The following is a 141,428-nucleotide window of genomic DNA, read 5'->3' as shown; positions in this document are numbered from 1 at the left end:
TATCTAAATGTCCAGATTCTCGGGGCGCCTGGGTGGCTCTGTTGGTTAAGCACTGGACTCTTGGTTTCGGCTCAGGTCATGGTCTTGGGGGCGTGAGATCGAGTCCAGGCATTGCATGGGGCTCCACACTCAGGGGAGTCCCCTGCTTGGGATTCTTTGCCCCTCTCTCCCTCCCCCTCAGCTCTTCCTTGCTCCTCTGCTCTTTTCCCCTCTCCAAAATAAATACAATCTTTTTTAAAAAATGTCCAGACTGCATGTTAACAGGGTTGTCATACTGTCAGATGCCAAGGCAGCAACCCAAGTAGTTGTTTTCTCCTCAGACTGCCCAGGGGTCTGCTCTATGACTCACTGAGCCTCAGCAGGAGGGAGTGCAGCTCTTTGGGTCTCTCCTGTCCCCTTCGGCTCTGCCTTCAGCCTAATCCAGCGTCTGGCATAGAGCTCAGTCCAGAGTTTGCTTGTTGAGTGAATGAATGAGACATATTTCTACAGCCTCAAAATGATGATCAAGTTACTTGAACACAGGAGAGCCCCCCCCACCCCCCCATCCTCTCTGGGCTTCAGCATCCTCATCTCTAAAACAAGATGCTCTGCAAGCTCCCTTCCACCTCACATAAGCTTGGATTCCATGAAGTTGTGCAAAATAAAAATCAATTTCTACTAAAACCAAATGCAGTTGCTCGATACTTTAAATGCATATCCAGAGAGATCTACAGACCAGCATGAAGAGTTTCAAATGTGTCTAAACATGAGCTGTGGAGCATTCTGTTTAACCGTTAAACATAGGTTTGATTTTGTTTCGAATCCAGCAAAAGGTGAGTGGGCCCCCCACCCCTGGGAGTGAACAGGCTGCCTGGAGCCAGGACAGGAGTCAAGGCCAGTGAAGGTGCGGGTGTGGGAAGCCAGCTACCTCCTCCAAGGCATTTCTGAGAAGAGGGAGCAGGCAGCAGAGGAGGGTGGAACAAAGAGAAAATGAACAAGAGGAAAAACACAAGTGGAGAAGGAGCAGAACGAAAACAAACGTGAAGGGCAGGGAGGTTTCCAGGGCCCAAGAATTTGCGAGATTTCACGGCCGAGGTCACTTCCATCGCTCAGCTGTCCCCCGAGCCCGTCTCTGGCTCGGCCCCAGAGACAGGGCATCTTGGTGGCCCTGAGCTAGCCCACTGAGCAGGAAAATCCCAGGCCACAGGAAAAAGTGAAGAGCGCTATGATTTAGCCCAGAGGTGTGACAAAACGGTGTCACATGGTGGGAAACCATGCAGCCCTTAAAAAGGAGGCCTCTCCAGGTCATGCAACCTGCACAAAAGCTGTCCCCGACCGTGAAGTTCCAGGAAGATGAGGACCGTACAGGCAGTAGGCTTTCACCTGGGTAATCAAACGAGAGTGGAGCTATTCGAGAGAGCCACACACTTAGTTGCAGACAAATATAACTATGCCTGGACGCGCCAGAGGAAACGTCTGGAAAGACACAAGGGCATTCCTAAGGAGGCTGCCCTCGGGGAAGGAAGCAAGGAGACAGCAGGGCGGAGGGGCTTAGCTTTTCATTGCATGCATGTCCTTTTATAAGTTTGAATCTTTTAATGTGTGGATGTCTTACTTCACTATTAATTACTAGCTAATTGCTACTAAGACCAGCATTTTTAGGCTCTTCTTCGGTCACTCTGGGTTTTCCCTGCGTCTGTCTCCTGGAGTCTCAGTCATCTCCTGACAGAACCGAGATGGAGGACTCATGTCCGTGCCAGGGTAAACTGGTTAGGCTGGCTCTGTTTCTTTCTCTTTCCAGATTTAAGCTCCCCAGCTCTTCTCCCACAGTCGTTTAGCGCCGCTCTGCCAGGTGGCAGCCTTCAGGGCCCTGCCACAGCCCCAACTGGCAACGAGGACACTCCCTCAGAAGACCCAGATTTGTCCCCAGCTCTCCTTTGTTGGGTCTTTCCTTTCTCTCTCTCTTTTTAAGATTGTAATAACGTACATAACAGAACTTTACCTGTTAAGCATTTTAAGTGTGCCGTGGCATCCAGCGCACTCACGCTGTCGTGAGGCCATCCCCACCATCCGTCTGCAGTCTGCAGAGTGTTTTCATCTTACGGTGAAGCACTAACTCCCCACTCCTCCCAGCCCCTGCTAGTCTCCATCTACTCTGTCTCTATGAATCTAAGCTCCTCTTATGACTGGAATCATACCATATTTGTTCTTTTGTGTCGGGCTGATTTCACCTTGCATAATGTCCTCAAGTTTTATCTTTATTGTACCATTTTCTTCCTTTTTAAGGCTGAACAAATCATGTTGTTTGTACATAACACCTTATTTATCCATTCACCCATTCGTGGACACTTGGGCTGCTTCTGCCTTTTGGCTATTGTGAACAATGCTGCTATAAACATAGCTGTATAGATATCTCTTGTTTTGTTTTTAAATCAGGTTTAATCAGATATAATCTGCATACCACAAAATTTACCCATTTTACATATGCAGTTTGGTCAGTATTGTATAGATATGAAACAAACCATCACCGGAAGAAGTCCCTTGTGACTCTGGACAGTCACTTCCTCCCCACACTCTGCGCCAGGTAATCACTGATCTGCTTTTCACTGGGGCTTAGATTTTTACTTTTTTTTTAAGTATCTATTTACTCATGAGAGACACAGAGAGGCAGAGACACAGGCAGAGGGAGAAGAAGGGTCCCTGCAGGAGCCCAATGTGGGACTCAATCTGAGGACCCCAGGATCACGACCTGAGCCAAAGGCTGACACTCAACCACTGAGCTACCCAGGTGCCACTAGTTTTTTACTTTTATGTGTACATAAAATAATATAAAAAGTACTCTTTTGGATCTGGCTTCTTTTGCTCGGCATCATGTTCTTGAAGTTCATCTATGTTGTCAATAACACGTCTGAGATTTTCTCTTTATTGTAGAATACGTATCCCATTGTGTGGCTATATGACGTTTGTTCCTCCGTTCAACAGTTGATGAACACTGGGTTCCAGTGTGGGCATTTGTGATCCAAGCTTCTAGGAATACTTGTATACAAATCTTTGGGTGGACAGATGCTTCCATTTCTCTTGGGTAAATACTTCCGAGTGGGCTTGTGGGGAAGTACATGGTAAGCTTGTGTTTGACTTTATAAGAAATTGTCAAACTGTTTTCTAAAGTGGCTGTATCATTTTCCATTCCCACTAGTAGTGTAGGAGAGTTCAGATTGCTCCACACCCTGAGCAACATGTACTAGGTCAGTCTCTTCCATTTTAGTTGTGTGAGGTGGTATCTCAGTGTGGTTTCAGTTTACACTTCCTCGGTGACTAATAATGTTGAATGTCTATTCACACATTATTGGTCATTTGTATATCTTCTTTGTTGAGGTATCTGCTCAAGGTTCTTGCCTAGTTTTTAAAAATTGGGCTGTTTACCTTATTATGTTGTAGACATTATTTATATATTCTAAGTACAAGTCCTTTGTCAGATTATGTATTGCAAATAGGTTTACCTCCTGGCCTGTGGCAAACTTCTCATGTTTTAATGGTGAAGAGAAGATTTTTATTTTGATAAAACCCAATTTATCAATTATTTTATTTTATGGTTCATATCTTTGGTGTCCTATGTATTTTTTTGTTTACCTTCTTTCACTCATCATTAGTCCTAAAATTCATTCATTGCATGTAATGAATTTTCACTAGCATATAGAATTCCTTTGTATGTATATACAACAAATTATTTGTCCATTTTATTGTTAAGGAAATGTGGACCGTTTTTGGCTATTACATATTTTACAGCTGTGAATATTCTGATACATGTATTATCCCAGGGCATATGTGCATGTACTTCTCTAGGTTTACAATTTCAGTGGAATTGCTGGGTGATAGGATATATATATATATATATATATATATATATATATTCATTCAACTGTACTAGGAAATACTGAGATGTTTCCAAAGTAGTTGAACTAATTTATACTCTCATCAGTAGTTTATAGATCCCAGATACTTCACATTCTTTTTTTTTTAAATTAATTTTTATTGGTGTTCAATTTACCAACATACAGAAAAACACCCAGTGCTCATCCCGTCAAGTGTCCGCCTCAGTGCCCGTCACCCATTCCCCTCCAACACCTGCCCTCCTCCCCTTCCACCACCCCTAGTTTGTTTCCCAGAGTTAGGAGTCTTTATGTTCTGTCTCCCTTCCTGATATTTCCCACACATTTCTTTTCCCTTCCTTTATATTCCCTTTCACTATTATTTATATTCTCCAAATGAATGAGAACATACACTGTTTGTCCTTCTCTGATTGACTTATTTCACTCAGCATAATACCCTCCAGTTCCATCCATGTTGAAGCAAATGGTGGGTATTTGTCGTTTCTAATTGCTGAGTAATATTCCATTGTATACATAAACCACATCTTCTTTATCCATTCATCTTTCGATGGACACCGAGGCTCCTTCCACAGTTTGGTTATTGTGGCCATAGCTGCTAGAAACATCGGGGTGCAGGTGTCCCGACGTTTCATTGCATCTGAATCTTTGGGGTAAATCCCCAACAGTGCAATTGCTGGGTCGTAGGGCAGGTCTATTTTTTACTCTTTGAGGAACCTCCACACAGTTTTCCAGAGTGCCTGCACCAGTTCACATTCCCACCAACAGTGTAAGAGGGTTCCCTTTTCTCCGCATCCTCTCCAACATTTGTTGTTTCCTGCCTTGTTAATTTTCCCCATTCTCACTGGTGTGAGGTGGTATCTCATTGTGGTTTTGATTTGTATTTCCCTGATGGCAAGTGATGCAGAGCATTTTCTCATGTGCTTGTTGGCCATGTCCATGTCTTCCTCTGTGAGATTTCTCTTCATGTCTTTTGCCCATTTCATGATTGGATTGTTTGTTTCTTTGGTGTTGAGTTTAATAAGTTCTTTATAGATTTTGGAAACTAGCCCTTTATCTGATATGTCATTTGCAAATATCTTCTCCCATTCTGTAGGTTGTCTTTTAGTTTTGTTGACTGTATCCTTTGCTGTGCAAAAGCTTCTTATCTTGATGAAGTCCCAATAGTTCATTTTTGCTTTTGTTTCTTTTGCCTTTGTGGATGTATCTTGCAAGAAGTTACTGTGGCCGAGCTCAAAAAGGGTGTTGCCTGTGTTCTATTCTATGATTTTGATGGACTCTTGTCTCACATTTAGATCTCTCATCCATTTTGAGTTTATCTTTGTGTATGGTGAAAGAGAGTGGTCCAGTTTCATTCTTCTGCATGTGGATGTCCAATTTTCCCAGCACCATTTATTGAAGAGACTGTCTTTCTTCCAGTGGATAGTCTTTCCTCCTTTATCGAATATTAGATGACCATACATTTCAGGGTCCACTTCTGGGTTCTCTATTCTGTTCCATTGATCTATGTGTCTGTTTTTGTGCCAGTACCACACTGTCTTGATGACCACAGCTTTGTAGTACAACCTGAAATCTGGCATTGTGATGCCCCCAGCTATGGCTTTCTTTTTTAAAATTCCCCTGGCTATTCGGGGTCTTTTCTGATTCCACACAAATCTTAAAATAATTTGTTCTAACTCTCTGAAGAAAGTCCATGGTATTTTGATAGGGATTGCATTAAATGTGTAAATTGCCCTGGGTAACATTGACATTTTCACAATATTAATTCTGCCAATCCATGAGCATGGAATATTTTTCCATCTCTTTGTGTCTTCCTCAATTTCTTTCAGAAGTGTTCTATAGTTTTTAGGGTATAGATCTTTTACCTCTTTGGTTAGGTTTATTCCTAGGTATCTTATGCTTTTGGGTGCAATTGTAAATGGGATTGACTCCTTAATTTCTCTTTCTTCAGTCTCATTGTTAGTGTATAGAAATGCCATTGATTTCTGGGCATTGATTTTGTATCCTGCCACGCTACCAAATTGCTGTATGAGTTCTAGCAATCTTGGGGTGGAGGCTTTTGGGTTTTCTATGTAGAGTATCAGGTCATCGGCGAAGAGGGAGAGTTTGACTTCTTCTTTGCCAATTTGAATGCTTTTAATGTCTTTTTGTTGTCTGATTGCTGAGGCGAGGACTTCCAGTACTATGTTGAACAGCAGTGGTGAGAGTGGACATCCCTGTCTCGTTCCTGATCTTAGGGGAAAGGCTCCCAGTGCTTCCCCATTGAGAATGATATTTGCTGTGGGCTTTTCGTAAATGGCTTTTAAGATGTCAAGGAAATTTCCCTCTATCCCAACACTCTGAAGGGTTTTGATCAGGAATGGATGCTGTATTTTGTCAAATGCTTTCTCTGCATCTAATGAGAGTATCATATGGTTCTTGGTTTTTCTCTTGCTGATATGATGAATCACATTGATGGTTACGAGTGTTGAACCAGCCTTGTGTCCCGGGGATAAATCCTACTTGGTCATGGTGAATAATTTTCTTAATGTGTTGTTGGATCCTGGTACTTCACATTCTTACCAAACTTTTTAAAATCTTTTTCATGTTTATTAATCTGGTGGGGGCATAGTGGTCATTCATTTCTCAGTCCTTCTTTTCAAATATATGTATTTTATTTAACTTTTTAAAAAGATTTATTTATTTGAGAGAGAGAGAGAGAGCCTGAGAGGGAGGAGGGGTAGTGGAGAGGGAGTGACAGAGAGAATCTCAAGCGGACTCCCTATCAAGTGCAGAGCTCAGTCCCACAACCCTGAGATCATGACCTGAGCCAAAATCAAGTGTCAGATGCCCAACCAACTGAGCCACTCAGGTGCCCCAAAATATATGTATTTTAATTAAGGTCACAAATTTTTTGTAAAATACTTCTTCGCATGTAGTGATTTTTAAAAATACTTTTAGCATGAAAAAAATTAAATGTATTCAAATGTGTAGAGAATAGTATTCTGAACTCCCATGTACTCATTAGCCAGCTTCAACAATTGTTAGCTCATTGCTAATATTATTTTATTTACACTGGTGCCGGATTATTTTGAAACAAATCCTAGACAGCATATCCTTTCATCTATACATATTTGAGCATTTAACTCTAGAAGAAAATGAACTCTAAAGGAAGCACTATATATTATATCATAAAGTATCATAAAGTATAACACATGATGTCCTGGATGTCTCTCTTTTTGTGAAGCTAGCAGCATTTGATGATCTTTTTCTTTTAATCAATTTATTTATTTGAGAAAGCACACACACATGGGTGGAGGGGGTAGAAGGAGAGCCAAAGGAAGAAAAGTAGACTCCCTGCTGAGCTCAGAGCCTGACATGTGGCTCAATCCCATGACTCTGAGATCATGAACTGGGTCTCAGTCAAGAGTCAGACACAACTGACTGAGCCATCCATGTGCCTTGATCTTTGTTTAGATCCACTATTTCATATGGATTGCAAATAGTTCAGCTCAAAATACTTTCCAATTTTTATTTTTCCCTGGCCCATGAATTATATAAAAGCATATTTCTTAACTTCTAGACATCTGGGGGTTTTCTAGTTTTACAGATTTCTAGAATAATCACATAGTAGCCAGAAGGCTCACTTGGTGTGATTTCAATCCATTGGTATTTGTTGAAGTATGCTTTATTTCCAAGCATGTGCCATTTTTAAAGATAATGTATATTCTATTTTTGCATGCTACATTTTATATGTGTTCGTTATGAGAATTTTGTTAATCTTGTTCAATTATTTTATATCATGACTGATAGATCTGTCTTTATTCTATGACTGGTAGAAATGCCTACTAGTTCTGTCATTTGCTTAAAAAAATCTTTTAAAATCTCCCACTCTGAGCTTTCCTATACACCAGCAATGAACAAGTAGAATTTTTTAAAAAGATTAATTAATTAATTAATTAATTTATTTATTTATTTATTTATGATAGACATAGAGAGAGAAGCAGAGACACAGGAGGAGGGAGAAACAGGCTCCATGCCAGAAGCCCAATGCGGGACTCGATCCCAGGACTCCAGGATCACACCCTGGGCCAAAGGCAGGCGCCAAACCGCTGAGCCACCCAGGGATCCCCGAACAAGTAGAATTTAACATTAAAAACACAGTACCATTAGCAGCCCTCAAAATTAAATACTTAGGTATAAATCCAACAAAATATGTACAAGATCTGTATGAGGAAAACTATAAAACTCTGAGGAGAGGTATGAAAGAACTAAATAAATGAAGAGATATTCCATGTTCATAGATAGGAAGTCTCAGTATACTCAACATGTCTATTCTTCCCAAATTGATCTATAGAGTCAGTACAATCAAAATCAAAATCTCAGCAAGCTATTTTGTGAATATCCACAAAATGATTCTAAAGTTTATATGGAGAGGCAAAAAACAAAAACAAAACAAACCCAGAGAAACCAACTTAATATTGAAGAACAACTCAGAGGACAGACACTACCTAGTTTCTTTTTCTTTCTTCTTCTTCTTTTTTTTTTTTTTTTTTACTACCTAGTTTCAAGACTTACTATAAAACTACAAAGTAATCAACACAGTGTGCTATTGGCAAAAACAAAACCCAAAACAAACAAGCAAAAGAAATAGATTAATGGAATGGAAATAGTACCACATAACTATAAATAATTGATCTTTGACAAAGAAGCAAAGGCAATATAATAAAGAAAATATCATCTTTTCAACAAATGATGTTGGAACAATTGGAGATTCACATTCCAAAAAGATGAATCAGGGCACAGATCTTATACCTTTCCCAAAAATTAACTCTAAATGGATCATCAACCTAAATGTAAGATGCAAAACTTAAAGACTCCCAGAAGATAACAGAAAGAAAGCCAAGATGACCTTGAGTATGGCTATGAGTTTTTAGATACAAAATAAAAGGTACAATCTGTGAAAAAAATAATTGATAAGCTGGGCATTGTTAAAAATTAAAAATTCTGCTCTGTGAAAGATAATGTTAAAAGAATAAGAAAACAAGCCAGACTGGGAGATAATATTTGCAAAAGATGTATCTGAGAAAGGACTATTATCCAAAATATATAAAGAACTCTTAAAACTCAACAATAAGAAAATGAACAATAATTAAGAAACAAGCAAAAGACTTGAACAGACATCTCACCAAAGGAAACATATAGATGGCAAATTAGCATATGAAAAGATGTTCAACATGTCATTAGGGAATTGCAAATTGATACAAGACACTATTGAAATATCCAGAATTCAAAATACTGATCACAATAAATGCTGGCGAGGATGTGGAGCAACAGGAACTCTCATTCATTGCTGGTGGCAAGGCAAAATGGTACATTCTTACAGTTTGGCAATTTCTTATAAAACTAAACATTCTCTTAATGCAATTGCTATCAAAATAGCACCCATGTTTTTCACAGATATAGGAAAATTTGTGTGGAACCACAAAAGATCCTGAATATCCAAAACAACCTGAAAAAAGAAAACCAAACCTGGAGGCATCACGATTTCAGACTTCAAGCTTTATTACAAAGCTGTGATCATCAAGACAGTATGGTCCTGGCACAAAAACCGGCACATAGATCCATGGAACAGAAGAGAAAACCCAGAAATGGGCCTTCAACTCTATGGTCAGCTCATCTTTGACAAAGCAGGAAAGAATATCCACTGGAAAAAGGACAGTCTTGTCAACAACTGGCTTTTGGAAAACAGGACAGCCACATGCCAAAGAATGAAATTGGACCACTTTCTTACAGCACACACAAAAAAATTCAAAATGGATGAATGAGCTAAATGTCAGACAGGAAATCATCAAAATCCCAGAAGGGAACACAGGCAGTAACCTCTTTGACCTTAGCTGCAGCAACTTCTTGCTAGACATGTCTTCAAAGGCAAAGGAAACAAAAGCGAAAATGGACTATTGGGACTTTATCAAGATTAAAAGCTTCTGCACCGCAAAGGAAACAATAAAACTGAAAGGTAGCCAACAGAATGGGGGAAAATATTTGCAAATGATAGATCATATTAAGGGTTAGTATCCAAATCTATAAAGAACTTCTCAAACTCAACATCCAAAAAACAAATAATCCAGTTAAGAAATGGGCAGAACACATGAACAGACATTTCCCAAAGAAGACATCCAGGTGGCCAACAGACACATGAAAAGGTGTTTAGCATCCCTCATCTTCAGGGCAATACAAATCAAAACTACAATGAGATACCACCTCAGACCTGACAGACCAAAATTAACAAGACAGGAAGCAGATGCTGGCAAGGAGAAAGGGGAACCCTCTTACACTGTTGGTGGGAATGCAAACTGGTGAAGCCACTATGGAAAACAGTGTGGACGTTCCTCAAAAAGTTAAATATAGAACTACCCTTCAATCCAGCAATTGCACTACTAGGTATTTACTCAAAGGATATAAAAATATAGATTGGTAGAGACACCTGCACCCCAATGTTCATAGCACCAATGTCCACAATAGCCAAACTGTGGGAAGAGCCCAGATGTCCTTCAACAGATGAATGGATAAAGAGGTGGTGTATATATGGTGTATATATACAATGGAATATTACTCAGCCATCAAAAATGAAATCTTGACATTTGCAGTAAAGTAGATGGAGCTAGACAGTATGATCCTAAGCAAAATAATTCAGTCAGACACAAATACCATATGATCTCACTCGTATGTGGAATTTAGGAAACAAAACAAATGAACATATGATATGGGGAAAAGTGGGGGGAAGAGAGAGGGAAACAAACCATAAGAGACTCTTAATGATAGCAAACAAACTGAGGGCTGATGGAGAAAGTGGTGGAGCATGAGCTGGATGGATGATGGGGATTAAGGAGGGCACTTGTGATGAGTACTGGGTGTTATATGTAAGTGATGAATCACTAAATTCTACTCCTAAAACTAGTATTACACTGCATGTTAACTAACTAGAATTTAAATAAAAATTCAGGGGAAAAACACTAAACTAAATTAAACATTCTCTTTTTATATGAGCCAGCAGTCACACTACCTAGATTTACCCAAACAAATTAAAAACTTATGTCAAATCACTGTACTGTACACCATATACTAATTTTACACCATATGTTAGCTAACACAAATTTAAATAAAAATTCAAAAAAAAACATCCCAACTTATGTTGACACAAAAACCTATACATGGATGTTTACAATAGCTTTATTCATAGTTGCCAAAACTTGAAAGGAACAGAGATGTCCTTCAGTAGGTGAATGGTTAAACTGTGGTACATCCAGACAATGGGATATTATTCAATGTTCATATGAATTTTTTCAAGCCATGGAAAGACATTGAGGAAACTTAAATCTTTATTACTAAGTGAAAATACCCCCTGTGAAATGGCTGCAAATTGTATGATCCTAACTATATGACATTCTGGAAAAGGCAAAACTATGAAGACAGTAAAAACATCAGGGGTTGAAACAGGTTAGGGAAGAGAGAAAATGAACAGGACAACACAGGATTTTTAGGACAGTGAGACTATTATGTATAGTATGACAAAGGTGGAACATGTCAAAACCCATAGAAAGTGTAACACCAAGAGTGAACCCTAACATGAACTAGGAACTGTGGGTGATTTTGATGTGTCAGCATAGGTGCATCAGTTGTAAAAACTACCACTGTGGTAGAGGATGTCCATTGTGGAGAAGATGTGCACATATGGGGATGGCTTGTATAGGAGCTTTCTGTATGTTTTGCTCAATTTTACTGTGAACCTAAAATGGCTCTAATAAATAAAGTTGATTAAATTTTTAAATGTGCCAGTGTGACCATAGATTTTTAAAATTTCTTATTATACTTCTGACCCTTTTGCTTAAATATTTTGGAATTGTTAATAAGTATATGAATTTAGAAATTTTATATCTTGCTGGTCAGTTAAAACGTTGCTATTAAGTAGCCCTCTTTATCTTACTTAATCCTTCTTCTTTAAGTTCTATGTTGCCTCGTATTAATATAGTTATAGTAGCTTTATTTCGGTTTGTAATTTCCTGACATGCCTTTTTCTGTTGTTTTTTTTTTAATTATTTAACGATTTTTGATATTCTTAAGTTTTTTCTGTTTCACTTACAAGCAGCATATGATGAAATTTTTAGATTCTTTTTTCCTAACAATCTTCGTCTTCCTAATGGAATGTTTAGTCCATTTAGAAATCACTTAATTGTGGACACATTTGGGATTTAAGTCTATTTATTGTGAGTTTTCTACTTAATCTACCTGTCATATTTTTCCCTCCCCTTTGTTCCCTTCTTGGGGATTTATTATTATATTTTATCATCTCATTTTCCCCACATACTATTTTGGAAGTTATACACTCTGTTTCTATTGCTTTTGTGATTCCCCTGGAAATTAAAATATGCATCCTAAATTTATCAATAGCTAATATTAGGACAATGTAAGGACATTAAAACACTTTAACTCACTTTATCCTCTTTTAACTCATCTGAAATTGCCGTCTTATATTTTAAATATATACATATACATGTGTATAATTCTTTAGATTTACCCATATATTTCCCCAAATATTGGTTTAACACTAGAAAAGCAATCAACATTTGGCCACATTGACAGATTATAGGAGAAAAAAATCATAAGAATTCTCAATAGTTGCAGAAAAAGCATTTGATAAAATTCAGCACCCACTCATGATAAAACTATTTTTAAAACTAGGGATTAAGTGAATCTTCTTTTGTCTTTTAAGAGTATGCCCGCTTTTACCACTTCTTTTCAACATTGTGCTGAAGGTTCAACCTAGCGATGAAAAAGGGGGGAAAGTATAAAAATTGGGAAAGAAAACTCACATTTTTTTAAAGATGATGTGACAATATAGATAAATAAACCAAAGAATCCATCAAAATCCTAGAGGAGAACACTGGCAACACCCTTTTCGAACTTGGCCACAAGCTAAAAATGTATCTTGGCAAGATATATCTATGAAGGCAAGGAAAACAACCAAAAATGAACTATTGGGACTCAATCAGGATAAAAAGCTTCTGCAGAGCAAAGCAAACAGTCAACAAAACTAAAAGACAACCTACAGAATGGGAGAAGATATTTGCAAATGACATATCAGATAAAGGACTAGTATCCAAGATCTATAAAGAACTTATCAAACTCAACACCTAAAAAAAAAAAAAAATCCAGTCATGAAATGGGCAGAAGACATGAACAGACATTTCTCCAAAGAAGACCTACACATGGCCAACAAGCACAGAGAAAATGCTCCTCATCACTTGCCATCAGGGAAATACAAATCAAAACCACAATGAGATACCACCTCACACCAGTGAGAATAGGGAAAATTAACAAGACAGGAAACAACAAATGTTGGAGAGGATGTGGAGAAGGGCTAACCCTCTTGCACTGTTGGTGGGAATGTGAACTGGTACAGCCACTCTGGAAAACTGTGTGGAGGTTCCTCAAAGAGTTAAAACTAGAGCTACCCTATGACCCATTAATTGCACTACTGGGTATTTACTCCAAAGATACAGATGCAGTGAAAAGCTGGGACACCTGCACCCCAATGTTTATAGCAGCAATGGCCACAATAGCCAAACTGTGGAAGGAGCCTCGGTGTCCATTGAAAGATGATGGATAAAGAAGATGTGGTCTATGTATACAATGGAGTATTACTCAACCATCAGAAAGAATACCCACCGTTTGCTTCGACATGGATGGGACTGGAGAGTATTATGCTGAGTGAAGTAAGTCAATCGGAGAAGGACAATCATCATATGGTTTCACTCATACAGGGAATATAAGAAATAGTGAAAGGGATTATAAGTGAAAGGAGGGGAACTGAGGGGGAAAAATTAGAGAAGGAGACAAACCATGAGAGACTCCTAAATCTGGGAAACAAAGGTTTGCAGAAGGGGAGGTGGGCGAGGGATTGGGGTAATTGGGTGACGGGCACTGAGGGGAGTACTTGATGGGATGAGCACTGAGTGATATACTGTATTTTGGCAAATTGAATTTAAATTAAAAAATGTAAAACAAACAAAGGGAGAGAGAGAGGGAGAAGCAGACTCCCCGCTGAACAGACAACCCAATGCAGAGCTTGATCCCAGAAAAATAAACAAACAAACAAACAAACAAACCATCTGTAGGTAAATTATTATTATTATTGAGTTAATAAGGTTATAGGATACAAGGTCAAAATACAAAAGTCACTGATATTCCTGTACACCAAAAATAAACAGAAAGTAAATGTTTTAAAAGTTAATGTTTTTAGGTCCACCAGCGTGGCTCAATTGATCATCCAGCTCTTGGTTTCAGCTCAAGTCATGATCTCATGAGTTGTGGGACTGAGCTCTGAATGGGACTCCACACTCAATGGGGAATCTGCTTGAAGATCCTCTTCCTCTGCCTCTCCCCCCGCTCTCTCTCTCTCTTCTCTCTCTAAAATGAATAGAACCTCTGTGCAGAAATCAATAAAAAAATGTTGATAGAAATTAAAGTACTCTTATACAAAATCAAGTTCAATGAATGGGACTATCAATACTGTTATCGATTTTTGCCAAATTGATTTTGAGGATCAATGCAATCACAATAAAATGTCAATAGAATCTTTTTAGGAATCTAGTAGGCTAATTCTAAAAATAGAGGGTTAACCACTCCTGAAGAAGAAAAGTAATTTAGGAGGACTTGCTTCATTTAATAGCAAGACTTCTCATAAAGCTACAGTAATTAATACAGGGTTGATATCCAGACTGATGCATAAATAGTCCAGGATAGATATACAGACCTAGTCTAAAAATACATCCATGCATCTAGACAAATGATGTAGAGAAGTGGTGGAGGGATAAATAGTGTTGAAATTGTGTATTTATGTGGGAAGAAAATGAAACTGTTCCCCTAACTCATGCTATAAATGAACATCATTCCAGATACATTAAAGAATTAACCGTGTAAGAAAAACAATGAAGCTGTTAGAAATTACTCTACAGAGAATACTATCATAATCTCAGGGTAGGAAAAGACTTCTTAATCCAGGCAGAAATAGCACTACCCATTAAGAAAAATATTATTGAACTAAATCACATTAAGAACTCTGTTCATCAAAAGGCACCATTAAGAAAGGGAAAGGGCAAGTTACAGAATGAGAGAAGATATGTGTACTGCATGTAACGGACAGAAGTCACATCCAAAATGCATAACGTACTCCCCAAAGTCAGCAAGAAAAAGAGAACTCAGCAGTAATACAGGGAAATGGCTTGAACAGACATTTCACAAAAGCAGACTTTCAAAGATCCAATAAACACATGAAAAGGTGTTTCATGAGAGACATAATTAATAATTCAGTAAAATGCAAAATATAACCACAAAGAGATTCCACTACACATTCACTGGATTGACAAAGACTAAAATAATTGAAAATATCAAATACTGAAGAGAATGTGTGTAACAGGAGCTCTCATAGAGCTGCTGATGGGAGGAAAAGAATTATGTGGTTATCTTGAGAACTCTCAGGCAGTATCTAGTACAACTGAAGTTACATCCTATCATCTAGCAGGTCCCCTCCCAGGACAGTACTAAGACAATGTCTGCAAATGTGTACAGGAGACTGACACAGGATTAAATATGGCCATATTGTCATGATAACCCCAACTAGAAATACCTCAATCTATGTCAACTTTAGAAGGTATTAATACATTTTGTACAGCCCCATGATAGAATATTGAATATTGCACAGCCACGAAGAGGAAGGAATCATAGTGACATGCAACATCAGAAACAAATTTGTTGAGGCAAACCAGATGCAAAATTCAAATTACATTTTTTTAAAGATTTAGTACATGTATTTTTTCGGTTTGTAAAATTGTCAAATATTTTTAGACCATCTGAACTTCTAGAAAATTATTCCGTTTGTGTTACAGGCTTTTTTAAAATGCATGATCCAATTTTATTCCTAAAATAGATTTTTAAATTTCAGGAGATAGCTATGAGGTCTGAATTAAAATTTTAGATACTGTAAACTGAAGAGTGAAAATGCATTCTTTTAAAACATTTTATTATTGAAATATAGTTTGATATACAATGTTATATTAGTTTCAAGAATACCACATAGTGATTGGGCAATTCTGTAACTTACACAGTGCTTACCATGGTAAGTGTAGTCACCATCTGTCACCATATGAACAACATTATTACAATATTATTGACTATATTCCCTATGTTGTCATGATCCCATTTCTATAAAGTTCAAAACCAGGCAAAATGAAACTATGGTGTTTAAGAATGCATACCTGGGGCACCTGGGTGGCTCAGTGGTTCAGCATCTGCCTTTGGCTCAGGTTGTGATCCCAAGGTCCTGGGATCGAGTCCCATGTCAGGCTCCCTGCAGGGAGCCTGCTTCTCCTTCTGCCTGTATCTCTGCCTCTCTCTGTGTCTCTCATGAATAAGTAAATAAAATCTTTAAAAAAAAAATAATGCATACCTAAGTAGTAAAATATTTTTTTAAAATTAAGGAAGTACCTATCACGTAAGTCTGGTGATTATCTTTGGTCAGAAAAGAGGATTGCAATGATTTCTGGGCTGCTGTACTATTTATTGAACTGATGTAGTTGTACAGAGATATTCACTTTAAACAGATGCATGAAGCTGTACATGTCTTATGGACTTTTATGTATATATTCTATTTTCATAATATAACAGACATAAAAAGATGCTGAGAACCAAGTCACTCTTCTTCTCTGGACATATTCACATTTTGGGGGGCTGTCTGGAATGGCAGAGGAGGCAGCCTGGGGAGGAGCCCGCTGAAGACCACGTTGCTGCACCAAGGAGGATGGATCAGATTGATGAAGGCCATCCCATAGCCTAGGAGCCCTAACTAATAAGCAACTCAACAAAGATAAGTTATATACAGTGGCTGGTTTGGGTCTGTTTTGCTTTGTTTTCCTTTGTAATTTTTAGTAGAATTACTTCCTTAGCTCTGTAAAGTTGTTCTTGCAATATTCCGTGTTATTCAGTTCTCACATTTACAACTTTCAATCAAGAGTCCTTTGGGCCTGTCAAGTTAGGAATCCTAGTCAATTTTAGTTACTTCCTGTAAATAGGAGCTAGACAAACTTTTTAAAAACGGTGTAATTATTCAATTTTACAAGTGGTCCTTGTGCTTAGTAAAACTTCCATATCTGCCTCCTACTTAATGTTTTCATTTTCTGTTAAACTATGATCAGATTCAATCATTTTGACATAATTGACTACAGCTGCTTTTATTTTTAAAAACTAAGGCAATCAACTTTATTAAAAGTAATACATTTAAAAAAAGTAATACATCAATTAAACAATTAGAGAAATGCCTAGGTGGCTCAGTGGTTGAGCGTCTGCCTTTGGCTCAGGTTGTGTTCCAGGGTCCTGGGATCGAGTCCTGCATCAGGCTCTCTGCATGGAGCCTGCTTCTCCCTCTGCTTGTGTCTCTGCCTCTCTGTGTCTCTCATGAATAAATAAAATCTTAAAGAAAAAAAATTAGAACTTGTACATGGGGCAGGGCCCTAGACCTAGCAAATAAGTGTTATGTATATTTTTCTTTAAACTTAGGATCCAATTAGAAAGGTTTTATATGAAGTTTCCAAAAATAGAAGATTCTGGGGCTCAAAAAGGTCTCTAAGGCCAACTTAAATAACTTGAGAAGTGATATGAATGGCTTGTGTCCCCCAACATTAACCAGATGTCAGTGTTTCAATGTATACTCACAGAAACACCAGCGAGCTGTCCCAGTGCGCAATTCTGTGCATTAAGTACTGGCAACCAGCTGACGCCAGTTCATCCACTTGTCTTTGTTTGCTCATGTTTGTACATGTATAAACCCAAAAATGGTTGTTTAAAAATAAACATGTCATCTCATAGAATGTTTAAATTTTTTTTGAATGTTGCTTAAATGTGGCTTTCAGAGATGTCTGTGTAGTAGAGTTAAATGCTAGAACATTTTTTTCTTGATGACAAGAATATATTATCTCACACTTGAAGTTTATTCACAGAAATCGCTGGAAAACAATTCACGGAGGCTCTCTCTGCTCAGTGTTTTAAAAGATCTCAAAAACCAAAGCCCATCATACCCCAGGGTTTTCCTGATTTTAGGCAGAAATTACACCTGCCGCCTTTTTGTAATAGGCCTTATGTAATAGGCATAGCAATATTTAGGCGCCTCATTAATATAGCAAGGAATTTCATCAAACCTGATTTATAGCTGTCACTTTGGAAAAGCCATGGGTTTGTGCTGCATTAGGTCACAAATCCATCCTGCCCCTTAACAGAAATTTATTAACAAATAAGTTTTGTTGTGGGGCTTGTCAGCTTTTAGTTGGATGACCATGCTCAAGAATTCCAGACATTTGCCAACATAAGAAATGTTACTGTATGTGGTCTTCTGAGTTAATTGAAAGAAATGTGTCACTTCAATTTTTAGTTTTCTTGAAAGTCACATCAAGAAAATGCAGTTTGCGTCCCCACCACCTGTCATTATCTTGCTTCTTCCTCTCTTCTGCCAGGTTTTTTTTCCACTATGCCTTTCCATTTTCATCACCGTTGAGCTGTATCTTGCACATTAAGGAAAGCCAGGAGGAAGAACTAAAGCCACGATACACTGCCCCAGCCCTAACATGGAGAACCCTGAAGACCCAGAGCGGTCTACCTGGCAGACTCCAGCGTTCAAGGAACACACACCGTTGTCACCATGCTACAGAGGACACGGGGCACCACCTGAGGTTCTCAGAGAGGCAAGATGCTCAAGAGGTTTAAGATGTCCTGGCACCCTAGCTACTGAGTGCAGGGCAATAGATCCTAGCACTGGTAGGCCAAGGCTGTCAGCAACATACATGCAGTGTGTGTATTATCATTTTCCTCCCACCATCTACCTTCTGATAGAGTGAAAAGGCCAGAAGGTGGAAAGTAAAGAAACTGAGATCATTCATGAGTTGGGCTATACATGGAATTATCCAATTTGATTTTTTCAATTTCGATTTTGAAGATTTTAAATGTAATTTAAATATAGTGTGGGGGGAATGCCTGGGTGGCTCAGCAGTTGAGTATCTGCCTTCAGCCCAGGGCGTAATCCTGGGGTCCCAGGATCAAGTCCCATATCGGGCTCCCTGCATGGAGCCTGCTTCTCCCTCTGCCTATGTCTCTGCCTCTCTCGCTGTCTCTCATGAATGAACGAACGAATGAATGAATGAAGTGGGGGTGTTAACACTTTAAAAAGTCTACAATACATTCTTTGGGTCACATTTCCTTTGTAGCAAAATCAGAACTGCATTATGTTGAATTCACTTAACAGTAGCAAAGACAGGAAGCTTGTTTTGCAGACAGTCCACCAATGATTGCATGGTACAAGTAAGTCTTGGGTCCAAATCATGGTTACTTCAGCAAGCAAACACAAGGGAAACAGGTAATTTCTTTTCTGGAGATGACCTGACTCTAGGGCCTAAACCTTGAATGGTGTGAGACGGAGAACAAATGCCTGGCTATGGGTACCTCGCAGACACTTCGTGAACTCCTCAGAAGAGTGGCAGCTAAAACTTGTACCTGGCTCACTGCCCCACTCCCAGCTGTCAGTCTCTCAAAGCTAAATCTAATTTTCTAGAGCCTGCCTCATATTCCAAAATTCTAAATGAAGAGAGGCAAGTACAACAACTCGGAAAAGATCAAGAGATCATTAATATTCAAGACCTTGATTTCTGGCAAATCTTCCTCTGTGATGTGATCAGGTAAGCTGAGATGAGAAAACCTTGTTCCAATTCTAGGAGCCACTTATTACTGTATTTCTGCTCTTTGGTTGACTGAATTACAGTCCCTTTAAGTTTTCAAATGGATTTCTCTCAAAAATCCAAAGTGAGATTATGGTACTATTTTCACTGGAAAAGGAAACACGATCTATATATTGTCAGCATTTAAATATATATATGAGCAAAGACTGGCATTTCAAAGTAAAGACCATGAACTTATACTCGGTGTATAAAGGGGAATGTGAAAAAGGCTAATATTTTTAAGTCTCTATTATGTAGAAAAAGAACTGGAGAGTTTGAAATATTTGGGAGAAAAATTGCACATGCAAGACAGACATCCAAAATGGCTCAACATAATTTATTTTTTTTATGTTAAAATGTACAGAGTTCTTTTGAAAGTACTTGCTAGAAAGGGGAAAAAAAAGTGATATTACATACAAGGAGAGGAAGGGAGACCGACTGGCCCAGGAGCGCATGACATGGAGAAATACAAAGGCATCTAGGCACCCCTTCCCCGTAGCTTACAAGTCACCATGAACAAAGTACAAAGAGGTTACAAAACAGGAAAAGCAAATATAAACAGACAGGAATAGACTTAGCTTCATTTGTACATGCGGCTTTTAGAGGCATCTGGAGCTCTATTCACACACTCTAGAGATCTCTTTAAAGAGAATTTTTATCTTTCTTAAAATAGTTTTTAATATTCTACAACAAAGATAAAAAATTTTAAAGATGGAATGAAATGAAAAAGCTCTTATTTTTAAAAGGCATCAAAGTCACTAACAGTGAGTTTTTAAATTTCTTTTTTAGAAGATTACCCAAGTTATCTTGCTAAAAATACATTTTTTTTAAACAGAAGTGAAAAAATGACAGGTACCAATATTACTGTGTTGGATAATTTCTTTTATAATATAGAAAAGAACATTTTCTCTACAATAGTTCTACAGTCACAAAAAGGCTTGTGGAAAAGGGAGCTGCCCGATTGAATTTTTTTTTTTTAAAGAAACAAATGAAACCAAACACAACCGCAAACCAACTGAAACTGAATTCACCGCCCTCCTTTCAACAGCTTCTCCTTCTGCCTTGACCCACCCTCCTCCCAACATACCTCCCTCCCGGCCCACCCCGACCCCACCCCAACCAGGAAGCAATGACAGAGCTGAAGATGTAGGGAGAGGGCAGCACAGTGCACTTTCTACATAGGATGACTGGGAACTGGAAGAGTATATACAGAGAAACTGGGTCCTACACAGCCTTGCACATGCTCAGAATCGATAGTGGGAAGATGTGGAATTCTGCCTTTTTCTACCTAACACGTTTATAATTGAGAAAGTCAATTAAAGTGTATAAAAAAAAAACAACAAACCTGTGCATCTGAAAAAATTTAATGCCTAATTAGTACTTCAAAAATTTATCTATATAAAATGTACAAATAAAGGAGAGAATTTAATGCTTACAGGTATTTCTTTAAGCAGTACTTCCCCCTTTTGGATATTTGACTGCACATACCAAGTGGTATAATAGTTTCCATCTTCTAATGATGGAACATATATATAGATAATATATATATATATATATATATATTTTTTTTTTACCTATCCCTGGAGCAAGTAATAGGAAGAGAATGGGCGAACTGGCTGCACGAGAGAAAAGATAATGGGAGTTGGAAGCAACATAGGAACCTGCTAAAACCCTGCTGTCCAGATTTGCCCTACTATGCTGGTGGTTGGTTTATCCCTCTTCTCTTTTAACCACTCACAGGAGAGGGGCTGGTGCACTCTGATTCACAGGGAATGAACTCAGGATCTCAAGACAAATGAAAACTAGAGGTATGTATCATTTAAGTAGCTATAAAACTCACACCATGATCTCCCTTCTGTCATCTCTTCCGACATAAACAGTGTCAAATGTTTGTCAGGTATTTTTCAAATCACTGAAATGTACAGTCATCCATCAACACTTTAAGTAAGAGGCTAATCACTGGGGACTGCTGTTTGGGTTTAGTCAGAGTCGAAGGCTCAAGAATCAAGACCCTTAGCATCTCAAAGTACATACTTAAAAACAAGAGGCTGTATGGAATATGTGTTATGGCTGATTCACCAGGTGGTAAAAAACAAGAGGTATATTTCCTCTTTTTGATTGTTAATTGACCATCTTTATTCCTCCAAGGCGGGATTAGGATTGCAAACAGCTTTCCTCTGAGATTCTGCTGTTAACTGAGACTTACAGTATTTTTGTGTCTCTGAGTGCTGAGTGGGAATAGTAAAACAAAAACAAAATAAAAACAGATAAAAATTATATTACACTTGACTTAAGAAAAACAAACATTTCAATGTAGTCCAACTATAAAGAAACATTCTTGGGGAAAAGTTTCAAGAGGTGTGTGTGTGTGGTGTGTATGTGTGTATGCTTGTGCGTGTGTGTGTGTATGTGTGTGGGGGGAGTGGAGGGGATTTTAAAAGGAGAAGCATTTTCCTGCCTCGCTTTATTAATAATAATAATAATAATAATATTAACAATAATAATAAGTTTAAGGAGCTTGGGTTGTTCTCCATGTCCCCATCCGAGTCTCCCGTAAGTGCCTCCTGCTGGAATGAAGTAGGAAATGAAAGGTTGGGTCTGGAGGAAAGGGTCTGGTTAACCCCCGAGATGTATATATAACATTTAAAAATGACAACATTGGGAGCTGCAAACAGTGAGGGGAAACACACATTTTAAAATAAAATAAAGATAATTCGCTTTTACACAAATTCTGTCCATGTGGTATGTAAAGAAAGTAAGGCTCTTTTTAATTATGAAAAGATTTTTGTGCATGTTTCCCCTATCCCCAAATCCATTTTTAGATGAGTTCTATTGTAAAATGTTCAAGATTGTGAAGAAAACCAAAACCCAGAACAAAATGAACCCAAAAAAAGAGAAGACCAGGTTTTCTAAAAAATAAAATAAACCAAAGAAAAATTCCTCTAAATCTACAGCAATATTTTAACTGGAAAAAGGTCCATTTTTCTCTGGTTTGTCAGTATAAAAGGTTCCTTTATTTATATATATTTAAGTTTTTAGTTGCAAGTTCATCTTGCTCATCTTCTCATGTAAGGTCCATTGAGTGACTGCTTGGGCACGCCAGCAGCATTCATGTAGCTGTGATGGGAGGGGCCAGTGTACATCATGTTTCCATGAGGGTTTGGCTGCATAGGCTGCTGGGTATAGGCCTGGCTCCCCATCATCCCCATCTGCATCTGCATAGGATACTGTGCTGTCTGGTTCATGTAGGCAGGGTTACTATGGTAACTGCTGTTCATCATGGGCTGTGTCATCCGATAGCTGTTCATGGCATTCAAGGTGTTCATATTCATGGAATTGACATTATAAGCGGGGGTCGGCATCAAATTAACCCCCATGTTCATGCCACGCTGAACAGCCAACGCACGAGGGCCGGCCTGCATGGCAACCGCTGGTGGGCTGCGGCCATACAGCTGCTGCTGATGAGCAGCTGCAGAGGGCAGTGGCGCGGATTTGGAGCGGATGGAAATGTGCCCTTTGACTGGCATCTGCCCTTGCAACCTCTGGGTGTGAGGAATGCCAATGTTGGTGGCAGACATGTTGCACTGTAGCAGAGGTGACGTGAGGTTCATGGTGGTAGATGCCAAGTTTGGGGGCGGTGTCATGGTGGCTTGTGCTTGAGGGGTTCCAGCTAATGGATGAGATGGAGCTAGCTGAGCCAGTCCTGTATTAGACAAAGAAACACTGGTTGCATAGGAAGTCACAGCAGGAGAATGGCTATAAGGCATGGCATGAGGGTCCATAATGGTGTTTGTCAGCTGCTGCAACTTGGCTAAACTGAAGGTGGCTGATGGTTGAGAGTAGCTGCCAGCACCAAAGTCCCCTGGAATCCTCTCATAAATACTTATGTTCCCAGTGCTTCCCGATTCAGGGATCTCCATGATCATGGGCGCTGGAGTGAAACTGTTGTTCATACTGCACTGCGACAGCGGGGGCTGCTGCTGTGGCGGGGGCGGAGGCTGTGGCTGCTGGGGCTGGGGCTGTGGTGGTGGTGGGGCGGGCGGCGGTGGCTGCTGCGGCTGCTGGGGGGGTGGAGGCTGTGGTGCTGGTTGCGGCGGTGGCGCCGGTGGGGGCGGCTGCTGCTGCTGCTGCTGTTGCTGTTGTTGCTGCTGCTGTTGCTGCTGCTGCTGCTGTGGGGGTGGGGGCGGCTGCTGCTGCTGGTTACTGGGGGGCCTCTCCACCACACAGCTCTGAGGTGACTTGATGTTGCAGTTGGCTGCCGCAGGCTGGACGCTGTTCTGCTGCATCATGCTGCAGCTGTTGCCCATGTTTGCCATTTGCTGAGTGACGACACAACTGTTCTGGGTGAGGCTGCTGGAGGACGACAAGCCACCGTAGGAGCAGCTGCTCTGCGAAGAGTTATTCCCACAGATGCTGCCACCCATTGTAGAATCGTAACTGCTGGGGTTCTCGTAGTTTTCTGTGGTGCTCTCGATGCTGCCCAGGTCACTGAACCCACTGTCCACCACCTGCTGAGAGTGGTCTGATACGGAAGGCACATCCATCATGGGGCTGGTCTCCATGTTCTGCATAGAGGGTGCGGACAGGGATCCTTGCTCCGGGCTGATCTGGGTGTAACCACTTTCGAGGGCAGGCACGTTGGGACTACTGACTGAACGGACCGACTGGCTGGGATGAGACTGAACGGAAGATATGGGACTATTATGTTCCGAAGCATGGCAGTCTTCAACCATTGACATCTGAGGGTCTTCATCAGCCTGGGTATAACTCTGCAGGGTCTGACATGCTGCCAGAGTTTCTTCACAGTCCTGGTAGGCTCCCTCGTGCTCGTTACTTTCTTCTTGAGTCAAAGACTGCACTGCTTGCACGGTTTCTAGATCCAGTTCACTGTGAGGAATCTCTTCTTCCTCTTTCAGCTCAATTAATTCTTCCTTAGAGTTTGAGTCTTCTTCATGATCATCCTCAGACCCTGGCATATGCTCTGATACCATGGATGTTTCATGGGAAGTCTGTTCCTCTTCAGAATCTGGTTCTGTTTCATCTTTATCCTTTATATTCTCCCTACTGCTCTGAATATTAGTATCTAAAAAAGACTCCTGACTACCGGGCTCCTCCTTGACGTCTTCTCTAATGGGTTGCTCCTCTAGCTCTTTTTTCTTGGTAGGTTCCAGATGACCATCATCTTCATCATCTGCATCATGGTCCTCATTCTGGTTTGTCTCGATAGCCACTTCATCCTCTTCCTCTTGCTCCTGTTCTTCCAGTTCTTGTTGCTCCTCCTCTGATTGCCTCTGCTCCTCTGAGACACGGGGCTTCTCTTCTTCCTCTTCTATCTCAGGCTGTTTTGTTTCTGTCTCAGGACTGTTGCTATCCACTGGAGAAGCTGCTCTAACTTCACTGCTGGTTGTATCTTCTTCTTCTCCCTCTTCAACCTCTTCTGCTTCTGCGTGCATCTCCTCTTCTTCCTTCCCTTCTTCAGTTAAAGGCAAGTCTTCTTTTGGTTCCACAGTTTCTTCATTCTCTTGAAGTTTGGGTTTACGTCCTTGTTTAGGAATGGGGACTATGGGCTCAACAATGCATTCTTGAGTAGAAATGGGTATGATTTCCCGATTCAACTTAAATCCTGGTTTGCGACCAGGTCTTTTCTTCCAGTGGATAGGTTTGCGGCTTTTGCCTTTGGGCCACCCCTTTTTCTTTTTCATAGGCGTGGATGTATCTGGCTCAAGTTGAGAATCTTTCACATCACATTTTCTCAAGAGAGATACTGGCTTTAGGATAGGAGTGTCTATACAGGAGGGATAAAAAAAGAAACATCACATTAAAAAAAAATTACAAGATTTTGTGTTTGTACTAGTGCCTTTTTCTGAGATCATACATGCAACGGAAATGGTTTTACTAATCATCACAAACTCCTGATTACCTTCACTTTCAAGTTAAGAATTGAAAGGACAAACCTAATCAATGAGCTCTTCTAAAGTCACACAGTGACCTGGCTGAACAATGAGAGAATCCCAGTCAACGCTCTGCTGCCACCCACTAGTTAAAAATCAGGTTTATCATCACCAATCGCACGGCTTTAAGAAGTTAGTCTGTATGTCAGTTTTCTCCTCTAGCAAATGGAGATAAGCTGTGTAAAGATGCAAATGCTCGGCAGTTATTACAACTACTTCAGACAAGCAGTATTTACTGTGTAAGTAAAAAATCAGCTCGTTTCTTTTTTTTTCCTCTCTCCTGTTTGCAATTTATATCATCTCTCTGGTTTTCTTGGTTTCCATACAATCATTACTTCTGGAGTTAATTACCCCAGGCCATGACTAAGCAATCCTACATGAAAAACTGCTCAATGTTGTGTTTGTACAGGAATAGCCACAAGGCATTTAGTCCTAGACAAATACTGATCTAAAGAAAAAGTGAAAGCACCAATGACAATGATTTATTAGAAATAAATTTGATATTAGCATTATTTTCTCTCCATTACTTTTTTCTATTTTTAAAGATTGTAGTAAATTGTGCATAGCAGAAAATGTACCCTTCTAACCACATTTAGGTGTCCAGTACAATGCGGCATTAAGTATATTCACATTTCCCATTAATTTTTAAAGGAAAGAACCCAAGGCAAGAATAGGATTTCTAAGAGGGAGCTAAAAAGGCACAGTTAGCAATAATAACTTGAAAATTAAGAAAGGAAATGGCCGCATCAGAGAATATTTGTCCAAGTCAACAAGAACTTAAACAGGGGATATTATTTTAGTCTACAATGATCCAAGAGAGAATTTTACTGAAAAGCCAAATTTATACAATAAGTCTTTAGTTTCCTAGTTATAAAACTCAAAGTGTAACACAATAAAACTGTGGAAAATCATTTACAATAAAGCAAAGCACTCATCTTACCACTATATTAAAAGTACTTCTTATATAAAAATATGAGTGGGGAAAACACAAGTTTCTACTAGATATGAAATTGAGCAAATTTATTTTTTAAAAGAAGGATAAAAAGCTCAATTAGTTAATAAATAAAAGCTATATCTCCATCACAAATGGCCAAATAGATTCTTCCAAATTCACCTGCCAAAGCAAAAATGCTCAGTTTGACAGCCCCTGCCCCACTCCACCCATTAAGGCAAACTCTGCTTATGCAGGCAGCATGATGCACTGGTAGAAACCTTAGGGTAGGATGTAAATGACTAGCCTGTGACCCCACACATACACAAGCCCCAATTTATTGCTAAATGACAAGACTATTTTAAAAGTAAATCACTGGATTTTTTGCTATGCCATGAAATTTAACCTACCCTGAGGCATTTTTATTAGAAACTTACTACTCGCAGAGAAAGGCACATTAGAGATATGATTCAGAAGGATTCCTGAACAGATGTGAAGCAAGTCCAATTTACACAAATCTGATCTTAAGAACCATCATCTTAGTATGTATCCATTTATAGCAATATTTACTAAGTACCTATTTTAAGCACTCAGCATACAAGAATTAGCAAAATAGGTAATTCCACAGAGTTTACTTTCTAATAAAGGGTTATTACTTCAATGTCTTCCTGATGCAAAGTTCAATCCACCCATTAACTAAAGATCCACATAATGGCTAAGAAAGGATTAGACAAAAAAGAACAACTTCCTAACAGCAAGATATTCTCTACAGAGGCAAAAATAGGTCCTATATGGAAGGGGAAACTAGAAAAAAAAAACTTTTTTTTAAAAAAGATAGAGGGCTCAATGAGAAAAGGGGTGAGTATACTTCACACAAATTTTGAGAGGTTACCAAGTCGACCGCCCTTCATTTGGGACATGTGTCGTTTTTTCAGCCTTTTGCTGGAAGGGTTTGGAGCTATCACTTACAGCCTGTTTCTTCAAAAACAATAAAACTTCCATAAGCAACAGTTCTGTAAAACATACCATCGGCATCATCTGACTCTTCATCATCATCTTCATCTTTAGATTTCCTCTTAGTAGAGGATCGACACCTGAGCACATCCTGTGAGGACAAACGATGGAAGTACCCTCTAGAGAAGAGTTCATTTTCATCCTCTTCCTCTTCTTCTTCATCAATCTCAAATGTGGGTTCTAATCTTGGCATCGGCCTCTCGGAGTCAGAGTCTTCAAAAGGCTCATCTAACACCTCTGTAGTCTCTGAAATAGTTTCTGTGACCACACTGCTATTGTGGTGTTTGCGTTTTCGGACCCTCCTTCTTCGGTGAAGAATTGGTTTCTATTTAAAAGAGGAAGAAAGTATTTTATTTACAGTAACGAATACTATAATTTCTATTAATAACATAATTTATAGTTTTTGAATCTAACAGAATTAGCACATATAAAATGGTTTGCCAAGAGAGATTTTAAGTATTATTTCAAAATACTATGGTAAGATACTATACATAAAGTCATCACAGAAAGATGTTGGATAATTGAATACAACTTTGCAAAAGTCATGCCCAAAGAGCAGATACTATAATTCCATTAACAGTTCAGTTAAATTTAACACCCTAGGAAAATGCCTATTTCAATCCTGAAATGACACAGAAGCTGATCCTTTAACTTCTCTTTACTTCAAGAGAGAAAAATAAGTTCATTTCATAGCTCTAAACAGAACCATCAGCAAAGCTGTATGATACTTTCATGAGCTATGAACCACCCTTAAGGAGTCATAGTAGAATGTAAAAATATGGAGCCGATACATATTTCTTGATGCTAGTGAAGCATTTCAAAAGTAATAAATCTGTTACTGGAATTTGGCACATTAGGCACAATCTTGTACTAGGGTTGATTGAATACCTTAAACCCTACAATAGATACAACAAAATGATAAAGATGATGCACCAGAGATGATCTAAGCTAATCCCCTCAATCTATAGAGGCGAGAAAGGCTACAGGGCTTGCTAAAGGTCACGTATCCAGTCAGTATAGAAATGGCTGGAAAACATAGTCTCTGATTCCCAGTCAAGAGAATTTCTTTAAGAACTTCTAGTATTTTGTACATGATCTCACTGCCTGTTATATAATATTCTGTTGGTTACATAGAGAAATAGCATAACTTTATCTTATAAATAAGCAATATAAGCCTGGAATGGCAAAGTTATAGTCCTTATGATCACGTAATGAATGGCAGAGTTAGCCAGTGTTCAGTTTTTCTCTAAATTTAAATTTCTACTCCTTTTACTTGACAATACAGCTTTCAAATTAGGTTAATCATGTCTGTTTCTGCTCTTTGGAAAACTGCTGACTCTAGGATCGGAACATGAAATATACAAGATGAACCGAGAATACTCTATAGTACTAGAAAGTAAGGAAATGCTCAAAACAAAGCAAAAAAACCTCACAATGATGAGGGTATATATTAAGTTAAAGGGATACTTTTAGTTTTAAAACTAAACTTAAAGACTCCTCACGGCCAAAGCTAGAACAATTTGAGCAACACATTAAATCAAGTTGGTACTGCTGGGTTATGACTCAAAGTATCAAGTAATATCTGAGTCCACGCTGGTATAAATAAATGCTTGAAGAAACAAACAGATGGGTGGGAATGAATAAATAACGAAGCAGAATTCCAAAAATTTAACACAGATATTCTGCTCCTAAGGAATAGAGTGTAACTCTCCACATATCTGAAGTGTGGGCTGTTGTCAGTGACTACCTTCCAAAGAGTACAGTATGGGAAAGGGGGAAAAATGGAGTGGAGAAACCTGATAAACACAACCTCAAAACTGGGGATCGAGGCTGACATCAATAGTGAAAAGTCATAATGGCAGTAATACTCTGTGTTTGGTGTATAGGTGTGTGTATACATACATATAAAACAAGATACCCTTTATATGATGTGACAAAATGACACTTTACCTCTGTGGTCTTCTTCCCAAAAACATATTACCCCATTCTACTATCATGAGGAGCATTCTAAAAAACCTAGCCAGAACTCATGAAACTGTCAAGGTAGTCAAAAACAAGGAGTCTGAAAAAATGTCCTGACCAAGAGGAACCAAAGAGGCATGGCTACTAAGTGTAGTGTGGTGTGCTGGATGCGGTCCTGGAACAGAAAAAGGACATAAGGGAAAACTGAGGAGATCCAAATAAAGTATGGACTTTAGTTAATAAAACACTGGTTCACTATTTGTGACAAATGTGCTGTACCAACATAAGAATAGGGGAAACCGGGTGTAAGGAATTTAGAACTCTCTGTACTTCCTTTGCAATAATTGCATACATCTAAAAGTGTTCTAAAATTAAAAACTTATTTTTTTTATATAAAGTCCTACTTGTTTTTTCCATAAGGTTCTGCTAAGGAAAGGAACAATTTCACTGCTTTGGATGAAAGCTGGCACCCCACTACTATAGGGTGGCTCCACCCAGGGGGCTGAGCTCAGTCTGGCTGGCTTGCGGCAATGCTTTCAACTCACTCCACAGCCTGCAATGGTTCTGGTATACAATTTACCAAAACTCATTATCATCATCACAACGTATTTATAAACTGGCTATTGTTCCAACTTTGCAAGATGATGAAATAAAGTTGAGAAAATATTTTTAAAACCAGGTTAAGTCAAACCACTGGAAGAAAAAAGGGAGAGATGGAGATGGAAGATGAGAACACAGGGGGAAAAGTCCCATCCAAGATGAATGGCATCATTCTGAGCACCCCAACGTAGGGTACCACTGCTCATCCAGCTGTCAAATACTTTCCTCCTTTTCTAACATAAACATTTCTAATCTCTGCATACTTTAAAATATTTTTTAAATCTCTGAAATTCATGATTACAACATCAAAACACCAAGCTGAAAAAGTCTGTCAGATCTTCAATAAGCTTATGATGTCTGTGTTCATTTTCGTGAACCACAGAAGCCATCTCCACATTTCACAGGTTCACTGGGAAGATCATAAGCTACAGTATATTGAGGCATAAAGTCTAAAAAAAAAACCACTAACAGTTTCTATATTTACTTTTTTGGAATCCAAGGATAGACAGATGTATACAATAAGGTGCAACTGGGGAAAGAACAGACGAGTAAAAAACAAACAAACAAAGAAAATTGCCTTACTTTTCTCTTCAATGTGGGCTTTGTCAGAATGGGTGGGGAGCTGGACCGAGGGCTTTCCGGCTCCTCCTCCTCCTCCTCACTACTCTCACTGAAGCCTCTGAGGAGAGCCCTGTCACCATCACTATAGCGGCGGGGCAACCTATCGTTGCCTTCAGGTAACCTACACTTCAGTGCCTCGGGGCTCTTCTTGAGCTGTCCTCGCCAGAGCTCAACCCCCTCACTCAGTCTTCTTTTGGGAATGTCTGGCTTCCCATCCTGGCTCGACTGCTCCTGAGAGGCTGCCAACTGCTCCTCACTTTCAGTATATTGTTCTTGGGAGGTTTCGGATTTTTCCTCACATTCTCCATATTGTTCCTGAGGAGTTGATGTCTCTTCCAAGAGCAGTTTAGATTCTTTATCACTAAAACGTTCCTGGGTTTTTCTGTTCTTCCTCCCCCAGCGGCCTCTCCGGGATGGCTGATTATTTGCAGGAAGACTATCACGGGGAAGGACTTGTTTGTTCAGACGGGTTGAACTGGCTGGTGCTGTAACTTCTGGTTTCTTTTCACTTTCTACTGAAGAATAAGAATCTTGCTCTTTGTTTTCTCGAGATGCAGACTTTCCCACCTGATTTTAGAAAATAAAACCATGCTGGTTAATTTTTCAGTCTTATTTGGTTATACCTCCTACTTGACCTCTTAAAAACAGAGATAAGAAAACGGAGCTTTAAAAAATAAAAGTATTATTTAATAGCTATCATGAATATTTCTCAGGTTTAGGCACTGCTTTAAATAATTTTTAAGATTCATTCAATCCTTACAACCACTGTATGAAGTGTTATTATTATACCCTCATTTTACAAACAAGGTACCTGAGGCACAAAAAATACAAGTAACTTGCCCTACGGTATGCAACAGCAAATATGGAAGCTGGGATATAAACCCAGGCAGTCTGACCCAAGAGCTAGTGCTCTTAGCCACTATACAATCCCACCTTCAATAAACAAAGTGAATAGCACTGTTCTTATAAATATTAAATGATAAAAATTCACCAAATTTCTCAGCAATAAAGTTTATAAACAGAGAGGAGATGGGCTCTGGGGCATGGATATGAGAAAGAGGGTGTTTGAAAAAAATGAAAGAAAATGTAATTATTTTTATTTATTTTTATTCTAAATATTTAATTTCATTTTGAAAATTAAATTACATTAAACGGGTGTGAAACTGTTACGTTTTTCAAAGGAGGACATAGATTTTTAAAGGATGAAAGCACAACTTAAAAAAAAGAACAGAGAAAGGTATGCATCATGTGAAGAAAAATACTGAAAACTATACAATGTTAACATTCCCTCATTAACCCTTTAATGGCTAAAGACATTTGGGTAACCACTGAATTATTTAATGCTCTACTAGAAAACATACACATGTTCACATTATTTCCTTAAATTTATTTTAAGGAAAGGGGATCTTTGTTTCATTTTTTAACAATGGTCAGAATTAAACTCAGATTCCTCAATTACTACTACACGGCTTAAAATTTAGCCATTTATCAGCACTCTGGTAAGAAATTCTTAGTTCTAAGTAACACATTATAACAAATTTGAAGGTCTCCTAATGATCCACGGCTTAAAAATACACAAATAAGTAAACAAAACCCAGTCTTTCTGAAATCTCCATCACTGAAATCAACTATGAAATTCTAATGTGAATTGACTGTATTGGTTTAAGATATTGTAACATGTTTCACAAATACTCATGAACAAGTCAAAAATAGAGCCTTCCGTCATCAAAAATAGAGACTACTCATGCCCTTACACTTGTCTCTAATTCTCTTTCCTGGCACTGCGGCTCTTCGTTTTCTCCTTCCTCAGCCTCCTCCTCTTCCTCCTCCGAGACAACAGAATTGGAGACAATGACAGGAGTCCAGCGCAAGCATTCTGGATCTACATCCACAGGTCGCAAATTCAGCTGAAGCTTTGCCATGTGATCCTGGATAAGTTTTTCCCGGCGAATTATCACAAATCTGGAACCAAAGCAAAGTTTACAGCAATCAATGGTGTGTGTACAAGGAGTGCCTGACAATGAATATGGAGCTATAACCCCCACAGAACCCTGGAGATGATGACAAATGCTTCAAAAATGGCCTGCTTGGGAGGATAAAATATAGAAATATGTCACTATACGAGATAGCTAAGAAATACAGAATTGGACAGATACTTCACAGTCAACAAGAGCAATGGATGAAGTCATTTGAACCATTCACTGTCTCACACTTCTCATCTCTGGAATTTCTGCTACTCTCCCGTACTCTATCTCTATTGTCCAACTTTCTAGTCCAATGCCTCCTTCCTTTCTCTGTGATCTTTTCCCAAACTCTCTAGATAAGGGGGAATTAAACTTCCCCTGTCCTATATTTTATTTTGTATCACTTACATGGAAAAAAATCATGGGTATATTCTATTAGACGTTATTTCTAGAGTTTTTATTTACTTCCTGTATTGTGAAGCAGCTCCCAACATTAGAAAATAAAAGATTCAATAGCATAGGTCCAAAAGTTAGAAGGAAGACTAGAAAAAAACAGTTAAAAAGAAAATATGGTCAATGGTATCAAATATCACAGAAATAAAAATGGTCTCTCAGGATCACTAAATGTACCACTTATATTAGTTTATGCCTTTTTATTGATAATATGGCTGCCTGATCCAAACACTTCCACATAATTATCTTTTGAGAGTGTGCCAAGGGGTATGATACTCACTGGTCACTACGGAAGTCCAGCATTCTTAGGTGGTGGAGTGTGGAAGTAATGTCTTGAGGGCAGATTCCAGTCAACTTGCTTAACTTCTTAATGCTGATTTGCTTGTCATTTTGGTGATAAAGGCACTCCAATATTACACTTTTCCAATAAGCCATGTAGGAAAGACGACCTAGATCGGATAATGGTTTCTCTGGAGACCCTGCTTGGCCTTCACGCTTTGATAACAAATAACCTAAAGAAACCCCCGAATCACAAATATGTCAGAGAGCCTAAAATAGGCTAATTCACCAAAATAGCAATCCCCTCTTCACAACCAATCTAAGCAAAATAGGCAATAATAATGTCAAAGATATATTCCTTCAAGAAAAAGAACAAAGTTGAAAAATTACTCCAACACATATTTCCACAAGATTACATAATTTGTACATACTGAACATTAGGTTATTATTACTCTATCTATACTTACTATAAATCATGTTAAAACATTCAAATTGTTAAAAAATCATAGGACTTCATATTAACAGGCTGCATTAACAAGATTAAGGCAATAATCCTTTTTATTTTATGGGGGGAACCTCCCTTGCGTGTTTTATTTGGACCACCAGATGGCAACAGCTATACCTGAATTGTTGAACAATACAAAAGAATGCCTTCATTTTTATGTAATCCTATCTGTTAAGATTGTGGTTCTTCTGCGAGTGAATCAGATGACAATTTCTCACTTCAGCCAAAGCTCTCCTAACAATTACCTCACCTTAATTCTTAGTAAGCAAGGATGTCAGCGTGAGGATGTCCCCGTGAGTGTGTGGTGGGATTTGTCCTCCTGTTTAGAGCAGGACTCTCAAGAACAGGAAGAGAAAGGCATAAATACTAAGAGAGAGCACTGACAATGGAGATGGCAGAAGAAATGCAGCTTTTTGTTATCAAAGGACGCTTTACTAAAAGCAGTCTGTAAATAGTGTAACATGGGAAAATAGATTACGTTACGAAAAGCAAATAAAAAAAAAACTGTAATCATAGACTGTTGTTTGTGTATCTCAAAAGTATAACTAATTAGTATAATAAAATATTTTCCCTTAACTTTCCTATTTAATGGCATAACATCCAAACATGAGTCCTATTTCAGAACAATATATTGATATTAAAGGAAATAATCTGAGTTGCACTCTCTAATACCAATCTAAAAAGGCCAAGAAAATGTACAAAATCATCATCAATGGCACATATTTCCAATAAAATATTCAGGAGTATAGTCTAAGGCCAACTAGAATAAACTGCACTGGTCCATCTGAGAATTAACTCCTTAACACTGGTGATATAATCATCTGATATTTAGAACTGCCTATATAAAAATATTCCTCAAAACTTACTATTCTATAATCAATATAAAATTTATTGTAAACATATATTTACTTTCTAAGCAAGACTATCAACATGTAAAACAAGATTCAAAATCTACATTGACTTTTTTAGAGCTGTTAGCTTTTAATTTTTAAGTCAGATTGAATTATTTCCTACACCATTTACTTTTAGGGTTTTTTTAAAGGTGCACTGCATATTTTAACCACTAGGTAGAGCCCGTAACTAAAAAACGATGTACGCATTTTCTCAGATAATTGGGTAACAAAAAATAAGGCGAGGGCTGTATTTCTCTACTGTACTAACTTTAGTTGTTATATAATGCATTGAGTATTACTGTCAGAATTATCATAAAACTAAGTTCCACTGTAAATTCAGAGTTGAAAATTAAAAGTATTTGCAATAGGTCACACAAAAGTGAGTATTCAGTATAAGCTATTTTTAAATATTTTAAAATATTCCATGTCCAATCAAAAGAAAAAAAAATTCATGACTTTAGGTTTTAAAGTCCCACACTGCAGTATGACAAAAGATACTAGCAACCAATAAATCATCTGTAAATCTCTAAAAAAACAGATATCACAGAAGGTCCACAAGAAGAGATAATGAAAAACTGTATTATATAATCCTTACTGAAATCGATGAGAAACCTGCCATAGCCCTTACGCTGGTATTGGGGAAGAATCATTATACAGGAAACGTTGTACTTCTGTTGGCAGTGCTTTTCCTGGTAAAGAAAATTGTAAGACAACATGTGGGTAAGACTGAATAGTAATGCTAATTATCAAGAAACAAAGACTAACAGTCAAAACCACAGCCCTGGTCCTTTGAGAATAGCAAGCTCATCAAGAAAAAAATACCCCACTGGGAGGAGCTAGGACAATGTTAAGTCATTGCCATTACCCACAAAGCAACCATCCCAGGAGAATAAAAATATAAAATAAAATTATGCCATCTAACACCATCTGCAACTCCAAAACAGTATGTCATTGCCTAAGATGAACAGAGGAATCTGAGTCCCAATCAATCTGCAAAGCTACAAATGATGAGTCAGTGTGGTACTCCAGAAATGGGAAAATTCATCAACCATTTCAAAGATTCTCTTATTTCCTGCTCTGGTGATACACAGGGCAGTCCCATCTCTCCACTGGTTGTACCTAACTTCACAAAAAATAATCTGAAAATGTTGGGTACAGATCCTTTAAAAATCAGGCAGTATCTATAAAATTACATTTAACTTCTGAAATAGTCAACTAACAGAAAGCTGGTACTTTCCACTTACCTGTTTCATACACTTAGATTTTATCACAGGCTAACTTAAGTATAAGTACATCTTTTATGTGGTTTGACTACAAAAAAAACACCTTTTGTTCTCCCCAAGAGAATGGAAGATTATTAGGAGAGAAAAATATCCTTGAATTAAAATGGCTTCTTATTCTTATTTAAATTCTTCAAATTTAAACTAGGAAGAGAAGATTTAAACTGAGAAAGAGCTCACAGAGGTAATGACTGTGTTTATTTCACAAGTTCTGTCTATTATTACCATGGGAATAGAAGTGATTTAAAAACTTTTCCTCTAGAGTATAAATGGCAGCTCATGTTCCTAGGAGAGTAGAGTCTGTTGAATGTTATTAGGCACCTTCTAGCACTTGATATGATTCTGAATGTTCCTTCTATTTTCCTTTCCAAAAAGCTAGATAGTACTTAGAAGGTGCTGATAGTGTAGTTTCTCCTCAGGGGAAGTGACAAAGATTGTTTTAGATTTCCATGTGAATTCAAACAAATTTTAAGCTGAATATACTTACTTTAGAAAAGTAGCCAACAAGGTGGCAGCCCTTGACATCATTCTGTGTTAGTACATAAAAAAGAAATGGCTCCACGTCATAATAGAGCGTTTTGTGGTCAAGAAACAACTTTGCCAAGAGACACAGGTTCTGACAATAAATGGTACTGACATTCCCATCAACCTAGAGGAAAATAATAGAACAAAATGGTCAGGAAAAGTGGCTCTTTAGTTCAAGAGTACACATCACTTACAAATACCTATGAGTATACACTGTCCAGCCTCAGAGAAGCTGTCAGTAATCAGAACCTGGAAGCTATCCTTTCAACAGTAGAATTAGAACACCTGCTGTTTTAAGACGACTAAACATATAAAATACTGTACTTCAACAAAGTATGAATAGCTAGACAAAGAAATGATGACTCTTTTAAAAACAGCACTTTTTGCTTTTGAACAGGACTGGTGCAAATCGAACTCCAATAAAAAAATACACCAAAAGAAAAAAGATAAAATTAACGAGACTGGCTGTAGTAATCCCTTAGATGGCAAGCTGATGTGATTCATATTTTAAAGTAATCCAACAAAAGATCTAAAAGCAACCTCTTCTAAAATACATATGTTAAGTAAAACAAGATATAACTACAGTCTGGTCTCTGCCAGCAGCTAGAAGCAACACAGTCTGACCACCACGATTAGATTTACCCCCAAATAAAGCTATTTTCAGGAGCATTAACTATTGCCAGAGGCACCAAGCAGGTTTCCTAGGTTGGAACTCAGCAAATGCAATATTCCCAGACACAAAGTCATATCATCATGACAAAGTGAAAAAAAATTTTTTTATATCTTTACAAAATAAGGTTTACTACAGCTATTAAATATACCTCTACAAAATATTCCTTTAAGTAAAGCAAGATAAATTTTTTCATTTAAATACCATTTCATACAATTTTATCACATCTAAACATAACCAATTAACCAATCAGTTGGCATTTTTATAATCAAATGGAATCCTAAAACACAGAATAATTTATTTTGAGATCAAGCTTGTGTGATCTTGGTACCATTTGGATTGGCCTAATTCTGCTTCTCATATAGCTGAATTACTGGGACTCAATAGTGAGTACAACAGTAAAATAACATTTCAAAAAAAACTCCAAGTACAATTAGATGCAGTTCAGATGGCACTACATTTGAAATGATAGGAAGATAACTATAAAACATCTACTTTACCTCAAAGACAGAAATATTATTTTTTCTGTAAATCTCATTGGCAGGAGGATGGAACCAACCACATTTCTTCATGTGCTGCTGGAGAATAGTTCTACTTTTCATATATTTTAGACAGAATTCACAAAGATACAATTTAGGGAGCCTGTAAATAATTAAAAAAAGACAGGGCTTTTTATAAGACTGCAAACTTTCACAACTATCGTTTTTTGAATCTCACTACTCGAGTAAAAAGGTAGAGAATGTATTGTTATCCCCATTAATGAAAGAGAAAACAAACTAAAGATAAAACTAATTTGGTTAGCAGTATCTAACTAGTTAACAAGGAGGGCAAGAGTGAAAAGAAAAGATACTCAATTCAGTGCTCTTCCTATTAGACTAAATGCTTCCCAGACTTTTTAAAAAGTTACCCACTTGGCAGACAATGCAAATCGCATATTTTCCCCTCCTTGATAATCTCTAATAAAGTAGAAAATAAAGCCTACCTTCAGAACACACCAATAAGTGAAGAAGATTTTCTCAGCTATATATTCTTTCTTCCTTTATTTGATCATTCATCCATTTTTTTTTGAACAACATGGCTTTGGACAGCATGGGTCCGCTTATATGTGGATTTTTCTTGGTAAATACAGTAATGTAAATATATTTTCTCTTCTTTAAGATTTTGTTAATAATATTTTCTTCTCTCTAGCTTACTTTATTCTAAGAATATAATATATAGTACATGTAACAAAAAGTATGTGTCACTTGACTGTTTATGCTATTGGTAAGGCTTGTGGTCAACAGCAGATTATTAGTTAAGTTTTTGAGAAGTCAAAAGTTATACATGGATTTCTGACTGTGTGGAGTTGGTGCCCCTCACCATGGTGTTGTTCAAGGGTCAACTGTGCTACTACTGTGTGTCAGGCCCTGTGCCAGGTGCACTAGGTATAGAGTGCTGAGAAATATGGATATAAAATGGGTATTATAAAAGCAGATTTTATATATCTTTTTAAGTATAAAACTGTAATAATATGTCTTTTCAGGTTTGGACATACTACACTACCTCCTTCCCTCTACCCCTGAAATTCTGGCTTTCCCTCTGGTTAAATATCACATTAAACCCTGAAGCTTAAAAGTCAACAAGTGAAATAAAAGTTCAAATTATTCTTTCAGATGTTGTTATTAATTTATATTTATACAATAGTAGTATTTTAGCAGTAATTTAATAGGACATCTTTACGATGTCCCTTTTATGAGGAGCTAGGCAATAAAGTTACTGGATGAATTCATAAAGTAATGGAAGTAAGAGTCTAAATTAAAAGCCAGTGGCTTTTACACCTATTGCAGTCTAATCCAGAAGACGACGTGGTTCTTCTAATATAAAATACACACCTCATTTATCCTCAGCACAAAAACTTCCCTGTATCCTGAACTGTGTCCACAACTGGTCATGCCTTGGTAATCTGAGATCTGATACCATCACTAAAAACTGTATATACAAAAACACTATATATGATGACAAGAACTATAAACAAATAACTGCATTTTTTCTCAAATAAATAAGTAATAAATAAGTAATAAGCTAAAGGAAATTTTAATAAACCTCATTAAATTTAGTTGTACCAGTTTGGATAGCTATGCTTTAAAACTATTACATCAGAATTAAAGAAAAAAATAGATTAACACAGAAAAATCTCTAATTTCTTAAAGTGTGAAGACCACACTATTTTTTCAAGTACTACTTTGGAAGCCACTTTTAAAACATAATTATACCTTATCTGAAAACATCTAACATTCAACAAAGGCCTTTGTCAAGGTGGACTTATGGAGCACTAGCCCTGTATGCAGTTAGTGTTTCACACTCAAACAAGGGTGGGAAAAGGTATGTGATTTTTTTCCTTCTACCTTGGAGATTTACAATGTGCATTTACTCTTCCAATACAATCTCACAGCTTACTTCTAAAACTGTTGTTCACAGCACACTAAACGCTTCCAGGGAACTGGTGAGGTATAGTATTTCTAAGTATTTACAATACCTAATACTAGTTTCCAAAATCTCTCATATTAGACAAACCAACATAACCTGATATTATATCATTAGTACAAAAGTCATTCCAGAATAAAGTAGTGAGTATAACAAATAATAACTGACATTACAAACTGAAGTAAAAAAACTGGAGCCAAGAGCATAGAAAAGAAAGGTTTCCTGGTTGACCATGCTTATTTCCTTTGCATGCTGCCTCAAACCCCACAACTTAGAGAAGGAATGGCAGTAAGACAGGGAGTTTTCTTCTTCTTTACCACCAGAACTAAAAAAAGTCTCAAAACAAAATGGCCACAACTATAAACTTAATCTAATGTGGGCACTAGCTATACAAACTGAGTCTCAGAGCTGACCCACAACTGCCACACTATTTTCCTCAATATGTGGATTTTGAATAATTTCTTCTTCTTAAAAGGAAGGCAGAAGGAGGTTCTCCCTGTGTAACTAATGGCATCCTCCTTCTTCCAACTACTCTACCACTTACTTTTATTTACCAGTGCTAAATTCTCAATGAGCAATTTTAACTTGTTGCCACATGAAGATACAGAAGAATCTGTGCATACAGTTTCACTCTGAAAACTAAATATTACAACTAAATATTCCCTACAATGTGAATTGGAGAAACATAAAATCCTGGGAAAAAAGGAAGGGAGGGAAGAGGGACAGAACACTACACTTTCCAGATTATGCTAAAGATAAATGCCAAATTTAAAAGCATCCAATTCAACTTTTAGGTCTTGGTACAGAGACATGAAAATAAAGTACAACTTATTTTCTAAGGTCTATGAAAGAAGGCCTAATTTTTAAAGCTCTCACAGTAAGCAAGTTGTTCAAGAAAACCTAAGAGGAATGAAATCTATAAAAAAAATTACTGCCAAGTCTTATCTGGTAAATCATAAATTCATGCTATTCCCTTGGAATAGCAAGATGCATGAAATTTTCTTGATTAAAAAAAACTTCAGCAAATTTTAGTATCTGAAAAATAACAAAGTAAAAGCAAGCATCATAATCTACTTGATTCCAATTTAGTTCTTGCTGAAAACATTTTAAAATAAAGGCTCTTACTTTATTATAACCAAGCCCACTGGGATAACACTGTTAGTGCAAAGGGAATCATCTGATAAAACTCCTGGAAAACAAAATGTTTTAGTAACAGTATATATGGCTAAAGTTCTTTCATTGAAAAAAATGTATCATCCAGAAAGAACATCAAATCACATGATATGATTATAGAAGAGTATGAATACTCTTAGCCATAAAGGATACTGCTGGGTACTACTTTTTGTCATTGTCTTCCTGATAGCATCTAGGCCTTGACTATCCAATAGGTGAAAGGTCACTTTGATTAGCTGCACCATGGGGTGTAGCTTCCATACCTAAAGTTTATTCTAGAGCCAGCCACTATGCTGACACTCTAACTGGGCTGCAGCTACATTGCTTCCCTTATTTGAAGGATGATGCAAATATTCTTCCCAGGAACTCTTATAGTATCCTTTTGGCTTTTAAACATTGCCCCAGGTAGCAGCAATTTGTGTAGCCTTATTATAATAAGTCCACTTTTGGTAAAATTTTAATACAACAATAAAAATTCTATCAAATATTACTTAAATTAAAGATTATGGTAAAAGCCATGTGAGATCAATCTAGATACAGATGCTATATGGAGTAGGGCAAGCTCAGTGATTAAAAGTTATGGCCATGTGATTAAGAGAAAAGTGAGATTAAATCCGGTCCTGCAACTTATAAACTGTGTGGTCTTGAATATGTTTGCTGGGCTCTGGTCTGGAAGATGAAGATATTACTATCTACCTCACACAAAATTACTCCAGAGATGTTTAGTCTAGTACCAAGCTCAATGATGGTAACTAAAGCTACTATTAATTTATGATTAATAGTTTTATTCTCCTTTCATTCATTTTATTTCATCATTTAATGGTCACCCAAAGACCTTAAGGATGCTGGTCTTCGGTAACTGGGGCTGTAGTATATAATCTATGCATCAAATCAAGTCAGGAACAAGATCAAAAGGAAGAGGAAATTTCCCAAGCTACTCAATTACATAGAACCCATTCTTTAGGATATCAGTATGATTTCCTTGCAAAAAGGTTAATAATGCTAAACTGCTCAGGAGTAAAGGATTTCCCACCATCACAGTTACTCTTGCCTTTAGCCCATCTATGCCATGTTTTAGGGGGTTCTCTATGAAACTATCTGCCAGATATGAACATCATATGGCCTGTTAGAGAAACTTAGGGTTAAAACTCTGGTTTATACAATTCAATGTCTAAGACTTAATCATACTGCTCCAAATGAAGCTGCATTACTGACTTCATTGTTGTTTCATTTTGATTTGTTTCTTAAGTCAGGGATGCAAGATTACTTAATATACAATGCACACAAATATCTGGGTATTATGGGAAATAATGCATAATACCACTTCCCAAAGATTTTCCTTTTGGGATCTTTCTTCTTTCTTATTTGCTGCAATTGTTCTGTTCTTGCATGCTTTGGGATTTTGAATTTTTAAAAAAGTGTTCAAAACCTTTAGTAATAAGAAATAACTTAGAAATAATTCAGCACCAAATAATAAGTAGTTATTAACCAAGTAAGGACACAGGATTTTTATTTGGAAAACATAAGATCTCTAAACATTTTAGCCAACTCAAGTTTAACAAAACAAGCCTAAACTCACTTAAAAATTATATATATATATATATATATATATATATATATATATATATATATAAATGTAACTAAAAGAATTACAAATAGAGAAAAAGTCACAACTACTAAAGAATCTATTATCCTATAGAATATTTTTTGATGGAAAATTCAGGGAATACTCCACAACAGATAAGGCAATGTACCAGAAAAATGTCTAAAATTTTACTTAAGAAAGCTGGTAAATTTTATAGTTCCTATCCCATTGCTGCTTTCTACTATGATTTCTATTTATTATTTATTTTTCTGTAGGCAATGTTTATTAAGAATAAATTGAAAACCAATTCCATCAAACCAAAGAGATCAGATACTGACAATCTTACCAGAATAAAAAACACATTTCTAAAGAAGCCTTTTCATATCTTAATAAGCAACAGCCTCGTGGTTCCACTCTCATCAATCTCTTGAAAAGCAAGTGCTGATGCTGGCTCTCTAAATCCATCTCTACATCAATTTCCTCTCTCCCCTTGAGTCAAGGTGAGATTTACAGGTTTTAACTCATTTTAATTATCACAACTCTATGAGGTAAGTACTAGTTTTACCCCATTTTGCAGATGAAGAAACTGAGGTATAGGTTAGCTGGGCAACTTCTAAGGTTATACAGCTTATAAATGTCAGAACGGAGTCATGAAACCTATCTGGCTTCACTAAACATATTGCCTCATCCCAAAAAGCTGGTGACTGGTTACTTTTAATGTCTGGAAATCCAAGCTATTTACATGTAGTATTACTACATACCATTTGTCCAATTATTCCTGCAAAAACATTCACTAAGTTCATTAAATTATAAAAATTTAGATAAAAGTCTACTCAATGAAACTTTACTTGTACTTAAGTAGCATCAAGTATGAAGGCAAATTTCTCTTAAAGAAATATGTTCCTCTTCTTGTTCTGACCATGTGTCAGGTTCCCAATTTTAAATAATAGCTTTTGGACAGGTTACAGAAAAGAAAAATCTAAAGCCAACTGGGATTAAGTGGCTGCCAGAATATGCTGCTACTATGGATGTTTAAAATCCACCAGTTTCCTCAAATGTATAAAGATAAGCGGACTAAAATGTCCCCAAGATCTAGTGTTGGGAGTTCTAAGAAACTACAAACAAAAGGTAAAGGGTCTCTCAAAACATACCTTGAATATTCTTGAGGATATGGGGAGGAGTACCAGGTGTGAATTTCATACTTCCCAAACTCAATGACAGAGGGACAGCGGACTTGTGGATCAGGGGGACCAGTCACTCCAACTTTCTGTGCAGTCAAAAAATACATCACAAAAGTTAGCTAAATTAAATCTACTGAGATTGATATAATGAAAAAGCTGAAATTAGATGTTGTCTTCTCAGAGTTCCACAGAAGAACAAAAAAAGCGAGGAATAAGCTAACAAGTTTGAAATAAGCTGTATTATTTTTTGTAAACAGGGTATTCAAATGGAGAACAAAAATGCTAATCTTTGAAAACCAAATGCAATTGGTGTCATTGTATTTTCCACATTTAATAAGACTGTGAATATTTTCCACAATTAAATTCACTCCCTTAATGACTTAGTTATTAAAGAGAAGCTGCTGACATTTGGGGATATAAGACAATAACTTTTAACAAGGAGGGAAAAGGAACTCTGAATACTTGCCAGTGTCACTACACAAGTGCCTCACCTGACTACAGAAACAACCCACTAAACATGTGAGCAGAGAGAATAGAGTGACTTTCTGGTTTGGAAAAGTAGATAATATTAAAAGAATATGACAAAAAGTATCAAAAGAGTCTTCAATTCATTTTACACTGCCCCTAAAATTCCCTTCATCAGTAGTTATTCATAGATTTAACCAACCAAAAAAAAAAAAAAAACTGTTATACACATATCGTTATCCCTTTTATCTAACTTCTGTTTATAATGAAAACAATCTCTATGCCTCCATCTCTGCAAAAACCTGAACTACATTATCTAAAAAAAGAGTAATTTGTAAAGCCTTTATGACTTCCACACCAGCAATTTAAATATAAGCCACTGCTGAGGACTACAAAGATCAGGTTTTAAAACTTCAAATTCAAGAGCAATTTGATTTGCTCTACAACCAATACAGGAAGAGATTCATACATAGACACATACATATATATTATGTACATAATATTTATCATGGACACTCTATAAATATTCATTTAAAACTTAACATTAGGGCGCCTGGGTGGCTCAGTCAGTTAAGTGTCCACTCTTGGTTTCAGCTCAGGTCATGATCTCCAGTCGTAGGACTAAGCCTCACCTAGGGCTCCATGCTTAGCTCAGAATCTGCTTGTCCCTCTTCTTCCCCCTCTGCCTCCTCTGCTCATTCTAAAATAAATAAATAAATTCTTTTTTTTTTTTTGAAGGCTTAACATTAAAATTGACTTAAGTTAGAATTTAGTCTAATCAAACAAAGTATTAATAACTCCTCAACAAAAGGATAACTAACATTATTCTTCAACTTTATGCTTTAAAAATCAGACAGATTTATTAAAAGTCTCTTGTTGGAGCCCACAGAGAGACACACACACACCCACAAACCCCTACACACTTTCTAACAAAACAAAAAAGATCAGATATTTTTATTCAGTTTTAGTAAATTCATTTAAGGAAGGAAGAAACCTCTTCACACAACTAATTTGAGAACTCTCCCTGGCCTTTCTAACCATTCTCTTTTATAAACAGGCCAAGGGACTTATCTCAGGTTTCATGCTGGAATACAGCTAGGTGAAACCTCAACCTCTTCCTTAGACATTTCAAAACAAAATACAAACATCTATTAGTTGGATCAATTATGTTATGACACCAAGGAGTATTGGGGGTTCTTCCAAGTGCAAAAATCATTAAAAACAAACATACGCAAGACAGGCTTAAAATAATATTTTTTCATGTCTCAAAACCAAAATAAAAATTTGTAAAAAGGTTTTAAAAACAATGTTCTTTAAACTACATTCCAGAAGCAAGTATTCTAATTCATAAAGTAGCATCTTTTAACCTATCTTCACAACTCAAAACAACAAGAGTATAGGAGGTATCAGAATAACCAAATACCAGAAAACAACTTCCTGAGCCAACGATCAAACAGAAAGCAGAGGAGTTGAAAATATGCACCTGCTGAGGCACTGCCTGTTGTTTGTGAGCCTTCCCCTCAGCTGCCCCGCGCTCCTCCAGGCGGATGCACGATGTAAACGTGGATATCCAGTTCCAGTATAACTGTTTACACATCACCGCAACTAAGACGGTCTGTTTAAAACTAGACTCACAGAAGACTTCCCCACTGCCTTTACCTATCCTCACCTGTTTGCACCGTGAAATGGCTGGCACATGCACTCATCCACTTCTGGCCTCCACCACCATCTCCAACTCCCTTATGAAAGCCTCAAGAGCCTGTGTGTTTCCGTTTACTAAGGTTTACACCTTAACAAAGACTCACTGCAGTAAGGAAGCAACAGCTGCATCCAAACCACTCATTAACCCAGTCCTTGCCAAAATCAAACTCAAATCTGAATGACAAGGTCAATTCTGCTAGGTTTTATTTTTAAATTTCAGCCAAAATACTCTCAGTAAACATGCAGCTTTCTAAAGCAGCAGCTATCTAATAGAATCAAGAACACAGCAGGGACTGGGTGGCTCAGTCAGTTGAGTGTCTGTCGGCCTTTGGCTCAGGTCATGATTCCAGAGTTCTGAGATCCAGCCCAGAATCCAACGCTGGGGTTCCATGCTCAGTGGGGAGTCTGTTTTTCCCTCTCCCTTTGCCCCTCTCCTTGCTCGTGCTCTCTCTCTCTCTCTCTCTCTTGCTTGGGCTCTCTCAAATAAACACATAAAATCTTTTTTAAAAAAATATTTTTTTAAACTTTTAACTAGAATTCTGCCACTTTGTGCCACCTTTTCAGTTGAATATGCCAACATCTTGAAAAGATGACATATATTCCAGGTCAGAATAGATCTTTCAATCTAAGTAAGGGGGGGGGAGGCACTAAATGCACTAGTAATTGGACTAACCCAAAAGATAACTTTAAATGCACCTATTCTAGATAATAAAACTGTTATTACTAGCAGTTTATGAGAAAAGATTGTTACTCTTCTTCAAAAACTCCACCTCCACAAATGACTCATCTAATTCCAATTTCCAATATACAGAAGCAACTCTGACAGTACCCTCCAATTCCAGATCTGGTACAAACATGAAAACTACAACTGATCTAGAAGTGATAAGGATACAGTTCTGCTCCTCCTCATGCCTCCACTGGACAACTCCACCTTGATCTTCCCTTTCCATTCCCTATGGGGATTTGGCATTTTGAAGTGGGAGTGGAGAGGAGGAATGTACCCTTATTATTAGTATGAGAATGTGTAGTGTAGGGAAAGGAGAGGTCTTTCTGGTATTTGAACATTTTCCTATAGAAACAGTGTAATAAAAAATAATTCTGTTCATTAGGGATTAGAAGTTGCATGATGAAAGAGATATGTAAGAATGAGTTCATACACTCCAAAATAGAGGCAGCATGAACTTAAAGAATAAAGAGAATCAGCATTTATGAAGCCAATACTGTGGCAGACTCTATGCCTTATATTGTTATCTCATTTAAATGCCACAAGCGGTTCCTCAAAGTAGAAAACAATATGCCCACCTCATAGGTGGCGGGGAAAAGGTTCAGAGAAGTTAAGAGGGGAAATACTTCAGGGAAGGAAAATCAACAGTGAAGAATAAAGACAGAAAAGAACAAAATGGGAGGGGTGAGATATGAAGTACTCACTGTCCTCAATTAATTAATGTTCTGAATTCCAAAAGTTTGTGTGTATGTTTTTTGGAACTGAAACTTAGTTTTCCAAGGAAGTGAAGCTACAAAGTCACAGACTCTTATCCAAAACCCTTCAAATAGAATGTGATTCAGAATCTTGAATTTTTCTGATGTTAGTGAAGTATTACATATCTGAAATCAACAACCCTGACAGGATTTTGGGCAACACTCCATAATCAGACACACTAATATTTCTTTAGGAAAGCATATGAATATCCATATTAAATGGAAAAGTAACAAATATGTATAATCTCATATCAGTTCAAACCATGTTTTGCCAACAATTCTGTTTAGGTAAGTGAGATCTTACTGTAAAACGAGTTATATATATTTTTTCAATCTCCAAAGAAGATAAACAGATGGTTGGTAAGCACATGAAAAGAAATCATTAATCATTAGGGAAATGCAAATGCAAACCACAATGAGATACACCACTTCACATCAACCAGGATGGATACCGGACAGAGAATAACAAGCATTGGAGAAGATGTGCAAAAATTGGAATTCTTGAACAGTGCTGGTGAAAATGTAAAATGGTGCATAGGCACTGTGGAAATCAGTTTGGCTGTTCCTCAAAAAATTAAACAATTTCCGTATGAACCAGCAATGTATAAAAGAACTGAAAAAAGAGACTCAGACAGGTATTTGTCCACCCACATTCACAGCAGCATTATTCACAACAGCCAAAAGGTAAAAGCAACTCAAGTGTCCATTGGATGACACCATTCATGGTAAAGACATATATACCTAATGATAAATATACATATAAATTCTGGTAAGGGTGGATGCCTGGGTGGCTCAGCAGTTTAGCGCCTGCCTTCAGTCCAGGACATGATCCTGGGGTCCTGGGATTGAGTCCCGCATTGGGATCCCTGCATGGAGCCTGCTTCTCAGAGGGAGAATGTCCCTATGTCCCTGCCTCTCTCTCTCTGTGTCTCTCATGAATAAATAAATACAATTTTAAAAAAATAAAAATTCTGGTAAGGGAATTCTAAATGAACCTGAATGAACCTTAAAGAAGTTATGCTAATAAAGTAAAAGCCAGACACAAAAAGGCAAATATTTTTTGATTCCACTGAGGCCTACCTATAGCAGCTAAATTCAAAGACAAAATTAGATTAGTGATTGCCAAGGGCTAGGGAAAGGAGAAAAGGGAAATTATGGTATAAGGGGTACAGAGTTTCAGTTTGGAAAGACAAAAAAATTCTAGAGATGGATGGTGGTGATGGTTGCACAACAATGTATACACATCCTTCATGTCACTGAACTGTATTCTTAAAAATAGTTAAGATGGTAAATTTTATGTTATTTATACTTTACCACAGTAACTTTTTGTTAAGTTTTCAGGATTCTGGATCTAAGAATTATAGATGTGATTACACACTACTTCCTGTCTTTTTTTTCACCTATGTCTTTTTTGTTCATCTACACTTAGATATCTTCTTTGTTTTCCTACTACATATTGATAAAGCCCAGGATTTTATCTTCAGCCCTATCATCCTTTCTTTCCATAAGACCTATAATCCAGTGATCCTACCAGTTTTTCACTCTCCATATGGCCCTCCTTTCTCATTCAGTTTAGATCCTAAGGTCTTTTTTGTACCTTGTCTTTGCATATATACTTAATTTCCCTACTTTTCTCCCAATGCAACAACAAAATCCTAACTGGTTGAACTCATGTCTCCACATAATCCAATACCTGAATACGGTCAGAAGAAAAACATAGAATCACACTGACTATTCTCCATTTATAATTCTTAACTACTAACCTCTCAAATGGACCCTTGATGCTTCTCTAACTCCATTCACTCTCCCACTTTCCTTAAAAATTATTTCATACTTTCTCCTATCTCCTCAAGGCTCCAACACCTCAGCCCATCTTCATTTTCAACCAATGCCTTTACTTCCTACTATACTAGAAAAGTAAGAAACAATCAAAAGAGAACTTCTACCGCTTTCCAAAGCCACATCTATATGTCTACCCTCTGTGCCCAAAGCCTGTCTTCCTTAATAGTATATATAGCTACATTGTCTCCCTCCTCCTCTAAAGTCAGGGCCTCTATTTGCACACTGGACAATTTCCCTTCCCTCTTTTCCATCATCAGGTTTCTCTCCACTAGATCATTCCTATCAGCATATAAACAACTGTTATTTCTCCCATATTTTAAAAAGGGGATATTTTCTTTTGTCCTCACATCTTCACCCAACTATTCTCCCTGTTCCTCTTCATTGCAAACTACTTCAGAAGAATAGCCTCATATTACTTCTATAACCAATTTTTCTTCTTCTATTCCTTCTTGAACCAGCTCCAATTATATTTTCATCTTCCCCTTCACTCATTATGGAAACTGCTTCTCAAGTTCACCTTCATGTTACTAAATCTGATGGTCAATTTTCAGTCCTCAATTTACTTGACCTATCTGCAAATTTTTCCATTCTTTCTTTCTTGAAATATTTTTTTTTTCACTTAGCTTGTAAGAAACCAGTATTTCCAAGTTTTTTCCTCTTCACCGGCCATTTTTCCTCATTTCTCTAATCTCTAAAACTTGGAGTACCTCACAGAACTCCTTAGAGTTCTGTCCTTTCCTTTGGTGACCTCATCTAGTCTCCTTCCTTTTAGTACCACCAACTTACTGACAAGTTCCAGATCTAAAATTTCAACCCAGACCTATGCTTTAAACTCCAGACACATATAACCCACTATCTACTTGACATTTCCTTTCCTGAATGCTTTATAGGAATCTCAAAGTTAATGTATTCAAAATCAAACTCCTGATTTTTTTTTTCCTCAAACCTGCTCCTCCCATATTCTTCTATATCTTGGAGAAAAAAGCAACTCCCTCCTCCAACTGTGTTCTGGCATCGTCCTTAATTCCTTGTTTTCACAGCCAATCCATCAGCATATCCTAATGGTCTACCACCTTCGAAACATAATCAGAATTCCAATTCTACCACTACCACTATGTCCTAAACCACTGTATCTCTTACTTGGATAATTCTAATAGCCTCCTAAGTTCCCCTTGTTTTTGTATTTCCCCCTCAACCTATACAGAAGCCAGAATAATCCTGTTCCAACTTAAGTCCTTCTACTCAAAATCCTCCAAGGGTTGCTATCGCAATCAGAGTAAAAGCCATAGTCCTTATGATGACCTAGAAAACCCTATCATATCTGACCTCCCAGAACCTTTCTGTCCTCTCATCACCTAATTTATCTTCTACCTTGCACTTACGCAGCTCTAACCACACTGGCCTTCTTTGTGTTTCCTTGACTGTGCGCCAAGTACAAACCCCAATTCAGGACCTTTACATTTCTGCTCCCCTGTCTGCAATATTGCTCCCCCTGATGATACTCACAAGGTTCATTCTCTTATCTCCTTCAGGTTTCTCTTAAATGTCAGACAGTCCCTACCCCAACAATTTAAAACTGCACAAATCCATCCAAATTCTCTCTCCCTCCCCTGCTTTTTCACCCTAACACTGCCACATGGTGTATCGTTTACTTTAACATAGCCCCACCTCAACTCAACTGTAAGCTCCTAATTTTTTTTTGCTCACTGTTGTATCTGTAACACTTAGCAGACAGTAACCTGTACTCAGTAATATTTATTGTTATATGTTATCTATGATAACAACTTCAGCTACTACCTATGTAGTTTCATCTATCACCTATGTGCTGATAACCCAGCATATCTCCTATCCCCAAACCCTCCTGACCTGCATATCCATGTATATACAATAGTTTACAGAAGTTTTCCATTTTAGATTTCACACAAGTTCCCAATTTATGTAAGCAAGGTCTCTTCTATCAAAAAAGCTCCTCTTGCCATGTTTAGTGTCATCACCTACTCAAAACAGGACACTGGGAGACTTATCTGGTTCTGCCTTCTCTTTCAATCTCAACTCCCAACACCATATCTTTCTCATTCTATCCTAAATCTTCCTCAAAATCTTGACCTACTGTATCTCCTCCTCTTTCATTTGGGTCCTAGTCACGTTTCATTCTGACTACTCTAATCACTGGACTTGATGTCCCTGTTCAGGTTTTCTTCAATCTACTGTTCACTGTATCACCAAAGTTGAGTTTCTAAACACAAATACAACCATGTCACTCTTTTTAAAAGTCTTCAGTAGTTCCTCAAGAGTTATTTTACTACTTGAAAGAACTGCTATAACTAAAAAATAAAGTACAAACTTCTTAACATGAACCATGGGACCTGTGTGATCTGGTCCATACTTACCATTTCAATCTCATCTCTTACTTGAACTCCAGCCAAACAAGTTGCACATAGCTCCAAGGGTTCAATAAGCTTTCTCATACCCAAACTCCTCTTTTTGAAATGCCTTCCGCCTCTTGCCCAACGGTAAATTCTTACTCATTCCCTCAACATCTCTTCTGTGAAGATTCCCCTAACATCCCTAGACAGATGCCTTCCTGTTCATTCTCATTTCATCTTATGTATATCTTTATGGTAGCATGATACCATGAACTAGAAATTAAGAGTTAAGGATATGGAGTCAGAAAGCATGGGTTCACTATAGATTCTGATACTAACAACTATATGACTCTAAGTAAGACAATCCTTCTAAGGCTTCAACTTCTTCACCTGTAAAACAGGAACAAGTAACAAGGTTGTACTAAATGAAAAAAACTGATATATAATGCTGTGTGTAGTACCTGGCACACAATAAAAGGTGTCTATTACTAACCACATGGCTTTGTTTACAAATGTCTCTTCAACTACAGAACAGGGACACATTTTCTATTTACCTAAGTATTTCTAGCACCTATTACTAAGATAACTAGCAGAAACTCACATTTATCTAGTGCTCACTATACAAATGACACGCTAAGCACTTCGCAAATATCAACTCATTCAATCCTTTCAACAAACCTATTAAGTAACTTGTTTGACCAAAGTCACTCAGCAGAGGGAGGATTTGGATCTATGCAGGCTGTTTCTAATACTTATGCTCTTAACCACTATCTTAACAAATACTCAATAAAACTGTGCTAAATTGTCAAATGAATGAATTCAAATTTAACTAGCCTTTAATATGTGATTTATAATTAGGGGTAAATGCCATAAGACACTAAAACAACCTCCCACTCCCCATCTCTAATTTCACCAGTACCAGAGAGAAATCATTCCAACAACAACAAAGCAGTCACGAGGATACCTTTAAATCCTGGCATGCCAAGACTAACGTCCTGTTACCAGCTGTTTTTGTTTTGTTTTGTTTTTTAAGAGAGAGAGAGAGAGAGACAGAGAGAGAAGGGGGGTGGTTGGGAAAGGGAGAGAGCATCTTAAACAGGCTTCACACTCAGAGCCCAATGTGAGGCTCAATCTCACAACCCTGAGGTCAACCTAAGTGAATGAAGTCAAGAGTCAGACACTTAACCAACCAACACCCAGGTGCCTCCACTCTTACTAGCTTTTAAAGCTCTCTAAAATTCAGCCCTATACAAGTTATTCAATATATTTCTTACCACTGTCCAACAAAGATTCAGTTTTACTTAGCAGACTAAATGCAAGCAGTTCTTGCTTTAAATGGTGCCATGTTAACTCAAACTTATGAACTAACCTAAACTGAGACCAAATCTTAGTCACCAGAGAAGCATATAAAGAATGGACATGATTCTAATAGGCACGTGTTTCCAATAACACAGTGCTATGCAAAGCAAGGACAATCTGCCCTATGACACCTTTAGGAGCAGCTATTGTTTTCTATATCATCTCCACAATGTGACTTGCATATATTAGGCCCTTAAGTATTTATTGATCTGATGGACCAATAATCACAATGTCTCTTACATTTATAGTAGTCATTTATTCCTCCAGGCTCTACTTAATGTTGTTTACCCTACCTGGTAAGCTCTCATTTTCTCCATTTACCTAAATCCATATCATCCTTTAAGCCTGCTTCTTTTGTCATTATCTCAAATCATACCAACTCTTATTATCTTAGTATACTCTGACCATATGGAACAATCTGTATCATTTAATACAGCAATGACTTACATTCATTAGTACTCTTATGTCACTGCTGTTTATCTTTTATGTACTCTTTCCCTACTTGTATTTAGTACATGTTTTATGATTTTGATGCTTTAATAACATTTTTTTTTAAGTGTAATGCAGGATGTTACTATGATTAAGGGCACAAGATGTGAAGCCACACAGGACAGAGTTCAAATTCCACTTCTGCCATTATTAGTTATGTAACTTCAGGAAAGTCACTCAACTAAAAGTATTGGTTTCCTCATACGTAAAATGGCAATAACAATCCTTACCTCACAGGATTAGGAGAGTTTCTGAACCTAATTATTTCCATTTCTAAAAACTGTTCCAATTCTTTATGCAAAGAAAAAGATTATTTTAACAGCCCACACAGATTTCAAAAATGCTGTTAACTTTATACAACATACAAAGAAACAATCAAATTCTTCAAAATGAGAATGCATTAAAATTAGTATGAAATATAACATGCTATTTGATGATATTTTATGTAAAAATCACTGTATATGTTTCAAAAAGGCTGTTATGTTCCAGTGAGATGAGCTGAATACAAATGCTTCTTTCTTGTGATAGAAGTTATAAGAAAAACCATTTCTTCCAGGCCCATAAGATTACCGTTGAAAAAAAATTCCGGAACAAAAGCCTATACTACTAATTTCTTATACTTCTATTTTTCCTTTCAGAAGTGGCTTTTTTTTTCATGTATTCATTGTATAGCTAATGAAAAAATATAGTACTAGGTAAATGATATTCTTACTTCTCCTGAAATTAAAAAAAAAAAAATCAAAACCAATTAATAGACGGTCCTTTTTTATAAACATTTTAATAATTCACCATAATGCACCATACGAAACTTAATTACTCAATAAAATCACTATGAGCAAATACTGGATTTGCTTTTTTGGGGCACATTTCCTACTAGATGGTAAGCTCAATGAGAATAAAAACTTTATCTTTTTCATAGCCTCAATATCTAGCACAGTTCCTGGAATCAAGTTGGCATGTAATAAATGAAAGGTTGTTGGTTGGAAGAATTCCAAAATTAATTCCTATATCATTTATCTTTTATTGGTGCAGCTGTAAGATCACCTAAGACCCTGTAATTCTCCTGCAACATTTTTGAAACAAATATTGAACGAGCTACTAAACCATATCTAGTCTCTCAAAAATTACTTCATGCAGTATCTTTGTAAATGTTTTTATTTTTCAAAACATCATATAATGTGGGGTGCCTGAGTGGCTCACTTAGTTAAGCATCTGCCTTTGGTTCCGGTCATGATCTCATGGTCCTGGGATAGAGCCCCACACTGGGCTCTCTGTTCAGCAGGGAACCTGCTCTTCCCACTCCCACTGCCCCCAACTCCTCTGTGCATGCATACCCGTTCTCTCTCAAATAAATAAAATCTTAAAACCAAAACCAAAACAATACAAAATATCATATACTCTAACCAGTGGTAACTTTTCTAATTGGCTTCAACCCACCTTCTCTATTCCATGAAGCCAGAGAACCTGGGAGTCAACCCTGGTTCAAACAACACATCAAACCTACCACCAAAATCTGCTGATTCCATCTCTAGAATATATTCTAAACCCATCTATTTCTCTTCTATTTCCACTGCCACATCCCAAGTCTATGTTACGGTCTTCTTCAGTTGGATCATTAAAAAAGCCTCTAAATTGGGGTTTCTATGCTTCTACTCTTGCCTAATTCAATCCATTCTTCATACAGTGACCAGGAAAAAAAATTTAATGAAAATCTGATCCTGCTGTTTTCCTTGCTAAAAATCATTCAATGGTTTCCTACTACAATTACAATAAAAACCCAAATCCTAACTTATGTCCTCAGCTTCTCTCTCCAGCTTCATCTTGTGTGACACTTTTATTCACTGTACTCAAGTTATACTGGTCTTCTTACAGTTTCTCAAATTTACGAAGTTCTTATATGCCTCAAAATATTTACAGCGGCAATCCCCTTATTGATGTCTGGAATATTCTTCTCTGTAGCACTTTGACATGCTGACCTTCTACTCATCTTTTAAGTCTCTGTGTAAATTACTACTTCCTTAAAAGAGGAATCCTAACCTCCAGCAACCTAGATCAGGAAGCCCCTGTAATCTCTTGCTGCGTTCTTTTTTTCCTATTACCTACCAGTTTGTAATTAAAGATTTATTTTTATAATTGATTCTCTGTCTTGCTCATGAAACTGAAAGCTTCGTGAAAGGTAGAGTCTATGTGTTCTGTTCACCCTATAGCTCTCATATCATGCCAGGCACATGAATATTAAATGAAAGAAACTCATGGAAAAATACCACCATCAGAAGAATTTTAGTTCACTGCCAATGAAAATAAGCACAAATCAGAATTCCAATATCTAGCTGTTTATTTCCTTGGTGCCAGGTATACCTATGGACAATAACAAGTTTAATAAAATTCGGGAAGAAACACACAGTTAGCTAGATTACTGTTGATACAAATTTATATTGTCTCCACTGAACTTCAGCAAAACTCAGCATCCCTTTTAACTCTTCCTAGTCAATCTTTCTCTTCACACCGCTATTATTCCAATTCCTGCCAACTAGACATCTAGACTAGAGGAAAAGCAATCCAGACAGAGGGAGCAGTAAGTACAAAGCCTCCAACTTAAGGGGTGGTGGTACTTGATGTGTCTGAGAAAGAAGAGGCCTGTGGCTGGAGTCAAGTGAACAAGGGCCAGAACAAGGGGAGTAGCCAAAGAAAAAGGCAGCCATGAGATGCTACTGAGTCTTAAAGAGAAGAATAAACACTTTGGTTGTTAAAAATTCTAAACAAGTGCTTGCTTCAGCAGCACATATACTAAAAATTCTAAACAAGACTGAAAAACATTAAAGGTTTTCTGTGCAGAGGAGTGGTAGGATCCAACTTAAGTTTGACCATATTTATGCTGGCCCCTATATAAAGAATACGGACTAGAGTTTGGGGTGAGAGATAAAAGTAGAAGCAAGGAGATTAGTCTAGGGATACTAATCAAGAGATAATGGTGGCTTAGACTAAGGTAGTAAAGGTGGAAGTGGTAAGAAGTAGTCATATTCTGGATATACTTTGAAGGTGGAACCATTGGGATTTGCTGATGGATTAAATAAATAGGGAGTAGGAAACAGAGAGAGAAAATCAAGAATAATACCTCTTTGGATCTGAGCAAGTAAAAGGACAAAACCACCATTTATTCTCACTCTCCACTAACAGAAACCAAGGATTCTTAGAGAAATGGCTAAATCTACAGCTAGGACAGTAAGAGCTTAGAACCATATCACTGTGGTAAAAGTAAGGATGATGATATATACAAATACTAAATCATTATGTTGTATATTTGAATAACAGAATGTTATATGTCAATTATACCTCAATTCTGAAAATGAAGAATAAATTTTTTTTTAAAGGAGGAACTGGTTTCTTTTTTTTTTTTAATTTTTATTTATTTATGATAGTCACACAGAGAGAGAGGCAGAGACACAGGCAGAGGGAGAAGCAGGCTCCATGCACTGGGAGCCTGACGTGGGATTCGATCCCGGGTCTCCAGGATCGCGCCCCGGGCCAAAGGCAGGCGCCAAACCGCTGCGCAACCCAGGGATCCCGAATAAATTTTCTTTTAAAGATTTATTCATAAGACAGAGAGAGAGAGAGAGAGAGAGGCAGAGACATAGGCAGAGGGAGGAGCAGGCTCCATGCAGGGAGCCTGATGTGGTACTTGATCCCAGGACTGTAGGATCATGCCCTGAACCAAACAAAGTCAGACGCTCAACCACTGAGCCACCACGTGCCCCAGAATTGAATAAATTGTACAAAGTTTTAAAAAAGACAGAGACGGAGCAGCCCGGGTGGCTCAGCAGTTTAGCGCCGCCTTCAGCCCAGGGCCTGATCCTGGAGTCCCAGGATCGAGTCCCACATCGGGCTCCCTGCATGGAGCCTGCTTCTCCCTCTGCCTGTGTCTGTTCCTCTCTCTCTCTCTCTCTCTCTCTCTGTGTGTGTGTGTGCATGTGTGTGTCTCTCATGAATAAATAAAATCTTTAAAAAATAAAATAAAATAAAATAAAATAAAATAAAATAAAATAAAATATAAAATAAAATAAAATAAAATAAAATAAAATAAAATAAAATAAAATAATAAAATAAAATAAGACAGAGACATGTCAGAAGGACACAGCAGATGGTTTGAAGAGGCCTCCCTGCCCAAATCTGGAACAAGGTAAGTACCAAAATAAATATCAATAGCAACAAACTATAATTTATAAAATAAGAATCTTCAAGTCTAAATGAATAAATAAATGGAAGAAAAAAAGCTCTTCCTTACAGTAGAATGCCAATTAATAAACTTCATAAAAGAAATGATGGAATTAGAAAATCACCTGTTCAGCAACCAACAAAGTAATAGTTTCAGGCAAGAATCACCACTGGATGCTAAATCCAGTGGGTAAAAGTCTGATGAGAAATTGGATATTTACGTGGTTTCAAAGTGTATTGCCATAAGATACTTACAGAAGAAAAATAATTTTACAGAGAAATTCCACCTTAATCAAGTGATCAGAGTTAACATCACTTGCGATCAGACACATAAATACTACATACCTCCTGATAGTATTTCTGCCAAAAGTGAATCACCTGAATCAAATTGTGATAAAGTGAACAAGCACTTTATTATTACTTTTATCAAGTAATCATACTATTATCATGTGTAAGAACATCCTTGTTTTTAGGAAATACACACACAAATAAGTAGGAGTAAAAGGACATTATGCCTGCAACTTAGAAAAAAAAAAAATTCTTCAAAAAAGGAACAACTCCTTTGAATTCCCATGAACTCCATGTTAAGTTCTCCTTTGAATTCCCATGAACTCCATGTTAAGTTTCTACTATGGTATGTATAATACTTTGTTTTTCTTATTGATAGGAAAAGAAATGTGCCTTCAGAGGTAAACATTACCCAAAGTAGAAGTCAGTAATGACAAACCACAAACTGAACCAAGATCTAGCTGCTAAAAGCCAGTACTTTGTTAAATCATAAGATGGTAGAATGCTCAGCAAATGTTTGCTATTTATATTGTGTTTATTTTTCAAAAATATTCACATAATTATATACATAAACAATCTATTCACAAATAGGTTTCTTAAACCAAAGAGTTTCACCTATACAACAGAAACTCCCAGCACCAGCCTTATAAGTTCTTCCTTTCAAGATAAGAGACAGAACTCAACTTGGGTAACACACTGAGTTGGTAGCAAGAAAGAAACGATACAGGATAAATGAACATAATCTAGAAGCAGCTTTATTGATCTAGCCCTTGCCCTTTTCCAATCTCATCTCTTGTCATTATCTATACCTAATGTTCTCTATCCTATGTGAAAATTTATTCCCACAATTAAGTGTGTTTTCCTCCATTTTTAAGTCTTTGCATTACTGTTTCTTCTGATTATACGGGACCCCATTCCATGTCATCCTGATAAACTCCTACATATTCTTTAAGACCAGCTCAAATAGTATTTTCCCTCAATGAATCCTCCTCTGACCTCCCCAGGCATAGGTAGATGCTTGCTCCCTATTCTCCTGAAATACCATGTACACTATAATTAAACTTTTCACATGAAAAATTTTTTTTATTTACAACTCTCTCCTAGACTATACATGAGAAAAGGAATCTTGTCATTCACTTTGGCATCTTTAGCATCTGAAGCATAAGTAGGTTCTTTGTTTATACATTTATATCTTGCTACATGTCCCAAAGGATTAAGGCAGAAGCATTTAATAAATATTTCTTGCAGTAATGAATATGGCTGTTTTACCACTTGAAAAAAGCTTGGTTTTTGTTTTTTGTTTGGTCAAATCCCAACTCTTCTTCATACATAAGATAGAAAATAAATAAACCAAACTCCCTGAATACTGGTAGTCAAGGGGCACCTGGGTGGCTCAGTTGGTTGAGTCTGAGCCTTTGGCTCAGGTCATGATCCAGAGTCCTGGGACAGAGTCCTACATCCCAACATTGGGGCTACTTGCTCAGCAGGGAGTCCGCTTCTCCCTTTCCCTCTGCCCCTGTCCCTGCTCATGCTCACATGCTCTCTCCTCTCTCAAATAAATAAATAAAATCTTAAAAGAAAGATTGGTAGCCAAAAGAAACCTGTTTATCTGTAAAACCAAAGCAGTCATAATGGGTTTAAAAGTAATACCTTAACAAGCAGAACTATGTATATGCACAAACCATATCTATTTGCAGATCAGAGAGATAAATGAATTGCTGTTACTGCTTTACCCCAGTACAATTAATCCTTTGTTTTTCATCCATGAACAAATTATTTGTCCAATCTGAATATTCAACGTTACCTGCAGTGCTTGTTCTTGGATATCACGAAATAATTCCATATCTTTCTCAGTCATGATTTCCTGGCTCCCAAAAAGCCGTTCCTCACTTTCTTGTTTGCCATCCCAGCCATCCTGATTGTCTGCACATAAAGAAAGGGCTCAGATGTTATTAATATTATCCTTAGTTTAATATATGAACTCGAAAAAAATTCAAAAGCTTTTATTTCAATTTGAAGACCTTAATATTATTTTTAGTAGAAAAGAGGATAGCAATAAACTGACACCTAGAAAGAAGACTGAGTAAATAATATGTACATATTGTATCCGCTTTATTATGAAAACCTGAACTGTCCTAAAACATAAAATTATTACACAACTAAATTTCAACTTCATTAAGACATTGTATTTTAGTATGATATTACAAAAGTTTGATGAGCACCAGGTCATGTACAGAAGTGTTGAAACACTACACTGTACACCCAAAACTAATATTATACAATATTATACTGTGTATGTTAAATAACTGGAAATTAAATAAAAACTTAAAAAATAATTATATATAAAAGCAGAGCAGAAAAAAGATCTAAGGAATATGAAACTTTGAAATGATATGAATATAAAATTTTTAGTATGAAGTTAATATATAAACATTCAAATATTGTTTTCAATTCTTTGGTGCTTTGAATAAAGTTTATGTTACATCAGGACAGGATTTTCATCACATGGGACCAAAACACAGAAAATTTATTCCTTTTGATGATCCTGTGATCTTCATAAGGCCAGTACATTCTACCTCAGCATGAAGATAACCTCCAAAATAACTACCATACTCCCCTCACATTCTGGGTACCTTTTTAAAGCAAAACTCCACAAATCTGAGGATCACAGATGATCATCCTCTGGGTAAGTATGAGAAATATAATAATCATTCAGTAAATGATGCATCTTCCTCACATGGGCAAGGAAATTCATGAAAGGACTACTGAGGGATTATGTAGATGGTTATCCTCTGCACTTGAAGATGACTCTGCTGGTGACTAATTTCCTATTTGTGTAAGTATGACTGATAAGACCAATTTGTGACAGTTCTTTTCAAATTAAATAGACATAGAGGCTGCTATTCACTTAGTATAAGAAGAATAAGGACAAGGACTCACTGGTGAACTATTCCCAAACTGAAAAACATGTATCTGAAGATATTATGTGACTTTAATGCCCCCTAGTGCATGACACAGATGGATGCAGGAACAGATTTATAGTAAGCACTGAATAGCATTCTATCAGATGGTGCAGACTGTTCCTTAAATTCAACAATTCATAAAGAAACTTACAAAAGTCAATTACAGCAAAAACTCACACCAATGTAAAAAAGTCAATATTTCATCTAATAATTTGTTTCTAAAACTTTCCAGGAGATTCTTATAATTATCCATCCCCAGTGAAGTAGTTAATTCAGAAAAGCCTGTCACTAGGATCTGCTTTAGATTCTTTCCTCCTAAGTCCAACCTAAATGGATTGCATATTTTCTCAGATAAATATACTCAGACTGGAGCTAGAGTGTACATGGCTGATAAAGACACAAAAAGTACTTGAACACTTAAAGAGTAATTAGTTGATTGCCACACTGGTGAAAAGCCAACCAATACAGCATAAAAAGGGGAACCTGGCAATGATGAAATTTCCTCTCCTGTGCTAGACCCATCAACCATTTATATAAGCAGGAAAGAAGATGTAGTGAATACAATCACCAATGGGACATTCAGTGGAAGGAAATCAAAATTAAGAAATTCTTTTGCAGTCTATGAGACACTACATTTTTGGCCCTTGTGATCCAAAAAGAGTCCATTCTCATTCTCCTATTTTCCTCAGGACTTTTCTACTTCCTTCTCAGGGTTAGGTCTGTAAACTCAAGGCACTAAATAGCAATGAGACTAGTTTAAACTTTAATTACCAAGACAGCTAATCAAAATTTCCTTCTCTGACTTGAATTACCTGGTACACTACTAAGTTTTCTCTACAGAATTTTTCTACTTTGAAAGTTAGGGAACTTAGCCTGACACACAAGTATGAAACGAATTAAAGAAGGAATGTTACAACTAATACCACAGAAATACATAAATCACAGGAGACTACTATGAACAATTTATACCCCCCAAAAATTGGGCTGTCTAGAAGAAATGCATAAATTCCTAGAAACATACAACCTACCAAGATTGAATCATGATGAAATAGGAAATATGAACAGACCAATTTCTATAAGGAGACTGAATCAATAATCAAAAACTTCCTGACAAACAAAAAGCTTCACTGGTGAATTCCATGGAACATTCAAAAACACTTAATACCAATCCTTCTCAAACTCTTACAAAAATAGAAGACGGAACTCTTCCAAGCTCATTTTATGAGGCTAGCATTACCTAAGCCAAAGATACCACAAGAAAAGAAAGTTACAGGTCAATATCCCCAATGAACACAGATACAAAAATCCTCAAAAAAATATTAGCAAATCAATTTCAACAATACAATTAATGGGTCATATACCCTGATAAAGTAGGATTTATTCCAGAGATTCAAGGACGGTTCAATATCCAAAAAGTCAGTCAATATACCATAATAACAAAACAAAGGATAAAAATCAGATAACCATTTCAGGAGATGCAGACAAAAATTTGACAAAATTCAACATCTAGGATAAAAACGCTCAACAAAGCAGGTATAGAGAGAACATACCTCAACATAATAAAGGTCATATATGACAAGTCTACAGCTAACATCATACTCAATAGTGAAAAGCTGAGAGCTTTTCCTCTAAGATCAGGAACAAGACAAGGATACCTACCCTTACTACTTTTATTCAACATAGGATTGAAAGTTCTAGCTTAGAGCAATTAGGCAAGGAAAAAAATAAAAGGTATCCAAGTTGGAAAAGAACAAGGAAAACTGTCACTATTTGCAGATGACATAATATATAGAGAAAACCCTAAAGATGCTATCAAAAAACTGTTAGAATTAATAAATGAATTCATTAAAGTTGAAGGATACAAAATCAGTACAAAAATCTGAATTGTTTTTATAGACTAATAATGAACTACCAGAAAACGTAATTAAGAAAACAATCCCATTTACCATTGTACCAAAAAGAGTAAAATACCTGGGAATAAATTTAACCAAGCAGGTGAAACACCTGTACATTGAAGACATACCACTGTATATGTGTGTATATATATATATATATATATATATATATATATATATGTGTGTGTGTGTGTGTGTCCAGACATACATATATGGCATTAATGAAAGAAATTAAAGAAGACACAAATAAATGGACAGATACTCCATGCTTGTGGATTGAAAGAATATTATCAAATGTCCACAGTTCCGAAAGCTATCTATAGTTTCTTTTTTTTTTTTTTTTTTTTTTAATTTTTATTTATTTATGATAGGCACACAGTGAGAGAGAGAGAGAGAGGCAGAGACACAGGCAGAGGGAGAAGCAGGCTCCATGCACCGGGAGCCCGACGTGGGATTCGATCCCGGGTCTCCAGGATCGCGCCCTGGGCCAAAGACAGGCGCTAAACCGCTGCGCCACCCAGGGATCCCTATCTATAGTTTCAATGCAATCCCCATTAAAACTCTAATGACATTTTTCACAAAAATGGAAAAAAAAAATCCTAAAAAATTTATATGCAACCACAAAAGACCCCAAATAGCCAAAGCAATCTTGAGAAAAAGGACAAAGCATTAAAGGTGATTCCAAACTATACTATAAAGCTACAGTAATAAAAACAGTATGGTATTGGCATGAAAACAGAGTTCAATGCAACAGAATGGAGCACCTATAGATAAACTCAGGTATATATGGTCAATTAATTTACAACAAAGGAGCCAAGAATATGGAGAAAAAGAGAGCGTTTTCAATAAAAAGTATTGGAAAAACTGGACAACTCACATGTCAAAGAGTGAAACTACATAACTCTCTTACACCACACACAAAAAGTAACTCAAAATGGGTTAAAGATTTGAATTTCAGACCTGAAACTGTAAGACTCCTAGAAGAAAACATAGATGGTAATCTCCTTAACATAGTTTTTAACAATCATTTTAAAACGTGATACCAAAAATAAAAGCAACAACAAACAAGTGGGACTACATCAAACTCAAAAGCTTGTGCATAACAAAGGAAACCATCAACAATCTACTGAATGTAAGAAGATATTTACAAGTCATACATCCAATAAGGGGTCAATCCAAAATATACAAAGAACTCATTAACTCAATAGCAAAAAACAAACAATCCATGGGGCGCTTAGGTGGCTAGGTCGGTTGTGTCTGACTCTTGATTTCTGCTCAGGTCAAGATTTCAGGGTCATGAGATCGAACCCTACATTGGGCTCTGTGCTGGGCATGGAGCCTGCTTAAGATTCTCTCTCTCTCCCTCTGACCCCACCTTCCCTGCTCAACTGTACTCTCTCTCCATCTCTCCAAAACAACAACAACAACAACAACAAAAACCCACAAAAACAATCCACTTAAAGATGGGCAGAAGATCTGAACATTTGCTCAATAAAGACACAAAGATGGGCAACAAGTACATGAAAATATGCTCTACATCATTAATTAACAGTAAATATGTGAATCAAAAACACACAGAGATATTACCTCACACCTGTCAGAATGGCTATTGTCAAAAAGACTAGAAATTACAAATGTTGGTAAGAATATGGAGAAAAGGGGACCACTGTGCATTGTTGGTGGGAGTGTATACTGGTGCAGCCACTATGGAGAACAGTATGGAGGCTCCTCAAAAAATTAAACAGAACTGCTATACAATCCAGCAATTCAATTCCATTTCTGTGTATGAATCCAAAGAAAACAAAAATATTCACTCGAAAAAATATACACCCTATGTTCAATGCAGCATTATCTACAACAGTCAAGATATGTAAACAACCTAATGCAACCACAGACTAAAAGAACTGTGGTGTATGTGTATAATATTATTCAGCAAAAAAATTTTTTTTTAAGATTTTATTTATTTATTCATGAGAGACATAGAGAGAGAGAGACAAAGACAGAGACATGTAAACAACCTAATGCAACCATAGACTAAAAAAACTGTGGTGTATGTGTATATATTATTCAGCAAAAAAAAATTTTTTTAAAGATTTTATTTATTTATTCATGAGAGACAGAGAGAGAGAGAGAGAGAGAGACAAAGACAGAGACAGAGTGAGAAGCAGGCTCCATGCAGGGAACCCAATGTGGGACTTGATCCCGGGACCACAGGATCACGCCCTGAGCTGAAGCCAGATGCTCAACTGCTGAGCCACCCAGGTATCCCTCAGCCAAAAAAAAATTTAAAAAGAAATTGTGCCATTTCTGACAATATGGATGGACCTCAAAGTTTTTATACTAAATAAAGTCAAAGGCAAATACCATATATCTTCTTTATACGTGGAATCTAAAAATAGATAAGAAAAGAAAAGAAAAGAAAAGAAAAGAAAAGAAAAGAAAAGAAAAGAAAAAAGAAAAGAAAGAAAAGAAAAGAAAGGAAAGGAAAAGAAAAGAAAAGAAAAAAGAAAAGAATAGAATAGAAAAGAAAAGAAAAGAAAAGAAAAGAAAAGAAAAGAAAAGAAAAGAAAAGAAAAAAAAGAAAAGAAAAGCTCATAGATACAGAGTGGTTTGCCAGAAGGGGGAGAAGTAGAGGGTAAGAGAAAAGGGTGAATTATTTTCAATAAATGAAAGAAACATTTCAATAAATGTTTCAATAAATCACATTTTAAATAAATAAATGAAAACTAGGAAGCTTAGCCTGATACATAAGTAAATGGTCTGAAGCTGTAGTTCTTTCTCTCTTTTAAAGTATAATCCATGAAATATTACAACTAAATTTGCCAAGATTTGAAGTAGAAAAATCAGTGATCTTACACCTGCATATATTTTGGTCTTTTCTCTATGCTTAGATCAACAGCATTTTATCCACCCATACTCTTCCGATTTCCTTCTGTAACTAAAGTAAGCACCATGATGCTCATCACATGATCCGTTTTGTAATTTATGAAATGTAAAGATATCCTTGATTTAAAGTCATACCTTAAATTTCTATAGAAGATTCTTTGTGGTTCTACCAAAAAAAAAAAAAAAAAAAAGGCACCATCTTTTGCCTAAAGTTCCTATTTGCCCATTTTTATAACTTCATATTCAGCGTCTCAATTCCAGCTATAATTATCATCTTACTTTTTTTTTCACCTTACTTTCATCTAATATGTATCTTTAATATGTTCTTTTGTCCATAACCAATGTTTAGTAATCAAATGTAAATCTATTCCAGATAACTACTGTTATTCCAAATAATACACTTTGGGAATACATTTGCTTCTTAAGCGAACTTTTACCTGTGGGCCAATCTGAAGTGCTCGATTTTCTGTTGCCCTTTTTCCTGATTCTATATTGCTCAGAATAGTCTACCACTTCCCCTCGAGGTTTCCGCCCATCGGGGGAAGGGGTGAAGAATTTGGTAAGGCCATCAATGAGCCCTTTGGTTTTTTTGTTAAACTTCAAGGGGACACTGCTATCTCTGCAGAAGTCCAAGCCATCTATTCTTTCTAAATATCCTTCTTCTGATGATGATGCTGATTGGCTGGAAAGAGTGATTTTACGTTTCCGACCCCGTCCAGGACCAGTTCGAACTTTGCTGAAGGGACCTTTTGATCTTTAAAAAAAAAAAAAAAAAAAAAAAAAAAAAAAAATCAAACAGGGAAAAGGGTAACTATTAAAAAATAAATCTTTATAAGGTTTCTATTTAATATAGAACATGTCATTAGTAAATAACCTATGGTTTTATTTAAAAACTATATTAAGAATATTCCATAAGCCATAAATATTATAGAAATGAGAAATAATATTGTTATTAGAAATAATATTTCTGGAAAGTCGTATTTTATAGCAAAAAGAATCGTAGGTCGGGAATCAGAAGGTATTTTTAACTCAGAATTCTGCCACTTTATAGCTATATATTTTAGAGAAATTACATTCCGTCTATACAACAGTGTCTTCATCTATAAAATGAGAGTTGGACCAGAGGACAATAAAGTCCTATGATCTCTGCACCAACACAGAGTTACCCTTTTTCCTCTAAACACAAGGATGGGTTACTCTGAAAGTCAAGAATTAAAAGATCATCTTACAGGAAAATTAGAGCTTAAGATTTAAAATATGAACTACAATACTGATGCTGTGTATTTCAAGCTGCTAATACCCATTCCTTTCAGTTATTGTCTTCAAGACAATCTTAAAGTATAAAAAAGGTGGGTAAATTTTTAAGAATAGAGGTTTACTGGCTTAAACATATCTTACATATCATCAAAATCAAAAGGGAATTACTACAGACACTTAAAAAACAAAAAGAATTAGATACTGAATCTTGCCCCACATCCTCCACACATAGCCCAGTTTCCTAGTCCACAAGAGACAATTATATCCCTGATTTCTGCTAATAGATGAAAAATACATTATATTATTTTGTATCAGGATACAAAAATGGGACTTGGGTATGACATCAATAGCAAAAGTTTTCCAGTAGTTTATACATCTAATATAAATAAACTACTGAGACCACATCAGGAGAGGAATCTGCGAAATACTATAATAACGTTTTTCTTTCTTGTTTACATAAGAGGAACAATATTAGGCAGTGGTTAAGAGTCCAAAACAGGTGCCAAACTACTTGTGGGTTTTAATCCCAGTTCAACACTTACTATAAACTGTGCAAGTTAATCTTTCTGTGTTGTAGTTTCCTCCTTTGAAAAATAAGAGTAACAACAATACTACTTCATTTGGTTTTTGGGAAAATTAAATGATTAATACACTGTAAAACACTTAGAACTTTATTCTAACTTGGCACTTTATTAAGAGCTCAGTAAACACAGCCATTATTATTACATAAAAGTGCCAATTTTAACAACTGGAATTTTTTTCATAAAGCAAACAAGTATATCCTACACTAGAGAGAAAACCCTATCCTTTTCTCCCCTCACCTTGCCACAAGTACAACTTACACCGTGTTTTGTTTCTTTAACCTGTTTTTCGGACGTCCTATTGGGTTAGCATAGCGCCGTTTTATCTGTGCTGCCTTCTTCTGTAGAAGTTTTCGTCCTTTTTTCCTAGGTCGACATATTTGACATATCCACATGCCTATAAAAAGACAAAATTCTACATTAGGCACAACAGACATAGATACATGGAAAAAGTTCAGATACTCTAGGAATTCTTAACCTCTTGTAGGTCAAAGTCTCCCATTTAAAAATCTGATGAAAGCCCCTTAGAAAAATAAACATGAAAACACATACACACAAAATTCTACAAACAACTGGAAAAGACGCACAAATATCCTGAAACCCACATATGGTTGAAGTCCTCTGATCCTTGGTTAAAAACCCCTGCTCTACCCCTGGCACCCAGATAGAGGTTTCTAATTACCATTCTACAAGAAAAGAAGCCAGATTTCCATAGAATAATAACTGATTCCAGGACTGAAGCAAGGAAAATAGTTGATAACCTGGAGCATCTTATAGTGCTCAAAAGATGAGAAAGGCATGTCAAAAGGACCTAGAAGCTAACTTGAAAGAGTTCCCAATCCCCAAATCAGGGTCATTCTGAGCAAAAAAATAATCACATCAGTGGATTACAACTCACTAAATAAAATAAACATACATGAGTCCATTACTAATATAAATAATTGAACAAATAAATGTGAAAAGGGATAGCTCTTCCTTACAGAATTCCAATTAATAAATGTAGAAGTGATGATGGAAGCAAAAAAACCGTCACTATGTAAACACCAAAGTAAAATTGGTGCAAGCAAGAATCACTGATGGATACTAAAGTTAGTACAAAGAGGAAAAAGTAACTTTAAGGTCAGGTTTCTACTGTAATCAAGTGATCACAGTTAACATTACCAGTAACAAGACATATTAGCATTATACAACTGCATTTACAATGCACTAAAGAAGGGTACAATTTCACTTCTGTGGTATTCTTGCCACTTTATAATCTTAATTTCATCATGATAAAGAAAAAGACAAAACCAAATCCGAGGACTTTTTACAAAATAGCTGACCAGTTTCTTCAAAACTGTCAAGGTCAGGAAAGACAGTCTAAGGAATTAACACAGACTGGAAGAGACTAGGGAAATATGATAAATGCAACATGAATCCAGCGCTGGATTCTGGACCACAAATTCAAATAAGATCTACAGATTAGTTAACTGTATCATATCAGTGTTAATTTCCTGATTTCAGTAATTGTACAATGGTTTTACTTTTTTTAAGATTTTATTCATTTGACAGAGAGAAGGCATGCACAAGCAGGGGGAGCAGCAGGTAGAGAGAGAGGGAGAAGCAGATTTCCTGCTGAGCAGGGAGCCTGACACAGGGCTCAATCCCAAGACCTTGGGATCATGACCTGAGCCGAAGGCGGACACTTAACCAATTGAGCCACCCAGGCACCCTGTACAATGATTTTATAAGATGTTAACATTAGAAGAAAACAGGTAATGGGTGCAATAATAAGTCTCTATACTCTTTTTGCCACTTTCCTGTAAATCCACATTTAACTCAAAATTATTTGTTTTAAGCTGCAACAAAACTTCTTTTGTAGGCACTAAATACCCAGGAATGAAGTCCTAAGAAAATCTTTCTCTTGAATGATTCTCAAAAAGCCTTTTGTAAACTCCTGAGACTTCAAATGGAAGAGGTAGGAAAGGGGTATTTATTCTTCTAATACATACAAATCGAAGACTTTTCAAAAGGTAACAACCAACAGAATGACATAAGACAGACTCAAATAAGATTCTAAGTGGAATACTTTGACTATACCTAAGGCTGAGTCCCTTTCCATCCATAGGAAAAGTTTTTCCAAGAAGAAATTACCAAATATCCTCTACGTATTTTACTTAGGAAATCTATTAAGTCACAAAATCAGAATTAAAAATGGAATTTGTGATAAGACAAAGCAGGAGAGGCTAACTGGATTTTTTTTAAAGAAACTATAAGCATATAAGATGGAAGTTCAACCGGTGGTTATATTCCAACCAAATACCTTTCAAAGAAAAGGAATCAAAAGAATAGAATACCATGAAGCTGGAGTCTTATGAGTTAGGGCAAAAAAAGATTTGTTTGGAAATTATTTTACTAAAACATTTTTTTTAGTTTTGAATAAACTAATAGCTCTAGGCCTTTCAAAAGTGATGAACAGTGAAATAATTAATACTGATATAATCAACATGACCTAATACAATTGCATTTCTTCCTTTACAGAAAAGAGATATTTTAAAATATTACATAAGGTGAGTATTTTACCCTCTAGCTATAGGACTGGCAAATATTCATTCATAAAGGAACTACTTCACTGTACATGGATACTTAAATTGAAAATAGAGGAAAACAATAAGTCCATATACATAAGAATATTAGGCTTCCTAACCCCCACCTTTAAAGTGACAGCTCTCTTCCTACTTACACAGAAAGATGAAAATTATTCTTTCATTTTAACAAAGTAGATAAAAAGTGCTTTCACTAATATGCCCTTTATATTGCCAGTCTGATTTCAGAAAGTATTTTTCACCTTTTGGCATCCGGGTGAGTGGTGGGTCACAACACTCCATGTGAAAACCTCGGTCACAGGAATCACAAAAGAGCATGTTATCCTAAAAAAAGAAAGGACAGTTCTGCTTAACCTTATGAAACAAAAACATGTCAGGATCACAACTTCATAAAACCTAGGAAGTTTCAATGATCTCATAAAGGAAATGGGCTACCATAATAGTAAAAGTTTCCTTAATTTATTGAAAAAAAAAAAGTGTCCTTATGGACAGTCTGAGTTAGCAAAAAGTTTTGCTTCAACCAATCTTTTTTTTTTTTTTTTAATTTTTATTTATTTATGATAGTCACACAGAGAGAGAGGCAGAGACATAGGCAGAGGGAGAAGCAGGCTCCATGCACCGGGAGCCCGACGTGGGATTCGATCCCGGGTCTCCAGGATCACGCCCTGGGCCCAAGGCAGGCGCCAAACCGCTGCGCCACCCAGGGATCCCCAACCAATCTTTAATAAAGAACTAGTTTCATAACTTTCAAGTTTACCCAGTAACCAGACATAAGCTAACTTTAGTTTTTCTAATGGAAAGGAGAAAAGGATGATTTGTGGTTAATATACTAACTGACCATTCCTAAGTGAATGCCTCCACACTACTCAAATTTCAGGAGTATTTCTTTAAAGTGGCTTAGTCTCTCTGCAAACATAAAATTAAGGTGCTTTAGAAACTACCTAGAAAATCTAAGTCTCAAAGAGTAAGAATTCTAAACTAAGGATGTATAAATTTTTTTAAGATTTATTTATTTATTCATGAGAGACACAGACTGAGAGAGAGAGGTAGAGATGGAGGCAGAGGGAGAAGCAGACTCCTTGCAAGGAGCCCGATGTGGGACTCAATCCCAGGATCATGAGAGCTGAAGGCAGGCGCCCAACTGCTGAGCCACCCAGGCGTCCCAGGATGTGCAATTTAAAGAGACTCCTGTTTCAATTCCGCTGGATGAAGTAACTGAAAAATAGCCAACAGTACTGAAAGGAAAATACCAATTGCACATTCTACATCTATAAGAAATATTAACATTGTAAGGCAGAGATACTCACTGCATTTTTGCCTTGATCTCGACAAGAGCTGCACGTTTTACACTCAATACACTGCCACCGTAAGGCCTTCACTCTAACCGTTAGTTCAGGGGAAAACTTTAAACAGGATGGATGACCTAGTAAGAGGGGAAAATTCTCAAATGAAACAATCAAGAATCATTTTTTAATTATATTGAAGGAATGATGTAGAAAAAGGCAATTACCTTAAATCAAAATATATATCAAAGAAAAGATGCTCTTGGAAGCTTGCCAGAAGTGTCTCATCAGGACTTGGAATTCCAATTCAGTTTTACTGATGCTAAACAGTACTTAGTACACCATGCACCCCCCAATGTGATTATAAAAAACCTGACAAACTCTTAACCTTTATTAAGCCTGCATTAAAGATAATGTATGTATACATGCTTTATGTACATGTTATGTACATAACATGCCTAGGCCATTTCTGGAAGGATACACAAAAACTGTTTCCAAATGTAATATCCTAGGATATGAAGCTGTAAACATTTTGAAGAAGGATTTTACCTTTTACTTTACACCCTTCTGTGGTCTCAATTTTTTAAACAATAACATGTTACTTTTATAACTAAAAATATATTTTTATTAAACCCATCATTTAAAGTTACTTTAGCTAAAAACTAAAACCCAAGCAATATCTCCATTGTGATCAGAATTAATAGTAACAGAAAAAAAAAAGTTTCCTCTTCTAAGAGTTAGTATCCATTTGAGTCTCAAAATTGAAACGAAATCTGCCCTTACTCTGGAAAGATTTGCCCCATTCCCCTAAAAGTTGTTTATTTTCCTTTGGTGAGAGAAAAGGCTGGCTAAATTATTTTCTCTCCTCTCCTTTTTTTCCTAAATAAACTTCTTTTATGAGATGGTATGAAGTTTATTATTAAAACATCACTAATATTAAAGGAAAATGGGAGAGAAAATGTAAAAATCTCATTCATAATCTCATCTTCCTAGATTAGCCATTCCCTCTTCTACTTTTCCTTTTTAGACTTGCTAAAAGCCCTTGCACAGTTTTACAGTTTTAATTACAGGGTATATACAGTTTTTTTTTTTTTTTTTTTTTTTTTTATGATAGTTACAGAGAGAGAGAGAGAGAGGCAGAGACACAGGCAGAGGGAGAAGCAGGCTCCATGCACCGGGAGCCTGACGTGGGATTCGATCCAGGGTCTCCCGGATCGCGCCCTGGGCCAAAGGCGGGCGCCAAACCGCTGCGCCACCCAGGGATCCCAATATACAGTTTTATTTTGCTTTTCTTCATTCTTTTAGTCAAGTAAACATTATATTTATATTCTTTAAACTGAATAATTCCACTCAATTAATACCCTATAACCTACCTGGCCATTTCCCTATTGTTAACTATTTAAACTATTACCTGTAATTCACTACAATGAATTACTTTATGTTTACAGATTCTTTCCTTCTTTTAGATTAATTCCTTAAAATAAATTCCTGAAAGTGGGATTGGTAAGTGAAGTGAAGTGAAAGAAACATTTCTATAGCTTAAGACGTAGATATGCACTGCAAAAACATGTTTCTGAACCCTCTGACATAATATCTAGTGCTACGACATGTACAAATATTTTACCACTATTTCATCAGCTCTACGTTTGGGCTCTTATCTTTCAAATTTTATTATTATAGAAGTTATAAAATGACACTTCACTGCTATGCTGGTGTGCATGCTTATCATTACTTAGGTTAAATGTTTTCCTAATATGTTCAACAATTAACTTTCTCTCATATAAACTACCTCTTCATAGGCTCTGACCTTTGGAGTTTATGCTCAAAATGTAAATATGCTCTTCACACTTTATAGCTTTTGGCCCTTTACCATATTTAATGCAATTATTTTACCCAAATAATTCTTTAAAAAATTTTTTTAAATTTTGGGTATTTTGGTTCTCAGTTTGGAAATTATCAACTGTCATACATATGACTATGTCCACAGTTCTCTTCCTTGACTACTATAATAGCCAGGCTCCAAGCTGCCCTCCAAATATTCTTGCCTTTCGGCAAGAATACCAATTGACACGCTGTGTAGTTCCCTCCCACAATGAATAGGGCCAATTTGTGTGCTGAAACGACAGGCTAGGCCAGGTAATAAAAGATATTGCAGATTCCATCTTGCTCTCTCAAATACCTGCTTAGGAGAATTCAGCAGCCATTGTGGGTACACATGCAGCCTGAAGAAGTTGTTCAAATGGCAAAGAACTGAGGCTCTCTGTGAACAGGCAGCATTAACTTGCCAGCCTAGTAAGTCAGTCATCGTGGAATGGAAGCCCACAGATAACTGAGTACCAGTTAAAATCTTGATTGCACCCACATGAAAGATCCCAAGTCAAAACCACCCAGGCAAGCCATTCCCAAATTCCTGACCAACAGGAACATGAATTTTAAAATGCTGTTGCTTTAGCTGCTACATTTGGAGCAGTTTATATCTAAGGCAATAGATAACCAATAGTTGTTTATTTTAATAGTTCTTTATAAGTTCCTTCTATTGTTTTCAAATTGCAAAGAACTCAGAGACCACCTCAAATATAATGTGCCTTAGAAGGCAGGGCTATAACACAACTCCCCCCACCCACCCCCATTTTATTCCTACCTCACCTGAGCAGATCCATTTTAGATTCCCATATGATTTCTTAAGGATTCTACTATAAAAATAGTTTGGAAATCACTGCACTGTGGGATATGTCACTATATTTTTATCTAATATTTTGTGATTTTATGGTTTATATTTAACTGTAAAAATCCATCCAGAGTTCATTTTGGTTTGTGATATTACGCTGGATATGGTCACCTACCACTCAAGATCTCTTCCTGCCTTCTTCTGAAGCCTTCTCTTTTATTTAATTACATTAAATAAAAAACAAAAAGCTAAACACTGTACTTCTTAGACTCCTTCGCAGCTAGGGTCTAGGTATGAATTAAGTTCTACTAACTGGATGTGTTTGAGTGATTTTTTGAAAGAGAAAAATGAAACAAAGACCACTCTTCTCCTGGTACTGACTGTTTTCTAATGATAAAGTCATAGGAATGCCAGTACCCATCCACTCTTCACCTTAATGGCTATCCAGAGGTAATTATGGTGATGGCCAAATTCAGCCTTTCAATATCCAGCTACAATCCTGCAGCAGCCTCCTGCTTCCACTTCTTCCAAATGGAGGCAGATATAAGTGACTCCCTTGTTGAATCAGTTCTGTAGTATTCCAGAATCGGTCCTTAAAGCCCAGCGTAGAGCTTTCCTCTTCAGCCCTTCTAATAATTTCACAAACATCTGGTCCTGGTATTAAATTTCTTTCCTCTTGAAGTATCTAGAGTGGTTTCTGGTTTCTCGACTAAATCATGATTGCTACAAATATAAAACACTGAAAATTAAGCCAATGATCAAAGATAATGTATAATGTTGATTTACTAAGGCTATCCTACAAAAACTTGTAAGTTCTGAAAATGTAGACCAAGAATATCTCTGGAATTGACAAACTAGGAGAGTCTTTGCAAAATCATTTTTAGAGCCCAGGATTTCATACAGCTCACTAAATTGCAGTGTCAACATTCCATTTCCCAATGTGACATGTGTAAGTTTCTATCAAGAAAAACAAATCTGTTATCATCCTGGTTCTATTCATAAAGCCTGATGCACAAATTAAGAAAGATAAGTAGTGATTATTAAAGAAACTAGCAATAATTTCAAACTGATTGCTGTGATTTGAACAGATGTTTGATAGTCAAGTATAAAGACCAACAGGAAAAAATAAGTCTATGAAAAGATTTTTATAAAAAAACAAAACTAAGACCTGTTTTAAATGAACTAAATAAAACATTTCAACTATACATGTAAAACCCTCCCTAATCTAGAAGTTCATCTCAATTACCTTAAACCAGAATCAAATTAAAGTCTTAGTTTTATAAGGATCAAGAATACCACCTCAGTTAAATACACCTCCCTCTTGCCTGACAGCACACGTCAGAAGGAATCCAAGGGATTACATACCACTGTTGCCACAGTCGGCACAGGAGATGAGTTCCTCTGGCTTCTTTTCTCGGTTTTGTTCCTTTGTACCAAGACAGAAACTACAGATGGGGATTGGTTCAGCAACGGGCTATAAAGAAAAAAAATTCACTCAGGTACAAGTACTTTTTTTAGTATGAATACAAAGACATTAAAATTACAGTCTTAAATTCCTATGAGAGTTCTATGTAACTTTAAGACAACTGTATCACTCTCCTAAATCTCCAACTAAGTAAGGGAGTTTTTACAAAACCTGCTCTGGCTGGACCGTTATAACTAGTCCTTATAGTGACAGCTTTGGTCCAAAAAAGTCAGATCACAACCACACTGGTCACTTGAAACTAAATGACACAGTATGGATTAAACAAAGCAAATCCTTCACCTAAGATTTTAAAAATTTCAACTGAATTAAGCATAAGAAATCACAGTATCAACCCTTAAAAAGTATGTCATGTAGGAGAAGTGATAAAATGCGCAGAAGTAAGCACCACTTTAAGACAGCAGACATTAGTGCTAGAAGAGACAAACAATAAGTGCTCTGTACAAATGAGAAAGATAAATTTCAGTTGTGGTTTGGAGGAATAAGGTTGAAAGAGGAAGATAACGTATTAAGTATTAGTACCATGTGCTATGGGATCCTAAGAAGTTTGTCCAAGGACAATTGATAATAATTGTTAAAACCGAGTTTAAAACTAGGTTTTTATGTTCCTATACAGCACTGCCCCTGCCCTCCAGCCCACAGGATGCAGAGAAAGACAGTACAAGTAGTATAAACAAGATGAACTTAGGTGTGCAGTCTGCTAAAGCCAGTGCTTAAAGAATATGGTTTCTGTGATAAGTGTAGGGGCATGGGTACAACAGTTTGTGAAGATTGCCACTGAATGTTTTATAAAGACGTTGGACTTTATTCTGCAAGAAGAGAAGAGTAACAGAAGGCTATTGAACCAACCTGTATTTGAGGGGGAAAAAATCCAGTAGCAATATCAAAGACAAATGGGGGAAAACCTAAAGATAGGTAGAACATTTAAACAATGACCACAATAGTCTGTTGAAGACAAGATGAACCCGAAAAGAAAAATTTTTTTTTAGAAAAGGGAACAGAAAAAAAAAGCTATGGGATTAGGAAATCAACTAGTTACGGTAGTTGATAGACAGAAATGAGTTAAATATGACTGACCTAATGAAAAGATGGTGTGAAACATTAAGTCATTTTAAAAGAAGAAAATCAGGAGGAAAACAGGTGCTGAGTTTGATGTTAGATGTAGTTAGTTAGAGGCACTCCCTGTCATATCTTAACCATTTATACGGGACAGAGATATAAAGCCCTCAAGATTCTTTTAGTCTACTGGAGACAACAGAGAAAGTGTCTGTCAGTACTAGAGGAAGGGAATCAAGTAGGAGAAAGGAATGTCAGGGGAAGGCTTCCCAGACTCTAGTTCTTCTGGAGATATTTGACAGCGAAGCCCCCTTAACGGGGTATTCAGAGAAAATAAAGAATCAGGCTTGGGAGGAGGGGGATGAGCTTAGCTTGGGACTTACGGAGCCTAAAATGCCTATGGAGCATCTATATAGCAATGCCCATGGACTTTATGAAACAGGGATCTGGAGTTCAAGAGAAAGGTTGGCCTGGAAATTAAAATCTAGAAATCAAATACCTTCAAAATGGCATTAGGATTCTCAAAGTTGATGAGTTCTCCCATGGAGAACAGTCAGAAAGAAGAGACCTAAGGTCAGAACACCAATATTAAAGTGGCTGTTAGAGGAAACAACCTGGAAAGGAAATGGAGTACTGAGAGAGTTGGATGGTACGTCAATAATGTTCAACACAAGCAAGTTAACAGTATTGCTCATCCAAGAGATAAAATGAGAGATGAACAGCTAGAAGTTGTCTTAATAATTGTGGCTGTGGTAAAGATTGCCACATCCTTTCCCAATTAAAATTTAAATAAATATTTGGAGGAAAAAAAGGAGTATGAAAAAGAACGGGAGAGTAAAGTCAGGAAAGACTTCCCTGAGGAGTAGAAACTGGAAGTAAGCTCTCAGTTACCAGGCCAGTCACAGAATGGAAGCTACTAACAGCATATTTAACTAACAAATGGCTTCTATCCAGAATACATACAGAACTCGTACATGTCAGTATGGAGAAGACAGACAATTCAATAGAAAGTAGGCAAAAAACTTCAACAGGCACTTCAAAACAGCAAACATATGAATCATATATAAATGGCCAAAGAACATAGAAAAGATGCTCAACCTCATTAGCCATCAAGGAAGCAGATATCCAAGAATGGCTAGAATTCTAAAGACCACCAATAGTTAAGTGTTGATAAGAAAGTACAACAGAGGGATCCCTGGGTGGCGCAGTGGTTTGGCGCCTGCCTTTGGCCCAGGGCACGATCCTGGAGACCCGGGACCGAATCCCACGTCGGGCTCCCGGTGCATGGAGCCTGCTTCTCCCTCTGCCTGTGTCTCTGCCTCTCTCTCTCTCTCTCTCTCTCTCTCTCTCTCTCTCTCTCTGTGACTATCATAAATAAATAAAAATTAAAAAAAAAAAAAAGAAAGTACAACAGAACCCTTACACTGCTGGCAAGAATATAAACTGACAAAACTACTCTGAAAACTATTTGGCAGTATCTACTAAAATTAAACACAAGCATATTATATGACCCAGCATTTCCGCTCCTCACTATATATCCACTAAATGAAGTACACACACATACATACAATTAAACATAAACAAAAATGATCAGAACAGCATTATTCATAACAAAATTTACTCAAACAAAAATTCCCAAATAACCAGTAATGGGTGCACAAATAAACTGTGCTATATCCATACAGCAGAGTAATAAACAGTAATGAAAATAAACAAATTACAATCAACAACATGGATTACTATCGCAAACAATACTGAATGAGAGAATAGACATGGAAGAATACATACTGTATTATTTTATTTATATAAAGTTCAAAAACAGTTCTATATTGTTGTAAGTCAAGACACCAGTTACCTTTAGAGAGGAAAGGAGAGGTAGTAAATTGGCTTCTGAGGTACTGGTAATGTTCTTTTTCTTGACCTGGATGGTGGTGTCATGAAGTTAATAATATTTAAGGTATATTCTTACAAGCTGTGCACTTTTCTGTATGTTTTATTAGAATTATTAAACTTAAACTAATGAACATCTATAGAGTAGGATAGTGTTACCTTTGAAATATTCAGAAAGAAATACCATCGGTGATTTGGACACTGGAGTTTGAAACTTAGAAGAATAAGGTAGAAAGATTTAAAAGACAGCAACATGGGATCCCTGGGTGGCTCAGCAGTTGAGCGCCTGCCTTTGGCCCAGGGCGTGATCCTGGAGTTCCGGGATCAAGTCCCACATCAGGCTCCTTGCACGGAGCCTGCTTCTCCCACTGCCTGTGTCTCTACCTCTCTCTCTCATGAATAAATAAATAAAATCTTTTAAAAAATTTAAAAAATAAAAAATAAAAGACAGCAACATGCAGGTGATAACTGACAGCACCCAGTGAGAAGGAGGAGTGAAGTTGTAGTAAAGGAGAGAGAACAAAGGGAAGACACTGGAGAAGTGAGATAAAATCTAAGACAGAGGAATAAAATATTAAAAAAAAAAAAAAAAGAAAATCTAAGACAGAAGAATATCTGTCTTAACATTTAGAAGCATCCTAGGGGAAAAAAAGAGAGAGAGACAAAAAAGCATCAGTCTGAGGTAAAACAGAACCGACAGGAAGTGATGACAAAAGAATTACAAGAAGCAGAGAGCAATCAACAATCAATGTTGGGAAAATAAAATATCTACTGGATTGTAAAACTAATAAATGGTTGGAGATCTCACTAACAGTGAACCTTTTTCAGTGACAGGATAAGAACTAAACTCCTAGAAACCAACAAACTGCCATGAAGGGCAGAGAGCAGACAGGAGATAGCTTTAAAAAATGTTAAAGGGTTTTGATGTGCTCTAGTTATTTAAGATGAGAAAGGTTAAATCTATTTCAATGTGGAAGACACACATGATCAAAGACATTCAAGAAACAAGAAATAATAGGAATATATTATATAGTAAGGTTTAAAGCTGCACTGTTCAATACAGTGAAACTAAAACATGGCTATTTGAAATTTGAAATAAAATAAATGTTATTCCTCAATCACATTAGCTACATTTCAAGTACTCAACCTTCACACGTGGCTAGTGATTATGGTATTAGCACAAATATAAATATAAAACAATTCCATCATTACAGAAAGCTCTACTGGAGAACACTGCTTTTGGAAAGAAAAAAAAGGAAGAATTTTAAAGCAAGGATAAAGGGACTTTATAATATAAGATGGTGCAGATGTATTGTTTGTAGGTGAGATGGTGGGAAAAGGGAGATGTTGAGGGTGCTCATTTCTGACAGCCTCATTATTTCTGGAAAATAGGAAATAAAAATCGCCTGTCAGAAGTGGAGCAGGAATTGGCTAGATACAGCATGAGAAAGTGAAAGCTGACTGAGAAAACTGACAGGTCAGATTAGCTGGGTCCAAGAACAAAGATAACGAAAACACCCTCCTATCAAAATGAAAAGTGGACACATATTTTTCAGACAAGAAAGAATCAGAAAAATAGGTATTAACATAGAGAATAAACTCAAAATAGAAGGGAGAAAAGTTGATGAAGCCCCTACAAAATGGCTCAATCTCTTCACTAAAATAGAAGACAATATTACCTGCTTAAACAGAAGTAGATGGGTATGGGTTTGGGCATTTACAAAAGTCTTGAAATCTCTATGTGGAAGATGAAAGAGGATCAATTAGTGATGAAAAATAAAACTGTCAATCAGCCCTAACCACATAGCTAAGATCAGAAAGTTCAATCTGTAGTATTTCCAATCAAAATGCTTATACAACTTTCCTTAACACTTCTGAAGCCTTGGACTGACAAAATCAGAGAGCTGTAGATTGAGGAGATAAGCCAAAGGGTGAAGTCTACTAGAATGCAAATAGAAATAGATTTGACCTTTGAACAACACAGGCTTGAACTACCCAGGTCCACTTATAATCAGATTTTTTACAGTATACTACTACAAGTGTATTTTATCTTCCTTATGATTTTCTTAAGATTTTTGTTTCTCTAGCTTACTTTATTATAAGAATACAGTATAGGGATGCCTGGGTAGCTCAGTGGTTGAGCAGTTGCCCTGCCTTCAGCTCAGGGTGTGATCCTGGGTCCGGGGATTGAGTCCCACATCGGGCTCCCAGTGAGAAGCCTGCTTCTTCTTTCTCTGCCTGTGTTTCTGCCTCTGTGTGTGTGTGTGTGTGTGTGTGTGTGTGTGTGTGTCTCATGAATAAATAAATAAAATCCTTTAAAAAATATAGTATATAATACATATAACATATAAAATATGTATTGATTGATTGTTATGTTCTTGGTAGAGCTTCAGGTCAACAATAGGCAATTTAGGTTAAGTTCTGTAGAGCCTAAAGTTATATATGGAATTTCGACTACACAGTGGTCAGAGTGCTGAGCTGTTCAAGAAGGGTCAACTAAAATGATGGGCCACAAAGTTAAGGCTGGACAGCATAAGCAGAAGGGGGCTGACAAAAAGTATTTGAAGTTAAGGTACCAAGGGAATCCTGATGAACTGAAAATAAAGGTCCAGTAGGAAGTAAAAGGATTGAACACCAGGGTCCACAGGGTGGAATTTTTTACTTCCCTATGTATAAAGTCCTAGCTAATAAAGGAAACCACAAATCACAAATGTGCTTCAATTCTAATATTCAGTAAGCACTATCAGAGACATTTGAGGGAACAGTGGTGAAGAAGGCAGCCAAAGCCCCAACTTTCATGGAGTTTACACTCTAGCTGACTACAGAAAAAAAGTAAAACACTTAAAAAAAAAAAAAAGCAAAAATATGATATTAGTAGATAGGAAGAACTTCAGGTCAGAATAATTTGTTCAATAAAGCAACAAAAATCATCTTAGAGACGGTGAAGATCAAAGAATGTGTTAACTCTTCTTGGGTCTCTCCTCACCCTATCCTCTTTTTAAAATAAGGTAAGAAAATGGAAAAGTAGGTCTACTAGTAGGATATGGACATAAATCAATGTAATGACCTACTAGTGCTAAACTAGTGATACCATTTTCACACATAAAGCACATTATATTACCTCAGTAGTCTGGTTTAAAAAGGTGTAAGTTGAGGGACACCTGGATGGCTCAGCCAGTTAAGCATCTGACTCTTAATTTCAGCTCAGGTCATGATCTCAGAGTCATGAGATAGAGCCCCACGCTGGGTTCCTGGGCTCTGTACTCAGAGGGGAGTCTGCTTAAGATTCTCTCTCTCGGGGGATCCCTGGGTGGCTCAGGGGTTTAGCGCCTGCCTTTGGCCTGGGTGTGGTCCTGGAGTCCCGGGATCCCATATCAAGCTCCCGGGGCATGGAGCCTGCTTCTCTCTCCTCCTGTGTCTCTGTCTCTCTCTCTATGTCTATCATTCATAAATAAATAAATAAATAAATAAATAAATAAATAATCTTTTTAAAAAGGTTCTCTCTCCCTCTCCTCCTCTGCCCCTCCCCCGCCTGTGCACACTCTCTCTTAAATAAATAAATTTTTTTTCAAAAAGGAACAAGTTGTGTTCAGATAAAGAATCCTATGTAACCTGCATTAGTGGCTGAGATAGAGAAGCCTACATTTTAATAAGCTAACAGGAAGAGCAGGAACAGATTATAATTTAAACTCAGGGATCCCTGGGTGGCGCAGTGGTTTGGCGCCTGCCTTTGGCCCAGGGCGCGATCCTGGAGACCCGGGATCGAATCCCACATCAGGCTCCCGGTGCATGGAGCCTGCTTCTCCCTCTGCCTGTGTCTCTGCCTCTCTCTCTCTCTCTGTGACTATCATAAATAAATAAAAAATTAAAAAAAAAAATAAATAAATAAACTCAGTTACTACAAATAATGTACATTAGTAAAAAGAAAAAAAATAATGTACATTAGTAATAGCAAAATACTAGTTTAATCTGCTGCTACTTTCAGAGTTAGATTACATCACATAAGGAAACAAACATACAGGATGAAGAAAAAACAAAGTCTGAAAAATAAATTGTTATTCTTCAGCATAGGAAATGCAGTCTCCAAAATTAAAACTATGTAACAATCTGCCTTCAAATATGTCTTTACCATCTAGAACTAAAATAAAGTTCCCAGTGGCAGAAAGTGTTATTTAAAATCTTACCTAAGAAATTCTTAGCAAAACTGTCCCTGTAGTTTACTGTATATTCCCTGTAACATTACTGCTGTTTTATACACACACACACACACACACACACACATATATATAATCAATGCTTCACATTACTAGATTTTTTTCCTCTCCCCAAACAAAATAACCAAAGTCATTTAAATCTGCCCATTGATTTTGGTGAGGGGAGGAGGGTAGCAATTTAGATAAACTGGCTGCTTGGTTACTTAGAGCTGTGTAGATAGTCTAACTCAATTATTCTGATACTTATCAAATGACCACAGTATTAGACCTTGCCTACTCACTATATAAAACAATTTGCTGACTGTTCTCAGTAATGACAACCTTACCTAAGTTCAAACAATATTGATATTTTTTAAAGTTTTATTGAAATTTCAGTTAGTTAACATACAGTGTAATATTAGTTTCAGGTACATAACTTCGTCGTGCAGTATTGATACTTACAGCATGAAAATCCAGACAGGCTGAAAAGATATTGGCTAAGTCAAATACAGACTTTGGTCCAAACAGACTCAAATTACATAGAAAGCTTTCAGTAACACAGGGCAGTGCAGCTATAATTTCCTTAATCTAAACATTTCACATTGAAGATGTTTACTCTTTGGCATTATATAACCAAGTACAAAAATGATAAATTTTTCAGCTATCAAACAAAATGAACAAAAACTAATAATAACAGAACAAAATAACATTAGTCACTTTAGCTGTTAAGAATACAAGCCCCCCAAAGTGGCTAAATAAATCATCTAGGTTACAATATAAAACTGAGTTTTTCTTTGATCAAACAGCACTACTTACTAGTGACTGTGTGATTTAAAAATATGCCTAAATACTGTTAAGAGCATAAAAAGTCATGCTCCAGATCATTCTCATTCCCAAAATATTAATGAGCATGAAAATAAGTGAGAAAGGGCTAAAACTACATTGGGCTTATTGTAAGATTTGAACCTGAAATGTACTGGGGTGATTTTAGGACAGAGAAGAGACATTTATAACATTTTCCAAGTGAAACTCTGGTTTCAATTTTACTGTATCACAAAGATATAATTAACAACTGATAATCTATGAATACAATTTTAAAGATCTATGGAGAGATATGCAACGTAACATATAGTCACTGTTCTTGGACCTGTCCAAGCGTAGTCTTATAGTTTGCTGTTTTCCTATCTATATAAATAAATCTTTTCCTACAGCTAATAAAACAAGAAAAAAGTTTGTAGCAAATAACTTTACATTTCATTAAACACAGCAGCCAGAGTGAATCTGTTAAAAGGTAAATCAGAGTATATCACTCGGCTGCCAAACCCTCCATCCAATCCAGTGGCTTTCACTCTCGATTAAATGCCAAATGAACTACAAGGCCCCATGTGATCTGCACCCCCAGATATAAATACAAATTACCTCTCAGACCCATCTTCTATTGCTTTCTCCCCCTTACGTTCTATTCCAGCTTCCTTGCTTGCTTTTTCTTTACAAGTCAGTCAGATGCTCCAATCACAGGGCCTTTGCAATTACTTTCTCTTTACCTGCAATGTTCTTCCCTAGATCCTTTCAATCTTTAATCGAAAGTCCCCTTCTCAGTAAGGCTTTCCTTGACCATGCATCAAACAATTCATCAACGATAATAATTTATATCCCTCCTTGATTTATTTCTTTCCCTTAACTCTTTTCACTAATATACATATTGTGTGTGTATCTTATTATTTATTCCTCATTAAATATAAACTCTAAGAAGATTCTGATTTCTATCTGTTTGTTCAGGACTGTATTCTTAGTACTGTGAACAGGACTAGGACCTAGTAAGAATAGTGTCTAATATATAGCATGTACCCAGTAAGTGTTCAATACCTTAATTATATTACCTTGTAGAACTATAAATTATAATAAAAATACTATCTTAGAAAAATGAGTTCGCAGGAGCCTGAGAAAGATGTGTACATCTTAATAATATATAAATGCCCTAATGTTTACAAAGTAATCTCACAAAGTAATTTCATGGGCCCAATAACTAAATTAAGATTTTTGCCACAGCAACCCACTTCCATTCAATTTTCCCAAAGTAGGAGATTTGTGGCAGCAGTCACTTAAACTGCACCTTGTGTCATCTGTTGCCTTAGGATGCCTTAAGCATCATGCGGAGATCTCCATAAGGATCACCAGATGGCAGCATTGAGGCAAATACAAAGTAGATGCTCTGATAAGTAAATAGGCAAGCTGAGTAGCATTTGACTTTAACTTTTGCTTTTGGAAATAGCTCTTAAAAAAAAAAAAAAGGAAATAGCTCTTAACAAAAATAGCAAAAATTTTGCCCAATGATCTCTGCTACATGAAATTTATACGATGAAAGAAATGAATTTTTAGACACAATCATTTAGAATATCCTAAATATTTCTACATCATCTGAGACATTCCAAAATCTTTTTTAAGGTTTTATTTATTTATTCATGAGAGAAACACAGAGAGAGAGAAAGAGAGAGAGAGAGAGAGGCAGAGCCACAGACAGGGAGAGAGGCAGGCTCCATGCAGGGAGCCCGACATGGGACTCGATCCTGGGTCTCCAGGATCACACCCAGGGCTGAAGGTGGCACTAAACCGCTAAGCCACCGGAGCTGCCCCATCTGAGACATTCCAATCTGAAAATCCAATTTTCATTTTCCCCCAAAGACTTGTCTTTAATTTTTTTGAAACCATTATGCACTTGTCACTGTCTCCATTTTCTAATATTTTCTGAGGAACTCAAATCTATCTTCTGGTCTCTGTTCTTAAACACTGACATAAAGAATAGTCAAGAATCTATTTTGTTCTATGTAATTATTTCTAGTTCTCTCAAGACTAAATGAATAATCGGTTCTAGAATTTATGACCACCAGAATTTTCAAGGGAAAAAAATTGCACATGTAAACTTACACTTATGACTTCAGGAACCTCTAAAAGATCATTTCATAAGCTACCAGGCAATAAAGATATGTGATTTCTTAAAAGCTACAAATTTTCTCAAGTTTAATAGCCACGGGCAATTATTGAGATAAATTAACATAGTTAATACTAAGAGTATGAAAGTACATAATTCATATAAGATTCCCTATAATTCCTAAAGATGCTTAACTAAGCAATAATGGTCACATCATTCTTCCTTAAATACAAAATATCAATAAAGAATTATAAAAACATTGTTAAAAACTTATGTTCATCTATAATTACTGCAACTCATTTTTTAAAAAATCAAGTAGTATAACACAAAAGACAAAAATACTATATAATTCCACTTATATGAAGAAGCTAGTTAAATGCATAAGGCTGAATGTAGGATAGAGGTTACCAGAAGCTGGAAGAAAGGGAATGGGGAAGTTACTGCTTATGAGTAGACTTTGAGATGATGAAAAAGTTCTATAAATGGATAGTGGTGATAGTTTCAAAGTTCTGTGAATATACTCAATGCCACTGAATTATACACTAAAAAAATGTTTTAAATGGTAAATTGTTATTGTAATAAAAATTGGACTAAAAAATTAAATGATATAAAAAATTAAGTGGTATGTTTTAGTCTCACATTACATGATTTAAGTAGTAAGTCAAAACTCACAGTGAGAAGCAACTATTTCTAATCTGTCTTCATCTTAAAAGCCTGTATCTTTTAACTGTTCCTGTGGAATCCCTTATTATGTTAATCTTGACTGCAGTAATTAGATTTAGAAATACAGTTTCAATCCCTCTCAAATGAAAAAAGTTTTAATTACTAATCACAAATTCTGGCTACTGAATTAAAAATATTAATCATTTTATTCTCACTGTACCCACATCAAAGTTGGTTTCACCTTTTAATCTAAGTACATAAAAATAGTTTACCCTTACACATTAGTGTTTTTCTAGTAAGTCTAAGAATTGAAATCTGTCAAGTACTGCTCAGTTACAAACTAAAATCTCTTTCTGACTGCTATGTATCTGATCCAGCCAGCATACTCTGAATGAAATACCATAAGCTCCTCTCATATCTATCCACCCAACTTATATCCTTACTTTCCTTCAAGCTACAGCTTTGCCTACCTGTGAATTCTTCTAATGGTTCCAAGGTCTTTGTTTATCCTTCCCCTTTCTCCTCACACTGTTACAATCAAGTGTAGTACATTTAACTACAAGTTCATTTTCTTCAATGGCTATTTATTTCATAGAACTTGTAACAATTTTCAGCTGAGATTATGCATAATAAAGCAAAAATAATGGCTCTGTTGTACATAACAAATACCCAAAGGATAAAGAGGAGGTAAGTCTCAGCTTAGAAAGGAGAAAATTCTTAGGCGTGGTATAGTAAAAGAAATCAAAATAATGCTCAATGGCTGAGCACAAGGAAAACAAATGCTACCAGGTTTTCAAAATACCATTCAAAGCATAAGAAGCCCGGTAGATATTAACTAGTTTGATAAGAACTGTAATAGAACATAAAAATGTGATACAATAAAAAAGCAGCAGTACTGATATTTTCAAAGCCCTTATAAATGTCTGTAAATACAAAACAAAACCCACATACAACTATTTAAAAACAATTAAATACATTGTCCACTTACACACCAAAAATTTCAAAAATAAGTCTTTTGAGAGGATTATCTGCACAATTAGTTATTTCTGGTATTATAAGGGAAACAGGCATGGAGAACTCACTTTAGGAAACTAATGCTTTGTTAGAAAGTGCTTGTACTTTGTTGAGAAAGCTGAACATTCTAATACAGTGATCTCTTCTTGTCAGGCAAGCCTTCTGGCTCAGTTTTACCCAGTTCTTCATGCTTTCACTATTAATGGCCTGAGATGAACTCCTGCTTCTCCCAAATCCTTTCTGACAGTTTAGAATTTAGTTTTTCTTGATCTTTTCCAAAAGACAGCGCTAGGTAAGCAATCACCTGGATCTCTTAATTCCCCTCTTCAGTGCGCCTTGCACACAGTATGTACTAAAATAAGCATTTATTGAAATTAAAATACAGCAAAATCATGTTTAGCTCCAAAAAAGGTTTACTCAAAGCTTCTTCAAGATTCAATATCTTCATAGGCACTGTCCCTGGGTAGGATTTAATCTCTTTAAATCTGCCAGCACCCCATATACTATCATGCACTCCATGGTGGCTTATTAAACATTTTTTAGATCATCCTTTCCTCAAAAGTAAACACTTGCAAAATACATATAATAATAAAGCAATATGAATGGCCTGGAAAAAAGTCTATTTTCTGTTATTAATAGTCTACAGTAAGGTAACCTTATATAATTTTTTTAACCTTATATAATTTTAATCAGTTCCAACATAACCTTTGTAATGTAGCCATTACAAAATTTTAATAGAGGTACTAAATTGAATTTTGATTTTGATGAGTTCATTCAATGACTTGTACAATTAGACACAAGAAGATTACTGGGGAAATAAGGTAATGATATAATTAGATCAGTAATGATCAATTTCAGCTTACACTTTTACCATGTGAATAGACTAATGTAAATTTAAATGAGAAAGCAACCATTTGTCAAGATACTATAACAATTTTCTCTTTCCTAATCAGAGGTGACTTCAAAAATTACAATGTGCATGTTTGCTGAGCTTAAATTCCATGCTAAGAAACAGTAGAGAGTTATCTTTCTTTCCCGTATTAATCGGTTCTTCGAAACCACTTTTCTATTTGCCAGTGATATAACATTCTCTTCATTTACCCAAATAAGATACTGCTAAGTTATTACTGCTTCTCATTTCCTTTGCAGTCCTTTACTTTCTATTTTAGCTTGTTTTATGTACCTATGGCTTTTCCCTAATTCGGAGTCATATCACCATATGCAATCTTCTACATGGACTCCCTGTAGTCTTTAATTTTTTTTTTTCTGCACATTGCATCCAGATTAATCTCCAAAAAACACTATTTTTAAAATTGAGCTAGTATCCTGGCTCAAAACTTAAACAACATACCCTAAATGCCAACTCCTACAGCCTGGTATTCAATTCCTTCCATCATATATACCAAACTACATTTCTCACCTTTCTCTACTCCCAATCCATTCACTTGTGTCCAGAGATCTCACTTTATGCTTTTTCTCCAGATTATTTTACCTGGTCCCTCAAAGTCCACTGTATCCCTGCCACTAGGAATCAGCTCAGCAGAGCTCAGAGAGACAGACCAAGTTCTGCTATTTATGGCATCACTTTGCCCAAGTTAGCCTCTTGGCTAACTTGTAAAATGGTACCATTTACATATCTACCTTTCAAGTTATCATAAAGATTAAACAGGCTAAAGTTATGGGAGTGTAACTCAAAGATAAGAGGCATCTGATAAATAATGATTTCTTACATCCCCTTTCAAAAGTGTATCTATCCTTCAAAGCTTATCTTTGTTAAGGAATCACTGCCACCTTTTAAGTCAGGACAAGATTTTGTTTTATTTTAACATCTCAAAAAAGGCAAGGTGATGAAAATTTTGTGTGGACTAATTTATTTTCTATACATGGTAGTTGTCTACATGACTGCATTAAGACATATTAATCACACTGTACATTACCCACTTATAAAAAAGTCTTTAGTACTACTTGAGTTCAGGAGTATTAGCACAGGAATATTTTTTTATGCTAAAAATGTATAAAAGTGATGGTTTAGAAGAAGCAAGATGTTCAACAAGACCTTCTTGTTCACTGCATTTTTAAGAAACCGCAACTGCAGGCATTTATTTTGGCCAAACTAAGGTCTAAAACAAGTAACTGCTTGAACAAATTGGCAAATAGCATTATTCTTTTCAAGACCTACCAAAAATAGTAACTGATACATATCTGATACTATGTGCAGTGTTTTGCTACTATCAGAATCATGGTGTTTGGAATTAGAAGAGATCTTCAAAAAAGATTATACATTTGACCCTTGAATGCAGGGATTAGGGGCTCTGGCCCTCCAACCCCACCTCTTGCCATAGTCAAAAATTTGTGTGTAACTTTTGATTCCCCAAAACCTTAATTACTAAGAGCTTACTGTTGACTGGACTCCTCACCAATAACATGAACAATTAACACATACTTTGTATATTTATACTTCTTCCAATAAAATAAGCTAAAGAAAAGAAAATCTTATTAAGAAAATGGTAAGGGGGGACACCTGGCTGACTCAGTCAGTAGAGCATGTGACTCTTGATCTCAGGGTATAAGTTTGAGCCCCATGTTGGATATAGATATTACCTAAAAATAAAATCTTAAAAAGAAAAAAGAAAATCAGAAGAGGAAATATGCTTATACCACCATACTGAAATAAACAAAAAGAAAATTCACATATAAGTGGACCTGCACAGTTCAAAACCTGTGTTGTTCAAGGGTCAACTGTATACTCATTCTACCAAAGATAAAAATCATTATCAAAAGCTGTAATGAGGGATCCCTGGGTGGCTCAGCAGTTTAGCACCCGCCTTCAGCCCAGGGCGTGATCCTGGAGTCCCGGAATCAAGTCCCCCGTCAGGCTCCCAGGCTCCCGGCATGGAGCCTGCTTTTCCCTCTGCCCGTGTCTCTGCCCCTCTCTCTCTCTCTCTCTCTCTCTCTCTCATGAATAAATAAATAAATAATCTTAAAAAAAAAAAAAAAAGGCTGTAATGACTAGTAAAAGTGATTGAAATTATTCCAGGTCAGGTATTCTAAGCCTAATGTACTAAATAGTTTCTACTTAGTCACTCAAGTAAATAACCTACAGGTCAATTCATTTTTTGAAAGAGGGGAGAGGGGAGAGGGGAGAGGAGAGGAGGAGAGACAAGACGGAACAGACTGAGTGACTTTACTGATGGAAAATGCTGAGTTTCCATTACTGGTAAATAGTGGTACTATTTATTAACAATATGGTGTGGCAAGATTTAAACTTCTATCTATATAATTGACCAGATGTTCTCCTGCCTTCTTCAAAGAGCAGCATTATTCACAGCAGTAAGTTTGGTTCTAAGCAGAACAGAAGGAACCTACCCAAGGAACCAAGGCAAAAGATGGCGGCATCAGGAACCTAGTCAGAAGCACCATAAAAATGCATGTCCCTGGGCATTTGTAGGGACCTGAGAAAGAATGAAGTTTTCCCACAAGGAATAGGAGCTTGTCAAAAGACAAGCCTCAGTTGTCATCTTCATCTAGGCTGCAGTGGGAAATGCCAATCTACCTAATAAAGCATTCTGGAGTTAGTTCTAGAACTTCCAGAAGTGAAGAATCTTTGCCAGCTTTTTGTCATTTTCAGCTACAACAGAAAAGCTTTACTATTGGGCAGCCAGGGTGGCTGAGCAGTTTAGCACCGGCTTCAGCCCAGGGCATGATCCTGGAGACCCGGGATTGAGTCCCACGTCGGGCTCCCTGCATGGAGCCTGCTTCTCCCTCTGCCTGTGTCTCTGCCTCTCTCTGTGTCTCTCATGAATGAATAAATGAAAGAAAGAAAGAAAAAAAAAAGAAAGAAAAGAAAAAAGAAAAGAAAGAAAAGCTTTACTGTTTATCCTAATTATAAAATCATGATATTCTCACTTTAAAAATTAGGTAACTAAGGATGTCTGGGTGGCTCAGTAGGTTGAGTTCTGACTCTTGTTCTCAGCTCAGATCCAGATTTCAGGATCATGAGTTTAAGCCCTACATTGGGGGATCCCTGGGAGGCGCAGCGGTTTGGTGCCTGCCTTTGGCCCAGGGCGCGATCCTGGAGACCTGGGATCGAATCCCACGTCGGGCTCCCGGTGCATGGAGCCTGCTTCTCCCTCTGCCTGTGTCTCTGCCTCTCTCTCTCTCTCTCTGTGTGTGTGTGTGTGACTATCATAAATAAATTTAAAAAAAAAAATTTAAGCCCTACATTGGGCTCTATGCTGGATGTGGAGGGCACTTAAAAATAAATAAATAAAGGGGAAAAAGACAGCAAACTTATCTCCTAAGCTTTCTCTTCCTCCCCTATAATACTCCTAACATTAGTGAGCTTTTGAAGCAGTTATACATGCTTCACAAATATTAACATTTTTAGGCCTAACAACTGCCCTATGGGGTATGTACTATTATCACCATTTTCCAGATGAGAAAACAGATCCCCAGAAAGACTAATTTATCCAAAAAGTGGCAGACCCCACATACCAACCCTAGGCTGTCTGACCCCAGAGCCTGTATTCTTCAACCTGGCACTGTGCTCTCTTTTTATATAGGTTGTTCTCAGCTTTTCTTATATACATTTTTTTCAAAAAAACAAAACACATAAATAGGTCCACACTAAGTTACTGTATAATCTGGTTTTTTGTTAAATTTATTTCCACATCAATAAATTCAAATCAGCATCCTCTTTCTAATGGCTATATAACTACATGTTGTAAGATAACTTAACCAATCCCATATTGATAAGCATTTAATACTTCTAATTTTTTTATCATACATCCTGAACATACATCTTTCCTCACTTTTTGGATTATTTCCCTAGGATATATTTCTTGAACTGGAATTGCTGGGTTAAAAGATTCGCACATCTCTAAGTTGTTTAATACATATTGCCAAACTTGATTTCAGAGAGTCTGTACTCCCAATAGTATCTGTGCCAGCTATGAAGCTGCTGTCTCTCAATTTCAAGCTCGCCCTTACTCTGCTTTTTGTTTCTAGGCTCAGAATGCATATGTCATTTCTTCTGTCAGCCACCTTTCCATTAGGCTCCACCAATAGGGAACACTAGGAGGAAACAAGAAGGTAAAAATGACAAAAGAATGGAATTGCTCCTTCCAGACCCTTTTGCTCTTCTTGCCAGAGTCACCTAGTAACGGTCCTTTCTCCCAGCAAAAGCAATTGTTAGCAGTCTTCAGCTTCCTACAGAAAACTGATTTCTCTCAGAACCAGCCTCAACATGCTCCCTTAGAAGTACCAGCAGCAGCAGCAGAGCAACATATCCTTTTGGAGGCCTGCATCCCAAACTTTGTGGAGCCCCTCTACAAGGTTTAAAAGCAGCCAAGCAGTGACACCCCCTCAAAAGGTGTGAATCCAAGTTCCATAGGGCCCCTCCTCTAAGCCTCTAGGTTCTTTTTTTTAATGTATATTTTTTATTGGAATTCAATTTGCCAACATATAGTATAACACCCAGTGCTCATCCCATCAATACCCCCCCTCAGTGCCCGTCACCCAGTCACCCCATCCCCCTGCCCACCTCCCCTTCCACTACCCCTTTGTTCACTTCTCAGAGTTAGGAGTCTCTCACGTTTTGTCACTCTCTCTGATTATTCCCACTCATTTTCTCTCCTTTCCCCTATAATCCCTTTCACTATTTTTTATATTCCCCGTATTAGTGAAAGCATATAATGATTGTCCTTCTCCGATTGACTTACTTCACTCAGCATAATATACTCCAGATCCATCCACATCAAAGTAAATGGTGGGCATTCATCGTTTCTAATGGCTAAGTAATATTCCATCGTATATATAGACCACATCTTCTTTATCCATTCATCTTTCGATGGACACCGAGGCTCTTTCCACAGTTTGGCTATTGTGGACATTGCTGCTATAAACACTGGGGTGCAGGTGTCCAGCTTTTCACTACATCTGTATCTCTGGGGTAAATCCCCAGCAGTGCAATTGCTGAGTCGTAGGGTAGCTCTATTTCTAATTCTTTGAGGAACTTCCACACTGTTTTCCAGAGTGGCTGTACCAGTTCACATTCCCACCAACAGTGCAAGAGGAAGGTTCCCCTTTCTCCACATCCTCTCCAACATTTGTTGTTTCCTGTCTTGTTAATTTTCTCCATTCTCACTGGTGTGAGGTGGTATCTCATTGTGGTTTGGATTTGTATTTCCCTGATGGCAAGTGATGCAGAGCATTTTCTCATGCACTTGTTGGCCATGTGTATGTCTTCTTTGGTGAAATTTCTGTTCATGCCTTTCGCCCATTTCATGACTGGGCTGTTTGTTTCTTGGGTGTTGAGTTTAATAAGCTGTCTATAGATCTTGGATACTAGCCCTTTATCTGATAGGTCATGTGCAAATATCTTCTCCCATTCTGTAGGTTGTCTTTTAGTTTTGACAGTTTATTTTGCTGTGCAGAAGCTTCTTATCCTGATTAAGTCCCAAGTTCATTTTTGCCCTTGTTTCCCTTGCCTTCATGGATGTATCTTGCAAGAAGTTGCTGTGGCCAAATTCAAAAAGGGTGTTGCCTGTGTTCTCCTCTAGGATTTTGATGAATTCTTGTCTCACATTTAGATCTTTCATCCATTTTGAGTTCGAGGAAGACACAAAGAGATGGAAAAATATTCCGAGCTCATGGATTGGAAGAATTAATATTGTGAAAATGTCTACGCTACCTGGGGCAATTTACAGGTTCAGTGCAATCCCTATCAAAATATCATGGACTTTCTTCAGAGAGCTGGAACAAATCATCTTAAGATTTGTGTGGAATCAGAAAAGACCCGAAATAGCCAGGAGAATACTGAAAAAGAAAACCAGAGCCGGGGGCATCACAATGCCGGGTTTCAAGTTGTACTAAAAAGCTGTGATCATCAAGACAGTGTGGTACTGGCACAAAAACAGACACACAGATCAATGGAACAGAATAGAGAACCCAGAAATGGGCCCTCAACTCTATGGTCAACTAATATTCTACAAAGCCGGAAAGACTATCCACTGGAAAAAGGACAGTCTCTTCAATAAATGGTGTTGGGAAAATTGGACAGCCACATGCAGAAGAATGAAACTAGACCATCCTCTTACATCATACACAAAGCCTCTAGATTCTAATAACCCCAATCTCTTTCTTTTTTCCTCCAGCTCTAGAGGTTGTAGCTGCTTAAGGAAGTTATTACCTCTGTCACTTCAATGTTCCCATTTAGCTTATCACTTCTCCCAATATCTGCTTTATCAATTCATTGGACTACACTCTCTCAGTTTCTGTTTATCTTACTGTAACATGACTGATATGGTATCTGATAGCTCAGTAACTTGGCATTCTATCTTCAGTGTTATGAACTGAACTGTATCTTCCCCTGCCCCCAAATTCATATGTTGAAGCCCTAATCTTTAATTCTAATCCTATATTCAAAGATAGGGGTTTTTTGTTTTTTCTTTTTAGATTTTATTTATTTGACAGAGAGAGATAGAGAAAGAGCACTCACATATAAGCAGGGAGAGAGGGAGAGGGAGAAGCAGACTCCCCACTGAGCAGAGAGCCTGATGTGGAGCTCAATCCCAAGACCCTGAGATCATGAACCGAGCTGAAAGCAATACACTTCACTGACTGAGCCACCCAGGCACCCCAGAGATAATGCTATTAAGGAATAAATGAGTTAAGTGAGGTCACAAGAGTGGGGGGCCTAATCCTACAGGCCTGATATATTACAAGAGGAAGAAGAGACATGGGGGGTGCGGGGACTACATGCTTAGAGAAAAGGTCATATGAAACACAGCAAGAAGGTGGCCATCTGCAAGACAAGGATGCTAGCACTCTGATCTTGGACTTCTAGCCTCCAGAACTGTGAGAAAAAAAATTCTTGTTTTTTAAGCCATCTAGTCCATGGTATTCTGTTTTGGAAGCCCTAGATGACTAAGTCACCTAATGAAATCACCTCACTCTAGTCTCATTTTTAATATTATTTCCATGTACTATTACCCATACTATCTCATATATAAGGACATGAGTTAGATGCTAGAGAAACAAGATGTAATAAGACTGGTTTCCTGCTGCTGGGTCTTATAGCTTAATTGTAAAAATAAAATATATGCATTAAAAATACATTACAGGGATGGCTGGGTGGCTCAATGGTTGAGCATCTGCCTCTGGCTCAGGGCGTGATCCTGGAATCCCACATCAGGCTCCCTGTGGGGAGCCTGCTTCTCCCTCTGCCTGTGTCTTTGCCTGTTTCTGTCTCTCTCTCTGTGTGTGTGTCTCTAATGAATAAATAAATAAGATCTTTAAAAGAAAAAGTAAAATACATTACAATACAAAGTAGCACATAAGGAACAAATGCAATAAGAATAGTGTAGTTAAAGGCACCCAAATGAACCTATTCAGATTTATGCTTCACTAAACTACAAGATGTCTAAAGGATTCAGAAAAAAAGAAGTAGGACCTTATCTTATTTTTTTAAGGGCTATATAAAGCTTTAATAACTAAAACTTTTTCTTTAGACATGGATTTATGCAGTCTCACCAAATCACAGAACAGAATAAAAAGTTAAGTTTTTCCTCTTAAATAATTAATAGTCTAGATACTCAACTTTATCAGCAGTCTTGAAAATAAGAATCCCAAATTTAAAGATCGCATATTATCCTCTTTAACTCAACATACAGTAAATAAACAAAATCACTTCTGTTCTAGAAATGTCTATTTGCAATCCTGATCAACAGTTAAAAATCAGTACTTCTCTAAGCTGTCTTCAAAGTCCTTTGAGAAAAACGTCTCTCTTCCTGAAGAACAGAAAGATTTTTTTAAAAGCAATGTAATAATTTCAGGTTGTTACCAGTACCTTTTCTACACTATCCTAATAACTGCCCAGAAACACATGTGCACACATGTATATACACATATCCTATGTCAATATTACATCAAATTAAAATTTCTCTTTCAGACTTAAATATATTTCATCTTTGATATTACCACCATAACAGTATAAATAAAGCCTGAAGTTTGAAGCCTGAGGATAGTAGCTTTTCAAAAGAAAAGACAGTATAATGAGGGTGGAGAACATCGTGACGTAACACTCAACAAGGAAAGCCCTGACAAGTGTAGAATGCACACACACAATAAGAGATCAGGAAAGCGAGGCTGAAGCAGCCAGTTTGGTTTCATGCTGCAAATTTTTGGCAGACACTCAATTCCTTCTGCTGTTTTCCTAGCCAGCACATTTATCTATGTAATGTCACCAAATCTAGGGAGGGAAGGAGGTTGAGAGGAGGGGGAAGAGGAGAAAAAACTGTTTTACAGGCTGCCAGCCCCTCTGCACATGCTGTTACTATACAAAGGATGTCTAGAAAGCCAACGTGCTGCACAGATCCAAATGCTAAAAGCAGGGCCGTGCGCGTGCGCATACACCCCCCCACACACACACACACACAAACACACACGCGCGCGCATGTGCGCGCGCGCACACACACACACACAGCACTCCACCCAAAGAAGAACTGCAAAAAAAGGAAACTGCCTTTCAAAAGAAGAAAGCCTATAATTAAAGTCTTGATTCACAAGCAAAGACTCCCTTCTGAAATTGATTTCAGTTCTTAGGGGAAGAAAGGAGGCCAGGAAAGTATTCTAACCCCATGGGGAAACAACCAGTATTCTGCAAAAAAGCCTGAGTTGGTCTGGCCCATCCCAACTACAAGCATATGCTACCACAGAAGCTAACCAATAATATTCCTGAGAAGCAAAAGTATCCTGTTGAATAACAACTACCTTATGAATATCTGATGACACTTTGCCAATGACTATAAGGAACGAAAATGAATTTTAAAATGAATTTTAAGAAATAGTTCAGGTACCTCAGAATATTACATCTTGTCTGTAGCAGGATAGTTTGCTATTCTTAGTACTCCTGTGAGTGTGTATGTACACAATAGTAATACTGAAACTGAAACTGTAAATGGAATATAAAAATAGAGATTAAAATTCATAGCTCATAGAAACAGTTGTTTCTATAAATGGACACTCCAACCCCATGACATATTATATAAGTTACTATTACCAAGTCCAATACATGAAAATACAGACCCTGAGCATTTATTTAACCTGAGAAACCACTCAATCTATTCTAGTCTAAAAACGAAAAATGCTTTTTCAATATCAAAATGCTCCATCTCCAAAAATAGCATACAATCTGCCCCTAAGAATGTGTCATAAGAAACAAACAGGAAATATCATGTGTTGAAATCAGGAGTTATAAATAACTTTGTTCTACATTGACATAGTTTATACACACAAAATATAGTCTTCAACCAACAGTATTGCTTAGGACTTCCTTAAAATTAAATTTAACAATCAAGTAATTGAGATGGCTTGATAGAAGGTTATCCAGGTTTTCTAGTCCTAGTTCTCCAATGATGGGCAAAAACTTTAACCTGTCATGGTTCTTCATTGGTAAATTAAAAATATGACATGTTTACCTCTAAAGTCTCTTTTGTTCTTAATTTCTACAAGTATTTTAAATACAAAACAGGATTTCCTACTTTCAAGGAGCTCATAATCTAGTTTAAGGATAGTCATAAATGAATTAGCAAACAATGTTAACACAGTGATTGGTCCAAAGCAACTACCTAACAAGCACACACTTGTTCCATGAGGCACTAAACTCAAGAGTCCTGACTTTAAGGGCTGAGTCTAAAGAAGGAGAGCCAAAGTTGAGATAACTTCAAAACAGAGCAAAGAGTTCTGCTGGGACTAGGAGGTTCATCAGGATTCAACTTTTTAACTTCATAAACCTCAGTCAATTAATCCAAATTCCATGTAGTCATTATCTCATTATCTTCATTCCAATGATAAGGAAAATGATATTAAACATTAAGGTTAAAAGATATTAAGCATTAACGATCTAAAATATGTATTTGCAAATTTTGTGTTACTTAGGTCCAAATTACTCCTCAACCCAGTATGACTGATTTAAATAGAGCCAAAAAGACTAATAAAAGATTAGGCTGAGTTTGAACACAACAAGCTTACTCCACATAGAGTAAATCACAAAGCTCTTCTCATTAGGATATATAATCTAAAGCTAACATTTTTAACTACAAAAATTCTAAAGCCTAATAAATAAAAATAAAATCTGTCTTCAAGAGGTATTTTCTTTAATACTGTCCTTAAGAACGCTATTTGGGATGCCTGGGTGGCTAAGCGGCTGATTGTCAGTCAGCCTTTGGCTCAGGGCGTGATCCCATGAGTCCCAGGATCGAGTCCCGCATCAGGCTTCCTGCGTGGAGCCTGCTTCTCCCTCTGCCTGTGTCTCTGCCTCTCTGTCTCCCATGAATAAATAAATAAAATCTTAAAAAAAAAAAAGAAGAACAGTGATATTTTAAGAGAACTTACTGTGGTGATAAAAAGGTTCTAAAAAAAAAAAGTTCTACATATTGCTGTCCAATATGGTAACCACTAGCCACACGTGAGTTACCAGATACTTGAAATGCAGCTACCATTAATTTTTCTTAAACTATAATTAATTGAAATAGCTACATGTGGCTAATGGCAACTGTACTGGTACGATTCCAGAAAATCTATACAAAGGGAAGGCATTTTAAATCTGATTAATAAGGTCTCAAGGTTTTAAAATTATGAATAAAGCAATACGAAAAGTGAATAAAGCAATACCTACACAATAATTTACCTTGAAAAATAACTTTTAATATAAACTCTACAGTGTATGACTCTGCATGCATACTATCCCATGCAAGACTGCTTTTTATACCAAGTGCCTCAAATCACATATCACCCCTCACCTTTAACATAATGCTCTCAGAGATTAGTTTAATTGGTTGTTGAACATATATACCAGGTATCCATACCGGTTCTCTTTCCTCCTCTATAAAATGGAGATAACAATAACTAAATCTGTCTGACTTGATTAAATGAAATAAAATGGAGACTATAAAGGACTCTAAATTAAAACATAAAAAAGCATTGTTATTAGTTTACATAGGACTAAAATTTTAAAATATTATTTATAATGCCATTATCTCGGGAAACTTCACAGTAACTGTGATTCTTTCCAAACAACCATATACATAGCACTATTCTATGTGTATATAACCTAGCAAGAGAGTTAAAAAAAAAAATACAGGAAAGGTATAACAAGTGTGTTCATAGAAAAGGTAACATGAGGTGGCCCTAAGATGACTAACATGTACATATGTGTTTTCCCTTCTTTGTAAAATCTTTAAAGTTTTTTTTTTCTGGTTTTCTCAAAACATCTGAAATTAGCATCCTCGTCAAAAGGTCTCATTTTTAAAAAGCACACATTTACCTAACAAAAAAATAATAAACCCAATTCTGCAGTGTTAAGTTTATCTTTATTGAGTCAATCTTGTTACATCCTGTCACAGCTATTAATCTCAATCACAATGCTCCCATTAACAATCCCAGACTGGAATTTAAAAAATGAGGACAAAATTCTGTGGTGTGTTCTTGACCATAAAACTCTATCTCCCTAATGTGAGAGTTCAAGTGTGTTTGAAACTAATCTTAAAGCCCATCTTTCCAATCTATTCTCAAATGTATATACTACAACTACCTATGGGACAAAATAGCAAGAGAGTATGAATTTACCTGGGAAAATCTTTCTACACTAGTGCAAAAACACACTCAATAACATTTTATTGACAGTAGGCCAGAAGCTTGTGTATCGGACAACTCATATATTCTTTCAGTGAACATGACAGCTAAGCACAATACTAGTTTCCAATGGGAAAGTAAAAGATAATTAGGTTCTGATTCTAACCTTATCTATAAGGCAATTATATTTATTAATTAGAACTGATCTATATTACTCTTGGCTCTGTTTACATTTAGTTCCCAAAAGGATTTATGAAAGCCTAGAGTGTACTTGCCTTTCTCCTATACATTTTTAGAGAAGTCTCATTCCAATACAAAAGCCCGCAGACTCAGACCACCCTATCCTACAACAATTGATTATCACCTCCCCCTCAATGAGATTTGTGGAACCAGACCAGGTTTTTTTGTTTTGTTTTGTTTTTTAATTTTTATTTATTTATGATAGTCACACAGAGAGAGAGAGAGGCAGAGACACAGGCAGAGGGAGAAGCAGGCTCCATGCACCGGGTGGGATTCGATCCCGGATCTCCAGGGTCGCACCCTGGGCCAAAGGCAGGCGCTAAACCGTTGCGCCACCCAGGGATCCCCAGACCAGGTTTATACCTGTTCCTGACACACCCTTTCAAAAACAACCTGGTTTAGATGACAAATTATATAATCATCCTAACCTTCACTACCTAACCAGTCATTTCCACCTAAGTTTATAAGCTTTCTGTTCTCTACTATGTCTCCAAACATTCTTGACTCCAGACCCCTGTCATGAATTTCCCATAACTGGTTAAGAGAGTAGCAGAAGCCTCCATGGGTAAGCATAAGAGAGCAACATGAAAATTAAATGTCATTATTGATGCTTTAAAACATCTGGTTGGCCCATAGCATGTCACTCAATCCACTGCATTACATAGCTAGAAAAAAAGAGTGCTATTGTTTTCAATAAAAATCTTAAACTGAGTTTAGACCTATGCTTACAGATAACTCTTAGCAAGAGAGTTATATTATTTCTATTCAAATAAAAATATTAACAAGTATAATGATTAATAACAGAATTATTATTTCCAAAAAACATTAGGTGTGGCATCACCTAGGTTCATCACCTAGGTTCAGTTGGAGCCTATTAACAGTGGCTACTGTGTTTGTCTATCCACCAACCCCCACCCCCACAAGGCCACTAAACCCAAACTGGACCAACTGGAGAAATGCATTCTTGATTCCTTCATTCAAAAATCTTCACAGGCTTACCACTTGCCCCATACTGTACCAGAACTATAGATACAAAGGTAAATAAGCTAATGTTTAATGCACTTTATATAGTCTACTGGTTCAAAAGACAAAATCCAAGTAAGAAGAAGGATAAAATGACTCTTGGTTGTTTTAAGTGGTACTGTGAAACAATAAGAAGCTTGTAAAGAGATGGAAATGAACAAGGAGCCACCTGTTTTAGAAAAAGAACCTTTGTAAAGCAACCCTGAAACCAAGCCCTAATACAAGAGAAACTTTGCTCCTCTTGCAGAAGGAACAGCATGTGTGAAGGTCTCAAGAAGAGAAAGAGCTCAGTATATTAAGAAATTAAGAGAAGAGCAGTGTGATTACAATACAGTAAGCAGGGGTGATGGTCTAGATATGGAAAAGGGCTGGCAATTCCTTTAAGGATTTTCAAGGAAGAATCAAAAAGGACACCTTGTTTTCTGGCTTTGATAAGGGATGGATTTACTGGTCTGGGGGGCGGGGAGAATGAAGAGAAATCAAGAATTTGTTTTGTTCACATCAAATTGGAGGGGGCCCTGGGAGGCTCAGATGGTTAAGCATCTGCCTTCAGCTCAGGTCATGTTCTCAGGGCCCTGGGATCAAGCCCCTGAGTCAACCTCCCTGCTCAGTAGGGGGTGTGCTTCTCCCTTTGCATCTCCCCTCCACTCCCGCTCTTTCTCTCAAATAAATAACACCAGGTGTTAGTAAGGATGCAGAGCAAATGAAACTCTCACACATTGCTGATAAGAATGCAAAACAGTATAACCACTATGGAAACAGTCTGGAACTTCTTATAAAATTAAATATATCCTTACCGTATATAACCCAGCAATCCCCCTCCTGGGTGTTTACCCAAGTGAGATGAAAACCTACTGTAGTAGGCTGAATAACAGCCCTCAAAGATATCAGCTCCTAAGCCTTAGAAATGTAAATATTTATTTGGAAAAGAGCCTCTGCAGATGTGATTGAATGAAGGATTTTAAGATTAGAGATTATCCTGTATTACCAGGTGAGTCCTAAACCCCATCACAGTATCCTTATAAGAAAGAGACAAAGGGAGATTGAGAAGGCATGATATGAAGACCCAGGCAAAGACTGAAGTACAAGTCAAGAAATGCCAGGAGCCATCAGAAGCTGGAAGAGCCCCTGGAGGGGCTCTTGATTCCAGCCCAGGAATACTGATAATCAGACTTCTGGCCTCCAGCAATGTGAGAGGATAAATGTCTGTCACTTTAAGGCACCTGGGTTGGCAATTTATTACAGCAACCACAAGAAACTAACATATAACAGTCTTATTCCTAATTGCCAAAAACTGAAATCAACCCAATATCCCTCAACAGAGGAACAGATAAACAAAATCTGGTTTGTTTATACAATGGAATACTACTCAGTCATAAAAAGGAACAAAATACTGATTTGCACAGCAAAAATGAATCTCAGATGCATTATGCTAAATGAGAGAAACCAGACTCCAAAGGCTATAGATGTTATTTCATTTACAGGATAGTCTGGAAAATGCAAAATTATAAGGGCTACAGCGGCTAAACAGTTTGCCAGCTTGAGGGGAAGAGGGAAGTTGGATATGACTGCAAAAGGGTAGCAAGAAGCAAAGTGTTGGGAAGAGATAATGGAATTTTTCTGTATCTTAACTGTGGTGGTTATATAACCCTATGCACTTGTCAAAATTCATTATACTATACATCAAAAAGAATACATCACTGGGGCATCTTGCTGGCTCAGTCAAGTAGAGCATGCAGTTCTTGATCTCAAGCTCGAGAGTTTGAGCCCCAGTATAGAGATTGCACAAATAAAGTAAAAAAAAAAAATAAAAAAAATAAAAAAAAAGGCATCACACTGTGTATAAGTTTATAAATAAATAAATGTAGCATTATAAAGGGAAGTAAACTGCCATTTACTGTTTTTTTTAATGCTCATATACACACGCACAATAACTCTTTTATTCAATAAACGTTTAAACAACAGGTATGTATGTGATCCATTGCTCCTATCTTAACCAAGGGTGCTAGCTAGTCCTTTTGTGACTTTCTTTCAAAATCGTCCTTGACATTAATTTACGAACCCTATTTCATCTAGACAGGTGGTAGGGGAGACAGGTGGACATTATGATGGTCATCCCACTCTCCTAACATACTGACCCCCTCACAGACCTGGGTAAACTTTGAAACGGCACTAATCCATGCATAACTAACATTCTGAACATTCAATAACTGCCCAGCATTTCTATCAACATGCCATAGAAATAAGACTGCCTTGGAACACTAGATTGAATTCCCAGAGGGGCTCCATTTTCTTCCCTCAGTCTTTCCCTTTCTGCTTCCCCACAATTTTATCACTAAAAATGCATAAAACAAAAATGACCAAAAATCTCTCCTGCCTAACCTCTTTAGGGAAGTAATCTTCAATCTGAAATCCAATTTTGTTCAAAAATCTGTTTGTAAATCAATTGTTTACAACCTGGAACAAAATGTCCCATTTTAATGATGTTCTAAAAACTGTTTAAGCCCCCCAAAAAATCAATGAGGTGCAACGTTACTGTAATAGTTAGATCTCTTAACTACTTTTCAAGATACAAAAGAGGTCTGAGTTAAAATTCTAGGTGACAAGGGTTCCTGGGTGGTTCGGCAGGTTAAGCGTCTGCCTTTCAGCTCAGGGCATGATCTCAGGGTCCTGGGATCAAGCCCCACATAGAGCTCCCTGCTCATTGGGGAGCCTGCTTCTCCCTCACCCTCTGCCACTCCCCCTGCTTGTTCTCTCTCTCCATCAAATAAATAAAACCTTAAAAAATAAAATAAGGGACACCTGGGTGGCTCAGCAGTTGAGTGTCTGCCTTCAGCTCAGGGTGTGATTCCAGTCCAGGAATTGAGCCCTGCAACGGGCTCCCTGCAAAGGGACTGCTTCTCTCTCTGCCTATGTCGCTGTGTCTCTCATGAATGAATAAATGAAATCTTTAAAAATAATAATAAATAAAAAATAAAATAATAATTCTAGATGACAGAAACATGTTCCTTTCCTGGTTATATCCCTTAAAATATATTATGTGTATGGGAATGACCAGTGACTCCTAAGCATCAGAAATCTATTCACTACACCACGACAAAACAGAACTCTGATCTGTGAAGCATTTTTTTTGTGAAGTATTTTTAACTGTATGCTAGTACCTTATATGCATTAGTTCATTTAATCATGACAAAAACCCTATACTATCAATTTCTGTCCTACAGATTAAAAAAAATAAGGCTTAAAGAAGATAGTTTGCCTAGCTTAGATATCACAGAAGAGGGAATACCACTCATCATTGATGTGAAAAAAGTTACATAAAAAATACTGAGCTGGAGACTCAGGCTCTATACCTAGAAAGCTGTATGACACCAAAAAGTTGATGTAGCTTTGTCTCAATGAAACCTATAAAATAAGTGAGATGGATCACATGTTCCAATTGTAAAGTTCTATTATTTCTGAAGACCACCATAGAGAAGTATCTTTCTACCCTGGAAACAATCAAGAAGGTTCCTGTAAGTCAGAGGATGGCAAACTGTTTTTGTAGAAGTTCAAAAGCAAATGTTTTAAGTTTTGCAAATCACATCAGGTCTGTATCAGCCTATTACTATTACTATTACTATTACTATTTTTTTAGTAATTCCTTAAAAATATAAAACTGGCTGAAGGTCCATATAAAAAATAGGTCTCAGGCAGGATTTGGCGCCCAAGCAGGGTCAAGTTTGCTGACTCCTGCTCTAAATCAATTGTTTTGAGAATATTTTGAATTGGGAAACAGAGAACAGTGACAGATGAGGGGAGGAACATTTGAGTAGCCTCCCTTACTGGCAACAGAAACTGTACATCCATGTCACTGACTAGATGCATATTTAAGTACAGCCTATTTTTCTTCTCTCCTGTTCAATCACTTCACAACATCACTTTTCTTCCAGGCTATCTTCCTAAATACAGTTTAACTATCCTTTTGGTCTGAGTAGAAACAAAATCATCTTGAAGAATACTTAGTAATGATGAACTTCTTCCTTTGCTTCGCAATTTATTGCCCAATAACCTATTTTCTTATTAAGAAACAATAAATAAATATGGTGATAAGCATGCTATAAATACACTGGTAAAGAATAAGTCTATGGATTATCAGTTCACCTAGATTCATTCATTTCATACTTATTGAACACTCACAATGTGCTAGCTTAAACAGGCCCTGCAAATACTTCCTTTGGAGACACCCACCCACCCCACCCCCACCCAGCTCTTTGCATACACAGCATTTTATCTAAGAGACCTCACTCAGCACATTCTATTTTTTCCATTGCACTTATCTCATAAAATACTGTATCTTCTATTTCATATGTTTACCTTTTTTTTTTTACTGTCTACATACACACAAAGGAATGTAAACTATGTATAATGTGGGGTTTTATATTTTGTTCACAGATATATTCCAAAAGTTGAGGACAGCACCTGCTACATAAGAGGTACTCAATAGATACTGTTTGGGAGAAAGGTGTTCCAAGTAGAAGGAACAGCAAATGCAAAATGCACTAAGGCGGGGATGTTCTTACAAATCAATGTAGCTGATGGATAGTAGAGGAGGGATAGAATAGTAGGAAATAAAATGAGGAAATATATATACATAGGAAGGAAAGGGTTTGGGGAGTATTTCATACTATCTAGAGCAGAAGTCAGAGAACTACAACCTATAGGATAAATCTAATCTACCACCTGTTTTTGTAAATAAAGTTTTACCGGAACACAATCATGTCAATTTGTTTCCATATTGCTATATCTGCTTTCACACAACAGCAGAGTTCCATTGTTGCAACAGAAAAAGTTTTCCAATCCCTCATCTAGAGCTTTGTAGGCCATTATAAATAGTCTTTTACCTTCCACACTTACTCTGAACAAGACAGCAAACCATTAAATGATTTTGAGCAAAGCAGTGACAAGTGCTGGCTTATCTGTTACAAAGACCACTCCTCCAGCTGTACAGATGTAGGGGTCACAAACAGGAAGAAGATAATTAGAAAGCAATAGCAAGAGTTTGGTCAAGAAGTTTGAACCAGGGAGCAGCAGTAAAGGAAATGAGTAGTGGATGGATTCTGCATTTCCTCTACAGCAGAGTTTGGCCAACTTTTTCTCCAAAGGGTCCTGCAGTAAATATTTGCTTCACAGGTCTCTGTTGCAACTACTCAACTTTGCTAAAAGCATTAAAGAAGCTATAAATAGTGTGGCTGTGCTCCCATAAAACTTTACATGAGCACTGAAATTTCAATTTTCACATATATGAAATATTCTTTTGATTTTTTTTCAATCATTCAAAAATGTAAAAAACATACTTAGCTCACAAAAAGATGGGAGCCAGATGTGGCTGGGAGCCGTAAATTACCAAGGGAAGAGCCATAAGGATTTGCTACTGGACTGCATGTAACGTGCAGGAAAAAAGAGATGTCAAACATGCTAATATAGTCTCTTCGCTATAGTTAGTTTTCCTACCAAACTGTCCCATATACCATTACTGGGTAATCAGTTAATACAAACTATTCACAATTACCTATACCCAGGCTATAGGTATCCGGGGCCAAATCCCATAGAAAAATCAATTCCAGGCAATATACCAGTAAAAAGAATCAGATTTTTGGCTTGAGATTTAGGGGCTATGCTCTTTCTTAAAACATACACAGAGAAAAGTCTCAAGATACCAGCTTTTTAAGAAATACAAAGGTAAATAACAAATATACCTCAAATCCATAGCACAATCAGCTTTTGTTTTTGTTTGGGTGGGGCAGAAATCACAGCAATAAGACAAGGACAGATGGGAGGGAGGACAAGAGAAGCAAAGAAAGGAAGAAAGAAGAAAAGGATAAAGTGGGACAGAGAGAACAGATTAGCAAAACAATCTATCAATACATTAAAAAAAAAAAAAAAAAGAAAGAAATCCAGAGATGTTCTCATGAAGATAAGCATCCTCACACAAAAGGGAGATAGAAACTGAAGCAGAAGCTGGAACGGAGTGTGATCCAATAACATACTTTGGTCTGTGCAGCAATTCACTTTTAGTTACTGGTTCAGGATTAGGTTAGACTACAGGTTCAGGTCTCTTTAATTAGCTGATGAATCACTGTTCATAATTCTTCCACTACTCCTCAACTGTATGCCTCCAGATTCTATTTCAAATGGTTTAACCACTACAGGAGCGAAGACATTACTGTAGATACATAATATAATATAACACAGTAGGCTAGAAAATGCCAAGTCAAAGTTAGAGGTTCTCCACCAATGTCATCCACAAAGATATATAAAAACCTACTGATGTATCACTTGCATATCAAAACCCACAAATAATCTGTCCAATGAGGTCAGATAAATTTTTGCTGTGCAAATGAGAATCCTCTCAGAGAGCTGGCAGCCTGTGTATTCCGTAAACAGGACTATAATCCACAGCCTCTGTGTACTGGGGAAAAGCAGAGTTGGAAAGCAAGGACAGATGATTCAGGAGACAACTACACAACTTTCCAGACACCACAGTAGCATTTAATGGCCAATTACAGGTGATTAACAATGTTAGACATACAGTAGGCACTTTGTAAGTGAATATAAAGCCCCTCTTCCCTTAAATTCACAGATTACTGTCACTCATAAAACAATATTTGCCTGTGAGCAATATAAAGACAAATACTTTATCTTTGAGGTGCTTACAAATTAGTAGATCTAGAAAGCTTTCTTTTTAAAAAAAGAAAAAAAAGATTTTATTTATTTATTCATGAGAAACACAGAGAGAGAGGCAGAGACATAGGCATAGGGAGAAGCAGATTCCATGCAGGGAGCCTGGTGTGGGACTCAATCCCAGGACTCCAGAATGACGCCCTGAGCCAAAGGCAGACGCTCAACCGCTGAGCCACCCAGGCGTCCCTAGAAAGCTTTCAATGCCAATTCACAACTTCCTATAGTTTTATAGACACACTGTAATTTCTAGAATATATATTATCCCATCTTCTCAAAAGAGAAATAATAAAAAGGGTAAGCATAACAATGCTCAAGGGCATTTTGCTTCGTTTTGTAAGTTTTTATTTTAAAAACAAATGGCATTTTAATTTAATCATACTTGTTTTAAGCATCCTGTCCTTCCAATGCCATGAGCAACTGACGTGAACATCATGTATATGTTCCTACTTCAATAATCCAAACAACCAACAAGTCTGATGAACTTAATTCTGCTTGAACAAGCAGTAATTAAAAAATAGCAAAGGGGCACCTGAGTGGCTCAGTCGGTTCAGCACTGGACTCTTGATTTCAGCTCTGGTCATGATCTCAGGGTTGAGATCAAGCCCCACATGGGGCTCCATGCTCAGTGCAGGGTCTGCTTATCCCTCTCCCTCTGCTCCTCCCCACACTTGCTCACTCACTATAAAATAAATAAAATCTTTAATAAAAAAAAATAGCAAAGAAGTTTGCTCATGGATATACACAGTCAGACCCTAAAAATAAGCTTTTCCAAATGAAATAGACAGGCTCTTTCTTTTCCTCTTGAAGTTAACTCCCACAGATATTTCACTGCAAATGCATAAAAGCACAAAGACTTTAACTGCCATTGACAACCAAAAGGCTAAGTTCTGAAAGAATATTAGAGTCCCCCAAAAAAACATAATAGCAGTGCTCCCAAAACAAGTCCTAAGGTGGTAAGAGGTGGAGGAAGGGGTTAAGGGTCTTCTCTTATACAAATAAGTTCAGTTAGCAAAAAATTAAAAGGTATAGAGCTGAGGATTCCACAGTTCTTTTAATACACTTATGTGAACTATAAAAATGCACTGTTTCCTTAATTTACTGTGACAGGGATTCCTCTGTTCTCTGAATACATATTCAGGAACTGGTGTACCAAGGAAGCAATTTAGGAAACAATTCTCTCCTACTTACTCTTTTAAAATTAGTATTAAGGGATGCCTGAGTGGCTCAGAGGTTGAGCATCTTCCTTCGGTTCAGGGCATGATCCTGGAGTTCCAGAGTCCCACATCGGGCTCTCTGCGTGGAGCCTGCTTCTCTCTCTGCCTAAGTCTCTGCCTCTGTGTGTGTCTCTCATGAATAAATAAATAAAATCTAAATAAATAAATACATACATACATACTTTAAAAGTGAGCAATATGGGATCCCTGGGCGGTTCAGCGGCTTAGTACCTGCCTTTGACCCAGGGCATGATCCTGGAGTCCCGGGATCAAGTCCCACATCAGGCTCCCTGCATGGAGCCTGCTTCTCCCTCTACCTATGTCTCTGCCTCTCTATCTCTGTGTGTGTGTGTGTGTGTGTGTGTGTGTGTGTGTGTCTCATGAATAAATAAATAAAATATTTAAAAAAATAAAAGTGAGCAATAAAAACTAAATTAACATCAAGGACCATTAGTCAAAAATTAATTAAACCTTTTCTTTTTAACAAATATACACACATGGTACATTTTAACTCCTTTTCACATACGCATACCTCTGAATTGAAAACACCAGCATGAATACACAAAAACACTTTTAACATTTCTATAAACATAACACAACAGATTGATTAATGGTTACAAATACAATTTTAAAGTATAACATCCATAAAATAAGAGTCAAAGAGAACCGCAATATGATACTATACTATTTTTAAAAAAGAGTAGTGTTGGTGAAACAGGAGATATACAAGTAAATCAGTCTACCAAAAAGGTGGGGGTAGGGAGACAAAATTTCTCCAAGAGTAGCATTAAAAAGTCAAAGCTTTACTCTTTGGAGGGGAAAAGAAAACATTTACAAGCCTTCACAATTTTTTTTGTTAGTGTGAACATTTCTTTTTTCTAAGTTTTTATTTAAACTCCAGTTAATTAACATACAGTGTAACATTAGTTTCGGGTATACAATATAGGGATTCAACACTTTCATACACAAGCCTTCACATTTGTACAGACAGTAAATACAATGACTTAATGAACAAATACAGCTGTTTAAAATATATTTTGGGGGATCCCTGGGTGGCGGAGCGGTTTGGCGCCTGCCTTTCACCCAGGGCGCGATCCTGGAGAGCCGGGATCGAATCCCCCGTCGGGCTCCCGGTGCATGGAGCCTGCTTCTCCCTCTGCCTGTGTCTCTGCCTCTCTCTCTCTCTCTCTGTGTGACTATCATAAACAAATAAAAAATTAAAATATATATATATATATATTTTGTATGTAACTAAACCATCCAAATGACTCTGGATCTCTGGGATGTGCAAAAAAATATTAGCATTGCTTATACTTTCATTTTATTTCCTTTTTAAAAAAATTTCATTTATTTATAAAAGAGAGTGCAAAGGAGAGACACCATGAGAGCAGGGGCAGAGGAACAAAGGGAGAGGGAGAAGCAGACTCCCCGCTGAGCAGGGAGCCTGACCAGGGCCTTGATTCCAGGACTTGATCATGACTTGAGCTGAAGACAAACTGCTTACTGGACTGAGCCACCCAGGCACCTCTATACTTTCATTTTCTCCCAGTTTTTTACCCAAACTCTTTTATTAAATTTTTAAAATAAACTTGTTGAAAGTGCTCTTATAGATATATTTTTATCATATATCAATCTTGTACATACAAAAAAGAAAAATGTAAGCAAAATTAATTCAGTATTCTCAAATCTTTTTTAATCTTTTTTTTAATTTTTTATTTATTTATGATAGAGAGAGAGAGAGAGAGAGGCAGAGACACAGGCAGAGGGAGAAGCAGGCTCCATACACCGGGAGCCCGATGTGGGATTCGATCCCAGGTCTCCAGGATCACGCCCTGGGCCAAAGGCAGGCGCTAAACCACTGCGCCACCCAGGGATCCCTCAAATCTTTTTTAAATTCAGAGTTCACCTCTTCTAAATCACTTTCTTTTTTTTTTTTTTTCTAAATCACTTTCTATTCAAAGTTGTCAGTGCTCAGGGCACCTGGGTGGCTCAGGTGTTGGGCATCTGCCTTCGGTTTGGGTCATGATCTCAGGGCCCTGGGATCAAGCCCCACATCAGCCCCACGTTGGCCTCTGTGCTCAGTAGGGAAGTCTGCTTCTCCTTCTCCATCTGCTCCCCTCTACTCATGCTTACTCTCTCTCTAATAAATAAAATCTTAAAAATAAATATTAAAAAAATGTTATCAGTACTCATTTCTTGTTGACATTTTTTCACTTGTTTTTAGAGTGTCAATCTCTGAACCACCTAGAGTATCAGTGATGCAGTAATTCTTAAAGACTATTTCCCTGTAGTCTCCAGAATTTTCTTCCAAGCTACTGGCCCTACTCTGCAATTCTGGATGCTAACACCTTTTTGACTACCAGAAGGTGACCACATAAGGTTTTCTGACAAACCAAGATTCATATTCCTTGCTCATATGATGAGCAAGGGGAATGGTGTACAGAGTCCCACATTTTTATGCCTCTCTTCAACTGCTTTGTTAAAAAAAATAACATCAGCACTGTTTGGATACTTATTGGAGACTACTTATTAGTAATATATGTGTGTAATAAAAAGGAGGGTCTGTTCTGAAAATAAGAAAGTTGTGAGCCTTACTGTTGACTCATGTAAGAACAGGTTATCTATTTATCTCCATTATCTGGCACAAAGTAAACACTCTATAAATTCAAAGGTTTATTGAATGAACCCCCAGCATTCTTCAGTCAGCTTGATGGTGCTGCAATAGTAGAAGTTCAGGCATTTCATTCATTTGTTCACTGAATATTTCAAACTAAGAGCCAGGCCCCTTGACAGACACTGAGGAAAGAAAGAAAAGAAAGAAAAGGAAGAAAAAAAGAAAGGAAAGGAAAGGAAAGGAAAGGAAAGGAAAGGAAAGGAAAGGAAAGGAAAGGAAAGAAAGAAAGAAAGAAAGAAAGAAAGAAAGAAAGAAAGAGCAGCCCTTGCCTTTAATGCCAGTACGAGAACAGATAGACTATCATAGTACAGAGGGAAAAATGTCATAGCATCAGCATGCCTAATTGCCATGAGAATATGTTTGTTATATTTATAAAGAAAGTCATCTCACCAAGCCAGTAATGGTAGTAGAGATTTAAAAGATGACCATCAGCTATTTTTTTGTTTGGAGGAATGTCTAAAGAAATAACATTCCATGCAGAGATACATACATTTAAAATCTGAAAGGCAAGAGTGTGTGTGGTGCCTGCAAGGAACCGCAGTATGTTGGAAGGCAGAGGGTTAAAAAGTGTGGCAACAGATGACAATGCATAATGGCTAAGGAGCCAGAATGTCATCCAGGAGACAACAGAAATCCAACCACTTGAGGATTCTGGTATCCTCAACCACTTGGGATCCCTGGGTGGCACAGCGGTTTAGCGCCTGCCTTTGGCCCAGGGCGCGATCCTAGAGACCCGGAATCGAAACCCACGTCGGGCTTCCGGTGCATGGAGCCTGCTTCTCTGTCTGCCTATGTCTCTGCCTCTCTCTCTCTCTCTCTCTCTCTCTGTTACTATCATAAATAAATAAAAATTAAAAAAAAAACAAAGGGAGGGCATGATATTTTAGAGAGAGTAATTAGACAAAAGTATAGAAGTGAGCTCCAGAAGTCAAGACTGGAGTCTGCTAGATAATCTAAGCTCCGTAAGAATAGCCAATTTTTCTCCATTTGGTTCACTGCTAAATCCCCAGCACTTACAACAGTATCTACCACAAGTCAGGTAGCATTAAACTGGATGAATGTAGGGAAACCAGCCTAAAGACAACTGCAGTAGCCAAAAGAAGAACTGAAGTAAGGCAATGGGAAACAGACATAGGTGCATGACTAAAGCTGAACAGCAATTATTTTATGAAGATTTTATTTTTTAAGTAATTGCTATACAACATGGTGCTCATACCCACAACCCTGACATCAATAGCTGCATGCTCTACCAACTGAGCCAGCCAGGCACCCTTACTTTACACACACACACACACACACACATATATATATATATATACACATACACACACACGTACATACACATACCCATATACATATAGCTTGTCAGTAGTGAATGTCACTTCTCCCTTCTATTAATGCAGCTCAAAGACACTAACAATTTTTTAAATTCTAAGTTCCAAAAAATAAAAATAAAAAAAAAATCCAAGTTAGTTTACTGAAGAGCTACAATAATGTCATAGAAAACTGTTCCTAGTAGCAATCTTAAAGTCAAAATTACTTACTTTAAGTCGGGACTATATTTACTCCCCATCTCTGTTAAGGTCAGAAAATTAATTGAGTCTACATTTACCAAGGATTTACAACGTATCAGTGGTGTACTAGGTGCTATCAAATAGAGTGTTTCTTATCATGTCCTACAGTGTGTGCAGTGGGGTGCCTTGGTGGCTCAGTCTCAGTCCTTAAACGTCTGCCTTCAGCTCAGGTCATGATCTCAGGGTCCTGGGATGGAGCCCCCATCAGTGCTCTCTGCTCAGTAGGGAGTCTGCTTCTCCCTCTCCTCTGTGCTCACGCTCTCTAATAAATAAAATCTTTTTTAAAAAAATAAAGTGTGTGCAGTATCATGATTCCATGAAGACATGGAGGGGCAAAGAATTAAATACTTTGCCTAGGACCACACAATTAATTAAGTAGTAAAACCAGATAGCAAACTCCAGATCCCAAATTCTACCTACTACCCTAAATGATGATAACTGATTTGAATGTCCAAGGATGTCTGTCTTCTTTTGGTCCTGTATTATATATTTTTCAATCTGACCAGAAAAAGCAACTTACAGAAATGCTTAACTGCATAGCTATGTGGAGATCCCCTAACCCCCTCTACCTGTCATGGCTCCTTTCCTCATACAGTAAAAGGAAAAAAAATTTAGGCATTTGTGTTGCTCTTTAGGGGAATAAACTAAAATTCTCAAGCAATAGCTCTTTACCCTTCTTTTCCCAGTGATTTACATGACAAATGACAAAAATCACATGTATAATACACCCCTCCCCCCACCCCCAGTATACAGGCATACTTTGTTTTACTGGGCTTTTGCTTTGTGTGCTTTACAGATCCTGTTTCTTACAAATTGAAAATCTGTGGCAACAATACATTAAGTAAGTCTACTGCTGCCATTTTTCCAGCAGTATCTGCTCACTTCATTTCTGTGTGTCACATTTTGGCAATTCTCACACTATCTCAAACTTTTTCTTTATTATCATATTTATTTTGATGACCTGTGATCAGTGATTACAACTCAAGCTCAGATGACAGCATTTTTTACTGATAAACTTTTAATTAAGATAGGTTATTTTTTTTTAGACAGAATATAATCGTACACTTACAGCCTACAGTATACTGTAAATATAACTTTAATATATACTGGGAAACAAAAAAACTCATTTGACCCTTTTATTCCGATATTTGGTTTATGGCAATGGTCTGCAACTGAATGCGCAATATCTCCAAGATATGCTTGTATAAATAACTCATGTTCCCAGATAGCATATTTGAATGCAAATAAATCAGTTGTGTTATTTTAAAGGTAACCACTTTAATTTTTTAATTAAATAATTTCTTACTTTATTTTCAACATGTCTCAAAACCGAATATAAAACACTGCCATTCTAAGAGCAGGGGTGGGCAAAACCGTGGCCTACAGACCTGTTAGGTAGTAAACTCTACTGGAACACACACTCGTTGTTTACATATTGCCTAAAGTTGCTCCTCACAGAGTTCAGAAGTGAGATCAGAAACTATATGGCCTGTAGAACCTAATATATTCACCCTCTGGCACTTTACAGAAAATGTTTGCCAACATTTATCTTAGTCTGACAATCAATTCAATCAAAGCTCCACTATACTGGGAACTTACATGTCAATACATCAGACAAATCAGTTTCATCATTTTCCTGTTTTAAAAAAACAGTTTTTGTACTTAGATTCCCAAAGCTCCCTGGGCTTAGGCACCACCACTTCATCTAATTTCTTGTTATTTCCTCGGCCCCCTCACCTGACTGAGAACAGAGTTATCTATCTAGTGTCTCTGTTTTATATCTCAGTGCTTGGTGTAGCACCTGGGAATAGGTATTCTGTAGAAATCTGCTCAATGCATGTCTGAAAATAAACGTATGATGTAAGACAATCAGTCAAGAGTAAAAGAAAGATTCAATCCTACAGTAACATGTTACTCAAAGTGTTTAATGTTCAGCAGTGGAATACTCAGGAGCCTGTTCAAAATGCAAAATCTCAGGCCTCACCAAACACCTAACATTGTATTCTAACAAGATCCCCATATGAAAACTTGAGAAACTACTATACAACGAGGTACGTATATATATTAAAGTCATTAGTTTGATTCCCAGTATGCGCTAGGACACTTTGCATGGGAAAAACAATAGCCCTAAAACTTCATCCTTACCTTAATCCTGACCTTCAATATACAAAATGGAGGCCTATTTGACAACTTCAACAAAGGGCATACTTTGTGTTGTTGTTGTTGTTGTTGTTCTTTTATGGAGGGCGGGGGGAGAAACATCATTACTAAAGATACCAAATGCAGGTACTGTTCAAATATTTTGCCTATTCCAAAGGAATAAGACCAGAGAATGTCCATCCTAATTTAAGTGGATTATAAAGTATATGAAAAACACTTTTTAAACTATCTCGATGTCTGTTTTTAGATCTTATTAAAATTGACATGTGTTCATGAAAACTTCAAATACTTTTCAAAATATGATGGCAATATTTTGTGGGTTAATAAAGTGACCTGTTGCTTCATTGGAGGAAGGAGAAGGAATCAGCAGGAATCTTCCTACTGTTTATTTCTAAAAGCAAAGGCCAAAAAAACCATTGCAGCTATGACCAGCTCAGGCTAGAAATAATCTTCAAAAAGGTTGATATTTGATGAATTTGGTAATTTAGGTACTATTATTACCCCTCTTACAAAAAAGGAAACTGACACTCATGGAAGATCAAGTAACTTAAAGATCAAACAAGTAAGTGATGAGGCTGAGATGTGTGGCTCTTAAATATTCTTATATAAACCCCAAACTAATCAGAATTAGTTTTGTAATAATTCGCCAAGAACTTTAAACTACTGGACCAATTTACCAGAATTTCAGTTTATCCCAAGTCTGAATTCATGGTGGTTTTGTTCCTTTTGATTATTCCTCTAGCCTCTACATCCTAGCATGTATATTTTAGCTCTCTAACCTTGGGCAAATCACTTTACCTCTAGGAACCTTTAGTTCATCTATAAAATAGACAACCTTCCTTAAAGGGGTAATAGATATCTAGCACATAATATATTTTTTAAATTATGTAAGTTTTCAAATACAAATACTACATAACATGCATTTAAAAAGACAAGCAAGAACATATTAAATCATCTATTAGCATAGGATGTCCCCACTATCCGTACAAAAGCAACAAGCTAATATTTAGGGACGTGGGTGGAGGGTCATTCTACAAGACAGAAATCTAACAGTATAGGTCACTACAAGAAAGAAGTCATTATAGGCTTACAAGGGAGACCCAGCAAAAAAATATTTCTCAAGTGACAGAACAGTTAAAAAAAAAAAAACTCAACAAATTTCTGATTACCTCTAAGAATTGTATGCTTTTAAGTAATCAGACTTAAGAGAGACTAGTATTAGAAATACAGATCAGAGATTGTCACTGGGCACAAGGATAGAAGAAGAAACTCTAATGAGAGTCAAAGAATAGAGTCAAAATTGGATAATGATTTTTCATTTATCAGACTGCCAGATACCAAAAAGTCTGATAACACTATGTTGCAAAGGGTGTAGGCAAAAAAAATAAAAAAAGCTGCTGGTAAATCTCTATGAAGAGAAATTTAGAAATACCAAAATTACATTATTTGACTCAATTATTCTACTTCTAGGAACTGAGAAGTCCAAAATAATGCACAAAGGATATTACTAAATATTGTTTGTAATCACAAAAAAAACCAAACTGAAAACAAATGTCCATCGGCAAGGGACAGGTTATATAAATTACAGTATACCCATAAAACAGAATACCATCAAGTCTTAAATAATGACATGGAACACACTTTAAGATATACTGTCAGGTGGGGAGAAAAAACAAGGCAAGGTGCACAACAGTATGTGAAGGTATGTTATCAACTGTGGGAAAAATGCATACATAAAAGTGATTACCTTATATACACAGAGAATCTCTCTGGAGCGTGTTAACTAAACTCACTGGCTGCCTCCTAGGAAGAGGAGGGCAAACACAATTTCTGAAACTTTTAAAAATATCTTATGGGTAACAGAACAAATATTACCTTGAAGGAAGTAGCAAATGGTACTTTTCAGCTGAGGTATCAAACATCTGCTGAAAACACCTAAAACTCTATCTCTCCTTTTAATCTACAGAGGTTATAAATTGTGAGAGGATAAATGGCTTAGCCCCTAAATTTACTTAGAGAGTTTGTGTTTTTAGTTTTTTGTTTTTTTGAAATCAACCTGATTTCTATTGTTTCCCCTTCCAGTTTAAACCTGAGAGTTTCAAGTCAGCAAACACTCTCTAAAGCATCTTACAGAGTGCCAGGACCTAGATACAAAGATTAATAACATGTATGACCTGACAAATGGTTTAACAGATGTATGTAATAAATGGTAAAGGACACTTTTTTTTAATGCCTGTCATTTTTTTTTAAGATTTTTTTATATATTTATTCATGAGGGACACAGAGAGAAAGGCAGAGACACAGGCAGAGAGAGGAGAAGCAGGCTCCATGCAGGGAGCCCAATGTGGGACTCGATCCCAGGACTGCAGGATCATGCCCTGAGCCAAAGGCAGACGCTCAACCAGAGCCACCCAGGCGTCCCAATGCCTGTCATTTTCATGAACAAGAGGCAGCCTGACATGGGAGAAGTATTGGGCTTCAAAGAGACCAGAACTATAATTCCATTTATTCCCTTAACCAACCATATAATTCTGCATACATAAAATCTAACAATCGTAACACCTGGACTGCCTACCTTACTGCTGATAACAAAAGTGTTATATGCGAAGGCAAAACTCTTTATAATCTGTTAAACACTTCAGAAACTGCTTATTAGCATTCATATGAATTTTTAGAGAAAAATATTTTATTTCCCTTCTGCTTTATCTAGTTTTCTTTGCTTAAGAGTTCTGTTTAAAGTTATCAGAAACAAAACTGTATGTTTTTATTATTCTTTCAAACTTAATAGATGACAAAGCCAACCCACTTGTAAAGTATTCAAAGAACATAAAGATAAGTTTTTATTGGAAGTTATATACGTAAAATACAAAAGGACAAAAGCAGGTATTCAAGTGCAACTCAAAACTAGAACTTACACTGCACATTAACCAAGGCCTCCTCTTAAAAGGGAGGGTGAATGATAGCAAAAGAAGCTTTTAGGAGGACAGCAGCACAGGCAAAAAGGGGCCAATTCAGAGTGAGATTACTAAAGTACCTCTGTACAACAACTGTGGTTGTCATGCTGGCCAACTGTCAGCCTTCTTAATGATGTGCTTTGTCAATACTCTAAGTTTGAAGTTGCTTTTTAAAAAAATCTCGGCCTATTCTTACGCAGTGGAATGTGTTTACCTCTGCTACCACCGATGTATACTCGCCCTGCAAAATAATTCAGATAAAACCAATCCTATCTTCTACCATTAAAAAGCAAGCAAATGAACACACACACACACACACACACACACACACAAATGTATCCTGCTGGCTTGGAATTTACCCTATCACACCTTACCATCAGTTCAAAGAAAGCATGATATCAAGAATAAAAGCTGCTGGGGTGCCTGGGTGGCTCAGTTATAAGCAGCCGCCTTCGGCTCAGGTCATGATCCCAGAGTCCCAGGACCGAGACCTGCACTGGGCTCCCTGTCCGGCACAGAGTCTGCTTCTCCTTCCGCTTCTCAACTCGTGCTTTCTCTCCCTCAAATGAATGAATGAATGAATGAATGAATGAATGAATGAATGAATGAATAAATGTTTTTTTAAAAGCTGCTAACAAAATGCAGAAACCTATAAAATCCTAATTAATGTTTGCTGGGGAGGGTAGTGACTCCAAAGCAGGATCTAAAAGTTAGACATGGGAACACCTGGGTGGCTCAGAGGTTGAGCACTTCAACCTGCCTTCAGCTGAGGGCATGATCCCAGGATCCTGGATAGAGTCCCTTTTCAGGTTCCCTGCAGGGAGCCTGCTTCCCCTCTGCCTGTGTCTCTGTCTTTCTGTCTCTCATGAGTAAATAAATAAATCTTTTAAAAATACACAATAAAATAAAAGTTAGACATGATTTGGTTCTTTATTCATATTCAATTAAACATTTATTATGGGCCTACAATGTTTTGCTTCTACTAGGTCTTTGTACATGCTGTTCCCTCTGCAGGAACCACTCTTTCCCACCCTACCCCACCCATTTGCTTCCCCACCTTTCCACTAACCTTTCACATGTGACTTCCTCTGAGAAGACTTCCCTAACTTTCCCCACCCCCTTCTCTGCATTTCCACAGCACTAGGTTTTACCCCATTATCACTGTGTTAATGCAGAGACTGTATCTCCCTCCTTTACTCAGGATTTAATCACTGTGCTGGCACCTGAAAATGTTCCAAAAATACTTGCAAAGCATACCACATTGTGCCAGATAAACAGAGACTCAAAAATGAAAATCAAAAATCCTAAATTCACTGTCTAGTAAGAGGCTAAAGCAACAACACAATGTAAAATGGGCTGTGAGGGACGCTCAGCAGTTGGACATCTGCCTTCGGCTCAGGAGTCCCAGGATGGAGTCCTGCATCGGGCTCCTTGCATGGAGTCTGCTTCTCCCTCTGCCTATGTCTCCACCTGTGTGTGTGTCTGTCTCTCATGAATAAGTAAATAAAATCTTTAAAAAAAATAAAATAAAATGGGCTGTGAAGAAGGCATGTACAAGATACCAGGGGCATGAAGAAAGCTAAGTTAGCCTGGAAGCAGAGTGAGTAATAATGAAGAAAGAAAAGAGGATATGCCTAAACTAAGCCTGCAAGGTTAAATAAGAACGAGTTGGTGAAAAAAAGAGAAAGGATAATCATTCCAGACAGGAGAAAAACATAAGCAAGAGAAAGATGGATCTGAGGAGCTACAAGTAGTTTGGAATGTGCAATGGTTCTCAAAGCTTAGCATGCATCAGACTCACCTGGTAGGCTTATTAAACATACAAGTTGCTGGCCCCCACTCCCAGTTTGTGGTTCAGTAGACCTGGAATATGGCCCAAGAATATGCATTTCAAACATTTTTCAGGTGACACTACTGCTATTTCTGGTCCTCAGGGCAACACTGAAAACCACTAGTATAGTGGAACGCAGAGGGCATATGAAAAAGTAGTAGCAGACAAGTGTAGAAACATGATGGGACAAAGGGAGTTAAGAGTTACATGTACTATGTCAAGAATTTGGCCCTGAAGGATTTTAAGCAGAGGGGTAAGTTTAATTTTAGAAAGACAGTAATAATTGCTAACATTTATAGAGCACTGGATTTTATGTATTCTCTACTATCCAGTAATCATTAGCCACTATAACTATTTCAATTAAATTACAATTAAATTAAGTTCTTCAGTCAACCAGCCACATTTCAACAGCTCAACAGCGACATATGGCTGGTGGCTACTATACTGAGCACAGATACAGAACATTCATTCCATCATCACACAAAGCACTGTTAGACAACAGTAATATGATATCAACTCACTGAATCTTCGAAACTTCATTTTGAGATGGACACTGTATTATCTCCATTTTACAGAAAGAAATGTGGCTAAGAAAGATTAAGCAAATTACCCAAGTGGTGCATATATGGGATGCAAACCCAGATGGTCTGGTTCTTGAGTCTGTGTTCTTATTCACTTCTTAATAAAATCATTCTTGGAAATAATATGGACTGCAAGGAGATGATATTGGAGGAACACCAGCAAGGAAACTGCCAAGGTAAATCAGAAGAGAAATGATGAGGATCTGCATGCAGTAAGAGCAGCAGCGGGAATGGAGAAGTTTATTAAAAGAGATGTTGAAGAAGTAGAAAAGATTGGGGATGGACTAGAACTGAATCCAAAAAGAAGTGCAAGTGAAGTGTAGAGGATACCAAAGTTTCTTTTAGGAATCAGTCAATGGCAACATCACATACCACAGTAAGAAATCAAAAGAGCAAGTTGGAGGGTGGTGAATTCCATCTGGGTCATCATGAATTTGAAGAGACTGAGAAGACACTATACTGTTGGATACACAAGATCAGAGCTCAAAATAAAGATCTGGATCATGAATTTAGTCATTAGTATAGCAGAGTTTAAGTCTTGAGATAACTCAAAGTTGAAACAAAAAGCAGGCAAAGAACAAGACCTTAGGGAATCCAGCATACAAGATGCCTGCCTGGGTGGCTCAGTCAGCTGAACATCCAACTCTTGGTTTCAGCTCAGGTTATAAACTCAGGATGGTGGGATCAAGGCTCACATTACACTCCAAGCTCGGCTTGCAGTCTACTTGAGAGATTCTTTTTCTTCCTCTCCTTCTTCCTCTGCCCTTCCCCCTGAGTGTGCTCTCTTGCTCTCTCTCTCAAATAATCTTTAAAAAAAAAAAAATAGATTATCCTTCTGCCCCTCCCCTCTCCCTCTCCCCCTCTCTTTCAAAAAACAAACAAAAAAAACAAACAAACAAAAAAAAAAAACAGGACCTTAGGAAATCCAGCATACAAGATTCAGGCAAAAGATAAAAAGCCAGTAAACTTAAAATGAATTACCAGAAAGACGGGAGAACAGGGAAGACACCTAGCAAAGAATTATCCCAAAGGTCAAGGGAGGAGAGAATGGTCAACAAGTCTAAGTGCTGCTGAAAAGTCAGATTAACATGAAGACTGAAAACTGTACAGGAGAACTGTTTCAAATGGTACTCGAAGGGCCAAAGGGCATACTGGAATAGATATGGAATGAATACAGACTTTTTCTTCCAGGAAGTTTCAAAATGAAGGAAAGGATATAGGGTAGAGATGTACGTAAGGAATTCGAGCAGTGTTTTTGTTTTTCTTCTAATTTGATGGGAGAGACTTCCTATGTTAAGGGGCAAAGAGTGGAAAGACTGGGAATATTACTGATAGAGCAAGACCCCTGAGACAGGAGAGAACATAGAGATATGAGCTTGAGACAAGACACTTCTTTCGTATCCTCTGAAAAGGTGGCAAAGGGGGTAAAAATAAGTACAGACGTATTTAGGTTAGCGTAGAAGGGGTATAAACTGAATGAGCTCATATGGCCAAAGATTCTATTCTGTGAAGTAGAATATGGGAGTATCTGCTGAAAATGAGAAAAGCAAAGGGGCTGAAGGAATACTGAACTGCTGCAGAATGAACAGACTATAGACGCAAACATGCCAAAGCAGAAGTGACTTAAAGGCCACAAATTTATTAGTGGCATCCCACCACATGGTTTGTGCAATTTTCTTCAAAATGATAAACAGTCATATAAAGGGGCAGGGAGAGAAAAATGGTTGGCTTAATATCAAGGCTGGATTTGCCAATTAGAGAAGCAAAGCAAGTAACTGAGGTGATAAGCCATAAGGCCAAGCAATTAGAAGAAAAGCATTAGAGTGGTGAGAGGGAGGCACCCATCAAACTCACACATGGAACCTTCTCCAAAATATACTCCATATGAGACCCTGATGAGATAAAAGAGCAGGTGCATCAGGAGAGAAAGGTGGAAGATTAGGGCAGTGATGATCAGGAAGTAGGATGAAACAAAATTTAGGTTTCTGTAAGTACACTGTCCTGTGTTCAAAGTATATTCATGGGAATGGATGTGAATGAAGTATGTTATTTCATGTATTTGTCTGAACTGCAATGATCACATAAAAAAGCAGCTGCTTCTGTCCCCTGACTCCCTGAGCCAGTTCTGTTAGAACAGTAGTTCTCAAGCCTGGCTATACATTAGATGAACATGGAGACTTCAAAACAAAACAAAAACTTAAAATCTGGGCCCCACTTCTAGAGTCTAATTTAGCTGGTTTGGCATTTACTTTTTGAGGCTCCTTGGGTTGTTCTAAAGTGGATTTAGTGTCAAGAAACACTGCTTTAGAAAGAACAGGGCTTTAGATTTATGTTATGAATTTAAAGAAAAAATGACTGGCAAAGAAATGAAGTAACTGAAGCAGGAAAATGGTAAAAGAGTATCTAAATCCTAAGTCAGATATTTTAAAATGTCTTCAATAGAAAAGTTGGAAAACCATCTTAAAGCACAGTATCACACTTGAACACACACTAAAAAATGTAATAATGTTTCTAAGAGTTCTGTTACAGGTTCCAGAAAACTCAGGAGTTAAATGCTTCACTGTAGCCAATGAAGAAAAAAGAAAAACCTGCACTCTACTAAGCAGAAAGAATTGAAAACCAACACTTAACAGCAGCTCTCCAGGTCAACTACAGTTCACAATTCCCTGGAGGGATAAGCAGCCTATAATATAAGCATGATAACCCCTCTTCCCACCCCCACTCTCCCAACACACAAGGAATCTAACTCTTCTGCACAAAAGGTAAATGGCAAGGGAATCAGCTGTCTTCTTTCACACAAAGATTTTAAGTTTTTTTGGCTGCCAGATTTTCTTTCTATATCGTCTACCAATAATCTTAAAACCACCCAATTATTTTATAAATAACTGTCTCCAATCTTAACCTTTATTTGCCATTATTCCATTAGAATGGAATTATTTGGTACTAATGGTACCAAATACTAATGGTAGTATTTGCTAAATTCTACCGCAAAGAAAAAGTAATGCAGAGATGAACTGTCACAAGGGCCAAAAAAGACAAACATAATCTGTTGTCTGCTGCCTTCTCTTACTATCACAAATTAACCAGAACCTAATATATATGTTATATCCTAATAATCTAATATCCTAATAACCCCATACCTAACGCCTTTGATAAGAATTACTTATTTAATAGGCTTGTACCTTTCTCAGTCCTAAATTTTTAAAGTTTTAACCAATTACCCAAGTCCCTCAGAAGTATATGTTATAGACTTAACATAATTCAGACCTAACTATAAGCAGACCTTTTTTTTTTCCTTCAAAATTCAAGGAGTACTTTCTCTTCTAGCATTAAGGTAGCTCAAGATGTTCTTCTAATATTTAGCTTAAAAAATAAGACAACTTTCTAAGTCTTCTAATTTGGGGCATTGGAAAGCAGTCTTCCAAAAAATTAAAAAATGTTTCAACTTTCAAGAATGTATAGTTATCTTCAAACACTGAAACAAGCTTATTTACATATTTGTGGCTTACAAAAACCACCAAAATTCTCTAGACCAGGGTTTATTCTATGGTTTCCATTAAGCAATACATTGTTTTATATTCATTGCTCTCTAGTACTTTAAAGCAATACTCCAGCCTAATGAAAAAAAGCAAAGAGCTGAGAAGGACCAGACCACTTTCTCCCAGATTAACTTGCTATGCGGCACTTGCGGAACAAGACACTTAAATCTCTTGGGCCCTCAATTTCAATGTCTCTATTTGTGAAATAAGATTAGAAACTTTGTTATCCAAGATTACTACTTGCTCAATATTCTATGAAATGCAGAAGAGTCAATTCTTTTCTTCAAAGAATCTATCTGTACTTTGGAAGCATAATATATTCCAACTATGAAATATACCTTAACACCACAGCCAAACTTATTTTTCCTTAGGACTTTTTTGGGTTTTTTGTTTGTTTGTTTAATTGCTGGCAGTTAAAAACTCTCTTGACCCAGAATGGCATTCTGCAAATCTAAATGCTACACTACTATAATCCCCCATGCTTAATTTCAACCCTTAACCAAATAGTGCCCTACTACAACTGTTTCTTCACCTGTTCCCTAATGAAGTTGAAAGTAATTCTTTGGACTTGAATTTACAGTTATGTACAGTGCTGATGAAAGCCATCTGTTGCGAACTATGACTTTCTTGTCAAAGGAAAACACCAGAAGAAACAGCCTAGATTTTCCTGGGAACCAGCTGCAGCTGAATGAGTCCTAATCCTGCTCCAGCTGGGAAAAGCAGAAGGGTGAAGTCACTACAGGTCTAATTCATCTGCTGCAGATCCTTTGTGAGCGGACTCCACCCATGAGTAGCCAATTGGTAAACAACTTTACCAGAGGAGGCTCCTAATAATTGCTATATGTAACATTCATTTGTTTCTTTAAAAATGTTTAAATCAGAACATGTAAAGTATTCATTATTGTAATTTTAACACTTCCCAGTTCACGAAAAACAAAAAACTTAATTCTACTTTAACCAGTGAACCTGGCAACCAGATTCAGTCCTCTTATATAGCTAAGATCCAAATCAATATAGAAAGTATACTTTCTCCAATATTCTAAATAGAAGAAAAACTCCTAGTATCTGTTTTCATAGTATTGAAGGTTAAGTGTAATGTAAGAAAGTACTGGCCCATGACTCAGGATGGACTAAATAAAAAACAGGGAGCATGGATAAGACGATAATGCGTTTTGCATACATTCATTTTCTATTTGGTGTTTTATGAGAAGCCATAATGAAAACCTGTATTAAGTGTTATCAAATAGCTATTATATAAAAATACTACACCTATAAAATTTATGTAAAATTCTCTAAGACTTCAGTAAGAAAACATGTTAAAGCACTCAGAACAGTACTTGACGCACTGTTAGCCCTCAACAAATGTTAGCTATTAATAGGTTTCTATAAGCAACTGCTTACATTCCCTTGGCCTACTGAAACAAGGCAAAGAAAGGTCAAGATGGTGAGATCCTCTAGATCCCTATTCCCTAAGTAATTTATAGTATCTGACATCTTCATTAGTTTCTTCCTTTTATTCCATCAATTTATTAGAAGTTGGTCCAAGGAAAAGTTACATACAAGAAAAATGTCTAGGTGGTGTGCACTGCCTGGATATAGAAGTTTGATTAGCAAAAAAAAAAAAAAAAGAAGTTTGATTAGCAATGGTTGCTTTAGTAGCTCAATTTTTCTTTCAGGTTATGTCATAGGCTGAAAATTAACCAAAATACACACAGCTCATATGCTAACCAGAAGACCAAAAACTGCCTGTACAGTTTATTGTGTTTAAATAAATAGTGCATTACAAATATATCTCTGCCTGACTTATTTTTAAATTTCTGGGTTTTTTTAAATAAGAACAAGTCTGCTGAGACAAGTCAATTCCTAAACACATTTATATTTAATCTACCTCAATGACTTGTTTGTAACAAATTTTTATTTCTAGCCAGCTTCTCCTCCAGGTGCATAACATTTAGAATCACCAGAAAATGATGTAGCATCGATTTTACTATAAAGGCCATTTTCAAATAGCTTAATCAAAGCTTTATTATTCTTAACTCAGTAACTTGAAAACATGTTTCCATTCAAATTCACATCTCTACAACAAAATCTAAGTTCCTATCACAGCCCCACTTATTCTGTGAATTTAAAATGTCAAATTCCAGTAACAAAGATAATTTGGATTCTATTAAAGAGTTTACTGTATAGAGGTAGAACTTGTTTAGAAGGTTATAAATTTATCTCTTGATTTTTCTCCCCCAAGCTATCTAGATGGGTGATAACTTGAACAATTAGTTGACAGTACCTTCTCTTCCCTTTCCAGCTGTAATGCTTCAGCAAATTATAATTCTGTTCCACAATACTAGTCAACAGAATAAAACTTTAATGATGTGGCTGATGGTCATAAAAGAGTAGTTTTCTGGACTAGTAATATGGAACATAAGCTATATATTTTTTCGAGTACATTTTTCTGTGTTAAAAATGAACCCAGAAATTTGAAATCAAGGTGAAAATTATTCCTAGAAAGGTTCTTTCCAAGATTCAGTGTCGAAAGATAGAAACCATCACAATCTCAAATAATACAGCCTCACCCAAGAAACATTATTTATCAGGGATTCACAACACTTAATTGTTATGAACAGCAATGACTATAAAAAACGAAAAGTTATATTTCATAAACTAAAAAAGAATTCCGAAAATATTTATTTCACATCTCTCTACCTTAATCCTCAACAAGATCTAAATCCTAAATTCACTGTTATGATAGGCATCTAAATGTTTGCTGAATATGAATAAATGAAGCAAATGAACAAATTATCTTACAGTAAAATCTGTATTTCAAAAGCAAAGAAATTTGCAAAGGGATAAGTTGTTATTTAAGCCAGTTTCACACTATCACCCTCCTCTATATGCCATCATGCATGGGAAAGCAACATTTTGAATTCCCAAATGAAGGCACTCTATCAACAGCCAGGTAACAAGTCCCAGACTGCAAATCAGAAAACTTCAGTAAGATCAAATGAAAATTAATAAGCACAGAAATTATCAAGAAAAAAAAGGTCATGCAGACAAAAAACTGTTTTTTTATGGACCTTAGGGATACAAAACTAGATTCTTCATAATCTCTGGTTTCTGATACATTCTTATCACTGGTTCAAAGCCAGTTTTAAAATCCAGTCTAATGATAGAGAAAAAAAGGGATACAAAATGTGAAGGGGTGGAGGTAGGGGGAAATGTGTCCTTTCAAAATTAGACAATGTACTATGGGGATCCCTGGGTGGCGCAGCGGTTTGGCGCCTGCCTTTGGCCCAGGGTGCGATCCTGGAGACCCGGGATCGAATCCCACATCGGGCTCCCGGTGCATGGAACCTGCTTCTCCCTCTGCCTGTGTCTCTGCCTCTCTCTCTCTCTCTGTGACTATCATAAATAAATAAAAATTTAAAAAAAAAAAAAAAGACAATGTACTATGAAGTTGACACCAAGAACATTAACAATTGGGTACTTGACTGCAGTGACATTTTATGTAACAACTCCCAAGAGGCAGTAGGTATAGCTGTTACAAAGACCAGAGCCAGAGTGCCCAAGTTCAAATCCTAGCTTTGCCACTAAATATCTCTGTGACTTGGAGAAATTACTAAATCTCTTTTATGCCTCAGTTTCTTCACCTGTATGATAACAGTACCTACTTCACTGAGATGTATGAGAATTAAATAAATTAATATATGATTAGCTTTAAAGTAATGCCTGGCCCACAGTAAACACAAGTTAAACAAATTCACCATAAACTACCACAACCCTAAAGCTACTCAGAAATTTCCAACATGGATAAAACTTTTATTTTTTTTAAAGATTTTATTTATTCATGATAGACATAGAGAGTGAGAGAGAGAGAGAGACAGAGACACAGGCAGAGGGAGAAGCAGGCTCCATGCCAGGAGCCCGATGCGGAACTCGATCTCGGGACTCCAGGACTGCACCCCGGGCCAAAGGCAGGTGTCAAACCGCTGAGCCACCAGGGATACCCCTGGATAAAACTTTTATTTTTTTAATTTTTTTAATTTTTTTAAATTTATTTATGATAGTCACAGAGAGAGAGAGAGAGAGAGAGAGAGAGTCAGAGGGAGAAGCAGGCTCCATGCACCGGGAGCCCGATGTGGGATTCGATCCCAGGTCTCCAGGATCGCGCCCTGGGCCAAAGGCAGGCGCCAAACCGCTGCATCCCACCCGGGGATCCCTGGATAAAACTTTTAAATCATGGTATCCCATGGATTTTCCTCTCTATTTATCAATGTGAAAACACTTAAGTTCAAAAATATTCACAAAAACTCTTAAAAATACAGTATTTCTTCACAGCTGATCCCAACAAAAGTAGCAAAAACCATTCAGCATCATAGATGCTGAAAATCTTAGTTCTACAGTTCCTTCCAAAGATTGCTATCCCAAAGAAATAAAAGCTAAAGTTGATCTAGAAAAAAATAAAGAGGAACTTGAAATAATGCCATTTCAGTTCCAAGCCATTTCAGTTCTAAGCAGAGTGCCTGGCCTACAGTAGATGCTCAATAACCATTTGCTGAATTAATCAAGGCGTAAAAGTGAAACTACTTCTGGCCTGCACTTTTTCTTTCTCCATCACTCTCAAATACACTCTAGATAATTTTTTTGAGAATATCTAGGTTCATTACAACAAACCAATTTTAAAAAAGAGGAAAGAAAGATAAAATGCAATATAAAGAGCAAACATATAATCTGTTCAGAGAAGGAATAATTACTTTCTCACTGTATTATGATTTTGAGTGTGAGCTTTTCCTATCTTTGGGAGAAGTCACCCAGGAAATTCACTACTGAAAATAAGACTTTAAAAATATATAACAGATTTCATCAACTCTAATATCATAGATATCATAAAATTAGTTTTCAATTCAATCCAGACCAGTATATACACATACAAGTCTATTCAATGAAACTCAATTCTCCTAAATGTATACTCCAAATTTTGTTACTTTGGTTAATAACACTATTTATTACAGTTATGTAACCAAAAAGATATTTCTAACCAAAGTAAATCAGCAAATCTCTACTGGATTAAGCTTTTTTTTTAATGTCGAGGTCTCAGCTCAGCTGCAAAGTAAGAATTGTTAAATTAGATGGTTCTTAACATCCCTTTCAAAAGTAAAGTCCTAGGGAGACAGGACTCAGATTTGTCCCATAGTGTACTATATCAGCTACCTTTCAGAAATATGCACAAATTCCACAATAGCCAAACTATGAAAAGAGCCCAAATATCCATCGACAGATGAATGGATAAAGATGTGGTGTGTGTATATATACGTGTGTGTGTATATATATGTGTATATACTACTCACCCATCAAAAAATGAAATCTTGCCATTTGCAACGACATGGATGGAACTAGAAGATATTATGCTAAGTGAAATAAAGTAAGTCGATCAGAGAAAGACAATTATCATATGATCTCACTCATATGTGGAATTTAAGAAAATCACAGGGGAAGAGAGGAAAAAATAAAACAAGATGAAAATCAGAGAGGGACATAAGAGACTCTTAATCATAGGAAATAAACTGAGGGTCGCTGGAGGGGACAGGAGAGGATGAGGTTAACTAAGTGATGGACATTAGGGAGGGCATGTGGTGTAATGAGCACTGAGTATTATACAACACGGATGGGGCAGCCCAGGTGGCTCAGCAATTTAGTGCCACCTTCAGCCCAGGGCCTGATCCTCAAGACCCGGGATCCTGGAGTCCCAACATCAGGCTCCCTCTGCATGGAGCCTGCTTCTCCCTCTGCCTGTGTCTCTGCCTCTCTTTCTCTCTGTGTGTCTCATGAAATAAATAAAATCTTAAAAAAAAAAAAAAAAAAAAGACGATGAATCACTGACCTCTACCTCTGAAATCGATAATATGTTAATCAACTAAATTTAGATAAAAATTTTAAAAAGAAAGGAAAATATATGGACAACTGACATTTTATGTATGGCTAATATTTTTAAAAATTGAAATATCTAATTCAAGCAAGGGAAACTATAATAAAAGCAAGCACTCTGGTTTTTGTTTTGTTTTGTTTTGTTTTTGCACTCTGGTGTTCTAACAAGAATTTATAATACTCAATTCACAGATATAACACTGAATTCATTGTAAACTATAAATTATTTCCTGTTTCCATGTAGTTAACCTGTAGATCATTTTGTAACAATTTCAGGAATCAATCATTATACTTCTTTTAACTTCAGCCATATGGGATCAAGAAACAGTTATTACAGTAAGTTCTACAGCACTGAACTACAGAATAAAGCATTTTAGTTACTTGTCTACCTTGAATTTTTAATACCACACTTTTTAATAAATACTCAAATGATAATCATTCTATCAGAATCATTTCAAAGGTAGTAACAGTAAGATGATGTTTCTATTTCAAAGCTCACTGGGAAAACTGAACCCTAAAACAGATCTCTAAAAACCTCCTCAAAGAAAAATACTGTTAATTTTCAACTGCTCTTTAGACAAAAATCTATAGGTGGGTTATTAACTGCAATAAATTTAGACTTGACTCTCAAAGATTTTTAAATACATTCAATATTAACTTCACAATCTTCTCATCCTGGGAGTAGCTTCTACCTATATCTTAGGCAAAATAAAGATTGTTTTACTACTGTATACTGAAGTGTGCATCAGTACTACAACTCTCCCCAGAACTATAATTCAGAACACCCGAAATAATTTTACAGCTTAAGACAGTAGGTCAATGTAAAAAACTACAAACAAAATTCTCCCCATCCTCCAATATCTAGTCAAGGGCCAAATTTAGCTGTTTCTTAGTGTATTTTCAACTGCACAAAATAATGGCATAAAACAGCACAGTAAGATACACCACTGTGTATCAAAACTCCAAACTGCACAGAACTTTAGGAATATAGGATACTTTATTCCTATGTAGTTACACCTGTCATAAACCATAACACTTAGGACTTCATCCTATGCAAAGAACACATGACAGAAAGTTAGAATACAACAGAAATAAGTACTGATAAATTTGCTTAGCTACTACTATGGGTCAAGAGAACCAGTCTCACTCCTACCTAATGATGATGTGCAACAAAAGAAAAAGGGGTTTAAAAACAGAGGTTCTTAGAGTCACTTGCTAATTTCAAATCCAAGCTTCCAATTTTTAGCAGTGTTCATCAACTTGCAGCAGTAAAATATTATAAGAACTTACAACAGCCTTAAAGTAGAATGCAACTTTTAAATTCTGAATAGGTTCTTTTAGGTACATCAATACACTTTGAAACTCAGGCATCAAAAAAAAAAAAAAAGAAAAGAAAAGAAAGAAAAGAAAAAAGAAAGAAACTCAGGCATCAAATATTCCAAAATATAAGGACAACTGGTAGCTACCGAATTCTAACAACAATAAAAAAACAGAGGTGATCATTCCAAAAGTCCCCAAACACAAAACCTGAATAGAAGTTCTAAATAATCTCCTAGAAATGTGACTTTGAAGCATACTATATCATCAGCTCTATGAACACTGATGGGTATGTCACTCTTACCTTATCCTTTTCATGTGGAAGAAGTGACACTGGAGGTAAAGAGGAAAGAGACTCACAACTCTCTTTCCCATCCACACTGGTTGCTTTAGTGTTGAGCCGATAAAGAGGTCCATCTTTAAGGAGTCTGCCATGGCCAACGGCTCGCTTAATAGCCAATCGTAACTGCTGGTGAAAGCCAGAGGCAGCACTGCCTCCAAATAATGCAGACACATCCTTCTGACCTTTCAAAAAACGTTCAATGCTTTTCAAAGTTGAGCCACTGGACTCCGCCAAGCCCTCAACCGCCCGCTTGATCAGTTTATTCCAATCTACATTTTGTTTATTATCCAATTTTCCATGGTTTCGGGGTTTAGGAAGTGCTATTCGCCCAGGATTATCAGGATCTTTATAGGAATTGAGTCCTTTATTGGAGACTTTTAAAATTGTTCCGTCTTTAACACTCAACTCCAATTGTTCTAAAACAGTTTTACGATCCAAGCCATGGGATGAAGACACTGCATTGCATATCCTTTCTTCTGAAGGACGCTGTTTTTGCTTCTTCACTTTTTTGATGGCCTCCAAAATCCACTCAGTATATAGCGGGTTAGCGAGTTTTACCATGGTGAAGGATTCTGTATATCCATAGAGTCGTTATCCCTTATCCTGATGCTGAGTAAGTTTTACACCATGGAAAACAACATTCTCGGAGGCTGGGAACCAGTTAACCATAGCATACAAGTTTTCTGGCCTGAGTCTTTTCTCCTTCACAAAACAGAGTGCCTCCTCACTTTTACTTTAGAAACCAAAACAACCTGTTATTTGAAATGTCTTTGAACTTCCCAATAAACTTCTCAATAGCACCACACATGGGTCTCTTCATCTAGTTGTAAGAACTCACGAACATCTCATTCCCAGCAGGAAAACGTGCATCTTATGCCTGAAAAACAATTAAAACAAGGTCAATTTTCTATCAAATCCCACATCCTAGTCTTTAAAAGTAACCAAATCAAGTGTTACTGAGAACCTGTAGAGTTTTAACAAGTTTTTATCAATATTCCAAAAACAATTATGTATGTAAACCATTGGGGCAAAAAAGAAAAAAAAATAATTAGGATACAAGATGAGATATACTATGAAGGACCTTATGCTACAACTACGCAGAGGGGTGCTGACTATTCTGTACTCCACAATCTCTGCTCACCAGTCTATGAACTGAAAGTCTTCCTTGACATCGTTCCCCAAGAACCTACTCAGCACTTCAACAAGTATCTGGATTAGTAGAAAGAATCCTGCAATGAAAGTAAGAGTGAACCTTTCAAAATTCCAGACATTCAGACTGCATAAAAATAGTCAATAAGGCCAAAAAAAAAAAAAAGGAGAAAATTTTAACTATTTCACATATTAAAAGAAACAAAAACACAATTTACACAGATGAAGTTCGTATTTTAAGTACATTACTGTACTCATTATAAACGGAAACAAAAACAACACTGAAAATCATCAAGCGAGGGAATCCCTGGATGGCTCAGTGGTGTAGTGCCTGCCTTTGGCCCGCGGCATGATCCTGAAGACCCTGGATGGAGTCCCACATCAGGCTCCCTGCATGGAGCCTGCTTCTCTCTCTGCCTGTGTCTCTGCCTCTCTCTCTGCCTCTCATGAATAAATAAATAAAATCTTAAAAAAAAAAAATCATCAAGTGAGAAAAGTGCTTAAAGAATTATCCAAATTCATTCAAATTTTAAGAATTACACGCTGATAGTTCCTCCTAAATGCTAACAACTAATACAAACTAAAATACTAATATTCAATAGACTGGAGGGAGTAACAACTGTCAAAATGTTGATAGCCAAGCTACAGTTAAAAAACTAGAAGTGAGGAAGGCCCAGAATCACAAGGTTCAAATGCATACACTATATATCAAATGTACGTTACTGCCTGCTGGCAAGTCTAAAAAGAAGATCTCATAGGTTCAAGATTGCTGACCTGAAATGAACACGAATGAGTAAAACACAGGCATATTACATTGCCTCTCCAGGATCAAAGTCAATATTCTTCTGTCAAACAAAAAAATCTGGCAGATACAGATCTTTTTGAAAATCACCAGAATTAATTCTGAATCAAATTAACTCCTTTGCTTACAAAAAATGTAACTGGTTTTTAGAACTTCTGCTCTTATTCTCAGCATTTACAACATAAACAAATGATAGAAAAAATGGCTCCCGCAGCAAATATTCTTAAGATTGACACTAAAAGGAAAAGTAACAGGTATTAGGAAAGCTACAGTCCTATCAACTTTAATAGGAAAGAAAAGACTGAAGTAAACACTCAAACCTGAGCCAAGATTTATCTTTAAATTAACTGACTAAAAAGAAGCCCCCCTGAGAGAGCTATGCTTCATTTTGGGGAGAGCCTCGAGAGGATAGGAATCATAGGATCATTACTCCAAGAACGTTCATTATACAGACATTAACGCTAAACTACAGAAGAGGCTACAATCTGAGTTTAAGAAGCTGGGCACGTCCTAATTGATTCGCTCGCAGGTAAAAGAATGGATGACAGCTCTTCATTGTCTCTCCGGCCAGGGTTTTCGCCGGTCTCCAAGTCTTTCGAAAGTAAAGCGCCTGCAGATCTGAACTTTAGCTCTGAGTGCACCAGCGGCTAGAGAGAAAGTACAACTTGCTTCCGACAGTCCTTCCCCGGTCTCCACTCCCCACCCCCAGACGCATCTTCGCGCTCTCTTTTTAAAGAGCGAGAAACTTTAAAAACTTGAAACTGCACAAGCCTGCAGCTTGCCAGTGGGTAGCTTCACTGTTCCCATTAGATTGAAGCGGAACCCCAGGACTAAGTTAACAATGAAATCACGTGAAAGAGTTAAGAGCAATACATCCCCCATCGCCGGCTCCTCCAAGATCCTCAGGTCCACAGAGGCCGGTCCAGAGGAGGAGCGCGCGGGAGCCTGACAGGTCCGGCTGCCCGCGTCCACGCCGGCCGAGGCTGACAGGCAGCCCGCCGCCTCCCCTCCCGGCGCAGGGGCTGACAGCCCGACAGACACAACACCACACGTGCTGCCTCCTCCGCACCACAACACCTCCAGCCTGTCACCCCCGCTGGCCGCCTCAGCCCCGCTCGGATCTCCGCGCACCCGGCCGGCGCCAGAGAGCGAGCGCCCGGGAGCGCGGGCAGAAGGGGCCGCGCCCGGCCTGAGGCGGCGAGCCGCCAGGCGCAGGTGGGGCCGGGGCGGTGGGCGCGCCCCCGAGGGAGACCGGGCTCGCCGGCACTGCCCAGCCCGAGGCTCCGCGGCCTGGGCCGCTCGCCGCCCGCCCACCGCCGGCTCCCTGGGGCTGGGCCAGCCGCGCGAGCGGCGGGCGGCGGGCGGGCGAGCGGTGGGGGCGTTGGGCCCGAGAGCGCCGGGCCGGAGGGCGGCGCGCGGGCCCCGGGCGGGGGGAGCCGGGCGCCGGCCGGGCGCGAGGGGGCGGCCTCGGCGCCCCAGCCCGAGGCCTGGCGCAGAGCAGCGGGAGGCGGCGCAGGCCGCGGCGGGGCCTGCAGCGGCCCGCCGACCCCGCGAAGCGGCGGAGCGGGCCCCGGAGCGGCTCAGCCTCGGGCTCGACGGCCGGGGACGGCCGCCGGTGGGTCCTCGGCTACTTACCGGGGGGGAAGAGAGCCGGGATCCCTGGGCCCCGGGCCGGACCGCGGAGATGCCCCAAACTGACACGGCCGCCATCTTGGAGACAGTGAGCTCCGGCCGGGGGGAGGGGAGGCGAGGCGGCGGAACAGCCGCGGGGGGAGGGGAAGCGTCGCGAGGGAACGGCTGCCTGGGGGAGGGAGCGGGAATAGCCTGGGAGGGAGGCGAGGGGGAGGGCGACGGGCTGGCACGAAGGGGGGCGGGCGAGGAGCGGGAAGAGCGGCGCCGAGAGCCGGGAAAGGCCGGAGGGCGGGGCGGGACAGGAGGGAAGAGCCGGCCGGGCGGGTCACGTGGGGCCGGTACAAAAGGCCAAAGCCAAAGTGGGAGGAGGACCTGGTGGGCCTGGAGGCCGACAACTGGGGGTTCCTCCTCGCCTTTCTCACGCGGTTAGGTCAGGCGGATAGCGGGAAAAGGGGACGGCGTATCCCCATTACACAGCTGGGGAAACTGAGGGCAGGCGCCTGGGCGGGGTGGCGTCATTGTGGTACGGAAATCCGGCGGCCCGGCGAGCTGAGCTCCTGAGGGTGTTTACAGTTAGCAGGTCCTCCCTCCCCTCTCCGCGCCCTCACCCCACTAACACAGTGACTCCAGAACCCGATGCCGGGAGCTGGGGAGGGGGACGCCGGGGCGGGAGGCGCTTGCCTGCGGTCGTCGTCCCCTTTCTGCTCGCACTAGCCCCCCACCCACCGCACCCTACGGTAGGAAAGAGGAGGTGCGGTGAGGAGGGAAGGGGCGGAAACTTGGCCGCGGCGAGCGCTCCGCGGAGACTGCATCCTGCCCCCACCGACGGCCGCTGAGAGCCACGGCTCGGCCCAGGCCCCGTGACTCGCACAAGGTCACACCGCTCGGGTGGCGCCCGTCCCGAGTCCGCAGCTTCGGCTCTCGTTCCGCCGCCTGCCTTCTGCCCATGCCCTACGCAGAATGGCTTGTTTTCCGAATTGGTAGCCCAGCCACGGAACTGGCAATTCTCATGGCTTGTCTTCTACTGGCGACTTGGTTCTTTGTCTCGTCTCTCATCTAGTTTAAACTCCTTGAGGCAGACGTTGAGTCATACTTTTCTTTTTTTCCTGCAGTAAGTGACAAACGAAAAGACATTAAATACTAAATAATTTTTAGTGGAAATGTTTTTCTATTGCTGGACCTGTAACTCCTTAGTGCCCTTCCCCCAGGTAGACTGTCCTCCCCAGCGCCTCCTCATTTTACGCCGGCTTTGCCTTTTAAAGACCACCCCTTCACTCACTGCCTTAACTTTGTTAGGTATTTACTTTCTGAACTTTTGTAGTATTGACCATTTGCCCTATTCCTTTGGCACTTGGTATGTTGCCTTTGTATACATTTTATGAATATATGCTGTTTGGGGATGCCTCTGCATCTCCAGTAGCATAGTCTTGTACAAGCAGTATAGACTCCAAAAAAAAAAAAAAAAAAAAGTTCCTCAAGAATGAACACTTTCTCAGCCGCTAAGGAAAAGATAGGATTTTTACCCCCTACACTAGCCCCGCCTTGTTTATCTATAGCTCTTCTCCATTCTACTCTTTAGCCTGTCTACATCATTCAGTAATAAAATAAAAATTTGTATCTTTAGATGATGGTCCAGCCAACTCTATATCCTAATACTGACACTGATAGTATAAATGTGCTGTGGTGAGATTTACTGAATCACCGTTCATCACTTCCAAACCACATCCTCAAATGTGAGAAATTTGGGGAAATAAAATAATCTGTTAGAAAGGATATTTTCCATCCTAGACGAATCGACAGTCGCATTCCTTGGTAAAATGGGAGCTATTTGTAATGGGAATACATCTGGGGGGGGACGGGTAATGCTTTGGGAGGGGTGGGAATTCTCTTAGAAGAATAAAATAAGGTTTTTATTTCCCAAAGAGGACAGATGAAGCTGTATTAATAGAAAATGAGTTCTTCATGTGTGACTAGTATGTGATCTTCAAAAGAAAAATAATACACAGATGAGTTGTGTTTGCTTTTTGAAAATTTGGAAGAAAACTAACCATAGCCATTTCTGTGAAAAGAAGCTGGAGTTTAAGCACACAATAGAGAGAATTTAAAACAATTTGCAACAACAAAGCACAGTTTACCTTTTCAAATAACTTCCATGGAGAGTCTTTGCTTTATATTTGCATAATTTAATGGCACATTCAAGAGGTCTTCTCAAAAAGTTTGCAACAAAGATTAAAGCCCTCATCCTTTGCATGTTAAAAAAAAACAATCCCTAGCACTGAAAAGGACAGCTTTTCTTTGTTCAGATTTTAGTCAGAATGCAGCCCTGGAGGGCTGGAAGCTGAAAGTTACTTATCCCTTCCACATTTTGGTTTAGAAAACCCTGCCTTTTCAGTTGTATCTGTTAATTACATTTTATGCAGAGTTCAGCTAAGCCTAACATAGGAAGGTTGTTGTATCCTTGTTTCAACAGGAAAAGTTTTAGTCCGTTTATATTTAATATAACTACTGCTATATTTGGATTTATATATGCCTTCTTATTATTTCTTTTTGCCCACTTATTCACATCCCTTATTCTGTTCTTTGTTGCCTTCTTTTGAACTAAAATATTTTCATATGCCATTAACCTATTAGCTTATTAATTACACATTCTTTTAGAAGCCTTAAAAATTACAACATGACTCTGACTTTTTCACTCTAATATTAATGATTACTTTTACCACTTCACCAAAAGTGCCAAAACCTTAAAAGACTTTGCTCCCACTTACCCTTTCCACTTTTATGTTTATTTTTGTCATGGGTTTGGATTGTGCATATATTTTAAGCCATACAAGATTTTATAATCATTGTTCTGTACAGCCATTACTCATTATATTTACCCTTATGTTACACTTTGTTTCAATATGCAATTATGTGTTTCTAACTTGAATTTTCTCCTTCCATTTATATAGTTCCTCTGGTAAGAGGAGGTCTGCTGGTAACAAGTTCTCTCCATTTGTTTGCCTAAAAACTTCATTTTATCCTTAATATTTTTGCAAGATATAGGAATTCCAGTTTAGTATTCTAGTTTAGTAACTTATTCCCTCCAGCATTTTAAAGATATCTCCTAGTTTCCATCATTCCTTTGTCACCCTTGAAAAATCATGTATTTTTGCCCTAGCTCCTCTTAGTATTTTTTTCTTTAGTTTTCAACAGTTTCCCTGTGATGTGTCTAGCTATGCTTTTTCTTTGTACTGATCCCCCTTGGGTTCTTGAGTGGGATGAGTGCCACTCATGGAGTTCCTTCAGCCTGGAGCATGGTATCTTTTATCTTTTAGAAAATCCTTGGTCACTATCTCTTCTTATCTCTCTTTTCCTTTGAGGACTTCAGTTATACATATGTCAGAATTTTTCACTCATTACCACCTCTATTTCCTGTCATCTTTTTTGCCTCTTCGTGCATGAGTCTATATATTTTGTACCTATCTATCTAAACTTTCTCTTCCATCTGTTTTTTGAGTTCTTAATTTTGGTCATTTTATTTTTAAGTTCTAGAATTTTCATATCTTTTTAAATTTATTTTTATTTAATTCTTTTGTGGTGGGCAGCCCAGTTTATTAAGCAATAGTAAAGTGATAGCACAAAGCTCCCAAAGAGGGAGGGGATCCACAAGGATCGCCTCATGTGGTTTTTTTAAAAAATAAAATCCAGGGGATCCCTGGGTTGCTCAGAGGTTTAGCACCTGCCTTTAGCCCAGGGTGTGATCATGGAGTCCCAGGATCGAGTCGCGCGTTGGACTCCCTGCGTGGAGCCTGCTTCTCCCTCTGCCTGTGTCTCTGCTCCCTCTCCCTCTCTCTGTGTATCTCATGAATAAATAAATAAATAATCTAAAAAATATCCAATGCATTTGGAGAAATTCATTTTATTTATTTTCTTCACCTTTACTTATACTTTCCTGATATATCAATCCTAGCAATTTTAAATCTCTTTCTGATCATTATAATGGCTGGATGTTCTGTGGGTCTATTTCTATTGTATATTCTTTCCATTGTTTTTGGTCGTTTGGTTTTTACTGGCTCTTAGCCTGCCTCACAGTTTCTAATAGAATGGCACACATTAAGTATGAAAAATTACAGAGGCTCTGGATAAAACTATCTTCATTTAACGAGGGTTCACTCTGTCTTTTACAAAGTAGTTAGAATGAGAGCTGAACACCTTAATCAATCAGAAACTGAATTAATTTGGGATTGGGTTTTGGCAAGGCTTAATCTACCCCTTTTTTGCTGCTGTTCCTACAGCACAGCCCTCCAGGTGTTCCAGCTAAGGATCTTGTGTGTTCCCTGGAGCCCTTGACTCCCATGGATACTGAAATCTAATCCTTGTTTCCTCAGAATCGTGAGACTGCAAAAAAACTCTCCTCCACTTTTCAGTTTTTTTGCCTGGTAGCTTACCCTTCTTTCCTATTCATCTTCAGAATTTGGCAAGTGACCTGTGGGAAACTAGCAAAGTATTGGGCTCATTCACCTCTCCCCGCTCACTGAGAATCTGGCCTCTCTGGTCTTTATGTTTTGTCTCTCCAGCCTTGGTTAACTGCCAAAATCCCTTCTGGTGTCTTTGCCTCTTAGGGCCACTTTTTTTTGGCTCTGTTCCAAAACTCAGACTGGTCTTATGCCCAGAATTTTCCAAAGAGACAAAGGTGCTGGAGAATACCATGCCACGTCCGGGTGTAGTTTCTCATTCTTTTTAATATTGTGCCCTCTTAAGTACTGGTTGCCTCAGTTGTTCACTGATCCTTCCAAATTAATGTTTTATGTTGTATCTGCTTACATAATTGTTTTAAATTGGATCATTGGTTGGCTGTAACTACCCCATCATACTCAGAACCAAGAAAAGTTTTAAAAATGAAAAGGTCTGGCCTTCCTTTCAGTTAGAAGAATGTCTGAACAAGCCTTTGCCTACCTATCTATGAAAATATCAAGATAGTTTCCAACACTGTGTGAATATCAGAATCACTTGAGTACTTTTTAATAAGTAAAGATTCCAGGATTCCACATGAAACCTACTAAATCTGAGTTTCTGAGAGAGAAATGAATTTGGCCCTGTATTTTTTTTTTTTTTTTTTTTTTTATTTATGATAGGCACACAGTGAGAGAGAGAGGCAGAGACACAGGCAGAGGGAGAAGCAGGCTCCATGCACCGGGAGCCCGACGTGGGATTCGATCCCGGGTCTCCAGGATCACGCCCTGGGCCAAAGGCAGGCGCCAAACCGCTGCGCCACCCAGGGATCCCGGCCCTGTATTTTAAAAAACTTTCCAGGTAAAATGTCGGTTCTAACTATGATTGAGTAATGGGGACTGGGTTTGTCTTCTCATAAACTAGAAAACCTGTCCAAAATGTATGAAATGTATGGTTTACAGACATAGGACAATAGACAGTATAAAATAGTGATCACTGGAGTGCCTGGGTGGCTCAGTAAGTTAAGTATCTGACTTTGGCTCAGGTGATGATCTCAGGATCCTAGGATCAAACCCTGCTTTGGCTCTGCAGTCGGCAGGGAGTCTGTTTCTCCCTCTCCCTCTGCATCTCTCCCACTCCACTCATGCTCTCTCTCTTTCAAATAAATAAAATCTTTTTTAAAAAGTGATCACTGAAACAAGAGAATTGAACAAGTTGAACCATGTAATTGTTCCAGCCTACTGCTTTGAGAAGATTTCTAGGCCATAGGACAGAGAGTGGGGACCTCAGAGCTCAGCAATATTGCTGAGTTGAGGAGGCTGATATCAGAACCAAGGGAAATCAAAACAGCTAACATTTGCAAGAAGAGAACCAGAAAGGATGAAGATGCATTTGTACAAGGACTCAATATCTACAGAGGGGTCCTTTT

The 141,428-nt window shown here is 37.5% G+C and overlaps 1 protein-coding gene across 1 annotated transcript; it reads right to left on the bottom strand.

Annotated features, from left to right (window-relative positions):
- Positions 1-19,979: 19,979 nt before the first annotated feature.
- On the bottom strand, positions 19,980-135,851 carry KAT6A (lysine acetyltransferase 6A). The gene is made up of 17 exons (XM_025993658.2): positions 135,572-135,851; positions 131,947-132,862; positions 75,398-75,506; positions 71,389-71,504; positions 70,324-70,405; positions 67,758-67,893; positions 66,096-66,412; positions 59,719-59,837; positions 43,684-43,799; positions 37,812-37,953; positions 36,604-36,765; positions 35,432-35,525; positions 33,440-33,671; positions 32,497-32,704; positions 30,704-31,309; positions 27,572-27,884; positions 19,980-25,448 (listed from the first exon to the last, which is right to left on the bottom strand). Exons 2-17 carry the CDS (start codon positions 132,544-132,546, stop codon positions 22,720-22,722), a joined length of 6,081 nt encoding a protein of 2,026 aa, XP_025849443.1. The 5' UTR covers positions 132,547-132,862; positions 135,572-135,851; the 3' UTR covers positions 19,980-22,719.
- Between the last annotated feature and the right edge of the window lie 5,577 nt (positions 135,852-141,428).

This window comes from Vulpes vulpes, chromosome 7, assembly GCF_048418805.1.
Source record: "Vulpes vulpes isolate BD-2025 chromosome 7, VulVul3, whole genome shotgun sequence".
NCBI classification, from domain to species: domain Eukaryota; kingdom Metazoa; phylum Chordata; class Mammalia; order Carnivora; family Canidae; genus Vulpes; species Vulpes vulpes.
Note: the sequence above shows the minus strand (reverse complement) of the source record. Positions and strands in the feature narration are given on the sequence as shown.

What these genes read in the sequence shown, in the direction of transcription:
- KAT6A (XM_025993658.2), bottom strand. Translation starts at nt 132,546, where the DNA reads ATGGTAAAACTCGCTAACCCGCTATATACTGAGTGGATTTTGGAGGCC. An exon ending in TGCCGACTGTGGCAACAGTG is followed by an intron (nt 71,505 to 75,397) that starts GTATGTAATCCC and finishes CCCTCTTACTAG; the next exon opens with GTCATCCATCCTGTTTAAAG. An exon ending in AGCCCACATTGAAGAGAAAA is followed by an intron (nt 27,885 to 30,703) that starts GTAAGGCAATTT and finishes TCTTTTAAATAG; the next exon opens with AAACCAATTCTTCACCGAAG.